Here is a 144,179-nt window from a genome sequence, read left to right on the forward strand (position 1 = left end):
ACCCTTTGCAATATTTTGTAGGTCTATTAAAATTCATACCCAGATTTAGTTTTTCAATATACTGAAATAATCAAATATAGTTTCGTATCACAAATCATTGCGTTTGTTTTTTCAACACAACACTATAAATTTTTGTGTCATATAAAGTCATAAGCTAGCTATAATTTATACATAGTTGTATGTTTTTAATGTATGTATGTAAAAACGTAATTCGTTTGTAAGTTTATAAATAAGCACGGAACGAATTACAAATATAGAAAAAAACAGTGGTACTCGGGTTAATTAATTTATTATTTAGGCTTATTTATTTATTAATATTATTAATGATTACCATTAATATATCATATAATCGTTAAATAATACTCATAGTATTATATAATGATTGTATATATATTTTTTAATTTATGTAGACTCTTGTACACCTCTTCACCGCAACTTCAACGAACTCTACACAAAGGACGTCTGCAAGTGTTACGAGTGCCGTTCGAAAACAACAATAAGAGAACAAAACTTCCTAATACACCACAGAGGAGCCTCGAGGGAATCGACTTAAATTGAAACCGGATCCTTCACTTGGAATTAATTACAAGTAATGAGCTAATAGCACTTCGTTAAGAGAACTTTATTAAAAAAGCTATTCTACGCTGTTTGTCCACACACCGTGAAAATTGACATTATATGTACTAATGTTTTGATTTGTGTACAAACCTCAGCGTTTTTTTTTTAATATTTTGGCGGACGAATATATTGGCCACCTTATGGATGGATGGCGCTGTAAGAAATATTAACCATTCCTTACATCGCCAATGCGCCATCAACCCTGCAAACTAAGCTGCCAAAATATTACGAACATTTACAATAATAAGAATCTTGAACTTTATTAAGGACCGGACAATTCAAAAGGCCATTTATCAGTCTACTTAAGTCTACTCGAGAATGTTTGATAATAATGTTGTGGATTGTCATCTGTCCTTTAACTGAGCTAAGACGTGTGTGTATTATAATTTACAAACTCATCTCGCAACATATAAACTATTACAAGTATGTAAATAAGTTAGTTATTTAGTTGGCAAAGCATCTTCATAATGAAAGATTAGCGTTTCAACTATAAGCACACAGTACAACTTTTATTTTCAGTTCGTTAAGCACACATCGCTACTTTCTTTATTATAAAATCAAACGCTGACCTATTTCGTTCAAATTTTGTAAACAGAACCTTCAGAATAATAAAACTAAACAAACCGATCATTAATTAATATTAAAATTTTATTAATAATCGTTCCTAAATTCACTCAAACCAGATGTAAAGGAATTTCGACCTTTAGCCACAGATTTATAAGGTTGCATTTGCTATATCTGTACATCAACATTTTGGAAGGGTTCTTCGAGGTGTCTTTTATACCTCCTACTATATTGTAGGGAATTGTTATCATTTCTTACAGCGTCACAGTCTATGGTCGTTGGTGACCACTTACTATCATATAGCCCATTTGCCCGTCCGCCTACCTATTACAAAAAAAAACAATTAATCACACACACACACAAACACACACACATTTCTCTATGTCAATCACGATTATATAAATTTATTTTAAAAAAAAGATATTATTTTTTTTTAAAGTTGTAGGTACTTATTTGGCGCGTCATGTAAAAAATATGTTAGTGATTTTTTATGATACTCGCGCACAGGGTGACATTTGGACGACATGATGAAGCTGCTCGCTAAACCACCAATGATGTCTTATTTCGCTCGAAATAGAAAACTTAACACCTTATCTAACTTTATAATGTTTATTTTAGAACAAACTAAATTGTAAATTGTCAATGTTGAAATTGGGGATGGTGGTGTTATAGTCGTATTGAAATAATAAGTAATTATGTTTATCATTATATTATAGTAATAACAATTATTAATAGAAATTATTAAAAAAAATTACGACGTTAAAGCACGTACACCTTATTATTATCTTAAAATGGCTGACAAGTCAGTTTAATTGCTATGACAAATAATATTTTATCTATGATACGTCTTTCGTGTTCCAAATAGAAAGGCCGTTGTTCGGGGAAGTTTTATTACTCTATAACGAGTTCTGAGTATCATAATATTCTTGAGAGAGCAAGAATATTGTGTGGTTACAATACTATTAATATAAAGAGGTAAGTTTTGGTAAAATACCTATCTGATTAATTTGGACATTCATGTTACTTGTAGCTTATAATATATGTATATATACCACATAGTCCGGATCTACGCATGATTTTCAAGGTCGGTATTAATATTTATTATCTAAACGAAAACTATTTATGAAAGATTTGTATGTATCTTCAAAATGCTAATATATGTCATATTTTTTAGTCCCGTTGGTCTAAAGCAAATAACTACCTGCCTGTAAAAGTCCTGAGATCGAACCCCAGGCAATTCTGTTTAAAAATTCTGGTCAGAAGCCTGGTGTTAATAAATATTTGAATTGGAAATTAATAAAATTATTTACACAAATAATTAAGTGACGATGTAGTAAAAACAAAAAACTATTAATTAAACACTCACAACAACTCAAGCAAAAAGTGTAGAACTGTTTTATAAAATAAACAATGTCCACGGATGTAAAAGTCACAATACAGTTCAAAGTTTATTTTTTCAGTATTTCTGTTCTACAAAAGTACAGTACGAGCAAGTAAAGAGTGTAGTCTAGGGTTGTCAACGCCACACTGGGACGCCGAGCGATTTTGGGGGAGGTGATAATGTCCATACCCATTTAGCAGCATATTAAATTAGCAATTTTGTACTCTTACAATATCTTCTGTGAACATTGCAGCTTGAAGTATATTCAACGTAAAAAGGAACAAAATTTTAAAACATGCCTTTATGATATGCAGTATCCAAGAAGACAGCTCGCGCATTTCCTGGTTATTATAAAAGGAACTGGCTGATAACTACGATTGGCAACCCTAACCTAACCATAACGGTCGAAGTTGGGTCGGTCTATCGAAGCCGTGCCGGTTGAATTCATTGTTTTAGACGTAGGAATTGTTCCAGTGGCTTACTAGGTATCAACTTTTTACCTCGTTTACAAAAAGAGTTTAACGAATACAAATAGAAGTTCATTTTTAAACGCACATAACGAAACAAAATGTTTTTGTATAAAGATATAGATGTACTAATAATTATAATAAAAACTATAGTATAGGACGGCCCTAATTGCCACGATATTAAAAATAAAAATACTGAAGAAATCAATAACACTATGATTTTGATGAAGATGTCCTCCTGACTGATTTGGTCATAGTGGTCTCACGGGAAACATCATAAGAATAAACAGATTACACCACACGCATAAACATCCTAAAATTGTAATTAGGTATATTTTAGATAATATAATTCTATAACGCTGTTCATTATACAATTTGAGAAATAATTTAATTATAGTCGTAGAGTTACAAACTTAGGCATCGGGAACTATTCCTTCGAAGGTTGTGAAGGCTTCATCGTTAAATTTTATACGTAATAAAACTTCTAAATTTTTTTAAAGGACATGTATTATAGAGTATCGATATTTGATTGTAATAGAATTAAGAACACAATATAAAATCCAATAAAAGAGAGAAGACTGGGTAATAAAGAAATCGAAGTCACCGCAGTTGTCCCCGGAACACGATCCGCACGGCTTACATCGGATAACCGCCTTTCTACGAAATAAACAAACATTTTAAATGCGAATTGTTTTGTGTAGTTTAAATGTTTTTTTTAAATAATTTTCTATTTTATATCCATGAATTCCTAATTACGAGGTCGAGACTGCTACATTTAGGGGTTGACATTTTGTTTGTATGAAAAGTTTGTATGAAATAAAAAATAATAGACAGACTATTTCTCGAGGAAAGGTTAAGCGTATAATATAGATCAGTAAAAATATTTTATATGTATTTTTGAAGGGTAAAATCAGAGATTATGTAGCAAATAATCGGAGGTATAGCTTGCAAAATTAGCTGTCGTAGTGGCCTGGTCACATATGTCAAGGATGGTAGGTGATAGAAATGTCTTAGAATGGAGACTATAGGATGACATACGCCGTAGGTACAATCTGAAGAAGATGAAGAAGTGGTGAGATCCTACGGTGGAGAACAGGAAGCTTTGATCTTAGAAGTTATATGAAAATTAATATAATATAATTTTAATAATATCGAATTTCGAATTGATTAAATTCAATTTAAAGCCGCTGTACAAGTTCGACGATATTGCGATGAGGTTGGGATACGTGTCATGAATTGGCCAGTACGCAGCTTGGATCTTAATTTCCAATAATCCATTAAGCATGTTTGGGACAGTTTAAAATAGCTGAACACAACAGTGGCAGTGGCAACTAAGAACAGCGACACAAGAGTGGAAGAATATTCCCCAAGACCATTTAATGACCCTAATTTTATCTATATGAAACCGATTAGAATTAAGGCATAGAAAAAAAACTTGTGCTTAAACTTTTTACTTTGTTGTAAAAACTAATTTCTCAATTAATCAACCAATTTTTGTTACATTTATTTATTTTTGTGCCTTTATAGTATGATCCTACTGATGACAGATGATGAGATGGTGGAGAACAGGAAGCTTTGTCGCATACAAACATACTCTTAACTAATAATACTACGCTGTTATGAAGTTAACGAACCAAACTAAGTTTAAAGTGTAAACTAAGTTTCAATATAAATTTGAATACAAATATTGAATACTTGGTTAAAATGATTATTTCAGAGGCATCTTGAACATTGATGCAGTTTATGAGCAGTGCAGCTTGTGAGTGTATTTATATGGATACTGAAAAATTAATTTAATTATAGGTTTTCAATTTATCAAATGTCAACAACTTCAGATCAGACAGATATATAGTAACACCGGTATGAAATAAATGATGGAGGGTGTTGGTTGGTAGTCTCATATAAGCTTTCCAAACTAGATTTAACGTAATACAAAGTCGAAATGAACTAATTACGCAGCATCACACAACGACGGACGCAGGCAGTCTCTCGGCACAAGCCGTAGGGACTACGAAGCCAATGATTGCAATACTGCGGACTAATTACTTTTTAACTAATTAAGATAACACTTTTAGCACCATTGAACTGACACTTTTTTATCTGAAAATATTTCTTGCAATGTTAAATATGTTTAAACGAACCTGATACATGTGGATTTTGTTTTCAGATGGATTGTTTCGAAGTGTCTATTGTTTTTTGGTGTGTATGTAAAACTCTATATTTTCACCGACTCAAAGTCGTTTTTTACGAATCATTTTTTTTATTTTATACCTCGACGATTTTCTTGTAATAAAAAATCTTTATAAAATCTATTTGATTCGTCGTTTATTGTATGCATTCAATCATTGAATATTGAACTCGACGTACAATTTTTTGTTATTGATTTCCTGTATTTCAAGAGGTTTCCATTTGACACAAAACGAAATGGAACGAAGTTGGATAACAACTTATTTTTTCGCTGACTGGCGCTGACTTATTTCAACAACGCACTTAAGAAGGCCTAAACATACTCAATGTACAAGTAAAGTAAAAAAGAAAACAATATTAAGATAGACAGACTAATGAGCTATGTAATGAACCATAAAATACCAAACCTCTGAATAAAATTGTACCTGAACTTACCCTCGTACCTGAATAAAGCAATATAATATAAATTTCATTAAACAGTTACATACCTTGCAAATGAATATCGTATTTCGAACAAAGAAAAAATAAATTCGAAAACTTAAATTTTTATGCTGCTTGATAATAAAAACAAGCATTCATAATAAAATAAAAAAATACTAATTAATGATAAGATACGCCAAAGGCATGGACAACATATATGTGGAGGTACATAAACATTTAACTCATAAGCTTGTGTAACTGGCCCGGGCTTCCAAGTACTACATAGTTCGCAGAAATACGAATAAAACTTTTTTTTTATTGGACAACATCACATACATTACTCTGATCCCAATATAAGTAGCTAAAGCACTTGTGTTATGGAAAATCAGAAGTAACAACGATAACCCAGACCCAAAACAACATAGAAAACTTTTTCCACATCGAGTCGGCCGGGAATCGAACCCGAGACCTCGGAGTGGCGTACCCATGAAAACCGGTGTGCACACTACTCGACCACGGAGGTCGAAATTTTTTTGTATCGACTAATAAATTATTTATTGTTCATAAAATTCATTATTTAAAATAATCAAAGTCGCAAATCCTCCCCACGTCTAGACGCTCTAAAATATAAAACTCTCACCAACCTCACGTCTACGGCTTATATCGGATAATAATGCGACTTTATTCTAAATAAACAAAGCGCTTCACATTTAAAAAACGGCCAGCATGTCTATAAGCTGTAATAACTCGCTATATATTCGATAAATATTTTTTGTTATTTTACTTTAAGGTTACGCTACAGATGTCGAATGTATTTTCTTTTAAATAATCAGCATACAAAGTTGGTACGTTTAGAATTGGCCTCAAGAAACGATTCGGGGTGTTTTAACGAAGTAACATTACAATATAGTACATTATATTATTATGTATTTTATTTATTTATTTATTTATTTAACACTTTTTTGTACACCACAAGCACAATCACAAACGATTACAAAATATACAAACTAATAAACTAATGGTGAAACAAAAGGCGGCCTTATGGCTTATTAGCCATTTCTTCCAGACTACCTTGGGTTAGAGGATTGTGTTTGGAAGACAGTATAGGGTGGTGCAATTTTAAATACTCTTAAAATAAATACAACCTAAACACATACAAAAATAAATAACAGTAATAAATATTCAATAATATGCATACGTACATATATCAATAAATACATACATACATACATACATACATACATACATACATACATACATACATATATATACATAATACATACATATATGATACGTATTTTCATGTCTGCTGGTCGGTTTTTTGCAAACCAAGGGTGAGTGAACAAGCTTAATTCTCGAAGGTGCATAGCGTATGATCAATATTTATCACAGTAGTGTCTTTGGGCAGTTGTGGTAATCCTTTTGAAAGTCTATCTTACTATTTTAAATAAAAAGACAACGTTTTTTATAAAGTATATATTTATTGTATAACTTTATTGTACGCAACATGAAAAGAGGACAAGACTCTAAGAACTAATTATTGTCTAGTACAAAGAACGTTCTTATGACTGATTATTAACAATTTCTTACAGAATAGCCAATCAAAAGGGATATTTAAAAAAGGAATCTTCGTTGATGGTGAAGTAGTAGACTTACTTTTACGTAATATCAATTAAATTATTTATTTACATTACAGAGCCGAGATGACTCAGTGGTTAGAATGTGGGCAAACCAAGGCAAGAACCACTGATTTTTCATGTGCATAATTTGTGTTTATAATTCACTCTGTATGCGTTACCGTGGCATGTGTCTAATTTCTCATCAACCGGCATTGGAGAAATTTAGTAGAGTAATCTCTAAGCCTTCTCCTCTAAGGGTGATCCAAGCAGTGGGCTATTTATAAGGTTTTACTTTAGTTATTTTACTAAAATTTATATTAAAGGTGAAGAAGATTTAGAAACACAAATCGAAAATATTTCCAGTACGAATCATGACCAAAATACCTAGAAATGGCAGCAACAACGCTAGCAACATTCATTTTAATCGCAATTTCGATTATCTCCTTTTTTCACTCCAATTAATTCGAGTTCCAAAGGACAAAGATATCATTTGGAATAAGAGGCAAATATTTGCGCCGCTTGCTCGTTTTAGCATTTTCCTCCGCGACTTCCGCCGCTAACGCCATTTATTTAATTAATAATTAATTACGTTAGGAAAATTGGGATTTAATAAATACATCATTTAAGTCAAAAATTTAATTTAAATGGTCCAATAAATAAAACACGAGCATCTAAGCTCAAGATCGTAGGTTCATTCCAGATAAGCACAGCTAAATTTTCATTAATTGAAGAAAAGCTTAAACGCCAAAATGGTATTACTTTGAAATTAAGTTTTAATGCTGATTAATAAACCTCACATCCAAAGTACTATTTTGACCATTAAATATTTCTTCATGTCACCTGTGTATATGTATAATTTGAGTGTATTCTTCTTATTCTCGACGGTGAAGCCTTATAGTGAGTCAATAAATTTCTACATTTATTTGCCGCGGAAACATGTTCAATTTAGTTTAAATAATCTGATCTACAAACGGTATACAATTATCTCGAATAGGATATCTCTAACGACCCAAGTATTATTATATTCATAAGATTATTCATATGTTTATATTTGTTTGATAATTGATTATTATTAATAAATTTAAATGCTTAATTCAGTTATTTTTATTAATTTGATATATTAGTGCAATCGTTAATAATAATATTCATTGCTTTATTTTCGGAAAATCGCTCTTATGCGTTTCTTAGCTTAGCTTAGCGTTAGCTTCGCTTACCGGTATACCCACTAAAAACCAATGGTACCCACTCCGAAGCATGCTACCCTGACGCGACTTGCCAGTGTTTTGGAGAAATGGTGAAGATATATTTTTGGATGTTTTAATAGATCTTTAGCTTGAAATGTAATTTTTAACTTCCGAAAATAACGAATACGTGTAAATAATACAAACGGAGAAATGAAACGAGCAAATTAACAAACAATACACAAACAAATATGTCAAAAGTGTACACATACATTTGTTATCAAAGAGAACAAAAACAAAACCGCACGGACTCAACTCATGAGGAAAACTAAAATAAGGGAATAAATTGTATACAAAAAGACTTTTACGAAGGTTTCACCGCAAGAAAAAGTCTTTTAACGTTGTACTTAAATGAATTTTTGGTGATAAAATTTCTTGTGAAGAGTAAAAGTAGCGAGGAGTACTATTTTTTACTTACTGATGTCGACCACTGCAACCCTTCTTTCTCAAGTAGACTAGAAATTACACTAGATACATTACAATACGCAAAAACCCCTACGCAAAGTCCCCTAATTACTAATTTTACATAAAGAAAGCTGTAAATGATCTATAAATTTATTAGATCCGTACTCTGAATCTATTGACGACCTCCGTGGTCGAGTAGTGTATACACCGGTTTTCATGGTTACGGCTTTCCGAGGTCCCGGGTTCGATTCCCGGCCGAGTCGATGTAGGAAAAGTTCATTAGTTTTCTATGTTGTCTTGGGTCTGGGTGTTAGTGGTACCGTCGTTACTTCTGATTTTCTATAACACAAGTGCTTTAGCCACTTACATTAGGATCAGAGTAATGTATATGATGATGTCCAATATTTATTTTATTTATTTTTATATTATTGATATAATATACGTATATATGGGCGCAAGTCGCCATTTATCGGCAATGGTTTAAAATATTAATAATATAAAATAATAATTATAAGTATATTGTCAATTATCATTTTAATGTTTATATTTTATTATGTAAGTAAAACTTAATTTGGATTCGTCTTGTAGCGCCACCTGTAATGTGTCATAACGGACTATGTAATAAAAATATTATATTATTTTTTAAGTAATTCAATTGTAATTAATTAAGAGCTATAATTAATAATAATAACCAAATAGATATTCATCTTTAATATTAAACTATATTTTAAGAATGAATTTGCAGTAATTGCATTAATTTATTATAAAAAGTTGTAGTTGTGAATATCCGTTTGATTCATTCGAAAAGGACGCCTTAGAAACGGGCATTGTTATAGCAACGCCATATTGCATTGACATTTTTTTAAAAAAAGACAATAAATTGTTAACAGAACTAATAAAGATTATTTATATTGATTGCGTTTCACTGCGATGGAAGCTGTAAACCCGACTACTTCTCCGACAGCAGCGGTGGGATCACAGCCCCGAGACTCTTCAAGACCTCCGGATGAGTCAATATTCACTATGGAACAAGTTATGGGTCTTCTAACATCTATTACGAGGACAGCTGCGACAAGCGCTACAAGAGCAACATTAACTGAGGAGACCGTAACTTTGCGGCGACACCATGACTTTTATCTTCCGCCGTTCAACCCTGATGAGAGATCACATGACATCAGGGACTGGTGCGCTAATGTTGATCAAACCATTATAAAATTGAATATTCCGCCACACGAAGCTCGAATGAAGGCCATTCTGCAATTGAGAGGACGAGCCAAGGTATGGGCCGACACCTGGTCGCTGCACTCAACGACGTGGGAGCAAGTGAAGCAGGAGCTGATCCATACGTTTGGTGAAGAGTTCCGGTACGCGGATGATGTGCAAAAATGGCGCAGCTACACTTCGGACCATGCGAGCAGCTACGCTGAATATGCTTCGACGGCCTGGACGCTTTTCAAGAGAGTTAGACCAGAAGCTTCCGCTGCCGAGGTGGTAGATGCACTGATCACAGGTATTTATCCTGAGTTTATTCGGTCGGAGTTGTTGAGAAATACACCCGAATCGCTCCCCAAATTAGTATCGATTTTAAAAACATTTCGGAAACGTAAAATCGAAAATAGAGAGAGTAAATATAACGATTCTAAAAAAATACGTGTTACAGGACCTTCGAAGGATCAAATTATATGTTTCAATTGCAATAAGCCTGGTCATTTGTCACGAGATTGTAGAGATGAAAATCTCTCTAAACCTAACTCTCTTTTATTGCAATCAAATAACAATCCCGGTACCAGTGGTAGTTATAGTAATGCTAAGATTATTGAGTGTAGTTATTGTCATCGTACGGGACATTTAGAGAAAAATTGTTTCCGGCGTCAAAGTGACGAACGTAACTCCTCGAACAAAAACGCGATTCAACCCTAGCTAATATTGTAGAACAATTGAATAGTGATTCGACTCCCAAAAATAGAGCAGATACTTACGTTATACTTCAGGATAAATTACTGAGACGTAAAGTAAAGATAAATAATAAAACACATAAATGAATTATATTTCCACGTAATTACTGGTGGAAATCTTATATCCTATTATCACAATAATCTTCAACACTTTAGTTGAGAAAATATTCCTTGAAAAATTGCGAGAGCAGTATTAGTTCCCTAATATAACTAGATTAGTTAGAAAGTTTGTAGAAAACTGTGTTATGAGTAGAGTAAGAAAGGGGATATCGGGCGCTAGACAGGTTACTCTTCATCCAATTGATAAAATGGCTGTGCCTTTCCATACTGTTCATGCTGATATAACCGGACGAATGAACGGAAAATGCAACGAACCTGCATATGCTTTTGTATTTATTGATAGTTTCACTAAGTATGTCCATATGCTTTATACCAATGATTGTACAAGCGAAACTGCTATCAAATGTTTTCAAAATTTATTACTTAATTTTTATTTATTATTAATTACCGATCAGGATAAAAGCATGACATCTACAGAGCTTAAAAATTTTTGCGAACAATATGAGATTCAATATTATGTAGTAGGCAAGGGAGCTAGCAGGGCCAACGGGCAAGTTGAACGATTAATGAAAGTCTTAAAAGATAATATTTCCGTTATAGAATCTAATAGGCCATGGCACACCGCTTTACAAAAATTACAACTAGCTATTAACTGTACAGTATAAAAAGTACAGGAAAAAATCAAATGGAATATATAATAGGTAAAAGATGTTCCCCACCTGCCATCAAAATGTTACAAATTGACGATGACATACTGACAGACAACGTAGAGGACATTAGATCAATTGCTTAAAAACGGATGGACGAGCGGTCCCTTAATGATAAAATGCGCTTTGGTAGAGGTAAAGCCACAACTCGCCCATTTAAAGTCGGTGATTTCGTGTTGATGCAGCGCCATGAACAACACACCACTAAATTAGGCCCTAAATTTGAAGCCTGATGGAAATTTTAGATATATTGGCAAATGATCGATACAGACTTAAACATGTTAACCTTCGTGGGTGTTCAGAAAAAATTGCAAGTCATAATGCCATACGGCCTGGCCCTACAGCTCAATCAGATCCTTTTAATAATTCTGTCAACTCGGACGAATTTACCGTATGGGCGGAGGAATCAAATGAGACTGATTTACGTGACGGTGCTTCTACTTCCTCCGCTCCGGTCAATGTTGATACTGTATGATTGCATTCTGTTAATATGATTTATTTTATGGTGTAATTAACATATATATACATTTTTTTCTTGATATATTTTATTTTATGGCGTAATTAACATTATTTTTTTAGTTGATATAATTTATTTCATGATATAATTAATATGTGCGTGTATGTGTTAATTTATTTTTCCTAACCTATCCTATCCTATATCCCTTCCTAAAACGCTGGTTGGCCACCATGCGTATCCTTAAACCTGGTCTTGTTGGCTAGATCCCTGGATGGGTGATGCCTTATGTGTTGGCTAGATCCCAGGATGGGTGATGCCTTATGTGTTGGCTAGATCCCAGGATGGGTGATGCCTTGTGTGTTGGCTAGATCCCAGCATGGGTGATGCCTTGTGTGTTGGCTAGATCACAGCATGGGTGATGCCTTGTGTGTTGGCTAGATCCCAGCATGGTCGATGCCTTGTATGAAATTATATCATAACATGTAACAGCGCAGGGGACGCGCTGGAGTCAGTATGGCCGTATGGGCGCAAGTCGCCATTTATCGGCAATGGTTTAAAATATTAATAATATAAAATAATAATTATAAGTATATTGTCAATTATCATTTTAATGTTTATATTTTATTATGTAAGTAAAACTTAATTTGGATTCGTCTTGTAGCGCCACCTGTAATGTGTCATAACGGACTATGTAATAAAAATATTATATTATTTTTTAAGTAATTCAATTGTAATTAATTAAGAGCTATAATTAATAATAATAACCAAATAGATATTCATCTTTAATATTAAACTATATTTTAAGAATTAATTTGCAGTAATTGCATTAATTTATTATAAAAAGTTGTAGTTGTGAATATCCGTTTGATTCATTCGAAAAGGACGCCTTAGAAACGGGCATTGTTATAGCAACGCCATATTGCATTGACATTTTTTTAAAAAAAGACAATAAATTGTTAACAGAACTAATAAAGATTATTTATATTGATTGCGTTTCACTGCGATGGAAGCTGTAAACCCGACTACTTCTCCGACATATACCTACCTACCTATATCTATTATATAGGTAGGCGGACGAACAAATGGACCACCTGGATGGTAAGTGGTCACCACCACCCATAGACAATGCACAAACACCGTAAGAAATAATAACCAATCCTTACCTCGACAATGCGTCATGGATCCGCTGTGTCTGTAGTTAAACTGGCTCACCCTTTAAACCTATCCGATAAATGGGAGGTACCTACCCCGACGGGCTTACATAAAGCCTTACCACCAAGTAATTTATAAATGTTATAATTTGAAGTTTTTAATAAAACTCTGGTATAAATTATTATCACTTTATTCTAATGGTTGTATTTAGTAACATAAACTCTACGTAAGTTTGTTTGACCATACACTGAGGGAGATATCAGTGAACCTCAGATGTCAAGCAGTTACTACACCCGTGTCGACAGTGTCGCAACATTTGATATAATAGAAAATAGGTCTTTGAATTCACATATATCTATGTAAGATGAACTCGTAACTCACTACAGAACACGATTATGCAACAGGAGCAAGTGATTACATTGACAATATTATTTATTAGTGTGTATTTAAAGTAGCGTGTACCGCAAGTCATGTTTTAACATTTCACGATCGAGTTTTGGCGTGAAATCTTACGAAGTAATATTGCAGGCTCGAAATACATTCCTTTGAAATTATATTTATTATATTTCACTGGTTTACACTTTGATTTAATTTTATTACGAGATAGTTTTCATCTTGCAACATTTTTGCAATTTGCAATTGCAATTTTTTTGAAAGGAAAGAGAAAGGAATAGAATAGAAGAAATTAAAAAAAAATAACTTGAGTGAGCTTTCAACATCGAGTGAGTTAGAAAATAACACGGCAGAGAGAAAACCTTCACTCATTCAAATATAAATATCGAACTATTACGTTTGATGATGAAGTCGTCCAAGTCTCATATGTCCTGCTTAGTTGGCTGATCGCAACCAACTACGCAGAACTTATTAGATTGCACAAGTGTGCACAAACACAGATGCACTCACTATTTCCTTACTCTCATAATCCGATAGAACGGACCGACGCCGGACTGTTACAGAGAATTTTCAGAAAGAAGTACCCAATAACTTTTTGCCATTATTTTATTTTTATTATTAATATAATGAATATTGAATCTCATTATCGATGCCACGCATCAGAAATTCGCTCCCATAGGACACTGTCGGTGTGAAATTATTTATCGCGTGATCATATATGAGCAAAAACACGTGTCCTACTAATTGCCTTGTAATGGTAGAGTTTCTGATATTTGTTATGTTTTATTTTATCTATGATATTCATCATTCCAAATCTTACAATTGAAACGATCTGTCTACCATCACTGTAACTGAATCGCGTCCGATTTGTTACCTGAAAAAAAAACATTTATATTCCAACATCTATTCAGATTTTAGTATCCATCAAAAATACGTCATATCTATTTATGTATACAGCCTAAAATTGCTTAAAGCAAAATACGAAGGTGGCTTTAGGGTGGTAGTTTAAAGATTTATAGCGCTATGTTATAATATAAATGAAATCTAAATATTCAAACGAACTTCAATAATTTAATTGATATTTTACCAAAATTATAACAACAAATAATCGATGAGATTATATGTGCGCTTATGTTGATTTGATTTAACTCTTTATCTCAGAAAGGAATGTCTTAGGGGTTCAGAAATACAAAAACAAGGTATATCAGGCATAGAAATATGATACAGACTAAGAAAGACACTCCGTGGGTCCTTCTTCAAACTTCATCAACTTAAGCAGGAATTTATTAATATTTATTAGAAAATTATAAAAATATTAACTTGGAACAAACAACAAACTTGTTCACTCAGATATAGTATTACCAGCAATAATTTATTTAGATAACTTAAATTATATATTAAAAATTTAAAAAATTTAATTTCAATCTGATTCTAAATAAAATTTGACACTTATTTTGGGCTATTAAAACAGTAAATACCAAATGAAGCCTTCAACCGTATATTAAATATGGAATAAATCAAAGCTCAAATGATATTACAAATATTTAAATTCGGAATGAATCACCTTTGAATTAATATTTTCAATAGTCATGCGGTACAGGAATGTTTGCGTTTTTTCGGTACGAAACCAGACTTACAGTTGAAGAAACATTCCGATTTTGATTTATTGTCGATACAAACGGCGCAGAATTCGCTTATTGCGATGAAAATGTAAGATGAAGAATGTTGGGCCGCTTGCGAAATTTATGCTAACGCTCCTTGTTGATTGTTTCTTCGCTCTTTCGTTATGTTTTTATGTGTGTTCGAGGCGCGGGTCTGAGAAAATACGATGATATTAGGATTTTATTATTTGGCTGCCTATTTATAGTTTATGAGCAATTGAATTCGTTGTTTTATTTTATTGGCAGGGAATGGCAGGCGAAAATGGAGCACCTGGTGATGGCTCTGATCAAATTTGACGTGTGAGAAGAATGACAAATAAGCTGTCATGATATCATATCGTCTCACATACTTGTGATTTTCTCGTAGATTTGGTGTCTAGCTTATATAATAAATGTGGATATAAATGTCCTGGGCTCTAACCCCAAGACAAGTTTAGATTAGGATAGGATTTATGATGTTACTAAATATATGATTAATAGAGGATAAAAAAGCGTGAAGTTACTATTTGTTAATTTTGATTAAGTGTTTAAAAATGTTATTGTTAATGGATTTTGTTATTTAATTGGCAGAAAGAGTACTGAGTTTTTTGTTAGTCCTTCGGTGTATAATCACTTGGATTTAAATAAAATTGCATAACCTACCCAAAAGATCTTAAGTAAAGTATATTTTGTATTTGATGTTAATTTAACGGGTACTACATGTACTCGTAAAATACACTAGTAGGTAGAACATCCTTGACTGGCATCGACAAACATTTGGAGTCACATCGATGCAGCACTCAAATGAAATCCAAATATACTTTATTCCAGTAGGCTTTCACAACCAATGTTAAATCTTCATTTTACTGGAATCGGTACTCACGATCAGAATATAAAAATATCACAAATAAAGTTATTCTTGTGAAATCATTTGCTTATTTAGTTTATTTTCGATTATAATTTGAGTGTTTAAAGAATAGGCTTTTCTATTTTATTAAGTAAGATTAAAGTTGTTTATTTGAATAATGTTTTAATATTTAATAACTATATTTGAGGCATTTTGATTGGCGAATATTCAGGATTCATCACCAAAGAGTGAATTACAAATAGAACATAAATTAAAAAAAAAAAACATAAATTATTTGAATGAAACCCCCAACCCTCTGTAAATAACCTCATATTCTATTCCGTGGAACATTTCGCCTTAATATAGTTGTAAACGAATGCCACGGCTCAGCTGCGCGATGAAATTTCTTTTCAACAATTTCTTTGTTTAAACCCTTTTACAGCGTTACTCGACTTGTTTGAAGTTTCACAACGAGTTTTTGTTCATTTCAAACTCTTTGACAATTACCCGCCCGCTTGTATTCCGATCTATACGAACAACAAAACTTTAAGTCAACATGTCTATTATTTTCAGATATTTATTAACATCCTGTTTTGAAATTATTTAAATGTATGTGTATGAATTTAAAATGTATTTAGTAAACACTGTGTAAGGAGGTTCATTGTTGAAATTATTATTATCAAAAAATGTTGACATACCTACATTACTTACAAAATAATCGCAAGTTTTGAATTTTTTAGCCGTGTAGTCTCAAAAGAAACCGAAAAAGAAACACCCAATATGTATCGTAAGATCAGATGGATTTTTTTTTTGGTAAGTGCTAAAAATACCATAAATATTTAGAAACTATTCCACCGGCCAAACATTCGCAAGGCAAGTCATAAGACAAACAAAAATACAGCGAAGACATAGTTCCAGTGATCCACTACTTAGATACAGAAGCCAAAAATAATAATATAATAATAATATTGAAAATACCAATTTTGAAAAGAATAAAGTATTTAAAAACTCTGACTGACCTTAAAAATCTTACAGTATATTGACCAAATTGCTAGTGACGTGAACATCAGGCTCGTTATCCGGTTGAGAGACATATAAAGTCGAATGAAGTCCATGAAAGTAACATATGTTGCTGATCTTCTGTGAATCTTTGCAAAACTTCAGCTTTGTTCTTAATTTGATATTTCATTGACTCAGTTGTCTCAAGCTGGGTACGTATTGTAAGAGCTACATGTATTATATGAGTTTATTTTTACATATAATTATTATAAGTATGTCGGCGCAAATAATAAAAAGACTTTGATTTGACTTTTTTTAGAGGCAAAGTGCGTAAATGGCCGGCAGATGGCGTGGCAGTTCGCACTAACGGAACGTTGGGGCCAGCGCAGAGCCGGGAGACACAGTGCTCGGTCGACAAGCGTTGGGTGCACTCGCATTCCTCCGACGGAACGTTTGCCTCGGTTACTTTAAGCACACAATATCTAGTTAAGGACTCGTCATTAAATTAATGTGAATATATTGTGATTGATTATTGTGCTAATTGTGAGCCAAATTAAATTATAGACGATTATTGTGTTTGTGTTACTACCTACCCTCATTAGTCGATAATATTACCATGTCTGATACGAAAGATAATTACAGTCGTGACGAATCTTCCGATAAGTATTATAGTAGTCGTAGTAGTCTTTTGCCTAAAGGTTTTGAATAGATCACTCTTTTATTAATGCGACCGCCGTTTGTTCCTAAATTATTTGATATTTTGTTTGTAACTTTATTTTTACTTCTCCGAGACAGTCCAGTGGTCGAAATTTCGTATACTTCATTTGTTCTATCATTGAAGATAAATTGAATAAAAAATTTCATATGAATATTTGCACCTATGAAAGCCATCGGATTAAGTCCGTTGGAATGAGGTGGACGCCACAAGCTCCTTCTTAATTATAAATACTGAGTAGTCGATCTATTATTATATTGCACCAGCAATTAAACAGCCCCAATATGTAGCCGCCTCAATATAATAATAATAATACACAAAAAAAAAACATTGACTTACCATGCATTTTCGACTATGACTTAATATGCCACCTGATGGTAAATGGTCACCGCCATCTACAGACATTCTGTTAAAAAATCACTATTCCTTACATCACCAATGCGCAACTGGCCTAAGATGTTATATCCCTTGTGCCTGAAGTTCTACTGGTTCACTCACCCTTCAAACCAAAACTCATAAATACCCCGTATTGCTTTTTGCCAATAGAATATGTAATGATCGGTGGTGCCAAATTATGTGCTATAAATAATTTTATTATTGAAAATGGTGAAATGTCATCAAAATATCAATGATAAAAATAGTTGTCGATGAAGTTCAATTTTAAAGCGCGTTTTTGTTATTTGTATAGGAGTTTATTTATATTTCGTATAGGAATTTCACTACACACGGTCCTTGTTTGTCCTTAAATGTTCTCATCAAAGGTTGTCTGGAAGACGATTCTGGAAACAATAAGACTGCCTTTGCAGACTCATTTTATTATACCTTAATTTTAAGCCAGAATTTGTAATATCTTTAAAAAACTCAAATAAAAGTTTAATAAAAGAAAAGTAACAGACCATTAATGTCTTACTGGTGCTTGTGGCTTGAAACCTTTTTTACATGCTGCTTAACACGGGTTCACGTGTGACAAAATATCATCTGATGTTCTTCAACACTGATTACTTGGAAACATCACAGTCAGTTCTGGTCTGGATAAAGCCAACGACCTTCAATTAAGATTGCCCCGTTTTATCCACCAGACCATCACGGCGTATGTGTGCAACATAATTTTCATTTGGAAGTCACCGTTATATTATATAATCTTAACTATTTATATATTATCATAAAACGACTAATAATAACTTTGACAACAATTGATTCGTCATAAAAGGAATTACAAATCCATACATTCAAATTTTCAAATAAATAGATTCGTAAATAAACCCAGACGGCTCGGATGATAAATAATCTACAAATGTATAGTGTGTATCGACGACTCCACATAAATTCACGTTATGGGGTCACATTTGTCACCGGTAATGTGGTGCGCGCAATATTCATGGCCGTTTCCGTATAGCCAAGAATTGCTCCCACGGAATATTCCAGTTTGAATGCTTATTTTAAAACGGGATCGCTTTTTTAAACTGCATTTTTTCTTATTTCTGCCACAACCCACACTGACTTCGTAAATAAGAGTTCATTTCAGGGATATTTTCAGAGATTTCAATGAATATTCCTAAATGGTTTTAGTAATTTTTCTACCCGTAACTCACAAAGTATTGCTATCTTTTTTATCCAATTCGCAGAAAAACAAGAATGTATCAAAATAATAACAACATAATATGTTTAATATTTTTATGTTAATTTAAATGGAAAAAACTAATTATAGTATTTACGTCATGATGCAACAGCGCGGAACTATTGAATGAAAGAAAGGATGTGCTCCTACATTTATAAACAAATTTGTTCAGTTGTACACTGTTATTATCAGATTGACCGTTTGCCCTACTGAGATTTACAGTGTCACCGGGTAATGGGGTAAACCTTCTGAGTTATTTCTAACTTCAAATGACATCCATTCCGATCCTGTCTCCTATGACGCCGATTTATGAAACGATGTGCTTATTTTTTCCGACTTCAAAATAAAGGAGGAGGTTATACGTTACATACCTAAGCAATCATTATTAAGATACTAAAATAGTTCGCCTTTCGGATGAAATAGAGTAACTTTACTTTCAGCTTGCTATCGCCCAACCTACCCCAACAAATTAAATTGATTCGATTTTTGAGAAATCATTTTTGTTTGCTTGCTTGATACGGACAGATTTGTATCGTTCGCTGGTAAGAGGTCATTCCTCATATATAATTCCGATGGGATCTTTATTCAACATACAACCAATCTATATCTGTAAGCAATTAGATTGTTTTCCACATTTGAGTTTTTTTGAGCAGAGAGTGATTTTTTGTTAAAAAAGTTAGGTTAGGTTGGTTTTTAGTTAGTGTTTAATTTTTGTTAATAACTATGCTAAAAAAACATAATATTCTAGAAAATTCACAATTTTCATTTCAATAATCGCATTTTTTTAATAACTTAGTTTATAAATTTACCTTAATTTAATTACAAAAAATAGTGGTGATAATTTGTGGCACGCAGCTTGGCAATGAATTGAAAAGTTTGAAGCTGGAACAGCAGTTCTACTCTGACAATATCTTTAAAATTAAAGTATTCCTCTTCTTAGAGAAAACCTTCGTGGATACAAATATTCTTTGAAAGGCTCATTACTTCCACTCAATCCCGGAGCCGTGTATAATCCCGGATTAGAGTCCTGCGCAAATGAAGCACCATCCGTGCAATCATTTCCGTCCGTGAAAGCTTGTTAAGTCGTTTTTTGCGGCTATAATTATGTATTTTATGTTCTCTGTTTATTTATCTTGAGATAAGGAAGTTACATTAATTTTAGCTTTGCATGCGTGTTATTTGTCACCGTAAACTATAGTCTAGTGGCTTAATTCTACGGCTCATAATATCACATCGTTTTAAATTTACATCAAAAACGATTTAAATGACACAATCTCGTAAAACAATTAAGTAAAAATACTTTTTTTATGAACGTAATCTTTCATAATTATCTACATTAATTATATGTTTTTGGATCACCAAATTATTTGTACATAATATAATAATTCAACTATAATCCATGATTAGCTCCTGAGCTCCCATAGGGCCAATAATAATTAGTTATTGAGTTTTTTCTGTCGAGAAATTTTTAGTAGCAGCTGGGACTCCGGAACTTGCCAGTTTAATCCTTCCGTGTCTTGAAAAGCACGTAAATCTATTGGTCTTGCGATTGCACTCTTTCCATTCGTGTTCATCGTGCCGTCCCGTCTATTTATGAAAGTGCACTTATGTCTTGTGCATAATTAAGCTTCACGCTATAATGACCGCTGTGACTAAAATCAATCCGAAATCAATCAGTGACGTATTTATTTGGTACAGAAATTTTAAATATTTCGGTAGCTTTAGAACAAAAATAACTAGAGGTTTTTTTGTATTAATAATTTTTAACATTCGAGAATTTTCTAATATTTTCTAATACGAAAATCCCATCGGGTAAACTACTGTACTATGTAGTATAATAACTCTATGTAAAGGACTTTTACTTTGACAGTTTTAGTGCCCGTTTAAATTTTTAATAAGTCCATTATAACAGATTGCTCATTCAATTTTAATATTATTCCGGATCTTTCAACACGTTTCTAAATGGTGAAAGTAATTAACCTTGTTATCTAGGAAGAAAATGCGGTGAGCGTTCTTGGTATTACACGTCAAGGAGGAATGGAAGTAATCCTGTTTCCATAGTTCCCTGAATTTCATTTTAGTTCGTATTATTAGTTTTTTTTTCATTAATTTATATAAGACAACATTACGAAACGAACTCAGTATTTATGGCGCTATAACGGTTTGTAGGTTAGACGATGAAATCAAAATCACTTGTTAATCGTGTCAAATTGAATGAGTTTGAGTATATCGTTTTATATGAAAAAAAAAGTTATTATTATAAATATACATTTTATAATGTATCTACAAATTCTTCTGAACCCTATTTTGATGGAAGTAATTTTTTAAGTTTCACCCTAAACACAGATGTAGGAAAATGTCTGCCAGCTTTTATAATTCGGAATACTAAAATCAATAGATTTTGTTTTAAATGTATTTTTACTTCAATTTAACACCAGTGAAAAGGATGTGGAGTGAGCGTAACTCTGCAGAAAAAAAATCTGTCAGTGGAAATTACGGCAGTGTTTATTTTTATGAGTATTTTATTTTATTTCAAGTACATTCAAACAATTTTCAATATTATATAAAATCAATTAATCTTGAGCTCTATTAGCAATTGTAGCGTCTCTGTCCATATTAACTCCACGCAGCACCCAACCCCTGCCTGGTTGGCCGCGTTCTCCGCTAATGGGTCTGTCGTGGGCATCTGCCAGTTGTGCCAGGAACATTCGTCTTGGGCGAGTTGAGTTATTAGGAGTACTTCCGTGAACCAGGAAATAGGAGAATATGACAACATCTCCGGCTTCCGCGATGACGGGAGTCGCCCGTTCTATTGGAAACTTTTTCTGAAATTATGAACGAAGATTAATAGCTGCTAGAATATTATGTAAATAATTGCAGCAAAATAAGCTCCCATTAATGCATAAGTAGCGGAAGGAAGGGTCACTGACACATTTATTGTTTTGTATTTATTTGTATAGCACGTCTATTATACTAAACAAACTTTATATTAGATTTTAAATTAACATGGTTATTTTTAATACTAACAGTATTTAATACGGGATATTTACCATGTTTTTTTATTTTTATTTGTTGGAGCTCAATATTTCGACATTATCTACGAATAGACAAGATAATCTATATCGTAGACAAGCTACGATTGTCAAAAACATTTATATTATTATTTTCTGTATCCAAGAAAAAATATTATTTTTATAGGTATTGAGGCGAAACATTAATTAAGAATAAATATCACACGTAAATTAAATTATACAATAAAGTCTGTATCATTTTGATTCTTTTACTTTGAATAATATTTTACCATATATGTCTACTTAAAATGTTTTTAACAAAAATTAACACAACAATACTAAAACACGAACCTGATCAACATAATGGAAGCTGCTCCCTTCTTTAGGTCCAAAGTCCTCCAAAGGACCAAATTTGTGTGAGCCAGGGTAAACGAACAATCCCCCATTTTCCGGATTGGAATCATCTAGATTCACGAATGCTGCCACCATAGAATCTTTTTCGTATGGGAAATAGGGATAGTCCTAAAAAAATTATAAAACTTAAATTCAGTTATACTTTTAGAGTTATACAGTTATATTTAAATTTAGTTATTCTTTTATTTATTTACACAATATTTTTGCATACAAAAAACACATTAACCTAAACCTGTTTTTATACATAAAATAAAGAGTATATCCTACAAATTAGCGTTCCGCAAGAGACAATTTTGGGCCCTGTTTTATTTTGGATATACATAAATGATTCCACTTTACTTTTGAAAGTTAAAAATAAACGAATTCAAATAATATTAAGAATAGATTATAACTGATACCAAATATGTAGTCAAAAACTAAGGAGTACTTTTTGTTTATCTAATGTAAAATAAAACAGAAATAAAATCAGTTCATAATTCTGTGTGTATCAGATATTACAGTTTTTATACTTTAGATTCGAAGCTCACGTTGAATTCCCATTTGTCTTCTGTTAGAGGTAGCTCTGCAGAATACGAAGCTAGAAAAGTTAGACAGCTTACTGATATTGATACTGGTCGGCAGAGTCAATATTATGCCTTAATATATTAAATTTAATTTTGCAAATGGCGATACTTGAATTAACCATATTATTTTTTTCGAAGCTGATTTATATGATAAAAATTTAATCATTATGATAATTCAAACGATTTAGTCTTTATTAAAGTAAATAAAAATACGTTATATTGATCTTAAGTCTTGCTCATTTGTCATCCTAATGTTAATAAACATAAAAAACCAATTATTATCGATCAATTGTAAAATCGAAAGTGTTTTGATTTTTCCGAACAGATCTTTAACCTTAATTAAAAGCCTTTAAACGAACAGAAAATTTAAGAGATCTTTACATCTATAAGTTTAAGTTTCAAATTCCATATTTATTCAATTTACTTTAATAATTTGTTTAAACCATAAGTTTTGGTCACCTAAAATCCAACCGTATGTGTTTCTCCGTACCTGATGCATGGGATACGATGCTCCCTTCTCCGGAGGCTTATAATGCGCCTTGGTGTGGTGCAGCACGATGTTCTTTGTACCCATGACATCTTCCAAAGCGTCTAGAAGGTCATCGTTGTATAACAACTTGCCGAAGACAGCGTGGTGCATTTGCAAGTTGTGAATGCCTTTCACCTGTAAAATAAATATTCCAAGATTATTATTTTGAGCCCTGAATAATTCATCAAACGTTTTGTGTGTAGTTTCTCTTTTGAAGGGACAGAAAATCTACATAATTATAAGCACAAAGGACGGTTGTTTAAGCCGTACTTACGGGAACACCCACTTGAGCAGTTATTTCTAACAGCGAAATGGAAGGTCTAAGTCCATCTAATTAATTATGAGAAGTAAACATGTGAAAACGTAAAAATTCTACATACAATTATTAAACAAAGTAAGAACTATAATTAAGAGGTTTTAAAGAACAATCGAAAAAAAACTCAACGGGTCTTGAAATTGATAACAGTCTTTAATATCGTAAAAAGACTACAGGTGTATTATTTATAAAATATGCGCGGTCAGTCATAAATACCTTTTAGATAGGCACACGAAATTTTGTAGTGATAAGTGAAAAATTCTATATCAAATAATTACGTCATTGATATTCTCCTTCGCGATTTCGGCTACGGCGTCATTTTCAAGCAAAGTCAGGTCAGATATAGGGCACAAATTTATGCGCAAATGCAGATATACTCTCTAGTCTTTGACTCTCATAATCCGATAGGATGGTAAATACGACATGTGTAAATAATACCAACATTCAAACTACTACTGATTTCGCGATATACAAAAAACAATTACTTTTAACCTGACCTGGGATTTAAAGGCTGGACCACGGGATCAGTGGCCATTGTATGCATCAACTAAATAAAAGGACCAGTCAACTACGTCACTTTTATAATAATACTAGATGAAATCCCGGCTTCGCCGGTTAATATGGTTAGAACAAAACAAATACGGTTTATCATTTACTTTCCATATAACATATAATTATTTCATAAACACTGTGATTATCGAACATCTACATTTTATATATAGTGGTGGTGGAAACCACCAATAACCATACTTTACACAGAAAAATAATAAGTCAACACAAACATGACACTTGGCTTTGGTTATTAATTTGAGTTTACTCTCCATAATCAAAAAAAACTTGGCATGTGAGTTTTTTTTTTTAAACGGCAACCATAACATAAGTCTTTATATATTATAATAAAACATTTTAACTTAACAATAAACTTATCATTGAACTAACACTTTGAATAATTTGACATACATGTGGACCAATTTACTCACTCGGAATTATTATTTTTTACCGATCTATAATCTATTGTGGATATATTTCCCAAGAGTCTACAGCACGAAATTATTACTTGGAACACACTTTCTGAACGCACCCGTAAACGTCAAACATGGCCGCCTTTTGAACTGTCATGTCATTGATTTTTATGGATTTAGTATAGAAACATCTCTATTATACGAATTTTGTTGATATTTAAGATTGTAGACTAAAAAATTATTATTTTTTAACGATCTATAATTGTGGATAAGTTTCGATCGGATCTAGCACAGACCTGTACGAAATTATTAATATATAAAAACATAAGCTTACCGTGTACGGGCTATCACTTTCCCTGAAGGTGTCATCACTACCAACCCACGCGCTCTCTGTTTTCGCCTGATTCTTCCTCCTGAACAAGTCATCGTATTCCTTCGACAGCCTCTGAAGCTCGTCGTCTTTGATTAGCTTCTTCAGATGTATGTATCCATTGTCCTTGTAGAACTGTATCTGTTGTTCCGTTAAGCGAACCATCGCAACAGCTGTTTGAATAAGAAAGAAACGAACTGCAATGTCACGGCGTTTATATTTTACTGTAAAATCATTCTGGGCAAAGTTCCTGACCCCATTGACGTTAATTGAGCGAAATATTTTTTTATTAACACTTTTTATGGTGTTGAAATATTCGGTGTTTTGTTATGGAATTCACGAGCAATGTAAAGGCAGGAACACACATGACAGTGGCAATAATAATAAACTTGACATTACGGCTTTGATATGCTTATCTATTGAAGAAATAACAGATTATTACAATATCAGTTTATATGAACATGTATGTTAACGTAAATAGTGTCGTCAGGACGGATAGCTAATATATGTTTTTGTTTCTTATCTAATTTTGTTATTATGCTAAGTGTGTGAAATTGGGTATTATTATAGTTGGCACCCATTAATCAACATATAACATTTGAAGTTAAAATCGTAACCCATGTTGATAAAAAAAATTGAATCCGAGAAATGAAAACCGGGTTCTATGTAGTTGTTTATGTAGTAAAACTATCAAAAGGTTATAGCAGTTCAGCTGTTATCTATATTTATGGTAAACGAACTAAATAAGATAAGTATTGGGTTATAAACAAAGTCATATGTTTGTAACCGTTGTTCACGATAGCGTTTCCCACGCAGTCATTGCAATATCTGGACTCGGAATCTCGGGCAGAAATGCATTTAAGGTAATACAATAATGCAACTGCTCTTCGTCTGGAAGACCGTGACTGCTCGAAGCAGACTCCGCTGAGGTTGTGAATTAGTAAAAGTAAAGAAATGGCCTCTAATAGTCCGTGTCAAATTAAATTATATTCCTTTACGCCTATACCACGATATATTAACAATAATATCATGTTATATTCACAATAAAATTAATTATTAAGATACAATGACGAAAGTTATAAAACAAGGGACATAAAGATACATTTGTAACAATGACTTTTCGAAGTCGAAAACTTCGCAAAGTCATAGCTTTCTTCCATAAAACTTCGCAGATCAATTTAAATTCACCGATGAATAAATTTAAAGCTCGTTAATATCAATATGTAAATCATATTATTCAGTACAAGATTAATAATGAAAAAATTACATAGATTAAGTGCTCGTGAACTTTCTTACAAGATGTAAACATTTAATTGTAGTGTATTATTATGTGAACATAGATTGACTTGCGCTTCTTGAATACTATTTTTATATCCTTTGTGCCTGTAGTTACAACACAAGGGATATAACATCTTAGTTCCCAAAGTTTTTATACATTGGCGTTGCAAGGAATTGTTATTATTTTTTTCTGGCAGTGGTGACTTACCATCAGGTGGCACAGGAAACGTCCGCCTAACTATTTAAAAAAAAAGTGTTTGAGTCACGACAAGAAAACAAACAAAGAGAATAGATTTACTTTTACTTATAAGTCTGATATATATTTAATAATATAATTTATTATCAGCACATTTATGGTATTCAATTGTAGCCGCAAGGGATAAGCCGCCCCGGATTTGCCTTTGTGCAGAACGATGCATTTCACGGCATCTGCTTTTATCATATACATTAAAGCCTAAACGCTACAAAAATGACTCCATATTATGTTCTGGTGCTACATAATAAGGTTTATAATGCGATAAATCTATAAATTAGTTGTGATGTTACGCATTGTATTATTTCCAGTATACTGCCTCTTTGTAGACGGTTCTGCGAGCCATGTGTCTCAACGCGATGGATTACTAGACTTTATATTATTTTACAAATCTACGAATTAAAAAAAAATTATAGCATGTATTAATTATTACGGTATCGGTACACAAGTCGCTTAACGTTGTGATAGGAGCAAGTTTGACAATGGGCTAGGTTCGTAAGGACCCGCCTCCTCGTCTAAGACTGACGCGGAGGAATGCCGTGGGGTCGTTCCTGGTTCTTCTCTGACCAGCAGAGTGGACTGTGTGAGCGGCCTCGTTGGCAAGAAGGGGGGGGGGGGGGGGTTATGAGTGTCGGAGGTGTGGTCGTACACCGGTGGTTTGCGGCGGAGCCAGTCATCCTATCCGCCGCAGGGCGTCAGCTCTTGGCCCCGGCCTCCAGTGGCGGACTCAGGGGAGTCCGTTAAGTTAACGGGACGGAGGCAGTGGAGGAAGGCGCGCCTTTAGGTGCGCATTCATTTATTTGGCCGCCTTACGGTGGCCGCCGCAGGCGGGGTCGCAGTGGTAAGCCATGGCGTTCCCGTAGCCCCACCATTATGCGGCGCGGTGGAAACCCGAGGAGGTTTTAGTGGGTAGGGTAGGGTAGGCAGGGCATTGTTTGCGTGCCCTGGCAAGGGGCATTAGGCCCCGGTTGAGTCCCACATACCCGTCCCGGTCCCCTCGGTAAATGCATTTCCTCCTCGTTAAACTAAAAAAAAAATAAGGTTCGTAAGGACCGCTGATAAAAGTTTATATGTAAAGAAAAAAATGTATTTTTCTTTAATTTGAATTCCGCCCATCAAACGGGCAGTGACATGACAACTAAATTTTGTTAGCCATGAAAAATATTAACCTATAAACAATCTCATGATTGTGAAAATTAAAGTGTCTTGTGATTTAGGAACAGACATTTTTGATAATTAAACATTAAATGTCGTTTTATGAGATTTTTTCTGATACTCTGATACATATATAAAAAAATCCTTAAAAAGGGTTCAGCAGCATTCATTAAAATAATAATAACAGGCTCTCATAACGTGCTCGTATTCTTCGTTAGTTTGAGGTACAGGTCCTTATATTTCATGGCACTCGTGTAGCTGAATATACGCAGATAATGGCGGTTACTAAAGGCATCATATTAGAAGAATGCACGCTGAATTCCAAAAGGCTGATATACTCAATCATGAAAGGTTAGATAAAGGAAATAAATGACAGGCGATTACTCCCTTTTTCCGTCCAACAAAAGTCCCCGATTATTCGAATGTGCACATTAGCCCAACACACTTTTGTTCTCTGATTGAATGTTATGCGGATGGAATATGTGCTTTAGTGATCTTTAATTACGGCCTCGTGTCGTAATTAAATTTAATCGGCTAAAATATGATTAATTCCAACTTATGATGTTGTTTAATAATAGCATCGTAGTAATAATAGGATAATTCCTATTAAGTCACAACAGTATTAAACTAATAACCATTTATGCGGCTTTCTTGCAAGACTGGATATATTGTCGTTATTAACTCTTAAAACTCAATCATTGTTCGAAACTAATCGTGCAATTTATTAATATCGTAAATAATAACAAGTCAAATTCAAATATAAATATTCTAATTTAAAATATTTTATTTAAAATTGCTTATTAATAGGACTCGACTTTGAAGGAAACCATCGTCAGGGCGTCAAACCTGTGTATACCAACCCGCATGAGAGCTGCGTTGTGTAAAGGGAGAGTAGGCCTTAGCCCAGATATAGACAATTTACATGTGCTCTTATTTTATATAAATTATATTACTATTATTATTACTAATGGCCAAAAATTTTTAATAAATATAGTTTCCAAATATCTCGCAGTTCTGTGTTTCAACGCGTTTCGTTTCGTTAGCCATAATCAGTGTCAACAACTGAGTCGGTAATAAAATTCACGAATCCTGACCAATCACGTTCTTCCATTATCGTGCGTTGTAAACTCATTTTCGGATACCGCCCGTGACAAAAAATGCAACATTATTTGACATATAGGTTATTTTTTGATGTTTTATGTTGGTGGACGAGCAAATGGACCACCTAATGGTAAATGGTCACGACCGCCCATAGACAATAGTGTTGTAAGAAATATTAACCATTCATTACAGCACTAATGCAATACTAACTTTGGGAACTAAGATGTTATGTCCCCTGTACCTGTAGTTGCAGTAACTCACTCAACCTTCAAACCGAAACACAACAATACCGGGTACTGCTGTTTGGCGGTAGCATATCTGATGAGTGGGTAGTACCAGACGGGCTTGCACAAAGCCCTACCACCAACTATACTAGACTATACTTTACTTTAACATAGGCATAAATAATGTAATAATAATATTTATTTTAAACTTTACAATGCGACTACAACAATCTTAACATAAATGTTAAAAGTATATTTTTAAAGCTCAACTAAAAAAAATAAGTTGTGTGAACAAAACACGTGTTTTATAAAGATACAATCAAACCTACTATCCCTGAGCTAGGTAACCTGTATTTCAGGCGACTGTGCTCTCTTAAAGACAGATGAGATATTTTATCAATTAAATACATAATAATTTTATTAGTAACGTCTATTTTTTATTTTAAATCAAGGGAAATGAGAAATCATATAACTTTGTTTTGCCTTAAATTATTTACATATATTAAAATTTAACAACTTTTAATCTTTAGTATGGTTCGTGAACGTATAAGCACGTGTACGTCTATGTTTATAGGCGTGCGTTGATCTTCGTACGAGTATACGTGTGTACTCGTATATACGAATATTTGTGTGCGCGTGTGTTGTGTGTATTTTTCGCGTGTGAATTTATATGGACGTATGAGTGTCAGAGAATGATTAATGTATAATTCTGTAACTGATCCTCAAATAAATAAAAGGCACCATACTAAAAAACCATGATGTTCACTTCCTATATTTATAAAATCAACGTGATAATGTTTTTGCCGATTTTTACATTATCAATTTAGTTGTAACATATTATTTACCGGTATAAGTTAAGGAGGACCTTCGCATTTGTTGTCAAAAATATAAATAACCATGCTTATTTGTCTTTGTGAGTTAAGCATAATAACATTTCTAGAGGGTCGATCTTGTTTGTGATTAAAAAGTGCAATAAATCTATAAATATGACCGATATATTTTATTGAAATCCCAGCCCGAAGGCGGCTGAAGTCGTACTGAGTTGCTCATTGTAAAAGTCGTTTAACGCTTTCCATCTACTTTCAAAAACATCATATAAATGGTATTTTTTTATTGAACAAGGCTAATAGTTATCTGAGATGTTTTTTACACGTATCACATTTATCTAATTTTGTAGAAAGACTTCCGTTCGTCAGAAATTTTAACCAGCAATACTCAGACTTGTATTGTAGTTAAAAAGATTTAAGATTAAATCACAAAGTTAATTTAGATATAATCGATATAGACTTCATATCAAAAACTCATATTACAAGAGTACTTAATCTCATTAAATGCCATATATGATATTCTTTCTCAATACAGTCTTTATCATGCTTTTATTAACTCCAATATTAATATAAATCATCAAGGAACTGCATTTCAATAGAGCAATAGTTAGTGTTGTTACCTTTCGGTTTTAAGGATGCATAAGCCAGTGACACAGGCACAAGGGACAGAACTATCATCTTAATTTCCAAGGTTGACGGGACATTGGCGATATTAGAAGGAATGGTTAATACTTCATATAGCGGCAATGCTTAGGGGCAATGATGTGACCACTTATCACGAGACGGCCCATTTGCCAGGGCGCTAAGATAATAATCTTGCTCAACTCATTTAATTCATCACAATTAACCAACACCGGTCCAATTACAGGAATATCAATGTGGAATTCAAGACAGTTACATAGCGACCGAACTTGTCGTTGCCATGGTAATTTTGATATGCCACAGCCTCGACCAATCAATTGAAAATAATCAACAATATTTTTGATTAACCCATTTTTTTTATTAAATAAATAAATAAATATTCGACAACATCACATACTTACTCTTACTTACTCTGATCCCAATGTAAGTAGCTAAAGCAGTTGTGTTATGAAATATCAGAAGTAACGACGGTACCACGAACACCCAGACCCAAGACCACATAGAAAACTAATAAACCTTTTCTACATCGACGCGGCCGGGAATCGAACCCGGGACCTCGGAGAGGCATACTCATGAAAACCGGTGTACACGCAACTCGACCACGGAGGTCGTAAAATTTGATTGATTACATGTGTATTTATTAAATATAACCCAATGGAATAACCCCACAAACACATCTCTATAAGAAACAAACATGTAAGTATGCTTAGAATTAAATATGTCTTGATAATTATTACTAAAGATGTAATAATTTAAAACAAAAAATCGATTTGTTGTTTTATTCAAATTTGATTTATATTTTAGCAGGATACGTCATGGTAAATCTAGAGGTGGTAGCGATTTATTTTCAAACACCTCTGCCAAATTAGTGAAGTATGTTTTCATTCTCTTAAGAGGGTCATAGCCTTGATGCAACGGCTTGAATACAAGATCCTGAGGAGCGACACACGGCCCTTCGTGCACGAAGATCCAACCTAAAAAAAAAGAAAAGATTACCAATTTTTGCTCATCATCGATTTTGTTCCTTAGACAACGTCAAAAAAAAAAAACATAAATATGAATTAACTAGTGCAGTTCCTAACTAGTAGATAAAGTTTGTTTGTTTATTCGAAACGCTTTCCCTCCTTGACAATCTAAACGACCATCATTAAATTTTGCATATAAATTAACAAGGGTACAGAAAAGGCGTAACTAACACACGCCCTCACCCTTAAACTTGGTGAAGCCCAAGACGAAAACGCTCGCTTATAATTATGACATGTTTGTTAATTTAAGGTCAGGTTAATATATACGTCTTGATTACATGATGAGCCGAGATGGTCCAGTAGTTATAACACGTGAAACTTAACCTAAGATTGTAGGTTCCAATTCGGGCAAATTATACTGAATTTTCATGTCTTTTAATTGTGTATGGCTGAGAAACACAGCTACAAATATGCTCCTACCCACCAAACCGCATTGGCCAAGCGTGATAGTATAAGCTCCAAATATTTACGAGGAGAGTAAATATTGGCATTGCAATGGAACATTTGCCGACTGTTAGTTTTCTTTTTCACTTTTACGTAAATTAGAACGGTTTCTCTTAAACTATTATTTTCATTTTAACCCACAAATACTAACAAATTTATTGCCTCCCTCCTTTAGCTTGTATCAATAATGAATTTCGTATTTCCTTCGTGTATGAAAACCAAAGCAGCTCCCAGGAAGAAAGTTATCGTCATGAGTAAGAACCACAAATACCGGTTATCTGGTATATAAATGGCTGATGATCGTTTTTAATACACAATACGATCAGTCACATAAGAAACATATGTATATCGTATAGCTAGTAAGCATATATTTTGCTAATCGTGAATGTTGTTGAAAATTCATATTGCACATACTTTGATGAAACGGGGCTCGACATTGCGCATCCAGAAATTTGCAGTAAGTATCGAACGTCGTATAGCCTTTGGTCTGATCGTCGATAATGTGTCCATAACAGCCAAATATCCATCCAGGATAGCAGCCATCGACTAGCACGTAGTCGGATCTACGAGCGCATACTTTACCAATACTGTGAATAAAAGAATTTCATCAACATAACATATTTGTAATAAATTTTAAGATTAACCTCACCCATTTAGCTCAGCCAATATAGATAAAGACGCGCTACACTTTCCTTATTACAACTCCGGGCTGGTTTGATACATTATTAACTTTTATTGTTAAAATAATTAACTTAGAAGTAAATACTTGGACGTCGGAACTAACAGACGTAAGAAATCATCGACCTTCGACCATCAACCACTTGGTCAAAAAAAATATTCAGTAGCTTACCAATCATATAATTATAACTCGTAGTTTACCAATTACAATATACGATCGACTTATTAAATATAGTAATGTGTTATTTTATTTTTTACTTTTACATAAGGAATAATTTATCTATACAAATAATAATGGCAGTTTATATGTTAGTCCTCTCAACGCAAAGTACATTCTATTGCTGCATTTCCGTTTAAATACTAAGTACCTATGCAATGTTAATTACAATTGCAACGTAATATCTCAGGTGGCGTGCTTAGTGATATAGAGAAATCTTTCTCAATGTATATCTATGGAAAAAAGGCGAATCCATCAATAAATCACAAACGAAATACACTAGAAGATAGTCAAATCGAAATTAATAACACAAGAATACAAAGTGAGTGTGAATTAACTTATAATTTAAACTGTGCCAAGTAAACGTAAACGTTGGACGGCGATTTTCCAATTATATAATGTAGTTTTATAAGTCGAATTAAAATATCACGAGCTGAACTCTCATTTGATTTTGTAATAATTATATGGTTGTATTACACTATGTACTTACTCTTTAATTTTGACAAGATGCTTTTTGTCTCGGTTCTCTGAGCATCATTTCAACTTTTTTGAGGTTTATAGAACGCTTTTAGTCTAAATTCTATTAGTTATTATCGTAATTTAAATATTATTTTCCAAAACATCATCACTCTGAGTCCGATTCGAAAGGTCAAATAATGTAGTATAAAGCACTGTATATAAATGTTATGTTGGTAGCTTATAGCTATGGGTTGGTACAGAGAGCGAGTTATACTAATTCCATAGGCGGTAAACGAGAGAAGATACTTAAATATAAGAAAAGAAAAAAACTTACCTTGTATACAAATAACTGCACTCCTCGCCACAGACTAGGGGTATGGATGTAGTAGAAACACCATCTGGAGGTACTTTCACCGTGAACACCCAGTCCCCGTCTACCCAGTAGGGTTCATAGCCATACGTTGGATTGTAAGCGTAACCATATTTTTTTTTGTAGTCCCCTAAGATATTATATTGTATTTGGCTACAAGGCACAAGGTAAGATTTATTATAGACATTGTATATCACATATATTAATGTACCAAAAAATTATTATGATAAAATTTTTTAATGACGCTGAGCGTTAAATGGCCCTCAAATACCTAGTAATAGAACTGCTTTAAACTATTTCAACAAGAATTAAAGAATTCTTGAACTTAAGAATTGCCACTTTTCTTCTTGATAAGTTTTGTTGTCGAATCAATCTTTAAGGCACATGTAAATATAAAACATTATAATAGGCTGGGTGGTAGTTCTGCAAACAAATAAATAAAGTGACCTTTATAGCAATCGAATCGAAACTCAATCGATGCCGTTGAGCCGTGTTTTTATTCGACTAAAACAACGATCTTGTTGCAGTTCGATCGACATTGGATCGAACGAGCAAGGACCTGAATACATTTCTAGCAATAGGTAATTTATACAATAAATACTTATTATAACATATTTATTTATTTGACGATTTATATATAACTATATAAATCTCTGTGTATATTTTTGCTTATTTTTTAGGCATAAAAGTTGGGAAATTTGAAACAAAATAATTTAGCAACAGTCTGTGCCAGTGTCATATATATCAAAAAATAAAAAACACAAAATTAAAGTTGAGCTCTACATGTCCTCGTATCGGATTTCTCTCTAAAATAACTCGTGTTGTTCTGCAAAAACAAATTCGAAACTCATCCCTCAATTTGAAAGTGAAATTTTTAAAGCCGACCCTCCTTGTTCTTTTTCTTGTTAATATGCCAAATGCGCACTTTTATAATAATACTAGCGACCCGCCCCAGCTTCGCACGGGTGCAATACTGATACTAAATATACTACAGAATGTCTTAAGTTCAGTTTTTCAGACATTAGACAATACAAACCCCATATTGATCTATATTAAACGCACAATGTATTTAAGGTACTTAATTGGATAAGGATTAATGCTGTATTGCTTAAGATCGCTTCGAAAATATGCCATTATTTCTAGTAAAAAGTAAAGGATAAAATGGTTATTGTGGGTTACCCCTGAGAGATAGACATATACCATGAGGGACTTTTTTGAAGACCTTTTTAAAGTGTACAAATGTAATATAGTACATTATATTGAGCTATCTCTTAAGGTTCAGCCAGCGTTTGCAATTTAAGCGCAAAGAATGGATTTATTTACGACATCACTTCAGAAACCTCTAAAATGATCAGTGTTTCTTTACTATATTGTGCATGTATTATACATATAGACCTTCCTCTTGAATCAATATATCTATTAAAAAAAACGCATCAAAATCCGTTGAGTAATTTTAAAGATCTAAGCATACATAGGAACAGACAGCGGTAAGCGACTTTGTTTTATACTATGTAATGATAATAGTGCATAGAGCAACAAAAGAGTGTGCATGAAGGCCTAAGTCTAATCACGCCTCCCTTACCTAAGTTCCCTCGGATATGCATCCGAGCACACTTGGATCAAGCTTCAAATATTTATACTTGAAGGGAGCTCGGATGCAACAGATGAACTTTATAAAACTATAATTATATATTATATTTAATATAATTATTTAAAATAATTACGCTGTATCGAAGCCTTTAGGAAGCTGGGAACGAAGCACTGGTACGATGAACACATGTTGTACTGAAAGATACATTTTTATTTAAACAAATACAAAACTATACTTGGAAATTATGTATAAGGATTTTTTAATGACTGAATAATCATAATACGTGATTGAACACAACTGTGCAACTAAGTGAAACAGGAGAGTCCGATAGAATGAACTGTAAAGTAAAAGCCACACCGATGCAACGAAGCGACTACAAAGTATTTTTGTTGCAGTCGTTTCGCTTGGATTAACAGGTCTGGCCGTAGCTAAGTGAATCTCGCATTCTATACTTTGCTGGAAAGGTGTGTTTATTCTTAAACTGTGACTCTTGAAAATGTCATATTGTTTTGTTTCATTGCCTTTTTTGTTGTGCTTCGCTACCCTACCTACTAGAATAAAGGTCTACATTAAAAGCGCCGTACGCTCTTAGCCGACATGATTTTTTCGACATCTTCAACAACAACTTGTACACCTAAACATTAGTCATTAATAACTCCATCAGATTGCGCATGAAAATTCGTTCGATATCTTTTGAGTTTATCGCGTTCAGACCGACAGACAGATGTGTAGAGAAATAGTGATTATATTATTCGTTTATTTTTAAATATATTTGTTTAAAAAAGTATAGTCTTTGTTTTTGTTTGCTTTTATTTTATTTCTTTAATTTGTATTGCGTTCCGTTTACAAATAAATATATATAATATTCTAAAGTATTCTAAAATAAAAAACATAACTTACATAAAATCAATTGATATCGAAACTGATTTGACATCACAACGAAAACTAATTAATTTTATCGTCAGCAATAAGTTGAAATTGAAATTAAAATAACCACCAGACTCGATTAGCCTTTCAGTTTTATTTAATAACATTTTCGTCATAAAATATTTACACATTTTTAATTGAAAAGTCAATATGTCATGTATGTGAAATTTCATCACAATAGTATTAAACAAGTATATAGAATATTTCAATAAAGCTTCATGGCAACGTATATTACAAGCCTGATAAATCACAATTTTCTATAACTTAAAAAATCGTTCAAGTTTGAATTTCATTCATAGTCATATTAAAAACCATAAATAGCTTTAGATGCGATGATAATAAACTTGTTCAGAATATTAAACATATACTCTATACATAAACACATATCCCAAAATAGTGTCACGACGTTATAGCCCTTTCAATACCGTATAGCCCCATGCGATAGGGATAGATGTGATATCAATCCCTTGCCTACTCGTAAGATTTGAAAATCATAAGGAAACGATAGCCTAAGAAGGTCATCGACGGTACTATGGCTACAAATCCCGGAGATGATAAAACCTCGGAGAATCAGATGTCTTCAGAGGATTACACCTTGTATACAAAAAAATATATTTTCGTAGAATTTTATTGTGACTATTATGAGTTATCCTTTTGGACGCTCTGGCGTTGGGTTTTCCTCGAAAAAATTGCTTAAATATTCGTCAGCTCTGGTCACCAACAAATAAGCTGTTGCTGGATATGTCTTCAATTCCTCTTGGCATTTACCCCTGTATACGATCATCCATTCTGTAAACATTAAAATATATCAATTATTTAATCGAATGACTTTCGAAAATAATGGTATATTCAAATTTCGAAAGACATTTGTAAAAAATGTGCTTAAGGTAGGCCACAATTTATTACTAAACTGGCATGTCAATTTAAGTACACTGGAAAATGAAGATACTATAGGAACAAAGAGATCTAGAACAAAATGTTGGTATGTCAATCTAGTAACACTCAAGGCACTGAGGCTAGTATGGAAGTATACCATTATTAGTAAACTAAATATGGAACTAATGGCTAACTTACAATTTTGCAGAATTCAAATGACCTGCCAGTTCCTCGTAGCCAAAGCCGAAATATGCATTACGCAGTGCAGGCCCCGCATAGACTCGGGGCCCCAAAGCCAAAAATTAGGAAGTTATAAATGCCAAATATTTATCGTAGTTGAAAGCATTTGTAATATAATAAAAAAGACGTCATAATTCAAATCAAATCAAAATCAAAATACTATTCATTGTACACCAGTAAACAAAAAGAAGAATCACATTTAAGAAAGATGCACAAGAGGCGCATAATTATAATTAAGTTTGTATTGCTTTAAGGTAAATATATTTTTGGAAGCTAGTAAAGTGTGACCAAAAGTGCACAGTCAGTCTGTGCAGTGTATGTAACGCGAGTATAGCCGTCGATACTTCCTCTGATCTATCACCATTATGTCGGATCGCCATCTCATTGTGCGGAGCAGTGCGATCACCCACATATTTGTCATATATCATCAAGTCAGAGGAATAAATTGGAACAATAAAATGATTCCATGAAAACTTCAACTTCAACTTCAAACTTCTGCATCATATAACATTTATATTTTTAAATTAAGCCAGGACGACACTTTATTAGTTACTTATACTACGCTACATGAACAAATAAGGCTTATATTTTTATCAACAGAATCCCTACTTACTTGATCGTCCAGTACAATCCTCATTAAGGAGCTCGCAATAGCTCGTGAATGTTTTGTACGTGAAGTTTTTACTTTTACCACAAACTTCGCCAAATCTATTAACACAAAAAACACAACAACAGTTACTAAAATATAAATACAGAACATGCAAAAAACATTTAAATATAATTAATATTACACAAGTCCAATGCCTCATCGTATATTAAACATCAAATGGAATATCAAAGTATCTCATCAGACAACTCTCGAATTTGGAGACAGCAAATACAAAAGCCCTTCCGACAAATTATCATCGTAATTATTTTAGTACGTGATGTTCACAATCCTAATTGCAATTAAAATTATTCTACACCGATAATCGGATTTTCGAATGGAAAATTGTTGTTCTGTACGAAATTATAGAAATTACGTTTGCGAAGTTATTTGATCAACAATGGCATATGTTGTAGCGTTCACACAATCAGAATACATTTAAAGCGGTACTAATTACGAAACAATAGAATACGATACCTCAAGATCATAATGCAGTAGCATATTGTGCAATTTACGACCATGTTGGTTACTTCTTAGTCTGAACTAATTAGTTTGTAAAACAATAAAATGTTATTTGCGCGTACTCCCCATTTATAAACGGTAAAAATATTTATTATGGAAATACAACTTATTTATTATTTAATAGAGATGAGCGGAATGACAAATGGACCACCTGATGCCGAGTGGTCCACTCGACTAAGAATAATTTAACTATCTTTCACATAAAACAATTTACAAGACATCTATGATTTACTTGGAAGTTCTTTGTGTAAGCCGGTCCGGGACATCGTGTTTGTATTCTATCATAATTACGTTCGACCGTCAATCAGAAATCGATAGTATTGTTACAAGAGACCTATCATCTCAGTTCCCAAGACTGGTGGCGCTTTGGTGGTGTAAGGAATAAAATTAATGCCTACTATAAACAACTATCGTTTATTTATATGGATAAAAAATTGCCTTCCAATTTTAATCAGATGGTCCATTTTCTCAACCGCATCAATTTTTTTAACCCAATATATAAAAGCTTCTTTTTTAACATTTAATTTTAAACCATTAAAAAAAATGATTATAACATAACATTGTATATTGAATAACAACTGTAAAGACTCACTCTGAATATAATTCCGGACATTCATTCCCACATACGGAACCTTCTGGCTTTTCAGTGGTGATGTCAAATCTCTCAAAGACCCACTCGCCGCCCGGCCAGTACGGCTCGTAGCCGGGGTGTGGGTTGTAATTTGCAGTTTTTTTCGGTCCTATTGGCAAAGAATAACCTTGCCTAAACAATTCAAACGCTAAATTATTTATTTAATGTTTATATTTTACTAGCAAAACCCGACAGACGTTGTATTGGATACGATGTTGTAAGCAATTTGCAGAATGCAGGGCCGGATTTAAAGAGGGCAACCTGGGCAACTGCCCTCGAGCCTCCAAAGGGTTGAGACCTCACAATAGATGCCGATGAGAACATTTTATGTAATATGTGTTTAGATATCTATTTATAGTCAAATTACAATAATATTCTAAAATACTGTTTTAAAAAATAAGTAATATTTAATATTTTATTTTAGTTATAATAAATGAATTTGTAAAATAAAAATTAGGGGCCTACTTCTCTGTTGCTACAGGGTCTCCATTTCTTTATTGGGCTGTATATCTGGCCCTAGCTGAATGGTATACAACTTGATTGATTCAGCTCCGTGTAGAGACGACTTCCTTATAAAAGTGTATAGTCAAAAAACTCCATGCAAAAATATCATTTAATGGTGATATGTTAAACGATGTCAAAGTATATTTAAGTCAAACAAATCTCACCTTTTATTACCCATAATTTTTATACGCAAAATTGCTACATAAATCATTTTCGACAACTTTGTAAGAGTATTTTGCAAGTTCAATAACATTGTATCGTGACATTTTGGTACTCACGACCAAACTTTGAAAATCGTGACCTAATTAGTTGTTGTTAGACCTAATTAGATCACTTGATCTTAATTTTTTGACGTGAAAGACAACATGTAGAAATTTTATGTGCGTGGAATTTTCATAAAATATAATAAAGTCACATCCAGCTATATAATGGATGATGATTAACTAAAATATAAAAGAAGGGAAGGCTTTGGGTCCAGATGACATACCAGTTGAAGTATGGAAGGTGTTAAAGACTGACGGATGTATGTGGTTGACTTTATTCTTCAATAAGTTGTTGCATGAAAAAACCATCCCTCAAGAATGGTGCAGTAGTTCACTAGTGCCCATCTTCAAAATAAAGGGGATGTACAGGATTGCAACAACTATAGAGGGATGAAGCTCATGTCACATACTATGAAAGTATGGGAGAAGGTAACAGAGAGAAGATTGCGAGAAAAGAGTGAAATTACCCAAAATCAGTTTGGGTTTATGTCAGGTCGAGGGACAATGGACGCTATTTTGCACTCCGCCAATTGTGCGAGAAGTACAGACGTGCTCACAAGAACCTGCACATGGTATTCATTGATCTCGAGAAAGCCTATGATAGGGTGCCTCGTGAAGTGTTATGATGGGCATTGAAAGAGAAAGGTTTTCCTGGGAAGCATGTGGAGTTAGTCCGTGCTATGTACAGGGGATCCTGTACCTACGTCCGATCGTCTGCCGGCAACACCAACTAGTTCAGTGTGGCTGTAGGGTTGCACCAAGGGTCGGCTCTAAGTCCTTACCTCTTCCTGCTGATTATGGACGCTCTAACGGTGGACATACATGAGAAGGCACCCTGGTGCATGCTTTTTGCCGACGACATTGTACTGTTTGGTGAAGATGGACCTGAGATCCAGAGCAGATTGGAAGATTGGCAACAAAAACTGGAGAATGTTGGCTTGAAAATCAATAGAACGAAGACTGAATACAGTGGCCCTTCCAGTCTGCTCCGACTTCCGGTATCTCGGTTCACTCATTCAAGGTGATGGCGGAATAGATCGAACGGTGAAGCACAGGATTAACACAGGGTGGATGAAATGGCGGCAGGTTATGGAAACAATTTGTGACCCCCGTATTCCCCTTAGACTTAAGGGGAAGATCTATAAGACCATGGTCAGACCTGCTGTTCTATATGGATCAGAATGTTGGGCTATAAAAGGGATGACTGAAAGACAATTGCATGTGGCGGAGATGAGAATGCTGAGAGGAATGCGTGGTGTTACGCGAATGGATAGAGTAAGGAATGAGTACATAAGAGGAAGTTTGAAAGTGGCACCGGTAACCGAAAAACTATCTGGAAACCGGTTTTCTTGGTATGGGCATGTTATGCGGAGGAATGAGGACCATGTTGTGAGAATGGTTTTGAAAATGGATGTGGATGGATATAGAGGTAGGGGACCCATGAAACGATGGATGGATTGTGTGAAAGATGATATGGTTAAAAATAATGTTACTTGTGAGATGACGTCCGACAGAGAAGTATGGAAGAAGAAGACATGCTGCGCCGACCCCAATTAAATTGGGATAAGGGCAGAAGGATGATAAGATTAACTAAAATAAAAGAGTGCTCGTAGAGAAATGACATTAATAATCACCTCCTCGATAATATCTCATTGACCGGCCCGAATACACAATCCCTTTTAATAGTGAGAGCCACCATCGAGGGCAGCGTAAGGTTTTCCACTAAAAATGAATATTAACTTCAATTTCATACCTATAAATAATTAATTCAACTATTTTATAAGCAGTTTTGTAATCTGGGGTTTTACTTGCATTAAATTTGGATTTCATATTGCATGTTTTGGCTCTTGGTGCTAAGGCTTCGTGAAAACCTGTCTGGTAACGTAGCATCCACTGATCCGTTCCGTTGTTTTTGGGCTTGAGTGAGTGTGCCAGTAACTACAGGCACAGGGGACATAACATCTTAGCTCCCGCGGTTAGTGGCACATTGATGTGATGTAAGGAATGGTTAATATTTCGTACAGCGGGAATATCTATGGTGGCATTAAAGAATAATTAAAAGACAATGACAAAATTTGAATCAAATATCACGTCTGATTAAAAATTATAACAAAAAAGTATGGAGTTTTTTTCTGACAGTTCAGTCTACTATAAAAGAGCTTCGTTCCAAAATTATAATCATAATCTATGCACAACGATAACATAACATCCTCTATTCCAACAATAAATAAAATCAACTCAACGAGAGAATTATGTATTAAAAACTAGGTACCAATCCCGAATTCGCACGGGTTGAATAAGTGTCTACGTACAACGTTTATACCGAAAGACAAACATACAAAGACAATTGAATTCATCAGCTTCACACACACAGAGGACAATATAAACATAAACAAACATTTTTATTTTTATAAAAAATAGATAAGGTGTGTCTGTGTGAATGTGACTGTCATCAGATAACAATTTTGTTATTTATGTGGGTAACTAATGAATCAGGAAAGGAATTTGTATACAGGGTCTACATACACACACAGAAAAGCACTACCAACTACTTAATTATTGTTTATGGAACTCTGTAATTGTGATCAATGATATGGCTGTGGATGTTGACAATTTATAGCTACATAGTTTTCTACCTCAGTGTAATCGTTTGAATGAAATTTTGAACAAAATCGCAAAAGTGCCCTTACCTATTTATAAAAAACACAAATTTTCAAACCACAAAGATCGCTTGATTTACAAAGTCGCGCTAGATAACATTGAATTTTCTGCATCCATTGACAAATATTGTCTACTTTGTACTTGTTCTTACATCAGACATCTCATGTACACTAGGATATATTGTCGGAATAACTCACGAACATCACTCATATTAGTGCAAGCCGATAGCCCATTTTTTAGAGTGGAAGGGCGTCTTCGCGTATGAATGGATATATATCTTCAATTGATTGTAATTATCATAAAGACAAGTATTTCGAATATTTTGCCCATAAAAATAACACAAGGATAGCAGTTATTTTCTTGCGAAATGTTTAAATTGCATTTCAGTAGATAGGTCACAGAAAACTGCCTTAGAAGCCATACATAGTTATGTCATGGGATAAGGGCTTTTCCAAAGTACACCCAAAATAAACTATAATATTTAATTATCGAACGGCAAAAGAGCAGTAATAGTTAGTTTTTACTGAGAATTCATATATCAAAAGTCACAAACCAACAGCATTGTTTAAACACTGAAGTCGTTCAATGTGCCCGGGCTCGAACGATTAATGGCGTGCCATTTGTGGCGTAGTTTGCCGGAATGTGGCGTGCTCGAGTCAACATAAAAACGACAGGCGATTGTCGTTTGTATTAGATGGAATCCAAATGAAATATGCAATAAGTTTCTCTCAAGTCGGTGAACTACACAAATGGTACCTCTGCGCAAAATATACGGTGGAAAATATAATTGGTAAAATATGTGTTATCGTGATAAGTTTTTAACATTTTACGGGTGAGAAATAAAATGAGTTCTTACAGAATAGCGCCATTGTTTTATTCCTGTGAAAGACCGGCAGCGCGTAGTTTTCACACATCCATCATCCTGGCTAGACGTATGTGTCGTGCATTAGTACAAAACGAATACTGTTAATTCGGTACACTAACATATAATCACATAGTAGTAGTTATAGAATTTCTATTGTAATGCTGTCAAAATAAACAAAATGATACAAAAAAGGAACAGTTTATTTTACTCCTCTAAACATAACATGATGAGTATTCGAGAAACGTATTGAAAATGTTTTTTCAACTTATCGAATTTCAACTTATCTCCAACTCTATTTAATAGGGGGCCATATATGGACGATTTTTTTTATATTTCAATAATGAAATTATTTAGAGGACAAGATCCGTGATGGACTATTGACCACAAGATTTGACTCTTAACCGAGGATTCTGAGTTCGAGAAGAAAAATCTGATGATCTCTGGTTAAAACGATATTACTATACAATGATACATGTATATTGTATATACTAGTGCTCCATCTACCGCTGCACCACCTCGGATCTTCATATTTTGTTTAATACTTTTACATTGGTGAAAGTTTAATGACCTATTAATACTATATTAACTAGTTTCACTTAATATAGTTTCTTAAATGACGATTCAAAGGTGCTTGTAAAATCCAGATTAGCCAAAAGTACATAGAACATATAACATTACATGAGCGTGCGTGTAAACACCAGTAAGCCCTTACGCGTTAGCCGAATGCTTCCTGTAGGAAGTCAATACGAGCTGAGAGATCACGCGCGGAACCAACATTGTAAGAGCTTTCAGAGACCCATGAACATGTTGACAGCTACATAGAATTTCCCGACAGATAAATCCACGACTAACCTAAGAACGAACCTACGACTGGGACGACTAATAACCTAGCCACTAGACCGACGAGATGAGTTATGCAATGAATTATTAACATAATATTAATTAATCATAAAGTGAAGCCAACCGGAACGTAAATCATATTTAATCACTTAAATACTAAAATATTTTGTTGTAATTAATTTATACTTACAAATAAAATACACGATAATCCAAATTAATTGAGGCATTCCTTAATTAAATTTTCCCTTACATATATATTCACATAATTTTATGAGATTTTGTTAAAATACATACGTGATAATAACTTATGTCTTATGAGTATGTTTCGACATATACATGCTACGTCTTCATGAAATCAATTTTAAAGTTTATGGCTTTGAGTCATATATTAAATTGGAAATAAATTTTGCTTCATCACACTATTGCTTACCAGTTATTATTCGACATCAAGTCACCGAGATCTTTTTTTGTTTATTTAAATTTGCAATAGTTCGTGTTCGATGTTTGACGTCCACCTTCATTTGTTTTAAGAACTTTAATAGGAATATTTTATGTGTGTGAGTGTAGGTATTGAAAATTCGACTTTTTATATTCAAATCTGTGGCAAATTAATTTTCAAATGAGATTCAGTCATATTGGTTTAATTTCTCTCATTTTAATTATAAATACTGTACAAATGTAAATACGTTACATTACTGTACATTTTCAACTTAATAAAAATTATAATAATTAAAGCGTCCATATAGTAAAGTGAAGAAAAAATAGCAACTATAACATTTAAATTTAAAGAAAGGCGGTGGGTTTGTAGTAAATAAATATGAATTGTTTTAATCAAATACTGTCGCCTTGTCTACCCAGAAAATAATTCAGCTCTGAAGTTTATTTAATTTAAATAATAAGCAGTTGGCACTGAGTAACTGCTGCGAGATAATTTGATAAAACGACACCTCTTGCTGGGAAATTAATTCGGTCTCTGAGCTATTCTGTGAGATACACTCGAAACTCATCGCAGTACACGATCGGGGACCGTCATAAAGTGTGATGCAATATTGGCTATGATGTCATTCTGAGCGATTTCGTCCACGGTGATTCTTAAAGGAGACTGCTGTGCAGAATATATTACAGTGCACAGGTGCATTAGTGTATACATAACACAGGCGCAAACTATTCCGTCACACTCATAATCCGATGGGACGGCAAATTCGACACGACCCGAAAATTTCAGGCGTAGACCATTTGTCAGTTTGATCAGTTGCGCACTGACTTCTTACAGAATAGCACTGCGCCATCTCCTCTTCAACAGACCAATGGAACTATTGTGAAGTTGACAATTGTTCAAACACTATTATTATTTAAATTTGGAATTTGAATATCATATTAGAAATTTATTGGAATTCAAATTTATAAGTGAAAATAAAAATAACTAATTTATGGTTAAGTACTTACCGTTCAGACTAAGTTTTGTTTTCTTCTGTTGGTTGGAATAGAAGAGGACACCAAAGCAAATGGACAGATTAATGTCCCCTTGCATGACTGCCAAAGTCAAGGTCAAGGCCAGAGAAGAATGGAAAATAATTGTCAAGCACTCCCAGCGGCGCACTGAGGACTGAGGACCTTGCTAGGAGCGAAACGACGTAGAAGAAATTCATGTCGCCATTGGAATACGTCCAAAAATAATGTTCATAAGATTAGTCTTATCATGACCCATCTTTCTAACCACTTATTAAAAGAGAAAACTCAAAAATATATTTTCGAGTTTTTTTTCGTAGTTCCTGAATTAAGCACGTTCAATATAATATATAAATTAACAAATTAATTATTTGATTTTTAATTTCAGTACAGAATAGGTATAGTCAAAATTGTTTCGGATACATTTTCGCTGCACGCAATATGAACTTAATACGAACTATCCTTTTTATACATTATTTTATATTTAAAATAACTTCACATGATTTCATCAAAACTTTATCAGGCGTCCAACTTGATATTATTATATTACGCATCGGATCTCCATTAGTTCTCACAATATACGAGACGAAGGCAAAATTCACATACACATACAGTGCACATACAACAACAACATTAACAGCCTGTAAATTTCCCACTGCTGAGCTAAGGCCTCCTCTCCTTTTGAGGAGAAAGTTTGGAGCATATTCCACCATGCTGCTCCAATGCGGGTTGGTGGATACACATGTGGCAGAATTTCGTTGAAATTAGATACGTGCAGGTTTCCTCACGATGTTTTCCTTCACCGCCGAGTAAGAGATGAATTATAAACGCAAATTAAACGTATGAATATTCAGTGGTGCTTGCCTGGGCTTAAACCCGTAACCATTAGTTAAGATGCACGCGTTCTAACCACTGCGCCATCTCGGCTTTACACACAGTACGCACAGAGTAAAATCGAACTCATTACAACCAATTTAAAATGGCACAGCTACAGTTGATAGAGAAAAAAGGGAGATTAAATCGACTTATTGTTATTTGTATTAATATTTTTTAAAAGCCGATATAATGCCTAAAATAACAGGATAAACCCGTTTGGGGAAAATATTAATTAATTATATTGAAAAAATGTTATATTTTTGTTTTGAGCATTATTTCTAACTTTGTTTTTTTGTTTTTTAATCCTAAGATTTCTGTATTTTTATTTGTGGTGTACAATAAAGTATATTAACATTATAATATTATCATTTTTTATTAATATTCGTAATTCGTTTTCTTATTTCACAGTTAATAGTTTCTGAACCCCCCACGACCCCCGCTTAAACTGCGTTTGGGAGGACAGTTGTGTTGAAACTCTTTGTCCTTTTCTGTGCCGATGGTAACTAGTAGGCAAAGTACCATGATGATCGTTTAAGTAGTTGAGGCGTAAAAGCGTTACAACAAAATTACTCAACAAACTCACCAAGTAAATTTAATTTAAATATAAAAAAAAAAAAAAACATTTTTTAAACGCTCAGTATTTCTTAATAAGCTTACGAAGAACAGAATCACATGTGAAATATAATCCTGAAAATAGAAAAACAAGCATAAAAACGGGTCAGATTTGAAAAACATTGTTAATTCAAATACAAAACTATGTAAATAAGGTTTGAAAAAAACACAGCGTATGCAAATATTTCTTTCAAAAAGACATCTAAAAACATCCTATTTAAATTTCCCAGTGAATAAATAATTCTCGTGAAATGGGGTTAATATGTATACGATTTTTAACCAGCTTTATAAATCGAGGCTGGTCTCCGGATGGTTTTATCTGCGCATGTTACGCGATACGCCCCAAGAAGAGTTTCAGATTTGAAGAGTAGAATAAGTTTAAAAAGTAGATTAGTCATTAACAAAGGCGGTAGGCGGACTCTACCGCCCATAGACAACGACGCTGTAAGAATATCTGATGACTGGATGGTACTTACTCAGACGGGCTTGCCCTACCTCCAATTTAAGATGTTGTTTTATTATTAAGTGAGTTCAGTTACAATTTCTTCGTATTGTTTTTTTTTTTTAATTTCAATTAGGCTGTAGGTCACACTTGTCCTGCCCAATTGTAAAATATTAATTTAATGGAGCGCGTAGTTACTACATTTAAGTATCTTAACTAGTGGTAAAACTATTTGGTTTCGGTTTGTTACTTGTTCATAAAATATTCTGCATCAATAAATGTAAAATTCGTATTTATATATTTAATATAAATTATAATATTACTTAATCCAGAGACGGTGTCGTCTTCTATTTATTTTAAATCTTATTAGCTTTCTTTTAAATGTTTAAATTAAATTAGAATATTAATAGCCACCATAACTCGATACTAATAGGTAGTTAAACTAACTGTGAGTGAACCTTATAATATCTCTTCGCCATATAATTGTTTTTAAGTTTTTTTTTAACATAGTCAGCTTATGAATAAAAATAGTACATAATATTGGCTCCATTTTCTATTAGCATGTAAGGTCTTGTAAGATAAATAAGGGTGAAGATCCAGAAAAATGGTCGGGTCCATCGTCGCCACTCCACTGATAAGCAGACCTAATATATTATGTTGTCGTTCGGAAATATGAATCTTATTCGTGTGAACAAGCCCTATATATACAACTTTACATCTTTAAGTATTCGCTGTAAAGTTAATACTTATTCTTCTATTATATAAACCCGTAGATATTCTTAATATTGATAATGAATAAATCTTATGAATAAAAATTTAAAGACTTTTTTCTCAATTAAATTTGTGCTAGGAGTGGAATTAAATCTTCGACTTTTTACATCACTATGTGACCCGTGTATACCATTGCGCTAGTGTCGCTTAGATTAATTTAGTACTTTAGTAATTCAATATTTTATTACTTTATTGGTCTAGGGCTAGATATAAGCTGGGATTAATAAATGCCAGGTAGAAGAAGAAGCTAGATATAAGATAGCAGATCCAGAAGTCTTGTGCTCGAACCCCGGTTTTTATGTCGAAGAATTTTCAGTCGCAGCTCGAAGTGTGTACACTCTCGTGCGTCAGAAAGTACGCAAGGCCATCGTTCTTGCGTCTGAAGTCTTTCCGGTCGTGTCGAATTTTCCGTCCCATCGGATTATGAGCTTTAGAGAATAGCCAAACTATATCTGCAGGGATACTAATTGTGAACTATAATATGTCCTGTGCAGTTGGCTGAATCCTTTCGAGAGTGGCTACTGTATCGAATTCGTGTCTATTAATTTTCGTAAATAACATATTTCCATTTAATTATATATATAAGAAAAAAGTGTAACTTTGACACATGAATATTGTCACTTGTCAATTTTCTAGTTAATTTAACGCTGCTCCGTTTTCATAATGATAGTTCTAATTGCGGCATCGCTCTAGCATTTTTCTGTGATAAAAATCCTTGTAACTATCCGTTAACTGTATGAAAAAGAGGTATACATTATACATCACTCTTTTGCTATGAGATAAAATAATAGCGCAACAAACACATTTTCAAATTTATGATACTAGCTGTAGCTGATCAACGGGCTAGACTTTCCGTTTATAATATATTAAAATTAATAAAAATTCCAGAGCTCCAGTGGAATCCTCATTTGACATCCTTTACAGGTAGACTCGGGACACGTAGACACGTTTAATATAATTAATAATTAATTAGACAGCTACCAAACATTTGAACTGCTCGATAATTTGACGTTTAATGTGGTAATGACGTTATCAATAAGAGACTTTTAGACGACGATGCGGAAGTATGTCATATGTTGATACTAACTTTGACCGCCTAAAAGAAACGGCTAGCCTTTGTATGTCCAGCACAGATCTTGAAAGTTCCACATACACCCAATACACACACACACATATCATACAAATTCCAGTCCCACAAAGATTAAAAAAAAATTAAAACGTCCAATTAATGACTTTTTACTGATCGAACTGGTCTTCTCTTTCCTGGTAAAGAAATTTTAAAGCCTGTTTCATACTTATACTTTTACTCAATACTTATATTTATACTTTTAATCAAATTAATTATTAAGGGCTGCACACATTAACATCGAAGTACGATGCACACTAAATACAAATTCGCTTAGCGTGCAATATGTTACGAATATCTGCTGTAATTATACAAGACATAACTACCCTAGAAATGTAATTACTCGTCTCATATTTAGTGTACTCCATCAGCACGCTGTTGAGATTCAAATATAATTGAATCTATTAATAAATACGCGAGTATTTATTATTCTAGTCTTACCAATCAGAAGTTAAAAGTACTTTTTAAAAAGAATAAACTAATGACTATTTGACTTTATAGTAACAACCAAGAACATTAATTACTTTATATGAAGAAATATTATTGATGCATTAGGCATTACAACTAGCTTATATAGTTAAAGCGTTGATAGCTTTACTTAGTGGGAGCGCTCTGTGCATGCTCTTCTCGGAACGGATACTCTACGATACATCATTACAAAACACTGGAAGTCTATCGAGATTTTAAATCATTAAATTAAGCATTTTATACCGAGGTATTTTTTAACCAATAACATACTCATATTTGACTAAAATTGGTAACATTAAATTATTTGTATCCCTGTTTCACGTAAAAGGCCCTTTAATTATATTTAGTCAATAAAGTACGCTATACACCTACAGTCCCAATATCACTCTTATGATACACTAGCGACCCGCCCCGACTCGCACGAATAAAATTTACTGATAAATAATAAATATTGGACAACATCACATACTCTGATCCCAATGTAAGTAGCTAAAGTAAATATGTATTTATATAGTATATATAAATAATATACGTAGTATATGTATTTTGTGTATTGTATTTTTATGTATGTTTATGTATTATATTTTTATTTATGTAAGTATTTATATTTTCATATTTTCTATACTACAGTCTGCACTATTTTGCCCGCTACATCACCCTGTCACTCACCTCCATAGGTTGACTGGAAGAAATCTCTTTTAGAGATAAGTCCACCTTTGCCTGTACATATATTGCTGTACCATCATTGTAACATATTTTAGTGCAATAAAGAATATAATAAAGCACTTGTGTTATGGAAAATCAGAAGTAACGACGGTACCACCAACAGCCAGACCCAAGACAACATAGAAAACTAATGAACTTTTTCTACATCGACTCGGCCGGTATAATCGAACGCGTGAACTCAGAGTGAAACCGTACCCATGAAAACCAGTGTATGCACTCCTCGGCCACGGAGGTCGTCAGATAAAAATGATACTTATGATATATAATAAATATAATTTATGATTCTGATGAACCAGTGATTGATAATTAGAATTAAAATTAGATCAATATATATATTTTTTTGGTATACCTTGGCGGACAATCATAAGAGCATAGGGTAAGTGGTCACCACCACCCATCGCCAATGCACACCAACCTTGGGAACTAAGATGTTATGTCCCTTGTGCCTGTAGTTCATTCGACCTTCAAACAAAAACACAACAATACTAAGTACGGCTGTTTGACAGAATATCTGATATATGAGTGATATCCCAGACAGGATTGCACAAAGTCCAACCACCAAGAAACAGAGATACAGTTACGGAAAGTACATCCTATATACAAACAAACAAAAATTACCGCGTTATATTATTATCTTAGTATAGGCAATGTGTATACACTATCGATATCATTATAATCGTTTATTACTATCATATTATGTTTGTGAAATGTCAATAACGAATCAAAAAATTAATTTAGTGTATTTAGGTAAAATTTATGGGAGCGTATTAAAAATCGAAAATTAGCGTATTAAAATTTACAAAGGAAGTGTTTTTTTTTAAATGCCTACCGGTAAGTAGTAATGCATCAATATAACAAAGGCAGTGCGTTTCGGAGTAGGCTTTAGTACACAATTTCATGATATATACGTATTTAGTATATGAGGGAATTTCATTAATTTGGAAGTATAACTAAGGAACGGGCTGTGATTATCAAATGAAATCTTCTTCTTTTTCTAAGAAGTGTGGGATCTTAGTCCACTCGCTGCTGAAACGAGGACGTCGGCTATACGCCTCGACAATTATAGCAACTAAATACGAGGTGTGTAATTAAACTTCAATGTACCTTGTATAATTATAATATTAGTAGGAATTATTGTTATCTTCACACTAATATGTAAATCAAATAGCGTCTGTTACATTTGAATAAACGTATTAATTTATAGTTAACCGGCAATGACAAATAGCGTCCATGATAACTCATCTTAATGCTGAGGCAATAATCCCGACACGTGAGCAAACCCACAACACGAAGTTACGGCCGTGTACAGAGAGACAGATGGCCAATCTCCGACTGAGGCTGCGCGCTTGTCTCATTCCTGTACAAAAGTTTATGCTAATATAGTCCAGGAAATTGACTGAAAAACAAGTTATTGCTAGCAATTGTATCTTATTTAAAAATATCGAAGGATATTAGGGGACAGTATAAATAGTAGGAGTCGTACGTCATCCATCTAAGTAACAGGGACTTGGTGAGAGTACTTATGACGCAACACTTATTCAATCGCTTCTCAGAATAACTTAGTATTTTTGTGTTCCGTGTAAACGTTGAGGGACTCAGTGTGACAAGCACAAAGGGCATAACTTCTTAGTTATGTATAAGTTTATGGCGCATTAGCGATTTACAGCCGACATGTTTGCAGGTGAAGCAAACCTCTTGCTAAAAGGTGGCCTATTTGTCATTTCATCTACTACTTATAACTCGTATACATACGCCGCAGCCCGTCCCGACTTCTTCCTGCTAATATAAGATTTTTTTACCTTTAGAAGAAGAGATGGCCAAGTTAAGAATCTGAAGAATGTATCCGTCTAACACATATTTTTTTTTCATATTATTATTTTTTGTTTTAATTCAATCTTAAGATTTCTGTATGTTATTTTTGTGGTGTACAATAAAGTATATTAACAATATTACTTTTTTACATCCATAGCGCCACCTACCGGATCCAATACAAATCATCCACATAAATATAATCAAAATTTAAACCACTTGGGATGATTTCAGTAACATACGCATATACAGAAGATTTATATAAATATATTAGGTTTTTTGTTTCACAAAAAGCATATGAAAAGTTTTTTTTAAGCCTGTTAGTAATTGACACCTCGTTTGAATCCCAATTCTGAGAAAATATTAATAAAATGTCTATTAGGAATGGAATACAATTTTATACGAAATTTATTTAGCGCCGGTTCACTAAAAATGTTTATGATAACTTTTTGAGGTCTCGTCTGATGCTACAGATACAGAGCACAGATTTTGACTTTATATATTGCTATTACATATTTTTTTATTTATTTATTTATTATAAAAAAAGTTATTACAAAAAAATAGTTCTCGCCAAGCTGTTATGCTTAACGGCGAGACGCGCATGTTATTACAGAAAAAAAAAATGTTTTTAGCATAAATACAAATACAGTATTCACTTCACATAAACGTTTGTTTAAATATCACAATGGCGACATTTTTTCTTCATCGAGAAACAAATCCCTTAACTTAATCTTTAACGGTTTTCTGCTTATTTCATTTTTTTGTCTTAGCATAATATTTCTATTGAATAATTTTGGTACCATATATTTAGTTGTTCGTTCCCATAGTCATTATTTATTTTTGGCTGATATAATTTTATCCATGATTAGACTCTTAAACATATATTTTATTTTTGTGCTATGTAAAAATTATGGAATACAATCTCAACATCATCAAACTCGGCTCATAACTAAACAAACAGTAATTTCACGTCGCAATATAATACATGTGATATAATTTTTCCTCTACCTTTTCAAATTCCGCCCATCCTTATTCCTTTGTGCAAGCGTTCACCGGACGAATTGCACAGCGTAGCCTCCACGACATTTGACTTAAATAAAATATTCCGTGCATTTTGAACATTTATGTCACCCTACATAGTGTTGCCATGCCATCCTAACACTTGACTTAAACGCGGGAAAAGATGCATGGTTGATAATTTTATTTCAGACCCAGTCTGAACAGAGCTTTAACTTCTGTATTGTTGCTATAGATAATACCAACACCAAACTGATTAATCACGAAATGTCAGCTATAACACATAGAAACTTAGAATATGGCAGGTAGATATTTTTTCTTAAATTATGTAATTCTTTGTCACCTTATAAGCCAGGACATCTTTTATAATATAAAGGCAGGTGGATACCCTACTTTACGCCTGTCTCATCATTATTCAACTTTTATGAAGCATAGTTTAACGTTACTGCACCAAAATGAATCACTTTCAATAGAATATTGTGCCAACAATGAGACAAATGTTAATCTCAAGTTTCATAGTCTCATCGAATTGTAAAAGTAGATACGCATATTATTATTCACTAGTAATTAAGTAACTATTACTATCAAATAACCATGACATGGTACGTAGACCCTATGGTCAAATTGATTTAGTAGACGATAAACTTAGTTTAATTCATTCGTATAAATTATATTATAGATTCCGTAAAAACTGATATTTTTTAAGAAAGACGTATAGTCGTGTCACACGATAAACGAGAGGGAGAGATGACATAAAGATACGACTCATAAGCTTCAATTCGGAAGAAAAACTTAAAAATATAATTAACTCTATTTATTTCAGTATAATTTATGTTCGTATCACTTCTTAGAACGTCATGCGAATTCTCGCTCGCTGGAGACATACTCTATTCCAATCGTAAAGATAAACAAACTTTAGATTTACTCAATCAATGCGATTTTCTTATATATCTGCTATATTACGCACTAAAAACAGTTATATATTAATATATCTTTAGATATAATCCATCACTATTCCATTAGGTGGTTAGCGATGAGTTCACTTACCGACTGGCCCATTTTGCTTGCCTAATTTAAATTAAAAAAATGTATGTCACCGAAGTTTTATTATAAAAAAATATCAATTTATTTTATAGAAGCGTTGTCTGCGTATAGTGAAATTAACATTTTTATTGCTCTACATATAAATTAGAACACACGATGCGTCAATTTTCGTACATAAAACGCAGACGTAAATCATTGCGATTAGTTGTAACCAGTATGTAAGTATAACATGTATCCTTAAAACATCGCCTATACCGCTTTAGGTACGATATATTTAATGTATAAATCAAAGAAAAGCTGAATTGAAAGTAATAAACGATTTATTGCTCGAAGCAAGGGCACGTCCTCGATATTGGTGAAAAAATGATTGTGAAGCTATTCTGAAGTGCTCTGCCCGATATTTATGGATCATTTTAGTACCTATTACGGAAATGAGAGATATATACGACCATAATTACATTTATTTTAACCGTAAGGTAGAAGTCATAAAATTCTATGTTAACTGTTGAAACCATATAATTGTGCATTTATGCTATATACTAACCATGTAAAAATATATTACGTGTATAAATTTACTAGCAATTACGATTCATGACCGTATCGCAAAATATAAGTAATTTTACCGATTAATACTGGTAAGGAATTGTGTGTCGACACTCAAAGTCAAAGTCAAAAATCTTTATTCATTATAGAAGTGTTTACACTTGCGTATTGATAGTCAAAAATCTACCACCGGTTCTGAATTTAACACCTGAGAAGAACCGGCGAAAGAAACCCAGCGGGATATTTTTTTTCCCATTTTGCTCTTCCAACAATTGTATTGTCTGACCTGGCTGATAATGTCTTGCCTAAACTTTGTATATTCTACTTGAACAGGAATAATTATTAAGAAAAAAACATTTCGAAAACGTAGTGTTGTAATGTATTAAATTATACTGAAAATTTGTATGCTCGCGGTTACCTACATACTACTAATACATATTATAGGGTCTCGACAATGAAAATGTAATGTAAGCAGTTTTGGACTTTGTGTCATATTGAATTATCACAGAGTAGTAATAACTGTCAACTGGAATTACGGAAGTGGATTTTTCGATCTTAGTATACAAAAACGCCATAAGCGGTTATAGCGCTTTTTTCTTAGGTTTTCTTTCCTTTTACAAAGTATTCAAAAAAAGATGAATGAAATCTTTTAAGTTAAATAAGAAACGAATTAGGGATTCATTTATTTATATATAAAAAATAGAATATAGAATAATTTTATTTTAATGCTTAATGTAAGTAGTTTTATTGTTTAAACATAAAACAAATACTACAGATTTTAATAAAAAAAATTATAAATACTAATTTTAGGCTAATGGCTAAGAACTAAGAAAAAAAAACTAAAACAGCCTGCGATCCAGAGAACTGAACATTTAGCTCGACCAGATAAGCTATTACACAGAATAGTACCTCCGGGAGTCCGAATGAAATCTTGGAACTAATGCAAAAGCTTACTGTTCTCAATAAAACATAGAGTTACTTCCGACGTCCGGATCAATTCTGGGAGTTATTTCAGTCGAAATATGTAGTAAAGTTTTATTTCCCTCGAGCCAGGTGAGCGACTTGCTGGAAAACTTGTGCGCCCCTAATAGAATTTTTAACGGACAATGAATGATACTACGCTTTATGTATGCAGTATTTTCTTGATTTATACCAACGTGAAAGTTTTATGGCCGCCTTCGTGCACTGCATGGCAACAACCCGCTCGTGACTTAGATACACAAAGTTTTTTGTTATATTTAGAAATTGATTATGACGACTACGCAGAAAATAAGATTGTCAACTGTATTTGATACTGGTGGCGTCATGTATTTTTGTTCCATGATGCGTGCAATTGTCCTTAATGTTCTTGTAGGTCTTATAGTTAACATATAAGGCGGCATATGACGAAATTCTGGCTTCAAGCCCTCGTTAGGCCATAAAATTATTGCTGTCTAATCTTTACGTATTATGTTGCTAAACATATATTTTTTGTATATTATTGATTTACGCATTGCCAACCTAGGAATTAATAAACTGTATTTGTACGAAAGTGTTTTAATAAGGAGAGGATGATACACCCCTCCCCTCTGCAGTTACTTCGAACGTTGGGAGTAATAACAGAATCCATATATAATTACTAAATAGTAATAAACAAATATTTTTTTTTAATGAATTCGACATCCGAGCTAAAGAAAACATTTTATGTATGTAGTAATTATCCCATTTAAATATCCTAGTAATTTCATATTTTAATCCCGGAAGCCAAGCGTTAACTTACGCAGCAAATACCGGAAGAAGTCTATAATAGCGGAAGGATTGACATCAGTAATGAGAACGCACGTCGGGGCGAGTTACTTTGTATGAATTATTTACTGCGGAATATAATTACAGACGCTAATCCGACTGCTTACCGGAGATAACTCTACGTTCATATTCATGTAATAAAAATATTATTGGGCAACCTGATGGTATTTGGTCGCCAACGCCCAGACTTTGGCAGACTTAGAAATATTAACCGACCTTTACACCGCCAATGCGCCGCCAACCTTGGGAGCTAAAGATTTCCATTATGGCTGTAATTACTCTGGTCCAATCACCTTTCAAACCGCAACGCAACGAAATTATGCATTGCTGTTTGGCGGTAGAATGTGTTGAGGGGTACAGTGATCCGAGAAAATGGTTTATATGAATACATACATATTATAGCAAGAGCTGATAATTTGAACATTGCCAGCTTGAAAATAACAAGTATATTCATTTTTATGTTTGTTCTTCAATCCTATAGTTATATATAGACTCTTGCACCCATGCGAAGCCAGGTAGGGAGCTAGTGGAAATATAAAAATAATAGTTTTGCTATGTACAATAATATGGCGCAGATATATTATCGTGCCTTTAGCGCGCCTGTAGCTTATGCGTTTTGGAAACGAGCTTAAGGATTGGAGCTTGCTTCCACTGGATTGGTAGCAAATTAAAAACAATAACATAAAATATAAGTACATAAAAATACTTTATTAATCAAGATTTTTTTATATACAATATCAATCTTAGAAATATTGTTACAAAAATACTCAAACTAAAACATATAGAAACACACTCTAATTAGGAAAGCTTAGAAATCTTAATTCATTCATCATTCATCAAAATAACCCGAATATTATTAGCTTCTACACCAAAGGGTTTAAAATAAAGTAACGGCTTAAGTCAAAGTGAAATTTAAAACGTTTACGACGTTTAAGGGTGGAAAATAGAAAATAATGTCACGATAAACAATTCTCTATCTCTTTCTTCCAAGCCGCCCGACGCTACGGAATTAAGGCCTTTATCAATTAAAAATACTACGTACTGTACTTCGTTTCGTCAAATACTCTACATATTCATGGAATCCTTGAATTGTAATAAACATTTCTCATATAAAAATATTATAAAAATCTTAAGACGCACGAAGGCCTTAAATACTCAAAACTTATGTATTATGTGAAAGAATATGTATGGTCTGCAAAAAAAAAAAAAATTTATTAAAACGCCTGAATTAAATTATACGTGACGCGAGGAATTCAAATAATCTAAAATATTTATTTATTAATATTTATATTTATAATTATAAAGGCGACTGCAATTCTTCAATATAAGGGGGCAAATTATTTTCGTGATTATGTTTATTAAAAACATTGAACTTATTTATACGCGAGATTATCTATTTACACACAAATACGTATTTTTGTGTTAAGATTTTGTACTGGTTTAGGTTGCAGTCCGGGCGGATCCTCTATCTCCTCTGGTTGACGGTCCTCTGCACCGAGGACATGCCGTCCACGAAGCGAGTTCGGAACAGAACGTTCGCGTTGTTGAACATGCCGTCCTTCAGCGACACGATTATGAACTGGAAATATTTCATTTGCATATTGGTATTTCATAGTGGACATTTTGTGTATTTTCGTATAAAATAAGATCAATATTTGCCTAAAATAATTACTGTCTCAGCTTATTAATTGAAATCTGAAAGGGCGTCACCTGCGAGTGGCGGAAGTGCTCGCGCAGCATGTGGCCGATGTTCTGCGTGTGCGACAGGTCGAGCGCCGCGTCCACCTCGTCCAGCACGTACAGCGGCGCCGGCTTGAACAGCAGCATGGCCAGCACCAGCGACAGCGCCACCAGCGAGCGCTGCCCGCCCGACAGCTCGCCCAGCGACTCCTTCCACGTGTTGTTGAAACCCACTTTCACCTGACGTTTCAAACGTTTCGACGAGTTTGAGTTTTGTTTTTAAAATATCCGGCTCGAAGGACCGCATTAAATGTAACTGAATACCCGTCGATTGTGTTCATCGTAAATGGAAGTTCATTGATTATAATATATCTACTATAACACGACTCGAGCTTTTTGACGTTCTAACATAAAACAGTTAGATACAGAGAATAATTAAATATTTGTTCAAAACGTCCCCACCTCATCTGATAAGTATCACTCACTATCTTACCTCGAGACCATCCAGCACGGTGAACCCCGGCGGCGGAGTCAGCCTGGCCTGGGCGCCCGGCAGCAGCGTGCTGAAGATGGAGCCGAAGTCCCGGTTGACCTGCTCGCAGGCCGCAGCCAGCGTGCGACGCTTCTTCTCGTCGAGCTCCGCCATCACCTGCACGAGCTTGGCGCGGTCGGCCTCGACTATCTTCTTCTTGCGCATGACGTCCTGGTACTGCTCCTCCTCCTTGCCCAGCAGCGTGTGCGCGCGCGCGTTGAGGCCGCGCGCCAGGCGGTCGCGGCGCTCGCGCAGCTGCGCCACGCGCGCGCCCGCCACGCCGGCCGAGCGCGCCGCGAAGTCGTACGCGCCGCCCGCCAGCCCGAAGTACTGCCGCTCGCCCCCGATCCACGGGTTCTCCGTCTCCAGGGCTCTGATCTGGAACATCGTTACGTTCCGAGATCGCCTTGTCGTCGTGCGCGGAAATATATTACTTATTCGCTATTCGCTATAGACGAAAGCTATGTATCGTTGTGGTGTAATTGAAACTTTACTTTTCCCTTTACGCTGACCCTCTCGCCGAGAATTAAAGTGTATAAGGGTTCGATGAAGATCTAACTTCAAACGAATCACTTGACCCGATTCCTTTAAAAAAATACTCCTTTTAAAAACGACAGTTAACCTTCTTTTCCCACTCGGACGCCTCATTCTGCAGCTCCTTGATCTTGTAATCCAACTCCTTGATCTTAAGTTCCAGATCGTTGTTGCTCGCTCCGAGCTGATCTTTTTTCTGCAGTAACCGAGCTATGTCGCCGTTTCGACTCGCGATTTCCGCCTTCTGCTTCTTTATTTTCGACTGCAATTCTTTGACGACAGCCTGCAACGAGTGTTACGTATGGACGTTTGCGACTGAAAGTATATTCATGATATACAAGTAAAGAAATAACAGGTTGTGGCGGTACGGTAGCTACACCGAGGCCACCCGAATGCTCACGGTGGCGGCGGCGAGGTGCGCGGCGGCTTCGTCGCTGGCGGCGCGGAGGCCCTCGCTGGCAGCGTTGGCGTCGCTGAGCTGCTCGGTGCTGGCGGCCACGGCTCGCTCCAGCTCGTCCACCTCGAGGCGCAGCGTCTCGAACTCCTGTTCGCGCTGCTTCCACGACTGACTGTTCTGCTCCGCCTCCTTCTTGGCCGTATTTAATTCTTCTTCCGCTTTCTTGAACTCCCTGGATTTATACATTAGATTTTACTGTGCCACATCAAAAACAGGATGTGTTGTTATTGTTATTATTTTAGTTATTAAAATAAACTGTTAAATTGTTTTTGTAATGTTACATCAATCCAATGACCACAAACCTTTCCCTATGTCCCTTGATATCCTTCACTTTGGCTTCCAACTCCCTCGCCTTTGCTGCAGTTTCATTTTGCGTCTGCTTGTCTCGTTCCACGGCTGCCGTCAATTCCGAAACCTACGGTTAGTGTCAATGTTTAATTAAACAAAACTCTAAAATATAAAGGTGAATTAAGAAATTTATGAGTACCTGTCTGAATAGGAATCATCACATAGTTAACTTATCCCACATAGTTAACCAAAACTTATTTATTAACTTATTATCTATGAGCAAAATTGAACATTTTTCATGAAGACTAATTTATCATCCCCAAACGAACACAAACTATAAACTCGCAAGTCCCCTCACCCGCTCCCGCAGCGCCCGTATCTCCTCGTGCAGCTGCGCGTGCGCCGTGCCCGCCACGCGCTCGCTCGCCACGCGCAGCGCGTGCCGCGACATCTCCAGCCTGCGGGGTTCCAACGCGTTGCTGTATGCCACCGGAGCGTGCGCCGACCGCTACGCTTCGAGGCGATCGCTCACCTCTGCTGCAGAGCCGTATACTTTTCGCCGGCGTGCTGCAGCGCGGCGTACTCCTTCGAGCTCTGCGCCAGCTGCGCCTCCGCCAGCCGCAGCTCGTCCTCCAGCTCCCGCAGCTGCGCCAGCTGCATGAGCACGGAGCCGCCCTGGTGGCGCGCGCCGCCCGACAGCGTGCCGGCGGGGTCGAACACGTCGCCGTCCAGCGTGACGCAGCGCCGCCGCACGCGCGGGTGGAACGTGACCTGGCGCGCCGCCGCCAGCGCGCCGCACACCAGCGTGGAGCCGAACACCCACGCCACGGCCGGCCGCACCGCCTCCTCGAACGACACCAGCGCCAGCGCCAGCTGCACGGCGTCCGCGCCGCCGCCCTGCGCACACACCGCCGTCACTCGCGCCGCTCGCCCGCACCGCCCACCCGCACCCCGCGCTCGCCCCGCGCCACTCACGATGTCCTGCGCGAGCGCCACGACGTCCGGCGGCACGACGCTGGCGGAGATCTTGTTGAGCGGTATGATGGTGGTGCGCGTGCGCAGCTGTCCGCGCTGCAGCAGCAGCTTGCTCGTCTGCTCCGTGTCCACCACCACGTTGTACAGCTGCGGAAATGGGTGTCGTCGGTCAGTCGAAACGCTAGGTTTTGTATCATTGAGTACAATTATATATGTTAAGCTTTCATCTTTTAGGAAAGTTTTTTTAGTTATTATAGAGAAACAGTTTAATACTACATAATAATAATAAAATAATAATAATAATAATTTATATATTCACACCCAAGAAAACAAAAGTACACAATTTTTATGCTTATTAACTAAATCTGACCCCGAAACTAATGTAAATTGTAATATCAGAGTCAGCGATTCCTCAATTCATTGCACATTAGATTTCTAAATAGGACATAACTTCAAGTGTTGTAAAAAAGAAAAACACAAAATTACATATAAAAAAAGGAATGTAAACAAAAAAATAAAATAAAATAGTACATTTAAAAATAAAGTGTGTTTGTGTGTGTGTGTATGGGTGTGATTGTGTGTGTATGTATTAATCTGTGTGTGTGTGTGTGTGTGTGCATGCACTCAGTTATAATTGTTATTTTACTCATCATGCCCATAGTTAATTTGTTTTATTTTAAAAGGTTTTCTGTTTCAAAATATGACATCTGACTAATTAAATAAAATTATTACAATATATAAATACTTTTTATTGCTGCACTTGATTTTTTCGCATGCAACGATCGTACATTCCAATCCCCATAAATTATAATAATATATCCAGGTTTGATTAAAAAAAAAATAACTCACCCTGCCGCCGGCCGTGGTCTCGAGCGCCGTGCAGTGCAGAGCGTCGCGCACGCGGATCAGCCGGCACACCGTGCCTGCAAGTTGCGCACTACCGTCACCACACTACATCACGGTTCCATTATCGAGTCGACACTTGGGATCGTTCTCATAACTTCTACTGTATCTTAAATGCGCACGTGCGATCGTGCGTGCGTGTGAGTGCGATTACGGCTCATTAATTATTATCTTATTTGTCGAGAGTAGATGCACGAAACTAAACAACGTCCCGATGCCTCACCGCAGACCCTGGCGCGGTCGAAGTCCCGCTGCGGCGGCGTGTAGTGGAAGTCGCAGCGCTGCAACGTGGCGGCCAGCTGGTCGGCGCGGTCGCGCTGGCTGCGGATGCTGCTCTGCAGGGAGCGGATCGACTCCTTGAGCTCTCTGCTTCGGTCTTCGCTGAAATTCATACCTGATAATTCGGCCTGCGAAAAGTTACATTCGAATATGAGCATTATTATATGACTCGCCGGTTACGCGGAAGATATCGCAGCGCACGGGTGTGATGTAAATTATCTGAACATTGCAAGTTCAATTATGAGCACACCATGTTTAATTTTGTATTTATAATTTATCATGTGCACAGCGGTGTGAGAAGGCATCGTGAGGAAACCTTACGTGCAAATGAAAAGTATATAAAATTTGGAGAAGACTTTTGCCAAGTGATCTAACATAAAATATTCATTAAATTAATGTACTAATTGATCGACTCACTTCTAACTTATTAACTTCCGCCTGATGCTTATCAATACTTTCTCTGTCTTTTTGGTACTGCGAGCTGCTGGACTGGAACTCCCGCTCCAAGGCTTTCAGTCTTTCCTCTGCGTGTTTCTTCTCCATCATACTCTGCGATATACGGGTCGACGCTTCCGACGCCTCCTGTTTGGCCGCTGGGATAATAAACAGTTTTTGAGTATAATTAAAGTGGGTTTCCAAGTTTTTTGCCATCATTTTTTTTTTATTCATTTTAAAAATAAATCGTTACAAACAAATTGCGACTAAATTAATTTAGCAAATTTTTCTAAATAATAGAAACGAAATGAAAGCGTCTCAGCAACACAAAACGCGGTCGCAGAAGGAAAACATAGCGCTGTATAAAGACGCGTGCACAGGCAACGCGGCGCGCACCCATGAGCTGGTCCTGCAGCGAGTCGGCGGCGCCCTCGCGGCCCGAGCTCACGGACAGGAAGCGCCGCTGCGCCGCCGCCAGCCGCGCCGCGCTCGCCTCGCTGGCGCCGCGCAGCGCCGCCGCCGTCGCGCACGTCTGCGCGCCGCACGACACGTTACACTCCACCCTCCACCCTCCACACTCCACACTACTACTTCGAATTTCGAACGTCTCATGCGATTGCTTTGCCGACCACGAGAGGCCGAATAAACCACATTTGACATCGAATTGGCATATCACCGGACGTTTCATTATGGGTTTGTGAAAAACTTGCTTTGAACGTTGACGACGCTGTTGTTACTTTTGAAGTTGTCGTTTTAAATGTTGTATGAGTAGTTAAGAGGAGAAGTGTAGAGTAAAGATGAGTTATAAGAAATTTTCAATGGAGTGCAGAGATCTGTTTATGTTAATTATTTTTTCATCGGAATGGACATACACGGAATTGTATATTCGAATAATGTCGATCTGAGGCGTTAATTTTAGTAAAGTTATATTTCCTATTTCATCTCATCATTCAGATTATAAAACAAATGATATACGGAGAGCGCAGACATTATAGTGAAGCAATAAACATACAAATCCCGTTACCGGTTTTGTTAATACGCAAGAAGTGCTATCACTTTAATTTTTTTTCAACGACAACAGACAAACAAAACCTCATTCGACACTCGTACGCGTCGTACATTAGTCAGCACCGGCGAAGCGGTAGTAACGGTGCAGTGCGTTCTCCGACAAAGGGGCGACAAGCGGGCAAGGGGCACCTGGTCGAGCTCGGCGCGGCGGAGCGCGAGCGCGGCGGCGTCGTCGGCGGCGGCGCGCGTCAGCAGGCGCGCCTTGGCGGCGTGCGAGCGCAGCGCGTCCTGCGCCGCCCGCGCCGCCGCGCCGCGCGCCGCCTCCGCGCGCTCGCCCGCCTGCAGCTGCGCCTCCAGCGCCTTCAGCGCGCTGCCGCTCTCCTGCGGGACACCTCGGCCTCTTTAGCTGTAGCGATTCGCTTGGGCTCCGTGAGCGCCCGTCGCGGACTGTCCTTATATTCCGGCTCGTAAGGCGTGGGAGCCGATGTTAACGAATATGACACATAGTTCCCAAGGTTGGTGGCGCATTGGCGATGCAAAATATAGTTGACATTTCTTTCAGCACCATCAACCACCAGTTGGATATACACATAATTATATAAAATATAAAGGACTTGCAATTAAAATACAATTAAAAGGAACCACAGCTAAAGAAATGTTTGAATGTATACCAGGCCAGACCTGTAAAATATAAATATTTTAATAATAAATATTCCAAAATGAGATTTACATACCTCGTCTAACTTTTTATTGAGTTCAGAAACTTGCTTCTCTAGTTCTTTTGCTTGTTTTTCATTATTCTTTATATTTTCTTTCTTAGCTTTGATCTCATCCTGCACTTCAGTGACTTTGTCCACCGCCTCCTTCGCACTCTCTTCGGCTTTTACATATCTGTGTTAAACAAAGTATAAAGCATTATTGTAGATTTATGATGTACATCTAACATCAACTAAAAACAACGAAAAAAAAAAATAGTCTTCATTTTTCTGCTGTTTCAAATGCAAAAATACTCATTACAAGGAATTGCATAAAAAAAATGTCCCAGTTTTTCTGGTTATTCCTCCTCCTCGGAGGTTTTTCATTCCAAGATGGACTTGGATTGGATTGGATGGATTCCAGCATTTGATGTTTTTTGTACCAATGTTAGTCAATGGTAAAAAAGAAAGTGACCACTCATAATCACAAGGTTTATTTACTTGCGTACCTTCCTATTTAATGTATAATTATTTTAAAAGTACTAATATATATATCAAAACTAACTTCCAAGCCACATAGAGCCTTGTGAGGTTTTCTAGCTCTCTGACAACCTTCTGATATTCTTGGAACTGTGCTCTTTCATCCTGTAACTTCTGCAGCTTAGGAGCTATATCTTCTCTGATTATCTGTAACAAACATTATAATAAATAAAAAAAATTACAGAGATATATTTTTTTACTTTATTTAAAATTCACTTATTTGAGATTTTTGCTAGTTGTGTTCTAAACTATCAGTAATATATAACAAACTTTATCTGGCAAAGACAATAAGCTGGAGACACTGAAAACATTTTGTCAACAACAACCTCCTTCGTTACTCATTTAACAGATTTTATAGCTATGCAACAATTAATTTTCCTCATTGTATGAGATAGATGTTTGGCTATTAAATTAAATTTTAGGGAATTGGTAGTACATCATACCACAATTATTATTCTATTATATTAGACAGAAGAAAAAAAAACTCTATACTTCAACCCACTATGAAATGCCTCCTTGAACAAAGAAAACTTTGGCCATACATGTTATGCAGTAACAATAAAAAAAATCTATTGTTTAGTAATTTGATAAATGCAAATGAATTTATAAAAATCAAAATCAAATCAAGTTTATTCAAGTAAACTTCACAATGAAGCATTTTTTAATCGTCAATATTAAAATACACCACCGTTTCGGAAAGCAGCCTCCAGCGAGAAGAAACGGCAAGAAACTCGCATAGTTGCTCTTTTCAAATAAACAGATTTACAATGCTGTTTTTTTACAATAATTAGTGTCTTGTGATGGAACCGGAGCCTAAATCCAGGCGTTTTTTTTAAAAAAGTACTCTTTTAATGAATAATAAGACTTATTTATTAATTTAGTCTTAATAAACTTTTTAAATTTCGTAAATGGTAAATTGGTTACATTTCCCGTATCTTATTATATATGCGTAAACCATTGCCCAAAAACGTTCTCAGTACCGTATGCAAACATTTATAGCAACAAGCAATATGAACAGTTAATAAATATCCTCAAGGTCAATGTTTTTAATTTATAAAAATGAAGTAGATTTCTTACATCATTTAACTCCCTTAACTTTGCATCTTTCTTTTCAATGGTCTTCTGTGCGGCTTGTTTCTTAGCTTCGTACATTCTCGTCCCGGCCGCTTCTTCCACCATTGATAGGATCTATAACAAAAAACATTGCAAATATGTTTATTTGTGTGAAAAGTATTTTAACTATAAATATTATTCAAATTAATATAGTATTATCACAATGTGAATGTGTTAAATACACGAAAGTATAAAGCAATCTCTATATGCTAGAACAAAATATTAGTAAAGTACTTTGTAATCCAATTAGTGTATTTTTTTTATGTAAGCATAATTAAACATCTATGTTCAACTTTTTATATTTTTTTTATATTATCAGTTTAAGAAATCCAATATACATATCTTAGGTGAAGACTCTTAAGATGTAATTTATTTATTAAAAAAGAAACGATTTAAATTGGCAAAGCCATCAGGGTCATGAAAATAATTATTAATTATATTTTTTTTAATACTTATGCTGACACAAATATAATTATGTATAAACCAAGTTTGGTCTTAGATATAGCTTTAAAATATTTTTATTTATCTTGAAAGGGAAACTTAAGGGATTACCTTTAGTCATAGACATGGGCAATGCATAGACTATATAAAATACTCCATACATAGTAAATACATTGTCAAAAATAATATCTAATATATTATGTCTATTATCATACAAGCACATTGGTAATATTCATACCGTTTCTTTAGTAACATTTCAACTAAATTATTTTAATAACTAAAATCATTCATACCTCTGGTGGCTTCATATTCAGCACTTTGGTGATACGTCCTTGCATGATAAGAAAGTGAGGATTGTTCACATTGAGCTGAACTGAGCAGAACAAATCACTCACTCTCTTGTTTTGAACATTAATTCCGTTGATTAGGTATTTGTTCTTACCGCCCATCACCACCTGCAATTATCATTCATCTTATACACACTTATGTATTTAAATATCAATTTTTCTTTCCATAGACTTCTTACAATAAAAAAGATATATTTTTCAAATAATTTCTAACCTGTCTGGTAACGGTGATTTCATCATGGTTCTCATAACCAATAGGACATTGTCTTTTGTCTCGGTTGTCAAATGTGATGCTCACTGTTGCTTTAGTGATTCCTGCTTGGCCATGTTTGTAAATTAGCTCTTGAAGACTTCCAGCTCTTACCTATAAAAATAATATTACTGATTTGTATTGTTCAAATAGTGACAATGAATACTTCTTACTATGTTTAAAATAGATGTAAGCAAAATTAACAGAAAAAAATCCATTCATATATTCATTCCCCTAAAATTGGCGGGAAACCTCTTGTGTAATGAAATAATACTCACGTTGGAAAGATTGGTAATTCCTAGGACGAAACATATCGAATCCAATATATTTGACTTTCCAGTGCCGTTTAGACCTGTGATAGCATTAAATTCTGGGTCGAAACCCGTAATTTCAACTCTGTTTCCGTATGATTTAAACCCATCTAACACTATAGACTTAATAAACATTTTGATATTAATGAACGCATCAATATCAAGAATCTACTAATCACAAATGAAAGTTATGATAGTTAATAATATAACTAAAGAACTTGTAATTTGCCTTCATGTAAGCGGGAACCGTTGCGATATTTTGTTTAAAGTTTGACAAATTGTCAACACTCAAATGTCAATTAATATCAGGCGAAGTTAGACAGACTATTTAAAAATATTGTAAATTTAATGAATAAAAAAACACTAAAATTTTGAGAAGTTCCTAAAGTGATGTCGTGAATAAACATTTTTTTTTGCGCTTACATTGCAAACGCTGACTAAAATCCTATATAGATCAAAATAATTTACTACAGTATTATACACCTTAAAAAGTTATAATATATGAATGTCTATCTCTTAGGGATAACAATAATCATTTTTATCCCTTATGTTTTACGAGCAATAATGGCGTATTTCCGAAGCGATTTTAAGCAATGCAGCATTAATTCTTATCCAATTAAGTACGTTAAATACATTGTGCATCTAATACAGATCAATATGGCCCTTCACAGCTTGTAAATGTTAGATGAATATTTTCGAAAATATTACAGACTTAAAATGCAGGGACATAGCGGTTTATATTGTCTAATGACAAAAAATCCTTGAACGTTGTAAGACAATCTGTTGTATATTTAGTATCATCATTTCACCCATGCGAAGCAAGGTAGGTCGCTAGTAATATATTAAAAGTTGATTTTCACTGCCAACATAGGACAACTTTTTTTGGTTAGAATTTGCCGCCTAATGTTATCTATGACTATCACTCTGCCTGTCAGTTTTACCATGACGGGTGTAAAGCGTTAAACTGTCAGTTTTGAAGTGGCAAAATATAGCGGCGACGGTTAATTAAATTTCGTAAAATAATACAATAATTTTATTTAAATATGGAGTTTAGCAGCACTGGTGGAATGAGAAGTCCTTTCTCTCCTCGTGTAAGACAATCTATTGCAGGAAGAAGACCAATAGGACTAGCATCGTCTAAAAAGAACCAAAAGTATGGTATAAACATAACCTGATTTTCTTTAAAATTAACTAATCTTAATGTTTTAATTTATTTTTATTTAAATTACAGCAATTTTATGCAATCAGTCGATCAGCCAGCCGGTGATGTCATTTACAAAACACCTCTTATTACTATTGAAACTTTTGGCATGCCTTTACCTGTGATGGTGACAGAAACACTCACATTTGGTCAGTATTTTATTTTTAGTAATACACTATAGAAGTTATTGAACACAATGAAGTTTTTCTAAAGCAAACTTTTGTACACATTTTAAAAGTTAAGCAAGTAGTGTTGCTTGATCTGATGTTGCTGCAGTTCAAAATATTAAAAAATATAAATCTAAATAGAACGGTGAATAAATCAGTAATGGTTTCGAGCTGTCATATTAAAATTGCAAATTCAATATAAACTAAAGATTTTAACCTTTATATTAAAGCAAGTGGAGATGTCAGTGTTCGTATGGCCCCTTGCGGCTGGTGCTGGGTGGTCGCTGGTCGCAAAGTGCTAGCCTGGCCGAGGGAAGCAGCAGCTGCACCTTCAGCTCCAACAGCTGCCAGAGAGTTAACATTGCCCCAAACAGATTTAGCACACAAGGCTGACTTAGTTATGCTGTTCTATGAGGAAGATGCACAGGTGACTAATAATTCACTACAAATTATTCCCAAAATAAATTATTAAGTTAATGTGCATACAGTGTAACACAATTGCATGATTGGCATATACAAATATAAAAAGCCAAAGTAGTGTGTTAATAACATATTACTTTTTCCTACAAATTTTTCTGACCATAGAGAATAATAATTGAGACTTATAAAATAACTCTTTTAATGTACTGTTATAATATTTTAGATGCCTTCATGCATCGGTGTCTCCCCTGAAGGTGTGGTGAGATACTGGGCATCAGTAGGTACAGAAGGTGCATACTCTGATGTTTCATGTGAGTTAGCTGGACAGGAGTGCGACCGCCTCACCGAAGCTAAAGATGGACTACTATTGGCTACCACAACTTGCACACTGGTTAAGATAACTACTTGCAAAGGTAAAAAAAATTGCTCTAAGTTAATTTAACTTCACAATTTATTCTTTAAAGTTTGAGTGAGAACACAATGAAGTTAATATGATATATTTATTATCACAATTGTATAATGACTTTGTATATGTTTGTATACCCACCCATGGTCTGTGAGACTGAGTGTACTACCTCTATTATTAAAATAGAGGTATATAAATACCTTACCAAAATATCAATCTTAAAACAATTTTAATATTTGATAGGAATATTTCAAACTTTTAAAACAAAGTTTTTTAAGACAATCTTCCATTTAATTAGTTAGTCTTTTGGTTTTGTATATTCTAAACAATCATATAACTTATCGAAGTGAAATCAATGCCATATATCACTACAGCCTATTCCAATGGAAGTAGGAAAAAACATAAACAAAGCTTTAGATTTATGTATAGCATGTGATTTACTAATAATTAAGCTATATTGTGCACTACTTAGAGTTTATGATTATTATTTGTTTATTTATAATACAACACTATTACACCTAACTATTTATTTCGACAGTTTTATCAATGTTAAAAATGCCATTTTATGCAAATTAGTTGCTATAGTGATTGTCATAGATTAATCAACCTCTCAACCAATGATATTGCGTCAATTTGTTGTCAATTGTTGTTTATTTGGCTTTTTTCCTGTTATGGTTGGAATATAGTATAGGTATTTTAAAATTTTTAGCTTCACAAATGTTCTTACTATCATTGACAGTACACTTATTACATTTGCTCTGGCCATCTTTACCTTGTTAGAAATCACTATAAGCTTCTGGAAAACTTCTTTCTTGCTGCTCTTCAAAATGACACCCAAAGTAATTGTCGATTACATGCCCATAGTATGATTCAGAATCATTTTCTTTTAGCTTTCTGATGTGTTCCTCATCCATTTTATTGCTTAAACAATATCACCTCAAATGAAGTATATTTTTAAATGTTATAGTAATTAGAAAAATACACAATAGCAGGTATTAACCAAAACATTGAGTCATGATTAGCATCATGATCATCGTCTAAAGAGCAAAAACCTTGAATAAATTCTATTTTGATTTTATTACCTCAATCTCTAATTTTATAATATAAATTCTTTATGTGTAAAAATGTATAATTTATAATATTTATAATAATATATTTATAATAACTTTGTTCATAGAGGGTCGTCCAGGTGTAGTGTGTCAAACAATGCGTCCGCCCAGTGGCTGGCTGGGTGGTATTGGGCGGCGTGTTTCGCTGCTATTCTTTGGTTCCATGCCTGCACATGCTGATACGGTAAAGATTGCATATAAATTTATTTTATGTTTATGTGCACCAAAAACTTTTAAGAAAATGGGATGCTATAAATTATTTTCTTGAGAATGGATTATATCGTTTCATGTTTGATTATGCCACTTCCATTGGTCTCAGAAACTAGTGGGCGTGGTGGTGTTGCCGGGCTGGGAGAGTGCGGAGGGCACGGAGAACTCGGAGTGCGTGGTGCTGGTGGCGGGCGGGCCGCTGCTGCAGCTGTGGTGCGGCGCCGAGGTGCACGAGCACCACTTACGCCGCCCGCTGTCGGAGGCCTTCGCCAGAGCGCATCTCGCTCCGCAGGGTAAATTAAATTTATCTTAAGAAAGACACAAAAATAGCCTGAATAATTATACATATAATATTAATAATATTATTATATAAATATAACTATTAATAAATAAATTTAAGAGAGTCCAATTTTGTTACACTCACGTCATCGAGACACTCGTGTGTGTATTTGTAAGGGTTTGTGTGGGAAGCGAAATATCATTAAACCGATCAAAGTAGCGCGAGCGTCGTCAGTCACGCAGTACCTCTGCCCCGCAGGCGATCTGAACAGCTTGGAGATCATGGCGCTGGACGTGCACGCGCACGGGCGCGGCGTGCTGCTGCTGCTGGCCGCCGCCAACGTGGCGCGCTCGCCCGACGTGCGCTACGCGCTGGGTACGCCCCCTCGACGCTTGCTATACCTTACCGTGTGAGTCCCGGAGTAACCGTGGTTGCGCACGCGCAGCGCACGTGTCGCTGGAGGGCGCGGGCGCGCGCGTGGTGTCGCTGTGCGCGCTGCGCGTGCCGCGCGACGACGAGGCGCCGCGCTGCCTGCCGCTGCCGGCGCGCCCGCTGCTCTACGCGCCCGCCTACGTCGCCGCCGTCTCGCGTGAGTATACGAATTACTCACTAAATAATAATTAGCAACATAAAAAGTAATGAGTTCCACCGATGAGGATCAAACTCTGGGAAGTAGTAACGTCCGGCAAATTTAACGAATATCTTGAATTTTAATGAAACATCGCGTACGTGTGGGGCAGCGTCGGCGAGCGACAAGAGCGAGTACGTGGACCTGGCGAGCGAGGGCGACCGCGTGCTGGGCGCGGCGCTGTGCGGCGGCGCGCCGCTGCTGTTCAGCCGCAAGCACGGCGTGCTGCTGCTGCGCCTGGCCGACCCCGCGCTGCCGCACCGCCCGCCGTCAGTGCCCGCACCATAAACATCGCACACTGCACAGTACACTTTCTTTTCTTTTCACCCAGCTTACTGTTTTATTAAATGAATGTTGAATTTAATTTTAGGTCGATATGCGACAGCCCGATGGGATCTCCGTGCCCCTCCGACATGTACGAGGGCAACCTTTCGCTGTACGAGATCGACCCCCACGAGGTGAGCGCTGCGGTAGTGGTAGTCGGTAGCGGTGTGGGCTACGTGGGAGCCCGAGTGCCCGTCAGTGGGCTCGCAGCTGTATCACCCCGCGTGCGCAGGTGAGCGCGATGAGCACGGACGCGGTGGGCAAGCTGAAGAGCGCGTTCCTGTTCCACGTGCGCGGCGACGCGGCGGCGGCGGCGCGCGCGCTGGCCGAGCTGTTCCCGCGCGAGCACGGCGACGCGCTGGACCGCACGGCGCTGACGCTGGCCGCCGACATGCTGGACGACGCGCCCGCCGGCGACCCCAGGTGCGCCCGACGTTTCACTTTCTTTTTAACCAGTCTAAACTAATTCATGAATTTAAACACAACGTAGGTAACGCCTAATCCTATGTCTAATCTATGAATAATTGTACGATGAATGCAATGAGTCCGCCCGCGAGGACATGAATGCGTCGTGTGCAGGTGGAAGCTGCGCGGCGCGTCGCGCGTGTCGCTGGGCAGCTCGTGCGCGCTGCACGGCGCGGCGCAGCTGCGGGACAAGCAGCGCGCCTTCTCGCTGTTCCTGGACTTCCTGCGCGCGCACAGGCTGTGGCGCAGGCTCAGCACGCTCACCAAAGGTTGTTGTTGTTGTCGCTTATGCTATCGCTACGATCGGCCAATATAGATATGGCAAGAACAACTGAATCTATCAAAATCCTACGTGTAAATATATCAGAGAAAAAAATAATATACCCTATATAATAAAGACACATATGATTATAGTACTTTCATATAATAAAATGTATAGATATTTTTTTGCCAATATCAGGGTTATTCATAATAAGTGGGCGTATATTCAAACGATTATCAACAAATCCAGTAAATTTTTAATTAAATCAATTACATAAAGTTTCATAATAGTCATTAATATAGACTCGGTAAAATATCACATACTCAACCACACATGAATCACTGAATCTACAACAAAAGAATAAAGATTATGTAGGAAATTAGCGATTCGTCGCATACGTGGTGCGCGGGAAACCATCCATAATAGCCGCCTCGCTACCATAGACTTAACGATTCACTAGAACGTCGTTCCACTACCATTGACACTCTTTTCCGATCAGTATAAATAAACAGCATGGCGCACCATGCTACTTCAAATGTTCTCCTGGAACTGCAATTTTTGACACAAGCTTTAAATTTATTGGCAATTTTTAATGTGGTGATATGAATAGTATCTAAAGAGAATGCACAAACGGTCCCCGTCGTGCGCAGGGCGGTCGGACACGCGCGTGAGCACGCAGTGGGAGCTGTGCGCGCTGGCGGCGCGGCTGGCGGGCGCGCGCGCGCTGCAGCGCCTGCACCGCGCCGGCGCGCCGCTGCTGGACGCCGCGCTGCACCAGGTATAGAATAAAATCACCAATCATAGAATATTAATCAAACATCAAGGTGAGATGTATCCAATACGATGAAATCCTGTCGATACAGGTGACCGCGAACGCCGACAACGAGGGAGGCGAGGGCGGCGAGGGAGAGGAGGGTGAGGAGGCGGAGGTGCTGGAGGCGCTGCGGAGCGGCGCGCTGTCGCCGGCGGACGTGGTCTTCCGCCGCGTGACGCGCATCGAGCGCGTGCTGCGCGCGCTGTGTGCGCTCGCGCCGCCCGCGCACGACGCGCGCGCCGCCGCGCACCACGCGCTCAGCGTCGTCACCACGCTCACGGTGAGGGCGCCGCCCACTCACGCCCCGGGCCGAACACGCGCACGCGGCTGAGCTCTCACGCCTCCTCCTCCGCAGACGGTGCTGGGCGAGATGCACGCGTGTCGCGCTCAGTGGATGTCTACCGCCCCGCGCCCCGCCCCGCCGCTGGGCCCGCGCTCCACGCTCTCCGCGCTCGCCCTCGCGCACTCGCGCGCCGTCTCGTGAGTACACAGTGTTTCGTTACCTACTTATATTTATGTTTACACGATTTATGAAAATAATAATATTCAATTATAGAAATATAACTCAATATTTTTTTCTAAAATAAACGAGAACCCGACCCGTGTCTCCCTGCCCGCAGACAATGCGCACACAAGTGTCCAGACGCGTCCCTGCGCGCGCAGCTGCTGGAGGCGGCGGGCGCGCTGGCCGACCTGCTGCTGACGGAGGCGGCTCCGCTCGCGCACTCGTCCAACACGGATCATCTCTACGAGAAGCTCCGCCGCGACACCATACAGCCCTACAGTCAGTACTTTTGCCTTTTGAATCGCATATTGATCTCTGAACTCATCATTTTTTGAAGATTAAGACCAAATCGAGTATAACCTATTCCAATCTGAAAAACCTATCGAATTTTTATTCTACGATTTTCATGAAATTACTAATTGGTCATATTTGATTATAACTAATTATAATATATTCACTTATATATATTTATAAATGTCAAATTCGAAACAGTCGATGAGGGCCAGACAGAACGCGCCGCCGTGTTGGCGGAGAAATTTAAAGACTTTGACCTGCTGGTGGAACTGTGTGTGATGCGCGGGGATATGGACCGGCTTTACGGATACATCGACAAGTACAAGGAGGAGGTATGGTTTCGTCAAGGCATCAATTGTATTATGAATTTATTGTGATATATGCCGATTCTTCAATTATTCGATTACAATGAATATCCTGTACTTCGACTCTCGAGTATTTCCAAATGTTTAATTAATTGATAATAGACGAAAAGGCAAGGACCGCTCGTAGAGCCGAACCCCTCGCCTCGTCGATAACACCAAAGACCCGATGAGAACCAATATCGTCCCGTGCGCAGGGAATAGCGGAGAAGGCGTTCGCGTGGCTGTGGTCGCGCGACGGCGCGGCGCGGGCGCAGCTGCTGCGCGGCGTGTGCGCGCGGCACGGCGCGCGCGCCGACGCGTGGCTGGCGGCGGCGCCGGCGCGCGCGCAGCTGCGGGCGCTGCGCCGCCTGTGCGCCGAGCCGCCCGCGCGCGCCGCGCCGCTCTACGCCGACCTGGCGCCCGGCGCGCCCACGCTGGACCGCGCCACGGTGCGTTCCGCTCCCACTCACTCTACGTGTTGCCGTTTCAAAGCGAGCTTCCTGGCTCGTAGGGCTTCCTTCGTGACTACTACGGCGCCCTCTCCTTATTCTATCAGTGAGCGTTAATGCTCAGTATCGCTGTGTTCCGGTTCGAAAGGTAGCCGGTAAAGGAAGGGAGCCGCTGTCGTTATTGGCGCGAGGGCATCGACATCTCGGACCGCTATGTTCGGGCATTTACTGTGTTAATAGTGGATACTATTTTTTTGCAATGCCAATGTCAAATATCTACTACTACATGTGCTAGTTTCCAAATAAAATATTCGCCTGTGATTTCAGACATTCGCTTCGATAGCGAAACTGTGCCTGCTTGCGAGCGAGCCGGACGCACAATCCAGTGAGACGATGCGCCGAGCAGAGAGCACGCTGTCGCTGGCGGAGCAGCAAAGAGCTCTGCCGCGAGTGTTGTGCTTGCACCACGGACTCGACGAAAACAGCAGGCTGCTCGACCCCGAGGAACTTTTGCAGGTACCTATTCGTTGAATTAGATTTTATTAACTGATGGTCAAGATGGCATCTGTAAGTGAGTATTTAATTACAAACAGATAAAGTCTTTAGGAGGAGAGTATAAAAATTACGTTAGCGAAATAAAAATACAAGAAAATCATAAGTTGTAAAAATATAAAAATAATAACCAATGAAAAAACGTGCACTATAGGCTTAAAAAATTGTTTAAGCTGTCTCACTCTCTCGCCTTTCCCTCTCGCTCGGTTGCATTCGGTCTGTGTTAGTTTTTATAAAAAGTAATTTTATCGCGACGTCTCGTTCATTACGTTCGAGCGCAGCGCGGAGTGTAGAAATACGTCATCGGCGAGTCTTGTCTTGTGTTTATCTACGGAGAGAAGATATGATTTGAAGAATGGAAAATGCGAGTTTCTTCGAAGACCTGTTTGTCTTTTCAGAGCTTATATCATGCTGCTTCTTGTTTCAAATAAAACAGTTCTTGTCAGGACTATTCAATGTTTGAAATGATGACGTCGTGTCGTATCTTGTGGCATGAGCTTGTCGTTGCTAACGTCATATAGACGTACTGCTGCAAGTCCAGTCCGAATGTTAAAGTCATATTTATAATTATTTTTTTTTTTAACAAAGGCTGCCTCTCTTTATTTCCACCTCAATTTAAACTTTCAAAGTATAAAATTATGCAATATTGTTCCACAGATATATATAGATTCGGAAAGCAAGTGTCTTAATGAGTATGACTTTAAAAAAGCCTTGGATCTCACGGACTTCGTGCAAGATATGGAGCGCAGAGATGAACTACGGCTGAGGGTATGAGTTTTAAATGCACAATATGTATAATCTAAGTACCCGGTGTGCCACCCGGACTCTGAGGCTGACGGCTCCGCAGATCTGGTGCGCGTGCCTGCGGCGCGACGACTGGGGCGCGGCGCGCGAGGACGCCACCGACGAACTGCACTCCAAGATGTTCTTCCGCCTCGTCGACCTCGTGCACGTCATGGGTGAGGGACCCACGCCCTGGCGTACCGCAACCTTCGCACGTTTCTATTTTGTAATCACGTGAAATATTTCAGGTGGTGATCTGGAACTCTTGCTGCCACCCTTGGACGACATTCTGACGGCGCCGGAGCTGGCCGAGCTCGTGTCGGACCCTCGGATTCAGTTCATCATAAAGTACGGCTACGAGTGTGTCGAGGGCATGCGCAACGGCGACGTGGTTGACGCCTCCTAGGCTATATATACGAGTTGTCAGCGTTTTACAAAAACTCTAATTTTTCCATGTGTGTTTACCAATTCAAATTAGAAAATACGCTACATCTCTTCCCGTTTTCTTAAGCACAACAGTTACACAAATAAGAAGGCATGTCAATTCTTAACCTCATGTATAAAGAACAGTATTAACGCTCATTAAAATCAAGTATAACAGTTACCGTTACCACTCAACCATACGGGCATCGAAATGGGCAGTCCGCATGGTTATCATAGCTTAAACTAAAAAGTAAATGTAGTAATCATTAAAAATATATATTTTTGTATTAAATAAAAAAGTACAAACACCTTTTATATTCCTTATACGACCAGGCAACGTTATACCTACTTAAAATTTTATACGGTTTAGATTACGAGTAAAAGGTTATATTTTTACATATGGAATGTTGTGCAAAAACTCCTAAAGTACAGATCTACGTTTTATTGTTATCATTGGTGAATTCGTGGATTTATGATGAAGCGATGTCAGAACATGGTATTAAAATGGATTGTATAATGCAATTTGTGAAGATAAATCAAGTAAAGATAACGTAAGTTCAGACGAAGGTCAGGCGACGCCTAGAGCGGTCGCTTGTGTTAAGTTAATAATTTCTCACCATTCGATAAGTTCAGTCAGACTGATGTAGCTTTAAGTTTGTTAATAATAACTGTGATTAATACTAAGGTTACATTTATCTATGTAAGTTTTACTAAAGATTAAAAGTACCTTGTTGTCTTATTTCAGTTATCCTTTTAATGTTATAACAAATTTAAATAGATTAATAACGACTTGAATGAGCCCGTCGGAATTCTTCCAGGTCTAAACATAGATAAGAACTTAAATGGTCCTAATGGTAAATGGTACCACTATCCAACCATATATATACCAATATTGTTGTGGCTGGCTGAAACTGGCGAAAATTATTGTTTAGTGGCGATGAGTGCCACTTACCCGGATGGTCTTGCTTAAAGCTATAGAACCCACGGAGGCGCGCCCGTTCACGTTAAATTGTCGGCCTGCTGTACCTTCATAAACGATACAAATAAAGAATATTATATCTAATCCAATCAAAACTATTAAATAAGATATTTTGAAGTAGGCTTTTCGCTTAGTGCAAATTGAAATGTCACACGTAACTCGAGCAAGTTTCCCGTCACCTTCTTCCTTTTTATTAATTTGTGTTGCTTGATATTATTATGTTGCAATAAAAAATAAAATACGTAGGTACGTTATTAATTAAATTACATGTTTTTTTTTTTATAATTTCGTTATACAAACATAGTGGCTGTAATAATTCGGCTTTATTTTTAAATGTAAATGAAATTATTACGGAAACGAAGAACCAACATTGCCATATATTCGAATGATGTCAATAGATCGAGAGCTGGATCGATTTTATCAATTTCAAAATGTTTTCGTGGGATGAATGATAATACCCTTTTTTGGCTTAAAAATTGAGAATCGCAATTTTCATTGAAAATTAAAACACTTCCGGTGAAATTAACGTTGATTAAATGATGACTTCGAAGTCATTTATTTCGCTTAAGTGATCAAGAAGGGCACTTTTCTTGGTAGAAATTGGTTCAGTAACGCTTATTATTTTATAATATTTTAAATGCAGGAAAACTGTCTGAATTTATACATTTTATACACATCCTTAAATTTATATTAAAACGATGTTCAAAAATTAAGTTATTTAGTAATTTAGCCGACTTTTCGTATTCATAAGATTTTTATCAAGTCATATTTATCGGAGAAACAAATGTTAGTATATTATATTAATGATAAACGTAATATGAACTATAATTAGCCATTGAATAGGTAATTACGCTTTTACTTCTTTCTTCATGTTATTTACTCTAAGTAGGTACATAATGCATTGATTTAAGTCCAACAAGTTAGCCAGTAGGTTTTTCAGTAGATTTAAAGCATTTACAGTATTGTACATTAATACAATAATTGTAAATTGTATAATAATCTAACAATCTTTGGCGCCATTTTTCCGAGCGCCACCGTTGTTGCCCGCCACGAAGCGTCACATCAGTTTGTTTAAAGACATAGTCTAAGGCGCATGCGTGCTGGGCGCTCGGATTCGTTTGTTTACGTTCACTCGCGTTCTCAACATCGTAGCGTGTCTACGGTGTATTGATTTATTGAAAATTATGGAATAAGTGAATTACGTGAATTTACTTAAGTGAATATAAAGAACGTATCCTTGAAACCGGTGGATTATTTCGAAACGAAGTAAGTTCCTTCATAGAATGTTTTTTAGTGAAATTAACATACATATATATTTTTTAATTTATTCAGAAAATGTTTTAAAAATAATAAAAGATAAATCAAATAAATATAATAAAGCAAAGGTAAAATACACAATAGTACATATTATAATATGTACCTACTTACTTAAATATTTTTAATACATATATACAAAAACAATTTTAGTAAAGATATTTAAGTATATTAAAAATCCTAATTACGAAGTACAAATCTTTTTTGCAAACATTAATTGTTCTTATAAAAATATCGTTAACTTACTTATAATGTAGTATATATTTAGTATAAGAGAAACAAAAAATATGATTATATAATTTTGTTTGAAATAAAACAAAAACAAGGATAATGTAATTAAATATATATAATCTAATTTGACTTCTAAACTAAACTTCTAAACATGTATATGAGAAAATCTTTTCCAAAACTAAAACAACAAAGAATAGTTTACAAATGTGTCCATGGTTGAGACTTATGAGATATTTTATCCCGATTTAAAATTAATAAATATTGTTTTTAATTTAGCTTTAATAAGTGGAATTAGTTAAATGAATGTAATAAAACTAATATAGAATGTGATTCCGTTTTTCCGATACAAAAACCTGGTGATTTTGCTTTTGTTTCATTGAGCAACATAAGAGAAGTCAGCGATGGTTTGGAGTGCATTCCATAATGTTCCAACGCGGGGTTGGGGTGCTGGGTGGTTTATTATATTCTAATGAAGTTTCATCAAATGTTATTTCCGCTGAATAAGCCGATGCACAAATCATATATCGTCGTTTATTATATTTACAATAACTGTCCAATTAATAAAAACTCTACAGATTAAAATATATCTGTGCCCTGTCGGCACAACTAAAAGCCATGAAACTAAGAATTGAATTGAATTAAAATATACTGATAATACCAATCGTAATCAAACCTCCGATGAGATGATACACCTATTGACAGTTTTTAAGTATTTCAATGTTTGTTAAATCCTATTCAGGCGTGGCGACATTGAACCATTATACTGTATATAAAAAAATGTTGCCGTCTTTAATTGAACAGGGATTTATTTATATTTAGCTTCCACGTTTAAAATTTTAAATATATTTTAAATAGTTGCCAGAAATAATATTTCGATTTCTATACGTTCATTTAAATTTTTCATTGAAAAGAAATGCAACTCGCTATTAATCAGCATGAATTAATTCATTCTCCGAATACTTCTACAAAGTGTAGAAGTGAAAGCATTTGCTCAACGGTGTTATACTAATGGGCTGTACTTTTACTTTTCATGATATACTTTTTTATTTGACAGTCGTTAATTTGAAAGTTGCAACAAACGATAATACAAGTAAGTAAGTAACTGCGGGCAAATGTCCCAATCGGGCCAAACTGCCCAGCAAGGACAAGGACGTCTCTTTTTATTAGGAGGAAATTTTACTCTGATTTGCCGCGACTTCCCGATTCTTCGAGACTTTTAAACAGAATAAAGTTTAATGTTGGTTAGATCTATCAACTAAATTTAACAGACTATCTAATTCGAACATTTGAAACATACTTAAATTATTAAAATTAGTCCTAGGGTCCCCTAGTTAGAATCATCTTCAAATCTTTTCCATCAAACATACTTCTAAGCTTTGTGACTATACTCCCATTTGGTTAAATACTTCCCAAAATCTTAGTCAAACCAAAAATATATTGTATTCATAATGGTATAGATGAGGTAGAACACGAGAAATTCACATTTCCTTAAATAAATATACGAGTAACTTCCGCAAACGATACCAACTAATTAACTAACAATTACTGCCGACATTGGAAAAGTGCAGTTTTAAATTCAGGGACAGAATGAGTGCGTTTATAACATATGACGTGTATTTAAATGTTTAAAATTGATTCCTATGTAATATATCAAGTAGTTTCAGAATAGTTTTTATATTTTGATTTACTATAGGAGTCTATTTTATTTAATTATTTAGTATCTCTTTTTTTACTTGTGATCTAATTTATATTGTATGTATAAAAACGTCATGGATGGAACGGATAATTTTAACCAATTAAAGATAAAATCCGGATAGCAAGTGCTTTGGTTTGATATGTATAGCAGTGTTTATAATGTATCTCGTGCTCGATGATGAAGGAAACTATCTTTCAAGTTACGGATGAATTAACGTGACCAGCGCTGAAGCAGCGTGATATAGTTTTTGTCCAACATTGGAATAATTACGATATATTGTTTATTTTTTTTTAAATTCCAAACATTATCGACACTTTTGCCAAATAAACCGGTTTCAAATATTTTTCAAACAGTCACGAAGACAGTCATGAAGAATGAAAAATTATGTTGATTAAGTTTTAGTCTGTGGATGGACATTCAATGAAAATATGTTAAAAAACTCTCAATCTTCTGCACTGAATACTACTACTAGTAGAGGTTTACTTACACATTAAATCGCAAATGATTCCCAACAGCAATATCATGCACATTTAAAATTCAAACTTATTTATTTAAATGAATGCCGTATTCAAAGATGTTCTAGATACCGAATTTAATTTAAAACTGTAAAATGAATTTAAAGGTACAATTAATTAGCGAGTAGATTAAACATTGCACTTAATTTCGAAGCGGGCCATATTTTTGTTTAATTATTGCATGCGAATACAAAATTCATATTTGTCTGTGGTATTATACAATAACAATGTAATTGTTAAATATATTGGTGGTAGAATCGCAGCAAAAGTTTCATTAAATGATTTTGCTTTTGTCATTGACCATATACTTGCTCATTGACTGTCATGAGTTTACGACTGGTTCGAAAATGGTCTCTGCAAGATGACTCAGACGCTGGGTACCCCCGTTCATCAAATATTTTATCGCGAAATAGCAATACTCAGCATTATATTCTTGTAGGGAGTTTCGGTGAACCAGTGTAATTACAGGTCACATAACATCGTTTCTAAGTTAGCCGGCGCATTTGTGATGATTCCTTAAATGGAATGAGTACTTCTTTAAAAAAAGATATGTGACATTAACAAAATAAGCCTGATTATGTTTTTTTTTTCTAATTTATTTATATTAACTGTTATATTGATCTCCGATTCGTTTATTACTTACAACTATTATTTCAAACTTTATAATGATTCCGTGAGAAAGCAATTCGTCGGCGTCGGCGCCTGCGCTTGCGCCGCCCAAGATTGCCTCACTGTTTGTTTTCCCGCGCATTGTGTGCTAATGAGCTAATGTCGCGTGTCATTTCTCGGATTAATCGTGTTGGGTCTGATGCTTACTGGTGTTTAGGCATCGTGACAAAAAAGTCTTGTGCCGAGGTAGTATTCTAAAATCTTTGGACTATTTTTACAAGTACGAAACGCAATAATTAAAACAAAATAAAAATTAATAAATACATTACCAATTTCTTTGCTCGCGCTTATAGCAGTACGTCACTAAACACTTCTACTTAAAACGAAGAAAAAAACAATAATTTCTATGTTATTTTTCACTTCACTAGTAAAACTTCATACCAATTAACACACTAAGCAAATCGACTAAAATAACCTATTAACCCTCCGTATTAGTATTCTGGTAACGTCACACACTCCGATTAATTTTACGATTGGAATATATTTAACTAAAACAATCTTATCGTTAGTATCGCATATTATACACCAACAATCTTTATACAACCTTTTAATATACCAACTATAAGAACAGATAACATACTCTTAATCGATTAGTTTTAATGATAATAATGTTACGTTTGGATGCCAATTAGTCTTTCAGATTTCAGAATTCACCTTATGTTAGTGTGTACCTACATCGTTAACAAGTATAAAAATATTCTTGTAAAAAGAGCTTAGAGTCTGCAAAGAAAATGAAATAAACGGCTGAGGCGAGTGGGTTGGACGATCCAGTAATTGCAAATTGTCTAATTGTAATTGCGCTAACCGAGACAGCTGCCAACGGCTATTGTCACGCGAACGAATTACTCATCGTTGTGATCCTTGATGAGGAAATCATTCTGGTAAAAGGTTTATTCTCAAATATTGGGGTGAACGTCTCACTAATATTTTAAATGCGAAAATTAGTTTGTTTGTTACGCTTCCACGTCTTTATTCGATGTGATACACGTTGTCAGGGTACAGAAATTGATACAGGGTACCTCCTCACCAGCGGGTGACGGAAGACGACCATCACACGCGGGCGTGACCAAGTTATAGCTAAATATTGGGTTCATGATTGGAGAGTTATGGAATATTATGTGCGACAGTCTCAATGCTCTAATGGCTTAAACGGCTGCACATTTCGGGGTCCGGAATTCAAATATAGAATGATATTGAGTAGGTAAATAATAATGAAATCATTTTCAAAAAATATATAGAGATAAACTTCTTCACAGTGTGGGACAAGGGGGAAACTCTGACTGATCTGACTGACTCTCTAACTCTCAGTTCCCGGTACATGGGAACTCGAGTGTAGGTTTAGGTTTTCACTGCTCGTGTTGCTCTCTTGCCTAGCTAAATTTGGTCGTTCTGACATAGAACGAATACCCAAAGTAAGTACATTCCAATGTACTTATTCCTGTCCATTATTTCCGTAAAGTAGGATTTCCTTCTTATACGTGTAAATTCTGAGGCCTTTTAGCTGAGGAAGCTTCCCGTTTTGAAATTGACAATTTGACGTAATGCCAACATCTCAACAACTTCATCGTATGCGTTGCGAGCGAGGTGTTTCCGACAAGCAATTTTCCGTCAGAGCTGTGATGATTGGTCAAAGTCACTCGAGAAATTTTATGTGTATAATAAATTTTGTTCTTGATTTAAACTTATTTTTTGTCTCTATTGCAAGTAATTACGAAAAATACAATGTTGGTATATAGAGAACTTACACGCTATGTTTTTATGTCAAACAGCCGAATCGATGATATATCTAAATGCCAGCCATTAATCTTGAGCAATCACGACTTAGTTTCCATGTGCATATTTTGTGTTTATACGAGCTACGTGTATAATTACATCGTGAGGAAATATGCGTGTGCCGGATGATATTTTGCCACATTTGTGCACCCGCTATGGAGCGGCATGATTAAAGTTCCAAGTATCTTCTGAAGATAAGGTGTTTGCCGAACAGTGCAGCAGCAGGATTTGAATAAAAGCTCTGTCATAATACGAAATCGATATCTCATCTGTGTATCAGATGGGGTTGTGGTATAAGTCATTCAGTCCTCGTGACCGACACTCCGTCAGCTGTCCGGATGTGTCTTTGTATATAATTCTATATAATACTATCACGTTTATTTATCGGTTATTCTTTTGCCAAATAGTTATCGTTCGCTTATTAAATCCTATATAACGATGGAAAAGCCTTGAGCTCATTGCGTTTTTTTATTAAAACATTTTATATGTACGAGTATATACTACCAAGCTGTCTGAAGTGGGTGCCAACTGCCAAGCCTATGAACATTTTAAGTGTACACTTCAAACGTTAGTTTTTAAAGTGTTTTTTTATGTTTTATGAATTGACTGGAGAATGAAATAATTTTATTGATTTTATTATGTGCTCGGTCGATCAGTCGGAAATTTCTTGAATCAACTATATTTGTGTGCTTCTTTCTAAAATAATTGGTAATATTTATATACGCAAATTTTTCAAGTCTTCGAAAAAATCGTCAACAAGTAAACAACATTGTACTTAATTTTATTGACAAATCTCTTCGTTGAACTTTAATACAATAAAGTAGGTAATTATAAAAGTTACCTAAATTATTTACAATTTTATAAACCAATATTTAAAAATTACAATATAAAACTAATTTTTTTACCTATGTTTATTGGGTATGTGCAGAAATAATAAAATTTATAAGTATATTATATAAAAACTACGTTTTTAGCCAGTGCCTGACGAAGTACGACATGATAAGTTTCAATTTGAATATTTACATCATTTATTACATAAAATACCTAACTTTTTATTATATAAGGTGAGTTGTAACCAAAAACGACAAAGAAAACAAATCGCACTCAACAATAAACAAATCACAAACAATAAAAATCCGAAATTAAATTTTTTTATCTTTTTTAATACGAATTCTTTCTAATAAATCTTATCAAAACTATCAAGACCCCGAGCAGTTCCCGGTACATGCGACTCAATTGTAGGCTTAAGGCCCTTTGCAATGCATATCAACGCTCAAAATCAATAAATTAAAATACAGATATACATATACACATTTGTGGAGGTTGGAATTTCTTTCCAACTAGAGTAGCCTCTAGATTTGTATCTCTCAGATTTTGATTTGGTTTAATTTTTTATATTTTTTATTAGAAAGAACAAACAAACAACTACTACTGCTAAAATGCAATTGATTAAACTTACTAAAGTTCAATTAAATATTTTATAAATAATTAACAAGCTAACGACATCAGAACTTGTGCTCTTAAATTGTATTTTTGACATCAGCACGCACTACGAATGTCACAGCTGGCTGACCCAATTTTGCATAAAGGGGTTCCACCTGCCTCGCCCCTACATTTTGTATCAAAGGGTGTTCAGGTCAATGACTTCGCGAAGGCCAATGTACGATAACCGAAATATGAAACTAAAATATTAATCTTAAAACGTGAAGTTAATGTCAAATTACAGATTAATTAGTATTTATATTCATATGTACCATACTTAACTAGGCAAGCTTATATAGCTATACAACGGTCAGATCTGTCATTATAAGAAAAGTAAAGAAAGAGCATTCTTTAGAGTGACCACCTGATATCGGAATCAACGAATGGGTAGCCCATTCTATATCTTTAGATATCTATGGTAATAACTTATGTAGCTATGTAGAGATGTTTATGTATCAATCATAATTCATAACTATTGTGTTTTAAGTCGTATCTTCTTATCTTATTAATTAATTTCTGTCTGTTTTGCCATATCCTAATATATAATTACTAATTATTATCTTTAAATTGCAGCAAAACATTTATTTGACACATTTTTTGCTTGCCAAAATGATCTGCCAAAGGCCACGCGTGCGATTAAAGCAAAAAGTAAAGAATTTACTTTTACGTGACCTCGCAATATCATAAATGATATTTATATTTAAATAATATGTTAATATAATATAATAATATTATAGGATATATAATATGACTCTAATTAAATAAATGTCGGTCAAGATTTCGGGTCAGATTTTTTTTTTGTCTTAAATATAATTATTGTAGGTTGTCGGCCATTTTACTAACCCTGCGACACACAAGTCGTTGAACCGTGAATATTCCGACTATAGTAATTGTCCCACAAATGAATACATATTCAACATACATATATGCAAACTGATTTCGGTTCATTAGTTTTGAACATAAAAAATAGTTCATGAACCCGTATACGTAGTTTGGATTATTCTTCAAATATGTAACAATATTCAATGTACTTGTTCATGTATTGTGTATGTGACATTATCGGCGGCAACTGGCAAATGGGCCACCTGATGGGAAGTGGTCACCAGCGCCGATAGACTATAGCAGTGTAAGAAATATTAACCAATTTTTACATCGCCAATGCGCCACCAATCTTGGCAACTATGATGTTATATCCCGTCCACCTATTTATAGCATAAAAAGGTGGGCAAATTGGCCACCTGATGATAAGTTACCACTGCCGCTGTAAAAAAAAGTTAACCATTCATTAGATAACCAATGCACCACCAACTCAAGAACTGAGATATTAAGTATTTTTATGCCTGTAGTTACACTGATTCAGTCGCCCTTCCAACCGGAACACAACAACTACTGCTGTTTGGCGATAGAATATCTGATGAGTAGGTGTTATTTACCCATTATTATCAAATTTCATTCTACTCGCGCCCAAAGGAGTCTTGCTTCTATATGAAATGGTTAATATATCTTTCCTTACTTCACTAACAATATTATTATTACTGTCTTATACAACTGAGTATTTAAATACAATTATATATTAAAAATGTAATAGTGGTAAAAGCAGCATTCGAATATGTGGACGAAAAATCAGCCCTCATAGAGCGGATGTAATTAGTTGTGGAAATATTCGGATTCATTTGCAAACAAATTCAATAAATATTCAGTTAAGTTATAAACGCTTTATGATATAATAACCTAGATTCTGTTAACTGGATGTCTGTGTCAACGTTACATGAAGCTTATCAGCGAGAAACGCAGAGAGTAAACACCGCATACAACTTCACTGTTCAGGCTTCGGCTTATCTATCCAAAGTTTGTTCGCCGTGTGCCATCTGTAACAAAACATTTTACAGAACTTTAGATTCTATTGTCGAAGCCATAAAAGTTAATATTTATCTCCACTAGGTGTTAATAATAAGTTTAAACTTGATGTTTATTCTAACACGTCACAATGGGTTGCAGTTAGTTACTTTATTAAGTATGAAGGTCTCTCAATGATGTACTGCTAGGAAGGCGTTATTTATTTACGGATATTTGTATATTGCAATTTCTTTGTACGCTTGGCTTTACCGATATTTCGGCGTACATCGATGTCAGACCCATAAACTGTAACAAAACGTTTTTGCTTAGTCGAGCGGAAACAGGATAAAGAAATAAAATACACTTTTTCATCTATAACAATAATATGGATATATCATGATTAACAGTTTCTATTAAATTATGGAATGTACAATTTGAATCCTTCTAAATATGTTGGGCTTCGACAAGGTTTCTGTTTCTCTAGGACAATGCCAAGTTTAAGGTGTTCTGGATGAGATTGATAAAGGATCCTGGCTCTTCCTAGTCCAAATTAGTGACGTCGTCATCCTCAATGGAAACTAACCAATATGCAAGATATATGTGCTAGAGATATGTATAGTGTTGACCAAAGTTCTCCTTAATCTTACGGGATGGCAATCCGACTACACCGGAGAGCGTTTAGGCGCATCATTCCAGCTATACTTGCTTTTCGCGACTTTCAAACTGGTGTGCTATTGAAAATTTCTTAACCTAAATAACCAATTAAATTACATTGACTCGATTCCTGGCTTGAAACCAGGATTTCAATTTCTTAAATAAATATAAGATAACTATTGGAACAATAAGTCGGTGAAGTTAATTTGTTCTTAATTAAAGTTCTGAAACAACGTTCTGTTCGTTCTGCGTTTTTTTTTATTCATAATTGATTCTATACACCACGATGCGACTAATTATGTTATTAAGGCGTTAAACAATTGATAGCTTAGATTAAAAAGTTAATCAGACTTCTTAATAGAAGTTCTTCAACAATGTAAAAAAGTTGACTTTTATAAAACATTTTCACTTCAAAACATGAAGTGTTTAATTTTGTTTTGTAACGCTTTAGTCCAAAATTTTTTTTTTTTAGTTTTTGCTTTGCAATTAGTATTCTTGAAATTTGATGCAAACTATCTAAGGTTTCGGAGATAAACGTTAAATAAGATTTTCTTGGGTATTTCAACTTGAGGCTAAAGATATCGGGGGTTTACATTGTTTGTTACACATATAGTTGAGATGAGTAATAAAAAATACGTATTCATACACGGATAAAATTAACTTGACCATTATTATTATTAAAACACAATTTTTTGCCCTATTTTTTATCGATTACCCCGAGAGATCGTACAAAACCCTCTCGAAGCGATTGTCTGTGTCCTTTTCATCAAAGCGTAAGTTCAGTTTTCTAATAAATAAACATATACTCTGGATTAGTACATTCCGCATTATAATATGAATGCTAAGCGGCAGGCGGAAGCTTTAGTGTCGTGTTTCAATGCGAGCGGTGGATCGATAGCAATCAGAGGCTGGGTGCGGATCAGTATAATAGGGTTCTGCATTCAAATTCAGTCAGCGGATATAACCTATATAGGTCATTTATAATGACATATATAGATTTTCTTTCGTAATATACTTTTCAATGAGATCCCTGAAACCGGAACAAAAATCTAAGTACATAGTATAAAACAAAGTCGCTTCCCGCTGTCTGTCCCTGTATATGCTTAGATCTTTAAAATTCCACAACGGATTTTGATGCGGTTTTTTTAAATAGTATAAATATTATCAATATTTATGTACGGCTTTAGTTATTTTGTAATCTTAGGTTTATAAGTTTTTTGTAACATTTGTTGTTTATATTATTTAATCATTTAATTATTTATCTATACTTCTATATTATACTAATATTATAAATGTGAAATTAACTCTATCTGTCTGTCTGTCTGTCGCTCTTTCACTGCCAAACCGATGAACCGAATTTGACGAAATTTGGTATGAAGCAAACTTGAACTCCAAGGAAGGATAAGGCTACTCTTTTTGCGTAACATATGACAACCAACCCATTACACCGCGAGCGAGCCGCGGGCGATTACTAGTTATTTATAATCAAGCTTGCATTCCTATGTGACGCGCACATAACTATGTTAATTAATCAATCCTATACGAGTACCTGCAGTGGTATTTTAATATACAGTTGCTATCATGAATTATAATTTAACTTTACCTAATAATTAATTTTCAAAAATATTAAGATTTACAACGATAACAATTAGTGTTTATATTAATCGATTAAATGCTTGATTATTAAATTAATTGTCTATTTGACTATATTTTGTTTGAAAATAAAGTAACTGTATTGACTCTTTATTTATTTAATCATTCATTTTATAAATACAATTATCTCTAAATATATATTTAGACATTCGTTGTATTTGAATTAATGGGGAAAATTAATTATATAATTGTAAAGTTTCATACTTCCTATTTTTAGAAACAAATGATGACCAATTTTACCGGTTGAAGCGATTGAGAAAGTGAACTTACAAATATATGGGGCATCAAATCTTACATCCCGTGATTGACACAGCATTGGCGCTGTAGGAAGGTGAAGAGTGAAGAATATTTGAAGTGGCTCTGGGTGAAGTTGATGATTGGATAATATGATCGTGTGCCTCTTAAAATAAATATTTATAAAAACAGAAACAGTTTACAGTTCGAAGAAAGAACTATGATTATGTTTTTATAAGTCCTTGAAACTATAATATAGTTTTTTAAGCACTTATGCCGTTAACACGTCATAAATCACGTTTTAAATAACTAACGTAATAAAACAAAGTGCGTGAAATAAATGTAGCGTTCGTAAGTGAAAAAATGCTATTCATCTGCCATCTATGTTAAGTAATCAATACACTTACTATATTCATAGTCGAATTGTATCGAAGCCGAGACGTCATGCTCTAAACAAAACGCCAGACAATATTTTTTGATAAGAAGACATAATTTATAATAGTGTTCTTAGCTGAAACAAAATCATAATATTATGAATGGGAAAGTGAGTTTTTTTGTTCCACTATAACAATTTAACTTAACCGGGCACTTACGTATTCGTCAGGGCGTCACGGTAGCATGCGAAAGCGATCCCGTGGGGCCCGCCGAAAAGACGGAGAGGATACCGCTGGTTTTTTAGTGGGTATTCCGTTGACCGGGGCGCACTCGGCACCTTGGACATCGGCGAGTACCCCATACCCCCCTCACTTCCATATTGAGGGGGAAGCGCGTAACGCGTTTTTCCAGCGAAAAAAAAGGTACTTACGAATTAACGCCGCCGCAATAAAAATAATCTGTGATTGCGCCAATATCGGTTAGGTTTTTTAATATAAATAAATGAAACCTAACCTAACCTGTATTAGCGTATTCGAAGATTTTTTTTAATACGTAAGTACCCTTAAACTTTAATTTTTGTATACACATATCCCTCATGAAACAAATACACATCTATAACCTTCCATTAGCATACAAAGCCGCTAGCGAAAACTAGTAAATATTTACTTCAATTAAGTTCTTATAAGTACTTTTTATTGATTGTATGCACTATAAATATTTATTTAGTATTTATCGGTACTGTATCTATTTTATGTAGAATCATGTGTATAGTATATTTGTATTGTTATACGTATACATATATTATCACTACCTACCTAATTTCAAATAGCTAGTAAGTCTTTTCAGTGCATCTCTTGTTTCTAGATCTCTTTATTATTTTATTGCTTAGGTGTTTATGTGATGTGGTTTACAGTCAACTGATAAGAATTCGCAGGACTTTGTCAAGCAATAATGAGTCCCAAGCTTAACGAGAACGCGAAAATTGTCTAATATAAACATGTTTTTATACAAAATTGTAGGAAAAAATTAAAATATATTGTTTCTTTAAATTAGTAGATGTTTGTTTAAATTAGTGGTTCAATTTATCATTAGACGTTAAGGTCACTAATTATTCCAAGTAAGAGAAATTCTTTCATGTCCCTTCTAACGGTAGTAAATCGTGAACGAATGTCGGCCCTTTCGCGAACACGTCATGAGCCCGGTGACACAGAACGCCCTCCTGTGTACCGAAGGGCCCGTGACTCAACTTTTAATTATTAGTACTACGTGATACTTTTTATAAGATAGCTTATTGCTATCTCGCTTATTTTTCTTTCTTTATTTAGATTGTGTTTAATATGTTATATGTATTATATGTTTGTGTTAAACTGTGTGATTCGTTTATTAGCAAACTGTCCTTTCGGATTTAATATAAACAAATATGAGATTAACCAATGAGACAAATCTGCAGTGGCTACCGTGTACAATTGGTGGTAGCGCTTTGTGCGAGCCTATCTGGATAGGTACTACCCATTCATCAGATATTCTACCGCCGGTGTAACTACAGGCACAAGGGACATAACATCTTAGTTCCCAAGGTTGGTGGCGCATTGGCGATGTAAGGAATGGTTAATATTTCTTACAGCGCCATTGATATGATATGGTGACCACTTCAGGTAGCTCATATGCCTATCCGCCAACCTACAGCATAAAAAAAACACATATATGGTCATATCGTTCAATTTTGAGCATACAAAGAGTAGATGACCTAGTGTCTGGACCCAAAGTATAATCAAATTTCGCAGTTGCAAACTGCCCACTGAATTTTCATGAGTTTAATTTAGAGTTTGTAATTCATCTCATGCTCAGCAGTAAAAGAAAATATCGTGAAACCTGCATGAAATACATTTATACACACAATGCACCTTGAACCACAGTGGTGTAACTTGCTGTAACGATTATCTGACAAAAAAAAGAGACCATAATCCACCAGAAAGAAAAGAACAAGGCCTTATTTCTTTTGAGAAGATGCTGGTTATTAACTATCTTACTTTACTTTGTAAATGAATCTTTTATATACATATATTAAATAATTGCGTTTGTTTTTGACACGGAAGCCAGTCGAAACATATTTTAATGTTACATTATTTATTAGCTGCTATCATCGTGCAGATCTCTTCAGACCTTGCATAATACAGCATAAGGTTACTTGGCAGAGAATCGCTAATCTTTTGTGTTATATGTAATAAATCTTTTGTGTACTTAACTTTATGCAAGTTCCTCTGGATAGGTAATACCACATACCATATAATCTACCGCCAAACAGCATTACTAGTAATTTTTTGATCGGGATTGAAAGACGAAGGAGCCGGTGTAACTACAGGCAGAAAAGACATAACTCCTTAGTTCCCAATGTTGAAGGGATAGTTTCCAGGAGTGCCAATCAAGTGCCCAATTTTCCAGGGCACCATTTAAAATAAAAAAAGAGTAAAACATTAAAACAGCTGTTCAAAAATAAAACCCCTTGTGTATAAATAATTTTATTTCGACAGTAATCACGGAGCCTTGGATATATTTAAATTAAAAAAAAACACATTGAGTTGCGAAAGAAAAATTTAATTATTATTAATGAGTTATCTTTTTTTTTTAAATATAAATATGTATAGTATTATTTTACTATGACTATATTAACCGCAGGGACCACAAACAGCTCAAGGTCAATTAAGTTCTAGATTTCAATCTGTCTGTATGTTTAATACGTTTAAGTTAATATATGAAGATTATAACCTGACTAATTACCTACTGTTTACGTTCTTAATTAGTGTGTAATTCAGCCCCGTAGTGTTTGTTAGAGTAGAATTATATAAGTCAAACTTAGGAAAGTATTCCCCATTAGCCAGACTAGCTCGCACCTACAATGATCTGTCCTCGAAGATTTCTGGCCTTGATATAGCTTGTGATAGTCTAACTGTTTTTAAATCTAAATTATTAAAATTCTTTAATAATAATTATTATGTTATATGAATGCTTCAAATTTGTTTTTCAATATTATCATTTTTTTTTCTTTTCGTTTTATATTTGCTAATTTTGTAATAATAATATCAATTAATTAAATTTCTTTTTAATAATGATTAATAAATTTAATATCTAATTTTAATTAATGAATATTTGATGTATGCTGTGATTACCTATAAAAAGAAATACAATTATCATGAGTGTAAATTATATATTAAGTACCTATGTAATACAATTGTAATTTCTGTTGGTGATCCTTTTAAAATAAAATAAAAATAAAATAGAACTACAGCTGCTTCGTGATTAAGACACTCGAATTGTTCTAATCAAATATGTACATTAATGTTATTAGCAATAAGAGCTTCAATGGGTGATAGGTGAATGGCGGTGGGCTCAGATCTCAAAACCCTTATCAGAATTTTTAGTAATCCTTACATAGTCGCGTTAAGAGGTCTGGAGGCATTGAGGCAACAAAGCGCCCCGTATTATTTCGACATAAATGTTACAAATCAAATCAAAATATACTTTATTCAAGTAGGCTTTTACAAGCACTTTTGAATCGTCATTTAACAAACTATTTTAAGTGTAGCTATCACCGGTTCGGAATGTAGATTCTACCGAGAAGAACCGGCAAGAAAATCAGTAGTTACTCTTTTTCAACATTTCATAAAAATACGAAGTCATGTCAGTTAAATGCAATTATATACGTATGTAATATATCCTGCCTGGAAGTCAACAACCATTTTTATCATCTGTATAATCTTGTATTGAATGATATTCCTTCTTTACCAATGTATTTTTTACAAATGATTTGAATTTATGAAAGTTAAAAATGTCTACCGGATTTTTATTACATGTTATACGTACTTTAAAAGTGTTTGCTCGTCAGAATTGGGAATTTTTTTTTTGGAAATTTCTTATGCGCTTCCTATTGTGCCTCGAGGCCCCGAGGATGTAGTCCCGGATGCGCTCCCTTAAAAATTACCCGAATCGTGAAGTATAAAAGCGTATCCAATGTATTGTTTTTAACTTGGCGAATGTCTTCGCATTACCAGCGTGCTAATGCAACGCGTGCGTGTCTTACTCATCGTGGATTTAATATAAGGTGTGTTGCACACTCAGCGTTATTACGAAGAATTCTTATATTTGAACTTTTATTTTTCAATGAGTGGTTATATTTATCATTACAGCATTAGCGAAATATTTACTGGTTATACGAACGAACAATGAAAACTAAAAACTTCCTTCATTAAAACACTTACAGTGTTAATAAAAGACGTCCACCATTTTCTTTTTCTGATTACTTGAACGCTTCTACAAATAAATATATAAATTAGCATAAAACAGAACGGTAAAACTCTAGGGATGTTACCTTGGTTAAAACAAAACATTTTAAACTCAGTGTGTCCCCAACTTGTACATCGACACTAAAGCGTTGCATGGCTCGCATTCGCAAAACTGATCAGGAATGTTACGATGTCATTGAGGTCTCCATTATTTGGTATTTGTATTCAATGCACCCGCCTCCCATCCGTAATGGAGGTGAAACTATTAACCCTGCTGCCGATTGTTGGCTCTCGTTCATGTTCGTTTCATATTTCATATCGTTAGACCTAACTTCCGTTTGTTTGACTCATTAAAAGTTTTTATTTTATAATAACGCTTATCCTTAAAAAGTTTTCCTATTCAATTTTCATTGCACCAACCAATGCCTTTCTTTATCTATATTATCTATTGAGTTAAATGCTTCGTTTATAATATTTTCGTAACATAATGTATAAATTTATTATGTACTAGTCTCAATATGCGGCTTTTTGGTGCAGGTATAAGGGATACACAGTAACCTATTTGCTATTCTAGACTTGAATCTATCTCTATGCCAAATATAGATCAGATCCGTTCTTGCTGTTCTTGCGTAATTGAGATACATTCATTCATCCAGACTTTAATAATTAAATTAAGTTTTAAAGAAGTATTACTCACTTCTAATTATTATTCATCCAAATAAAAAAAATATTTAAATAATTGCGTCCAATGCGGTATACGTGACATTTCTACGCTAGAATTTTCGCGATATTTTTTAGAACTGCTCTGATATTTAATATTTATTGCATACACATTAGTTATACTTACTTAACGAATGATTAGTATCATAGTGATTCTGGAGCGCAGTTTTAATTAGCCTCGTCAATGCGTATTGACGCTGGCTTGAAGAATCGTTCAATCGTGCCGTGGACTTGATTGCGATATCCGCTTTCAAGGTGCACTGGAAATCAGATATCCACGGATGATTGTCGTCAAACGTAAAGTTAGACTGTATCGGTGCTGATAAAACTAGAGCTACAAATTCGCAAGAATACTATTGAAGCTTAGACAATATTTTCTTTAGAAATTAGTAGCGGCGCACGTGTAAAAATATTGCGAATTCACTCTCGTTTAAATTGTATATTAATCTGTAGGTACATGCTGTAATTTCAAGTCTCTTTCCTTGTTTTATTTTGTTCTGCACGAAAAGTTCCATAATGAATTTATGATAAGCTTATCACTTTAGTATTTATTTATTTATTTATTTATTTTAATGCTTTATTGTACAATACAAAAGTATTAACTAAAATCGGGCTTAATGCTACTGCATTCTCTACCAGCCAACCTTAGGATGTACAAGAAAGAATGATGATATAGGTGTACAAAAAACATAAGATAGTCTTAAAAATTAAACGATAATATAATACAGTGTAATATAATACAGTGTAATATAATATAATATAATATAATATAATATAATATAATATAATATAATATAATATAATATAATATAATATAATATAATATAATATAATATAATATAATATAATATAATATAATATAATATAATATAATATAATATAATATAATATAATATAATATAATATAATATAATATAATATAATATAATATAATATAATATAATATAATATAATATAATATAATATAATATAATATAATATAATATAATGTTATATGAGTACATGTAATGAAGATTCCAAAAATCAACCATTATTGCTTTGATTTAGATAGTAGATTAGAGCAATTTTAAAAGTGTTTGTAGTATTATATGCAACAACATATTTTGTAATAATTATTAATAAAGTCATCTTATGATCATAAGAAACTATTTGGTGGTAGGGCCTTGTGCAAGCCCATCTGGTTCGGTACCACCCTCTCATAACATATCGTACCGCTAATGAGCACTACTTTTAACAGACTTAAAAAGAGATCCTCGATTTGGTTGAATTTTTTTTTATTACCTTAGAACTGCGTCATTTATGAATCGATTTATTGGGATTTTAAAAATAATTACCAATATTTTTTTGAGAGCATGATCGAAAATTGTTTTTTAATTTTGTTGAATTTTATATGATCTAATTAAACATTTAATTACAGCGTTTCCGAGCGTGATTGGCTCGGAAGTGAGATGGGATGCGGCGAGCGCGAGACGTGGTTCTCGCGTGGACGCTGCGGTTGCTGGCGCTCGCTCTGCTGCCCGCTGTGCCAGCGCGGCCTGATGTCATATTCCGAGTACCAGAAGTTGTGGTAAGAACTACCAGTAGTACTAGTAAGAAGTGCTGCTTAATAGCAGCAACACTAAAGCAGAGTCGTTTAATATCTATCGTTGAAACCTGTGCCAGGACCATTGAATACTCGTTTTATAATTAATCTCATGTTCGATTGTGAGGAAACACTGTACAAGTATTTTGGATGAAACTCTGCTCACCCACCCATATTTACGTTGCGTGGTGGGAAAAAAATGATTACCTTCTACTCGCTGTTACTTTAGTTTTTAAACTTACTTTCTCGTAATATTTGCAGTATGTATTTAACTAAAATGTATGGCTATAGTAAAAGATTGATTTTGGATAAATTCTAATTAGATAAAAAGCTCTTTTAATTGTTTTTGCTCCATTAATACGTTGCTTACTTGATAATATATTAAAATGCAATTAATTCATTTTATAGTATTTCAAACAGTTATATTTGATTATTGAATATTTGTTACAGGTACGCCCAATATCGGGCACTAAGTCAGTTGGCATAGGTCCGGGAAACAGCAGTCGGACCAACGATTCGGAACGCTGGGGGGAGACGGTGGTGGAAGTGCAGTATGAGGAGTACTTCGTAGAGCACGAGGTCTCCACGGCCGCAGCGAGACAGGCGGCGGCCGTGCTCAAACTGGACGACAGTGAGTATAAAACGTTTTCTTTTATACTATACACTAGTCAAGAGAGCTGATAAGCCACCTGATAGTAACTGATGACCAGCGCCTAAACTTTGTCACTATAAGAAGTATAAATCTCTCTTTACACTAATAATAATTAACTTTATCAATTATGTTGCTTGTAGTAATGGATCAGGCAATATACAAAATGGAAAACAACAATACAAACTATCGTATCCACACTAACAAGAACGCATTAAATATTATCATAATAGTATCATCATGCACTTTAGTTGGAAAAAATGTTACATACAATTTATGTATAACGTATATAATTAAATAAAAACTTCGCGAATACTTTACGAAACGAGTATTCAAACGAATATAATGTAGTGTAATAGATTTTATTTCCACGAGCTCTAACAGTGTACAAATTTTACGCTCAACCACTTGTGGTTTAATAAGTCAAATAAAGTTAAATAAAAACATTTAAAATATTCCATATAAATATTCCAGTCGATATTTTATATCGAAGAAAAGTCAGATGATTTATAGGCAAAAACAATATTTACATTTTAGAAAGTAGGAAGTCAGTTGACATAAAGAAGTACAAGTTTTGAAATTATATTTTCACGATAATTGTTACTGATACTTTGATGTTGTTCCATCACGTTGCTCCAATTCCTGGTTTTGGATACATATCCGTCAGAACATCATCCACATGATTCCTCGTGATGTTTTTCTTCACCGTTAAACATGATTATGAGTTACCAACAGAAATTAATCATGTGGAAAGCCACGTCAGTGGTGCTTGTCTAACGTGTTGCCGATGTCGGCTCACCATAATCCTTATAAAAAGATTTCAAGCTTAACTATCTTAAAATAAAAAAACGTTTATAGATTAATCGGTGTCTACAGCACTTTTATTTTACACATAAAATTTCAAAAGGCCCGATTTCGTAAACAGTATTTCGTAAACTGAACGTAATTTATGAACGCGAGTGAAGAATTAGGACGGTGGATTAAAAGAATGAAGTCAATTGTTCTCAAGGTCGGTCCGAAGTGGCCATTTGTCTAAAATAGACATAAGGATCTAAACCGTTCCTCGTAGTTATCTACTTAACGCCAGTTAAAGAATAATCATGAAGTAAAATGTGTTTTTGTGAATGCGCGACAAACCGACGGCGTTCGTGTGAATTTGTATGCCAAATTAACATATGAATACGTATTTTTTTAGTGTTGCCAATTGTTTATTTATTTGCGTTTGTGTGTGTCGCGAATGATTATGTAAAATATATTGTAGATACTTTTGTTCTTTTTGTTTTCGTATTAGCATTAGCAGCCCGTAAATGTCCCACTGCTGGGATAAAGGCCTCCTCTCCCTTTGAGGAGAAGGTTTGGAGCATATTCCACCACGCTGCTCCAATGCGGGTTGGCGGAATACACATGTGGCAGAATTTCGTTGAAATTAGACACATGCAGGTTTCCTCACGATGTTTTACTTCACCGCCGAGCACGAGATGAATTATAAACACAAATTAAGCACATGAAATTTCAGTGGTGCCTGCCTGGGTTTGAACCCGAAATCATCGGTTAAGATGCACGCGTTCTAACCACTGGGCCATCTCGGCTCTTGTTTTCGTATGTTTTTTTTTTTTGGAAAAATTTTTATATTTGTTAGATATTTGCAAGAGAGCAATGCATTAAAACTAATCAAACCTGTCTGCGCTTTGGTGTTTTAGGCTTCATTTTGATAATATATATTTTTATTCGCAGACATTTAAAATTAAAAAATGTGGTTTATTTGGAAAAAGGCGATGCCCTTTCTAGTATAGTTTTAAACTATAAATACATTAATATTTAAAAATATATTCGATTCTTCTTTACATCTAGATTTTTAACGAACAGTACGGAAATATTAAACAATATAACATATCAGAGAATTTATATTAAGTGGCATTTGAATGAGTCAGCTTCATAAAATAGATGTAATAGTTAGTATCAATTAAAGCTCTGAATTTAACGCGTCTGATTGATGACTTTAATCCTAGTAGACATTATAATAACAATATTATTGGAGTTATTTGAATACTTTAATTACTATACAACTGGTGGCAGGATCTTGTGGAAGTCTGGGTACCACCCACTTGTCACATATTATACTGGTAGGCAGCAATACTTAGTACTGTCGTGTGCCAGTTTTAAAAGTGAGTGAGCTAGTATTTCTACAGGCAATAGGGTAAGGTGCAATGGCAAGGGTATCGTTATTATTTTTTACAATGCCAATAGCTATTTGGTGACCACCTGCTATCATGCTCCATTTGTCATGATGAAGATGATTAAATAGTAAGGTAAAGGTTATTAAATAATTAAGCTGCTTACATTGGTTACTTGAGAGCCGAGATGGCCCAGTGTTTAGAACGCGTGCATCTTAACCGATGATTTTGGGTTCAAACCCAGGCATTCACCACTGAATTTTCATGTGCTAAATTTGTGTTTATAATTCATCTCGTGCTCGGCGGTGATGGAAAACATCATGAGGAAACCTGCATGTGTCTAATTTCAACGAAATTATGCCACATGTGTATTCCACCAACCCGCATTGGAGCAGCGTGGTGGAATATGCTCCATACCTTCTCCTAAAAAGGGAGAGGAGGCCTTAGCCCAGCAGTGGGAAATTTACAGGCTGTTTATGTATATGTATGTATGCTTACATTGCTAACATACACAAATACTTCTTTCATTTCGAGCAGCTTACACAAGTAGGACATTTTTATCTTGGAAAAAAACCGGCAGCGCTAAAAAGCGATTGGTATAGTGATGATTAATTTTAATTATGTCTCGTGTCATGTGCATAAAATGTGCACATCACTGTCTACAATTAGCTTAATGCAGTTTGTCGTAGTTCTTCATTAGCGCCAAGGAACTTCAGTGTTTCTTTTGTAAATCTAGATGTTATGATAAATATACTAAAATCATACTTTAGTTAGGAACTCTTGTTACTCTACTTGTATGAAAAAAGGTTTTAAGTGAATCCAGTTAAGTTACTCCATTGTTGGATAACTCGGGTGTCATCCGTCAGATGCTGGTACACGACGTCCAACACCACCGAGCGCAATGTGAATTATAAACAAATTTTCAAGCAAATGAAAACTCTGGTAATTAAAGCCATTTAAATCATCCAAAGCCATTCAATCTAATGGGCTAATTCTCCTTTCATATGTTAAAGTATTAAAAACGTCAGTTCGGATTCACTTGGTGGTAGTCCATCTAGGTAGGTACTGCCCACTCGTCAGTTATTCTACCACCAAATAACTGTATTCAGTATAGTTGTGTTCCGGTTTGAAGGGTGAGTGAGCCAGCGTAACTACAGGCACAAGGGACATAACATCTTAATTCCCAAGGTTGGTGGAGCATTGGCGATATAAGGAATGGTTAATATTTCTTACAGTGCCATTGTATATGGGTTACCATCAGGTTGATCATATGCACGTCTGCCAACCAATGCCAAAAAGGCAGATTATATTTTTTACCGGACATTTTATTTGAAGTAAACAGTGTATTGCGCTGTTCTTCAAATGTGTATTACATAGCATTAGTAATCGGAAATGTATGTGAGTAAAATTCTAAAGTGTTCATTTATAGGAAATCTCTTGCTCTTAGAGCCCTACTACTAATCAATATTAACCATATGGATCAGTAGTACAAATACTGAATTATCGTTTAGTCTATCTAAACATTAACACTCCGCATTGCTGTGTTCTGCTCTGAGCTAGTCTCATCATCACAATCTCTATCAAATTGTCTACGTTCGTCATGAGTTCCGTAGTACTCGTATCATTACGCCCAGCACCCTGCAATCATGCTACAATCATGAGTGTCCTCTGTTAATTAGGCGTTCATTAAATCTAACGTGACCGAGGTTAGCGAGGAATCATACTAATAAGAGAGTTGACATGTTTGTTTGATGATTCGAATTTAAACAAAACACAATGAGTCGTTTAGTTTGAGACCTTATAAGTTTGAAGCTGTTGTTTGATGAGCTTTGATTGTTTACAACATTAATGCAGTGATATCTAGATAAAAACTAAATAAATAATAAAGACACTGCTCGCTACTCTTTTTTTATGATATAGGAAGGTGGACGACCACATGGGCCACCTGATGGTAAGTGTTCATCACCGCCAAAGATATTGACAATATAAAAAATATTAACCATTTCTTACATCACCAGTGCGCCACCAACATTGGGAACTAAGATGTTATGTCTCTTTGTTTGTAAATATTAATTACACTGGCTAACTCATCCTTCAAACCGAAACAGAACAACGCTAAGTATTGCTATTGGGCTTTAGAATATCTGATGAGTGGCTGGTAACTACCCAGACGCTTGCACAAAGTCCTACCACCAAGCAAACAAGTTAAGTTCCGTTTATGCGCATGGCGTGTACCTAGTATACCCGTTACTGTTTAATATTTAAAGGGAAAAATATATTTTACTCCATATTTATCTGTTCTATCTAAATATGTGTTTCGTTGTCTCACAGTTGCTGGGCATCCCATTACGGCTACTTTTTTTCAATTCGCTTGTCCACCAGACCTCGAGGAATAATGAGCTCCTTTTTTCTGAGTCATGATTTCTATTCGAAAGCCTTAACCTTATAGGTTATCAGTCCTTTATGTTCCCCTCTTATCGCAAAATTATTTAAATAAATACTTTTAGAAAAAAAACTGAAATTCTTTCTACTTTATTTTAAATTAATTATAGTCTCGATAAAAAAACCGAATATGAAAATCGATTAGAGAATAATTTCAAAGAAGTTGCATGATTGGGTGGATCCACCTTGAAGGTGCCAATTGAGTTTGTCATTATAAATTATTATTTATATCAGAAGAAAAATATTACATTTAAATTTATACCATTTATTAAGGTCAATAGCAAATTTTTATCTATATTTATATTTAATTAGTCTATTCTGTTTCAATTTATTTTTATTAAAAACTCTTTTAAAGTACTTAATTATTAATTTATTTTTATAATATTATAATTTTAAAATAATATTTTTTAATTAAAAATTTAAACGAAAGCTCATATAAAAATATATGGTCGACCTTTAGTGGTCACTATAATCCATATATATTGTCTTTAATACGTATTAAATATACCGGAAAGCGTCACCAACTATAGACACTAAAATACGTCCCCTGTGTTCGTAATAACACTGACTCACTCATCATTCAATCGTACCACAGATATAATATAGAGTGTTATATAAACAGTATAATTAATAAATTAATTTAACACTTGTTAAATGTATTCGGAACGTATATAATTGTATTTCAATTCAACGCCTTTAAAGCAGTTTCCTTTAAGTACATACGATAAATAGGGTAGGGGCTCTATTCTAGGGCTCGATATTTGTATGTGTCCGTAAAAGTGCACGATTTCCGTTTTCCAATGCATTCGTACTGTTGCGCGCATTCTAAACAACCGTTGGGACTAAGGGAGTAACTTTCCTTTATTACAGTTAAGTTGGGTTGCTTGTGTTTAGTTGGTTTAATTACTAAGTGATTTGTGTACTTACTACAAGCTTGTAGTAGGCCGGGCAGCTGCCCGACCCGACTTCGTATTGTTAAAAATATGTATATATTTTTCTATGTGTATATCCCGATCCTCTGGGTGAAAAATTCACCAGCCCTCCTGCCACCAGTGGACTCAATAGTTTAATTACTTGTTAAAAAAATTAGTGACCCGATCTCATCGCTTAAACGAAAATAGACGACTTTTGGAAACACTCAAAACAGTGTTACTATGTGAATGATATTTACTAAAAATATGATATTCATAAAATATTAATTAATTATATTAATACTTGTATGAGATGTTTATAAATACTGAATTAATTTTTGAAGCATATCGTCAAAAATAGAAGGAAAACTACTTATGCAAAATTTGTATTGTCATCTTGTTTACTAATTTTTGATTTAATTACGTAACGTCGTTACAAGTCACGTACTTGCATATTTTCGAGGGTCACAGTGAGCAGTTGCAAATTATTAGGCTTCAACAAAACGGGGTGTCCAAGGTTGAAGGGCGTGGTGCGCTCGTCGTGCGGCCGTGAAACTATTGTTTGATTGTTCACTTGAGTCACATTTTCACTCTTGTATTACATGATTTATTAAATTTAAAAATTAAATAAATTCCTTTTAATAGAATACTGTACAAAGTACTTAAACGGATATATAGGCAGGATGTAAGTATAGAAATGTAATTATACTTTACTGATATACTCTGTAGTTAAAACAATGGAAAAGACTACTGAGTTTCTTGCTGGTTCTTCTCGGTAGGACCTCTTCCGAGCCGGTAGCTTTAAATTTAATTCAACACTGTAACATAACGATTCAAAAGTGTTTTTGTGAGCCTACTTGAATAAATTATATTTTGATTTTTGATCTCGTAGACCCATTTGAATTTTACATTTATATTAATTAGGTGAGCCGAGATGGCCCAGTGGTTAGAACGCGTGCATCTTAACCGATGATTTCGGGTTCAAACCCAGGCAGGCACCACTGAATTTTCATGTGCTTAATTTGTGTTTATAATTCATCTCGTGCTCGGCGGTGAAGGAAAACATCGTGAGGAAACCTGCATGTGTCTAATTTCAACGAAATTATGCCACATGTGTATTCCGCCAACCCGCATTGGAGCAGTGTGGTGGAACATGCTCCAAAGCTTCTCCTCAAAGGGAGAGGAGGCCTTTAGCCCAGCAATGGGAAAATTTACAGGCTGGTAATGCTAATGCTAATTACTTAGGTATTTTATTGATTAATATATATTTATTTATTTATTTATTTATTTATTTATTTATAGATTCGCTAGCGATTTTTACACAAATGTATATTTAAATAACGTTACATATAAAATTAAAAACATGCATAAACTGTATAAAATCAGTTAAAAGCAAACACTGCATGCATACATAATTCTTTCTTTTAAGTATTGTTTGATAAATATAAATCTAAAAATAATGAATAGCAATTTACATTATATATTAAATTATAAATAAAGTTAAAATAAGTTCATAAATATTCTAAAAATGGATACAATCATAATGCGGTTTCTGATGCAAAACAGTTATGATAAAAGTTATATAATATAAGATTAATCAATTGAAAATACAAAATGACATTAATAAATAATAATTAAAAACATTCAAAACGAGAATACTTAAAATACAGACTAAAACATTGCAAAAAATTAAACGACCAAAATAATTCAATTGACACAACTAAATTCATTGTAATTGGCTGATTAGGTTGTTTATAATTAACTTCCGAAAGGTATTAGGCGAATTTAAGTTAATATCAATTAAATGACTCAAACCATTATAGAGTTTGCATAAACGGGGAAGGCTAGAATTGGCGCCGAAAACTGTTCTGGTGCGTGGAGGCACAAGAGGAGTAATAATGTGTCTCGGATATCTGTTAGGCACTCTGAAATTTATTTTACTGAGTAAACTAGGGCAGTCCAAATGATTTCTTAATAGTTTGTATAAGAACAAAAGATCGAGTAAGTCTCTTCTTTTGTCAAGGCTCATCATTTTAAAATAGTTTAATCTATCCTGATATGAGGTTATCGTTTTATGAATTTTACCGGAATATGATAAATGCCATAAAAAGCGTTTTTGAACGCGCTCCAGTCTTAAGTAATGGGCAGCATAATGTGGACGCCAGACAACGCTGCAATACTCCAGGTGACTACGAACAAGACTATTGTAAAGCGTTATTTTTGTTTTAGCTTCTTTAAAATTTCGACCTTGTCTTATGATAAATCCTAACATTTTTAAAGCTTTTTGTATTACATTATCCAAATGATTAGTAAAAGTTAATTTTTTATCTAATATAACGCCCAAATCTCTTATAAGATCAACCTCTTTAAGTGTAGTACCTTGCATGTTATATTGTGTTGATATGATGTTAATCTTACGAGTAAACTTGATGTGTACGCATTTCTCATGATTGAGCTGCATGCCATTAGATTCACACCAGTTTATAAGGTTATTCAAATCACTCTGAAGTAAAATCGCATCACTCGGTGAAAATATTGTTCGAGTGATTTTTAAATCATCGGCATATAAGTATGGCGTGGAGTTTTCAAAACAGAATACAATGTCGTTGATAAAAATATTAAACAAAATTGGACCAATATGTGATCCTTGAGGGATACCTGAGGTGATCATATTTGATGAGGAGCAAAAACCATTTACAACAACACAAAAAGATCGGTCGCTCAAGTACGATGAAATCCAGTGCAGCACTGATCCTGCATATCCATATAAAAACAACTTATCAGCTAGAATTCTATGTGGTACCTTGTCAAATGCCTTCTTAAAATCGGTGTAAATAGTGTCTACTTGCCTCTGAGAGTCAATAGCTTCTGATAATGATGAAGTAAAATTCATTAGGTTAGTGGCGGTAGATCTGCCTGGTGAAAAACCGTGTTGGTGTTCGGAGATGAATTGATTGAAATGTGATTGAATTAATGGGCAAACTAAAGATTCAAAGATTTTTGGGAAAATTGAAAGAATAGATATAGGCCTATAGTTACGTATATCTTTTTCATCTCCATTTTTGAATATTGGTACAACTTTTGCTTGTTTCCATATAGTTGGAAAAATCCCAGTACGTAGTGAGGCATTATATATTATGTATAGTGGTAGACTTAAGAAATTTGCACATCTTTTTATAAATATCGATGGTATATTATCCGGTCCCGGTCCTTTTGTGGTATCTAGGTATTTTAATTTTTGTAAAATATTATACTGACTTATTTCTATTGTTGTTAGGCTTTCACTACAACCTAAATTAAGAATGTTACGTAAATAGAAGGTGGAATCTAATTTGCAGCTGTCATCAGTATTATTATATACCGAGGCAAAATAAGATGAGAACATGTTACATATTTCGGCCCCTTTAGTAGATGTTATAAGTCCATTACTCATAGTAGTTGGATATGAATTAGAATTATTACGCTTATTCTTTAGGAATGTCCAAAATGCTTTCGGGTTTTTCTGAATTTGCTTTTCAATGTTAATATTATGTTTATTGTAGGCATCACGTGTAATTTTGTCACAGCGATCACTAAGTAATCTTAACTCTATTTCATCTATTGGATTATTATATTTTTTAAACCGTTTTAGAACCTTACATTTTTCTTTTATTCGTTTTTCTATGTTTTTATTCATCCAAGAAGGGTATCTGGTACTTCTAATTTTGTGTAATGGAACGTAACTTATGATAGCAGTCTGTATTGTCTCGTAAAATTTTTTAACCATTTCATTTATATCAACATCCACATGTAATAATTGGTGCCAGTCAATTCCTTTCAAATAATTTTCAATCGAGTCATAATCAGCCTTATAAAAATTAAATCGCTTCTGAGATGTATTCACACACAGTCTGTCCAGTCTGACGTTTGGTATAATTATTTCAAGGGGGGGATGAAGTTGATCAACTTTACTAATGGTATTATTAGAACAACTAACGGAACAATCTGGCAAATCTACAAGCACAAGATCAAGAATTTTTTGCCTATTATTAAGAATAGCGTTACATTGACGCAGTCCATTTTCAGAGATAAAATCCAGCAAACTTTGTACGATTGGAGGGATTATGCAGTTTAAAGCGTTTAGATCTACATTCCACGAAATACAGCTTAAATTAAAATCGCCTATAATACAGGTTAACATATTATGTTGTTCGGAAACTCTATTACAATTATTTAGAAATTGATCCAACAAATCCCTACATACAGGTGGTGGAAGATATATTCCACATAAGGCTATATGACATATACTATTCATTTTAGGTACATCCAAAACCACCCACAAATCTTCACAATCGCTTTCCCAGTCACTAACTCTGTACGACAGGATATTTTTTTTCACGGCAATTAGTACTCCCCCGCCATCTGTCTTAGAGCTTAACTTTGCAGTTTGTCTGTCTCTTCTGTAAACGTTGTAACGATTATCAAACAATTCACCGTTCGAAATTAAGCTGTTTAACCAAGTTTCAGTTAAAATAATTACATCGTAATCATTGATTACTACGTTACGATAAACATCATGAGTTTTAGTTCTAACTCCACGAACATTCTGATAAAAAATCTTAATAGACATATATTTTAAGTAATATGATACCAATACATGAATTTTACCTTACACACTAACTTAATTTGCTTAAAAATTGCATATTTTTTACCACTTTGTAATCAGAGTTATCGTCCTTGCGAATAAGTATACGACCATTTCGAACCCACGTGTATTTATAACCTAATTCTTTAGCTTTTAGTCTCGTCGCAGCATGCAAAGCCTTATTTTCTGGTGACAGGTGTTCCATGATATAGATTGGTTTTTTCTCTCCCCCAACGCCTATATCCGATGTATTCAGCTTATTTCTCGAATTTGATTTATTGTATTTTATGACTGCCGCCAGAACATTGTCTCTAGTTAAACAAGTATTAAATTGTACTATAATAGATCTCGGTCGAGTACTGTGACGATTAACTTTAGCAACTCTTGTAATGTTCATTATTTTGTCTTCTGTTATGTTAACTCCTATAACGCTACCTAACTGCTGTAAGATTTTGACCAGGTTTTCGCTTTTTGATTCAGGTACACATTGCAATTCTAAGTTGTTAGATCTTGATCGTTGTTCAAGATCATTTATTCGTGCTTTTAGGATATCAATTGTTGATTCTAACTTGTTGTTTTGTTCACTGAGATTCTTTAAAGCCGTTACGTTAGCACGATGCTCCTTCATAAATTCATCATACTGCTTGCTTACAAAAGTCACAGATGTTTTTATATCTGTAATTTCTTCCCTCAACACCTTCAATTCACTATATAATACACTTTTGATGGATGTGGTTATCTCTGATAGCATATCTTTTATTTCCGCTTTAACAATTTTACTGACCATTTCCCGTAAATCATCATGGAGGATGTAGCTCGATTGGTCTGGTGAAGAAACAGCGACCCTTTTATTCGATCTTTTAGTCACATTATGATCGCTGATACGAACTGGTGTGTTCTCGTTATTACCTTTCGGCCTTTTTGGCATACAAGACGGACACTTCCAGTCAATAGCGTGGTCTAAATTAATGTCTATGCCGGACTGCGTGGTCGATTGTAAGCATGCACGATGGTATCTATTCTTGCAATTTACACAACACACATACTCTTCGTCCTCTTTCGCTTCATTGCAACAGTTCCACTGGATCGTTGACATTTTTATATTTTAGAAGAGTTTCAGTACTATGTGGTCTCTTCAAAGCTATTTTATAATCAAAATTTATAATTCTAATATTATTATAAAATTGAAAAAGTCAACTTGTCTTGGGGATTGAACCGTGATCTTCGCCTTCGTAATACCGAGCGGTGCCGGCTGAGCTATGGTATCATTAGACGTTTTGGTTTTATATTTAATACATATGACAATGAATAGATTATATTTTACTATAGGTACTCCAGTATATAACACGTAATTCTATGTGGCTCTGTGCTCTCGATAGAATAGATAGGTTATGAATTTTGAAGTTTTTATATTTTTGAGAAGTATAGTTTCTTATACTTTCGTATTTTTTCTTACACTAATATGGACGGTATCGTTTCTTGGCTGTGTGTAACATAATTTAATGTGACCAAGATAATATAATAACAATACACTTTACGAGACAAAACAATTATAGGGAAAACAAACAAATGTAATGTATGTTACAATGGGCGGCCTTATCGCTACAGAGCGATCTCTTCCAGCAACGTTGCGGCAAAGTAAAAAGTCTGTTGGCGTACAAGTTTCATGTAATCAATTAATTATTAATATAACACATACCGTTACATGATATAATTTTAAGATTATCCAATATTTGTGATCATGTAAAAGATTTGTCGAAAACGGCCCTCTCGTCCTGGTTTCGTACGAGTAATATTCACATAAAGTTTTCATTTCAATCTTTGAAATTGAAATATCCAAAAATCCTACCTAAGAGAGCTTCTGCGTCGCGAATGAAATGTATGTATATGCTAAATTTTAAAAGTACGAACCTATAGGATCAGAGATCTTGTAATGATGTGTTGTTGCTCTTCAGATTAAATTATTAGTTATATTGATTACTTTTAAAGTCATTTTAAAAATATTGTTCTGTTATATTATATTATATTTTAAGATGCGAGGTTGCACATATTATAAATCTTATCCAAGACAGCGGGTACACGCCGGGCAAGAACCAATGACTTTTAATAAGCTTAGGCAATATGTTTTTATAACAATTAGTCTCATACTTAGCGATAGAGGAAATTATTGTGAGGAAACCTGTTCGTCACATGTGTGCAACCAACCTGCATTGGATCAGCGTGGTGGAATATGCTTCAAAAACTCTTAAACCCAGCACACAGATAAGGATAGCTGATACTTTTTGTTATATTTTGCAATGACTCACCGACTCTTAAATAAAATATATCGATGTTTCTCTGCAACGATAACACTTATTTAAGATAAAATCTGTGATCATTTGATCCGAACCTAAGTAGTTAGTTGTTCGAATGATTTATTTTCTATATTTTTCTGATTTCATGCACGACCGAGTCCAGTTTTTGCTAGAAATCGAGCAGCCTTCGATTTGTCTTTGTCCGTCACATTTTAGTACCGCCTTGAATTTTTTTTACAAATACCATTGGAGCGATGTTCTTTTACGCGGCTTACTCGAGTGAACTGGCAAAAATCGTCACGTAAGGAATACGAGTTGTGTCTCCCTAAGGCGATTACTTCCCTTTCTTTTTGTTTCTCGCTGTCTCTTCCTATTGTATTCAGTTTTGTATAATATTATTTAAGCTTTTTTTTTTATTGTTCGTATTCACATGGAGCTTTAATAACAATTTTATTTATAGTCAATTTTATTATTCTTAAACATTTTTATTTTATTTATGGCATTGGTTAGCGGACGCTCTAACCTATGTTCCAACCTTCCCATCAAAGGAAGAGAATATATTTTGAAATTAAGTCATAGTATAATGGATTGTTTCTTTTATTATCATGTGAGCGGCTATCGACGCTAGTTTAAAAATACCATAAATGACAGGTATCTTATTCGTTAGTGAGCTGTGATGGCCTTGAGGTTAGAACACCCGACCTAATCTGACCCGATCGATGATTGTGAATTTGTAATGAAAATTTAAAACGTAAGGATCTGTGAAATATTATGCGTTGGTAAATTTTAACTAAAATTGAGACTATAATACGCTGTCGTTCAAAATAACATCACAGAATTATTTCCTTATTAAAGTTTATACCTGCAGTAACGGTCTGGTAATGTCTGATGAAAAATCTTTGACAATTCAAAGTGATGGTCTCTATAACGAAGTTTTATTTATTTCTATATATAAGCGACATTAACTATAACTATTACGTTCCTATATTAGTTACACCATGAGTTGGTTCTTACAGCGCCATTGTCTATGGGCGGTGGTGACCACTTACCATCAGGTGGCCCTTATGCTCGTCCGCCAACCTATACCAAAACGAAAAAGTAAGTTCTTATTCAAACACAGGGAACGTATTTTTTTCAATTTAAATTAAAAAAAATTATATAACGTAGGTGATCAGCGCGGAGTCTCAAAGCTGTAATAACCGCATATCGACTCAAATCGGCTTCAATCACCCGATATTCAAATTTAACGTTTAAGAATGATAACAAAAATCCTATTAAAATATATGTCCAATAACGAAGCTACGACTAGATGCTGTTAGGTATTCCATTATGTAACTCAGAGGGTTTATTAAGGACAGTGTAGTGTATTTTTATGGAACAGCGAATCAATACTGCAATCCTTGCACTTGACATGCGTACGGCATCCCCGGCTAGTCAATCAATACCTATCAGTGATGTCGTTTTAAACTACCAGATAGCTTCTCAAACAAAGAGCGCTAGTTTTGTAAAGATGCATTTATTGATGTATTTTTTTATATTTCGTTTTATGCTAGTTATCCATATTGATTTTAAAATTGTTTCGTAAAGCTTTGTAAATTTTTTTAAGATGTATTTTTTGTTAATAATTTGATTTTGATCCTGGATTCAGTTCTCTTCAGTTTTTTTTGACGGGTCTACATCAAATAACTTCTGTATGATAACATTTCGGTAATGATGTAAAACATCAAGAGGCAACCTAAACGTGTCGGGTTACATTCTACTTTACTTTTAATTCAACAACATGACGATTTAAAAGAACTTGTATGAGTCTACTTGAATAAAGAATATATATTTGAATGAAAATGTGTTTTCCACGAACATGTATTCCAGCTGCGTGATAAGCTTTCAATCTTCTTAAGAGTAGGGACAGACCTTTGCCCGATATAGGGATGTTATATATTTATTTTAGAACCATTTACTTGGTGGTAGGGCTTTGTGCAAGCCCGGCTGGGTAGGTACCACCCGCTAATCAGATATTCTACCGCCAAATAACAGTACACTGTATTGTTGTGTTCCGGTTAGAAGGGTGAGTGAGCCAGTGTAACTACAAGCACAAGGGACATAACATCTTAGTTCCCAAGGTTGGTGGCGCATAGGTGATGTATAGAATGGTTAATATTTCTTACAGCGCCTTTGTCTATGGGTGGTGGTGACCACTTACCATCAGGTGAAAAAAAATAATACTGGTTGCACACGATAATGGAATGGTATACGCATAAATAATAAGATTTCGAAAAATATAATTAATTTACCATTTAACAAATAAAAAGTTTACTAACACTAAATTAATTAATAACCTTTTTATTCTTTAAAAGAATACTTTTTGGAAAAATGGATTTAGTCTCGATTTCCATCACAAGATTGTTTGACTGATGAGTTCGCAACTATGCGAGTTTCTTGGTGTATCTCCTCTCTAGAGGCGGCTTTCTCAACGGTAGAAGAGTTGAAATATTGACGATTGTAAAATGTATTGTAAAGTTTACTTGAATAAAATACATTTGATTTGATTCGAAGATAATATATGAAGTGTAACATATTCACATAGCCACCGACTTACGATATGAATGTAGCGTGTATGACTAGACACCCATTGTTGATGACGCGCGTTACACAACGCGATATGCCATACTTATGTAATTAGAATGCCGAGGAGACTCGGCGCGATGCGGAGTGACAGGAATCCAAAATTAAATTCACATCGTAATTTTTTTTAATAATTGTATAATCAATAAGAAGTTTGATGGTGCCAATATGAGCATTTCTTCAATCGTCACAGCTCTTAGACTTCGTTCCGGTCGCATTCCAATAAATAACTTTACTTCTCTTATGGGTATAACACCTTCACGTAATTGCAATATATGTAACATCATAGAAGACGGAATATCTTTTTTACGCTTAATTAATTATTGTGGGCATGTCCTTACTAACCCGACATCAGAACCAGCACATGCTCTGTACAATTTAGTTGATGTTCTTTTTAAGAATAGATTTAATTAACCGATACGACTTGGGAACCTTCAAGAAAGGAGCGTACTCCTTCAATGCCCTCGGTGTTGCAGATGTCCATGGGCGTTGGTACTCACTTTCCATCAGGTGAAATAAAACATATCACATAAAAAAAGCAATGTGTGTATTAAGGTTAATGTTCTGCTAGCATTATAAAAAAAACCCTTTTTAAAATAAATGATAAAAAGTAATGAGAAGCAGTAGCTCCATGACCATGCACGATTGCAAATCGATATATTCAGAAATTTATATTTGTCCACTGTCTAGCACGAGATGAGTTGCAAACAGCTCTTTGGTGCTTATTAAATTCAGTGGATGATTTTAGGTTATATTTTGGGTAGATACTTTATCGAATGTGCATATCAGCTCAAGGTTTTATGAGATAATTATTACTTTAAAAATAGTATCCCTTGGGATATTGTCTCCTCTTCTAACATTAGTTTAAAGGATAAGGAATTCCCTGAAAATTGGATTTGTGTGTATTTATAAGAAAAAAAAACTATACCTAACCTTTATACAAATTAAAAAAAAATTTTTAAAAGAACAAAGCTGTTGTGTTTTTGTTTTAAGGAAAATATTTTGCGGTTAAAGAAATTCTTACTTGCGTAAAATATACAAATATAAATTAATTTAATGCTAACAACAATACAATAAGTGAAATATATAACTAAATTAAAAAAATAATTGACGAAACGGCCGTCTTTGATCATATACCAGTCGTCTATGTTTAGTCTAATTTTAAAATAAATGAGGTATAAGTTAATAAGTTTATTAATTTATTCAGTTCCAGAAACGAGGGTAGGATGTGGGGTGTGCACGCGCCGCGAATTGGAGTACTGCGAGACCCGCGTGCTCGCCGACCACTGCTGCTGCGAGCGCCACTACCTGCCCGAGCCGTTCCCCTGGCTGCCGCACACGTGCTACGTCGGCCCGCACCGCTGTCGCCCGCTCGCCCACGACTGCGTGCGCTACGTCCGCCTCAGGGACTGCTGCTGCTACAAGAAACTCGCCGAACGATGTGAGGAAACTTCGAGAAAACTAATTTAGATCTATTCGTTCGATTTGACGCAACTGCCAATGTATTAACATAGAAAAACAGAACAGAGGTTCATTTTAAAGCACGTATTCGTTAAAAGATTTCTAGAAATTTGACGTTTAAGAAAGGGGAAGGGAAACAGGAGGTGTAAGTTTATAGTATAGTCGGACAATAACCTTGTAACTCGACAACGTGCACCCATCGCTCCAGGGAAAGGCATCCTGTCGAAGTCGTCGCGCGTGAGCGTGGGCGGCGTGTCGCTGCTGCTGCTGGCGGCGCTGCTGCTGGCGGCGCGCATGTGACCCGCGCCGCCGCGCGTGCCGCCGCCCGCGCTGCTGTGAGCCCTCCCTGCGCACTCGGGACGTCGCTGCCCTCGCTCGCCTGCAGTCAATGCTGCGATGTGCGGCGGAGAGAGCGCGCTGGAGTTGCCGCCAGTTGGCCCCGCTCCATTCTAACGGAGGTTGCATCTCAGATGTTACGCATCATATATTTAACAACATAAACCGAATGATGAGCAGATTACTTGTAACAGAAAAAATAATAATTCTTTTCTAAATATGAAACTTACTATTTCGACACAAAGGACCTAATGAAGTCAATTGTGCCGGTCCTCAGGTCTACTTCATCAGTGCCATTTATGTTTTCAAAAATGAATATTCTATTTTTAATAAAAGTATATATTATGAAGAAAGTAACATTCGTAGCCCCGAGTTTTCGAAATTCCAAGTACGAGACTCTACTATTATTATTAAACCTCGAGTATCGGCCTGTTAGTTCAGTCACTTGAATCTTTAACAAGTGAAGAAAATATTGTCACTTAAAGTACTCGAGATAAATACAGATTATATACAATTATACATGTCTTTACTATATTTACATAGAGATCTGTCGACGTGCTAAGACTCTACAAAAAACATATTTCGCGGCTTAATTGAAACTTGGACTTGAAATTTTAACTTATTATATAAGCTTGGATTTCTGTGTCTTGGTGTTGAAGTACTATATACCTAGATTATCACTTCTTATATGAAATTTTAGAAAGTGCCTAAATGTATGCTTGTAGTTTCAATATAAACTGTTAGACGAATATGAGGCTGAGCTATGAGCACAGCGAAATACAATATGATTACTGTTGTGTGTGTATATACAAAATAGCAAAAGGGACGGCCTATCATGTTCTATCTACTAATGATATACTGGGTACCGATCCTACCAGCAAATTGTTATTGTATCGCAATCGATCCAAAGGTATTCTTTTTATCAGTCTAACACTACAATCCAGTAGCGGTTCAGTCGAAGTTATTTCGACACAATCGATATATAAATCCTAATGTATTCATATAAATAAGTAACATTGGCCCGCAGTCATGTTAAGGCTGAGGTTAGTTGAAGTTGGGCCGAAAGAGAATCGGGAACGTATCAGAACCGTTATAACTTATTAGAATTGTCTCCAAGTTGCGGTTTGGTCGAAGTTGGATCGAATTAGGATCGGGAACGTATCGTAACTGTTATTTATAATATCTGTTATTAAGAATTATTAGTTACGATTCAGTTGTTTATTTTTGTGAGAAATGTAATCAGGAACAACTCGTCAACGTTATAAAATAGAGTCGGTATCCCTGGGTCCATACACCTGTAAAACCATCTATTTCCTACTGCTGTGCAAAGGCGTAGTAGACGATTTTTAGAGTGTATTCAGCCCGCTGCTCTAATGCAGGCTGGTGTATATCTTCATATAAAAGTAGTGATATCCTACACTAATGACCTACTCTCACACAACGAGAAGTTTCGGAGACTGTTCCACCGAGTTGCTCTAGTTGGGTTGGTGAATAAATGTGCTAGATTTTATCCGACATATGATGGTTTTTCTCTCTTCTTCTAAAAACTAAATAGTGCCTGGATTAGAAACCGCAATATTCGGATGAGATTCAAGCGTGTTAACAACTGGGCCAGCTCGGTTCTAACAATGTATAATATGATAAAATTGTATCTTAGTTATTAATATTTCTCTGAGAAACTTCGCTATCGTATTAGTCGTAAAGTTTTTTCTTAATGTGATATATTTTAAGAATTGTGGAAGGACGGAAGCGAAAGGACGTATTTTTGTAAAGCAAACGTAAATAATATTCTTATAAATGTATAATAAGTTTTATATCTTGCACATCCAACGCTTTTAATATACAGCGCTCTGCAGCACGCACAACTCTCTATTGAACTAAAGAACTCCCACTGTAAGGATGAAAATAAAATGTATTAATATGTATATATATTTTAACATTGCTTGTAGCGTCAACAAAATACGATTCATTAAAAGTGAACTCTGCATATATATGGAAATAAAACGCTTGAGAAGTTTTTTAGAGAAGAGTATTTATGAAAAATCAAGAAAATCTCTCGCATAGATGAGATAATGAAGTTTTTTACAATTCAGTCATTGGTCATCTTATTCAAACCGCTCCGTGATTGGCTCTTTTCTTCATCACAATCTAAAATTCGTGCGACACATATCTGTGACGTCACGCTACTTTACAAACGAACCAATGATCTTATTAAGTTAGTACTTTTGTATGTAAATTGTTGATTTTATTTATTGTTATTTTCCAACGCCAAAGGTGTTTTAGTATTAAGTTACCGGTTAAGTTTATTGACTTTCATTCAATGAAGTTGGTGTTTCGTGAAAATATCATTTTAACTGTGCGACCTAACTGTACCTAATCAGTATTTATATAATTAAGATAAATCACATACATTATATTGTATATGTTCTAAAAGTTAATATTTATTGTACAAATATATATATATATATATATATTTTTGTATTAGAACGTTAATAAAAGTAGAATTTCAGTAAAAATAAATCAAATTTATTGACTTTGATGTTTCATATTGTATTAGAAATTTTATGAATTAAATACAAACAAAAATAATATATTACGAAATTGATGTATTTTAAATTATTAATCGGTACTGCGTCATAGAGAACTATATAACATATACGAGTTACCACACACAATTACTGTTTTATTTTAAATTAAGACTATCATTTTTACCAAAAATAAAAATGCATGAAATAAGACTATATAAAGAAACTGTCTGTATTGGTCCCACTGCTGGGCTTAGGCCTCTCCTTTGCGAAGAGGTTTTGGAGTTTATTCCATTACGCTGGTCCAATAAAAAATAGTGGTGTTGTTCACGCTTTGTGCAATCTCGTCTGAACAGCGACCAACTACTTATCAGATATTCGCGAGTGCACCAGTGTACTAGCTACAGGCACGAGGGATTTAACATCTTAGTTCCCAAGATATATGGCGTATACAATTTAATATTCCTTAAGCACTATTAATATTTATGACGACTTAGCATCAGGTGCCATTTGCCCGTTTGCCTACCTATATATTAAAAAAAAAACTCAAAAAACGTGAACATTTAGAGATTGCTCGTTTTTGAACCTCAATCGTCGGTTAAGGTTCACTTATCAAACCACTGTGCCTTCTCGGCTCAATTATTAATGATTAACTCTTAATTATAGCTTTGAATGTTTTATGGATGTATTTAGAAATAAATTCTCACCATTAAATTATAAACCTAATTACTCCAGTCACGAAGTGTCTACATGCTGCTGAAAAATTACTTGCATTTCATTTGTCTACGACTACTCATCATGCGCACCGTGGATCCCGACTTGTGGTCTAAAAAAGTGACCAAGCCGATCCTAAATGTGTCCCGACCGATCAAATTCGGTCTGAATGAATTCTCAGGTTCTCAGGAGACGCGATTGAGAAAAAGTTTCCACAAAGCAATGGTAGAGTTCTGCAGGAATAGTTCCGTAGAAGGTTTCAGATTCATATTGGATAAGAAAAGTCCGAAGCCAATAAGGTACGTTTTGAGTATCGCCTTTATCTTCGTATTCAGTATCTTGAAGCTATTTTCTACTTGCTACCTACATTTTGAAATGATTTGCTGAGTCGGTGTATTACAAAAGTCCGACCCAGATTTAGAAACCAGGATCGCGGGACCTGGAGCTTATTGGGTTTATTAATTAATTTCCTTAACATAAGCGCGATATTCCTATCTAATTGGTCGAGGAAGAAACCACGGAATTACCTAATTTGTTTAATGGGTGCATCTCATCTTCAGGTTGCTTTACCTGATTGTACTCTTAGTTACAATGGTGTGTGGACTCATTGTGGTTGCTTGGAACATCCATTGGTTCTGGCATCGTCCTCGATTGATGGTCAATCCGCAGTCCGTGCAGCATCCTGCGCAGCAAATTGACTTCCCAGCTGTTGCTATTTGCAGCTACAATATCATTAGTCGATCTGCCCTAGACGACTATGCCAAATATATGTGAGTTTAATTGTTAAATATTATAAAATAGTCATCCATTTAATGTTCTTTATTTTTGTATTTACAAAATAATAATATTCAAGTTTAATAAAAGTTAAATAAAAATGAAAAATAGATGCTATACAATATTGACCCTGCGTGGAATGGCGGCAAGAATGCTAACAGGATTTCCCCGTTAAATCTTCAACTTCGATTCATTTATCTTAAAATTTGTTTTAGAACTACATATAATTAATAAATTATAATAAATGCCTTTATTTAATTTAATGATATCTTTATTGATTTTAAGTCAGCCGACAAAGTATAGAACTTGTTTTAACGCCTGTTAAAATAATAGAAGCAACTATTTTATTTACAGCATTAGCGCTTTTGCTATAAATATTTTAGTGCAGTCATTACATACATTTGGAAATGCAAATGAACTGAGAAAGCTAAATTTTGGATGCTACGTAGAGGGGCCTAGAAAAGCTTAACTTTAAATTGTCGATCAAAAAAAGCTAACTTGAAATAAGGGTTAAGTTTCCATTTCTCGTAAAAACTCGGTTCTCCGCTCAGATACGTAAATTTTTGTAGAACACTTTTTTTGCTGCTTTTTTACGACCTACAATTATGGTCCTCTGCATTTTCCACGTATCGTTCACTGTTATTGTAAAAGCCAAAAATTTTGGGAGTGAAATTATGATTTATAACAATAATGTAATAATAAAATGATATACATTTTTTTTCTAGATATTCACTAGACACGAATCACATCTATACTATGAATGAAATTAAGCAGAATCTGTTGACATTCGGTGCGTTATCCACGCGAAGCGAAGCCACTTTTGACCCTCGGTTCGTCAGTTATCTTGAAGAAGTCGCTCGAGAGACAAATGTCACTAATATTTTGTACAAAGTAATGCATGTTACCAACAAATTATGATTCGTTTAAGTATCATTATTAGTCTATATTACATAAAATTATTAAGAGTACAAATACTATAATAGGTTTTAATTCTAGATGAAGGAATCTCTTGTTATTTTATTTATAGTTGTCCCCGAAATGCGAGTCGATGCTGGTGCGCTGCAGCTGGCGAGCGCAGCGCACGGACTGCCAGCGGCTTTTCGCCACGCGCCTAGCTAGCTCCGGCTTTTGTTGCATCTTCAATTCTAGATATTCGTAGCTATTTTTATACATAAATATATTTCTGCACAAATATTAAAGGTATTCAAATATTCTGTTTCTTTATAGTAGAGTAGATAGAAATAACCCACCTCGAAAAGTAAACATGATGGGTCAGGACGCCGGACTCAGAGTGGTCGTGAGGGAGAACGGCGACGACTTTACTTTAGTTCGCCGTCCCGGTGATAATGTTGAGGTTGCCAATGTTTTACTTGATTTATATTGAAGATGAATGTATTATATCATCATAATTTTTCTCGGTAGGTGGATATTTTCGACGGCATTCAGTTCCCGACGATACAAGCTGGTATATTTCGTTTTTATGCTGCAGCCCGAAATGCGTCTGTGTTCTTTAAGCTTAATGTCCAAGCACAGGAGCCCGCGAGCAGCTTGCAACATCACAGCGACGAATGGGTTAGCTTGTAATATTCCGACTTGTATCACGTTCTTTTGATCGTATGTCCATTTCGTCTTGTTGTATTAGTAAACACAATATCTATCTATATATATATATATAGATATGGGGAGCTAGGTAAGGTCGACCGCATAAAAAAAACACAGTCTCACTCGAGTTTTATACGAAAGAGTAGATCGACAGCATTGAATTGTCCTGAAACAGCTGGGCTGCAAGCTGGCGCGCGGGGCGGCGGCGGCGCGCGCGTGGTCGCGCTGCGTGGCGCGGTGCCGCGCGCGCGCCGCGCTGGCGCTGTGCGGGTGCGCGCCGCACACGCTGCCGCCGCCGCACGCCGCCGCGCGCGTCTGCTCGCTGGAGCACCTGGCCTGTCTGGCGAAGCACAAAGGTATATCTCTAACTATGTCGAGTATACACACGTACATATGTACATATGGAGCCCATAGTTACATTCGCTTAAGATTTTTTGGTTCGCAAGAGTCATTGAACACACCTACCGTCGAAGGGCAATACTTTGCCCGACTTGCCCGCCTGCCTATCTATATATGATTATTTATAGAACAATAAAAATGCTGAGTTTGTCCCCGTCCGCAGAGAAGTTCTCGTTCCTGTACCCCGGCGACGCGGCGCACGAGAGCCTGAGCGAGGAGCGGCAGGACTCGGTGCGGTGCGCGCAGTGCGGCGGGGGCTGCGCGCGGCGCCGCTACTCCGCCGAGCTCGTGACGTCGCCGCACACGCCGCTGCTCTTCCTCAACCGCTTCTTGTGACTCATTTCTATTTTGAAGAATCCTATTCGAATATTTTTAACTAGCTAAGTTTTCAACGAACGATCACGATACGATTTTATAGTCATATCAAAGTCAAAAGTAAAAGTCAAATATCTTTATTAAATATATAAGTATCTCGGACCTAAGAAGAATCAACGATATAAACTCAACGGAATATTTTTTTTTGTAGTACAAAAATGCTGCTTTACAGTCTTGGGCTAAGAATTGTAACAAGACGTTTGTTGTTTGTTTTTTCTAGCAAAGGGCTGGATTTGACGAACACCACGATTATTTCAATTTACTACGAGAAAGAAAACCAGCGTCTTTACTTGTTAGACACTAGTCTGCGTTGGTACGAGGTCTTAGGTAATTATTAGAATTTGAGTATCATAAATGACTTTATTTTAATAAAATAGTTCATTATGGTGGTCTACGGTGGCTAACTTACACGACTGTAGATCACAAAGTCTTGGTTGCATCCTGGGCTCGTTTAATAACAAGATTTTTGTGTTAAGAAATTATTAGATTAAAGTATTATATTGTCTCAGAAAGCGCATCATAAGCGGTCAAGTTGCATTTGGTTCATGTCGACGCATGACCAAAAGTCAGTCAGGAGGTCTCCATATAATTGTCATACTTGAACCTAATTTTTTTATACTTGTAATGTCTTAGGTATACCTCCTCATATTATTTAATAGTGTATTTTTTAAACATTGCAGCCGCTATTAGCAGTCAATACGTCTTTGTGGTGGGATTCACGGTGCTGAGTATAATAGAGTTCTTATACCACTTGACTTTTAGATGGTACCACTATTATATGCTTCATTGGCGACAGGACCGACGGTTGCGAAATTTGAAAAAAGCACAACCTAATAATAAAATTAATTATATATAATTAACAATAAAAATAAACTAAAATATATGGTTCATTATTTTCTTAATTGAGTTCCTTGTTTCAAGGTGTTTATATATATGAACTCAGTGATGGCTCTTTGTCATTTGGACATGTGTATAAGTCGCTTACGAATAGGGAAAATTTTTTAAGCATTCTTAAGCTCAGTAACATCAGCCTAAATACAGATTACCATATTTCTGATATCAGAAATTATGAATTTCCTTACAAACTCTAATCCCTTATTTTAGGAGATAAATGAGAAAAATAAATGCAAATAATTTATTAAGTTACACGTTTTCTTCAAGATCGTAGAATCTCAACCATCTGTAATATAATTAAAACTTAAAAAGACGAGTCTTCCCATTTAAACATTGAATGATTACTGCAGTTACACATTAAAATCACTTGACAGGTTTAGGTAGAACGCTCAAGTCTCACGAGCTGTAACTTTAATTAAAATTAGTTACAATAACTTGGCTCATACTGCAGACAAGTTAATAAACATCTTCAATGATTTAGTAACTACATGAGTAGTAGGTATTTGGTTTCTTATTTGATTTATTTATAGTTATTTGATCTTAACGCCAAATAGTAAGACCAAAGAAAACATTGACCTTTAATAACCAAAATATAAGATCCTCCCACCAGAATATATCGTGATCGATACCCATAGTTTAGGATAGTCAAGATCGGTGCCAAGGGTGTATGATAATGTCAAATATTACAATCATGACCCCTGACATTTACTGTGATACGGTCACCGACACGGACGGACTATGCTGTTCCGTGACTTTCAGAGGTCAAGTTGAGTAAACAATTATTATATTGAAGAAGATATATGTATACAAGTCCATAATTTAATGAAAATTGATCAATTTATAAATTATTAAATATTAAGGATGGATTTGTGAACAAACATTGCATGCATCTAAGTGTGGGATTATCTTGTATTTTGTAAATTAAAAGTTGTTTTTTATTGTACACGATTAATTGTTACTTTACCTTTTTGTTAGAAATATCAATGCTCCACCAACCTCAGGAGCTAATACCTTAAGTCCCTAGTGCCTGTAGTTACACTGGCTCCATCATCCTTCAAACCGGAACAAAACTATACACAACAGGCGGGCTTGCACAAAGCCTTACCGTCAAGTACATTTATTATTATCTTTTAAATACTTCGTTTTTTTTTTACTATTACAATATTTATTTTATTTAATAAATGAATTTGTGTTTGTTTATTCGATAATAATTAAACAAATGATAAGTATAAAAAGTAAGTAACAGCCTGTACACGTCCCACTGCTGGGCTATGGCCTCTCCTTTTCAAATAGAAGGTATGAAGTTTATTCCACCAAGCTCCGACGCGGGTCGGGTATACACGAGGCAAATTCTCACCTGCGACATTAATTCCTATCGATATTTTCCTTCACCTCCGAGGACAACATGCATTTTGTACGTAAATAATGTATGTGCTTAATATGAAAATTCAGTAGGCATGCCCAGGTTTGACACAAAATCATCGATTAAGATCGACGTCTTCTAACCACGGGTCCATTGCGGCCTTTTGAGTACGACTTATTGCATTAGTGTCGGTTAATGATTTTAGATTTATATCCATAATATAAAGTAAAGTTAACTACTAAGGCTATTTTGTAATTATGTATTGACATATTAAAAAAATATTTTATTTGTCCGTGTTGTGTTGTGACATTTAATTGAAAGATTGTTTTGATTGATGACTATGTATATTGTTAAGTTATTGACCTTGCCATCTGTTGGTCAAAATGTTTAAAATAACTGAGAATCGTTGCTCAATATCTTATGTTAACTAATAAATAGCCTTCTGCGAATATTATTATAAACTCTCTGCGGTACTCGAGTGATCGCTTGGCGTCATCTTTGTTAAAAACTAAAGTACCTCCGTCTGAAGGTCGAGTCATGCAGCCTAAAGTCAGAGTTCAGAAGACCCCTATTCCGTGTCGATGATTTTTTGATATAGACATTACACATGCTAGGTGGCTGATAAGCTTGAAGTTTCGCTATGATCAAATCAATTTGATATGTAACCGACGCGACGGAGCGCGCGTGATTCCTTTCATACGTTACTCGTTGTTTGTCATCACGTGACACTTTTCATATTTAACTATGTGTTTGAAATTCTGGTTTGTAGCATAAAAGTATGTAGGAGCTAAATGTAGGTAAAAATTTAAAAAGTATGGTCGACCATACCACCAATACTTTGATTATTTATGTCTAGATAGACTGTCAAAGCTGAGAACATGCCGACAAAAAAGAAAGTAGTACGACGTTTAGTCAGTGTCAAGCATCCCTGTCATAGTCCAGTCATTACATACATTTGGAAATGCAAATGAACCGAGAAAGCTATATTTAGGCATATTACGTGGAGGGCCTATTAAAGCTTAACTTTAAATTGTCGACCAAAAAATCTTGTGCAATTTCCGCCATCTTGAGAAAAGCGTTAAATTTCCATTTTTCGTAATAACTCGGTTCTCCGTTGAGATACTGCTTTTTTACGATCTACAATTATGATCCTTTGCATTTTCCACGTATCGTTTACCGCTATTAAAATATCGAGAAAAAGCCAAAAATTTCCGGTCATAACTACAGATACCAACTAAAACTAGTGCTGTACTTTTTTTCTATTTTTAAATATGTTTTTTTTATTTATTTGTTTGTTCTTTTGCAGCTTCGAATTAAAGGCGTATTTATGTTCAGTCGCTTATAGAAGGTCAATATCGATAATTATTTATAAATGTTAAAATTTTGTGCATTATTGGGTTTTTCTATTAAGAAACTATCAGAAGTAACCTCATTATTAAACATCAAGTACATATGTTTTATTAATTAATACGCAAACTGCTTCTAAGTTCAAAAAATATTTATTCATAAATATGTCGAAAGTCGCTTTTTACCTGGTTTTCCCTTTTGTACATCCTTAAATGCTATCATTATTAAGTAAATACAACGATACATTTTTTAAACATGCTAACAAACGGTAATAATAAATTGGTTATTAATTTAACAAGATTATGGTATCAGTCTCAAAAACAGTAACAAAAAATATATTTCAATACTATTAGAAAATATTTTATAGTATTTCTTTTAAATAAAGAACCTATTATTATTCTGTGTAAAAAAATTATCTCAAGCATCGGAGATGAACTGTTATTAATACTGGTATTAAAGAAAGGATTACATCATTTTAAAACTAATTGCAATTGTTTGCTTAAATTTTGATCAAACGTTCACGCCATAAGCATCATACCCTTTTATTGATATACCCTTGCCCCTTTTACATTATTGTTCTTACACTTTTTATCTAAATATATATTAAAGGCTATTAACTATATCGTTGGGTATCTCCGTAACTGTTGTGCCCCCATTTCCAGCTCCTGTTCCGCCGATTAGAGCTGGTATTACCTAAAATTGTAAACATTAATTAGTGTCTGATTAAAAATATATTACTGCGCCTTTTGTAATTGATATATATGTACATATATTTAGCTTTACTTTATCGCTTCATAATATAGTAAGAAATATAAAAAGTTGTGATGATGAAGTAGGGATGTTTTTCTTTTTAATGAAGATGTTTTGGAATAAGCAATTGTAGAGCCTCAATTGAAAACCCTCGACATACCCTATCCGAGTACCTGTTGGCCTAGCATGACGAGGACTTGCGCAATCTTTCTGACCGCTTCCAGGTCCTGAGCTGTAGGTATAGGGAGACGCGCGTCTTGCTTGGGCTCCTGCAGCCGGGACGTGTGTGCGGCCACACGAGAGCTCAGTTCAGCGGCCAGCGGCGGGTGATCTGGTTGTATTATGGACAACTAGAAAAAATATATATCTTACTTGTAATTAGAGAGCTACGATTGGCTTACGACTCAAAACCAAAATTTTATTTCTAATACATTTTTTTTTTGCAACAACTTTACTCAAACATTTAGAACCGTGACTCACCGTGACCGGTGGTTTAGTTCATTTTTCGCACAAAGATTCGAGGATTGCGGTTATGAATTTTCCATTAGTATAGTTAATTACCTTTTATATGCGAGGCAAATTAAAATACATAAATACAAAAATTTTAAAATATATGGTAATATATAAATTTCAATATGAATTATTACATAATATATAACTTTAAGAACTTGGCGGCTTAAAGAACAATTGTACCGCTTACGAAAAACATTTTTTCAAAAACTGGACGGTGTATTTTTATAAATAAATATATACGTACTGGTTTAGCCGAGACAATGCAAAGCACGGAGAGGAGTACAATTGGAGACTGTATAAGCTTGTTGTACATTTTGCAATCGACTGTTGATAGGTACAGTAAATACTGCAATTGTATTAACAATTGCAGTTCAATTTACTCTCAAGAATGTATTACCTCAATTATTGTTAGAACTTAATAAAAGAGCGAGAGTTTGTTTTTCTTATTTGTTTTTTTTTTTAGTATTTTGCCACATAATATCACATTTCTGATCAGAAATGTGGTGATCTGACAGAGAACTGGGATAATTAAGAAGCTGTAGGAGTAGATTAAACGTGAGCCTACTTCCAGGAGTAGGAGGGCATACTTGATGATGATATATATTAAAGAAATAAAAAAATCGGACTAGCAGGCTCACCGGATGGAAACTCCCACCATCCATGTTTATCTGCAACACAAAAGGGCTGGTAGGTGCGTGGCTAGCCTTTAGGAATTAATACTGATTTCTTGAAGGTACTCAAGAGATATGAGTTCGGAAAGACTGCCAAAGACAACTAGTTGGACACACACAGGTTGTTCAAGGCTAAAAATACATATGCATAGCGTAATAATAAAAATCTTTTATTGGGGGTATTAAATTACAAAGTAATATATACAAATGCTTATAGCCCGTTTCTGTTTCTTCAAAGGCCTTTTTGCGGTCTTTAGAATTTCATTTGAACTAATCTTGTCTAAATAATTGTACTAAATGTTTTGATTGAATATGTTTTCTATTAATGTAACCTATAACCAAAAACTGCCACCATAGACAGTAATAAAAAAATCTTTAAAAACAATATATACGAATTATGATAAAATGAACTTGAGAATAATAGTAATTATTTGGAACCTATTCCCACGCTGCTCCAATAAGTGACCACAGATGACAAAATTAAAGCACACCAAAGCTCAAATATACGGGTACAGTTACGAACCCGCAGTCAACAAATAAAGTTACAAATATCTCAGCAGCTATGCGGTGAATCGTTTGACCTCGCGTTCGTGAGACTCGGCGCAGCGCGCGGGGCGCACTGTGTAAGATACACCGTTGTTATCAAATCATATCAATATTGTTCAGCGGTAAGTTTTGGTTTACTCGTTTTTTCATAAATACTTCTAAGATAAGGATAGTGAACTTTCTTATTAGGTTACTTTATAATTTCAGCGCAGTGGCTAGAACGCGCACATCTTAACCGATGATTTCGGGTTCAAACCCAGGCAAGCACAACTGAATTTCATGTGCTTAATTTGTGTTTATAATTCATCTCGTGCTCGGCGGTAAAGGAAAACATCGTGAGGAAACCTGCATGTGTCTAATTTCAACGAAATTCTGCCACATGTGTATTCCGCCAACGCGCATTGGAGCAGCTTGGTGGAATATGCTCCAAACCTTCTCCTCAAAGGGAGAGGAGGCCTTTAGCCCAGCAGTGGGAAAATTTACAGGCTGCTAATGCTAATGCTAATGTGTGTGCGGCAAGCCAATGTCTGAAGTCAAGTTATAAGCTACTCCGTTCAGCTGTTTTAGCGTGTGTGAGTAACAACATAAACTTTCACTATCAAATTAATTATATTAGTAGTATAGTAGGATTTATTGTATTGGTGATAGCTGTCCTTGTTGGTCCTCAGCGACGACAATTCGATCCATTCGATTTTTTGTTTAAATCATCATAACACGATGTTGAAATTTGATGGTCATTAAAGAAGCCTTGGATTTGAGGTACATGAATGAATATCTGTCGTGTTTGTTTATAAATTGATTTCGTCGTCAATATTGTACACACAGACACACCCACAGATCTTATCACTTTAAATCTAGTTATGCTAATTACTAAACTACAAAATGAACTGGAGCTATGTGCTCGTCTGGGTACGTACCACCCAACTCTTGCTCTTGCTTTGTGCCAGCTCGTGTGTTTAGGTAGGTTAGATATTCTACCGCTAACCAGCAATATTATTTTTTGTATTGTTGTGTTGGACGAGCCAGGACAAAGGACGTCGTAACATCTTATTTCTCCAAGGTTGATAATGAATTGGCGATTAGGAATGTGTAATATTTCTTACAGCGCTAATGTCCGGCTTAGGTGACCACTTACCATCAGGTGGCCGATTAGGTCGTCCGCCTATCTTCACTGAGATATTTACAGTGTTTTTAAATATTTCAATTCGTACTCATTCGAAAATGAAACTATTTATTTCAGGAAGCGCTCAGTAATTTTACCTCTTTTTTAAAATATATAATAGTAAGTTTTTAATATTCGTAGCCATTTTACGGATTTATTATATTTATACGTTATCTATAGTCTAGTCTCCAATCACAAGAGGGCAAAAGCCACATAAACAACAATTGACTTCAAATTGGCCGAGACTATGAATAATCAATGATAATCACAATGGATTTGCGAAAAAATCTCATTTTGAACGTCAACGAAACTGTTAGTGACACTTTGCAAGTAAATTTAAAGTGGATACAAGTAGTCAAATGGAATAGTGTTGTATTATAAATAAAGATATATTAATTAAGAACTGTTAGTACAAATTATAGCAGAGGTATTAGAAGATCGCGTGAAATATGTAAATCTAAGGTTGTACTATCTTTATTCCTTCTTCAATTGGTACTATTCGTACGTCCATAAATGACGTAATCCAAATCAGTACTGCTAAAATTCATATTTTTTATGATAAAATATCAATATGAAAACTATATTGTTGTATTCATTATTCAAGCAAAATAAATTTGAATTTACTTACATATGTATATTGTTACTGACTTTAGATATTTAGATTTAAATACGTTGCGGAAATATACGATACTTTAATAAATCACAAACTATATCCTTAAAATATTTTAGTATTTCAATTAATTCTTTCCTTTTAGATTTAAATATTTATTTTAATTAATAATACGGTTTTTATTTTGACTAGAAATTAAGCTTATAATTAGAGTCGGACAACCAGCCATTCGTTTGACTGGACGCAAACGAGAAGGAAGTGTTAACTAATAAATATTAAGTGTTTTTTTTACTATAATTAAAATCCTAACGTTGATAATAAAGTGTTATAGTGTAAAGTTAAGTGTTGTAAAGTTTGAGTAATTTAAATAATGAAGGCTTAACAATATACACATAAATATATGAGATAAAATAAAGTTTAATCATGAAAATCGGTCTAACCGTTTAAATAACTAATGAGTATCTTGTCGGTTCTTTTCATTATAATATTTGTTCTAATTGTTAACGCTTGGCAACATTTCGATTTGATCATACAGCAAATTGCAATGTAGAGAAGTCAGAAAGGCGGCAGACAGGCGCATTCCGATCGTGAAGATGCCGGAGAAGATAGTTGTGATAACCGCGGATGCTGCGACCGCACGTCACGACTCTTCGTGAAGATAAATCCGCGATTGTAATTGGAATGAAAATAATGTCACTTGCGAATAAAATTCTTTTAAAATTACTTTTTGGTTTATTACCTTTCAACTCGTATATTAGTATAATATGTTTGTTTGTATGAAATAGCTGTTCGTGTCCAAACTAGTCCAAGCCGTGTGCTAAATTTTGACGAGGATCAAGTTTGGAACGAGAACAGATCTCAATTAACGACCACTTTCACATTTATTCAAATCAAAGTGAATCTCAATAAAGATTTATTAAAAATTTCCTTTCATAATTAATGAATGAATTATCAACAATCTAACACCGGTTGAGAATAAGAAAAGGGATACCACGGACACTGAGGTACGATATGGTAACAAAAGGGCATCCGACCAACTCGTAAAAAAAACTATATTTATAATAATGTTTCAACTTGATGTGGAAGACAATACCTCCAGACTGCTTGTATTGTGGTATTACGTAACTATTAATCTTCGAAGCTTGTGTTTGTGTTTAATCAAGTCATAACGGTTTCAAGACCATATAAGGCATTGAAAGATATGTTTATGAATAGAATAATAGTCAGGCTTGTATCCATTCTATAGAGGTCAATGGTAGATCCATGTTGTAAATTATTGTGAGGACTGCCATGAATATTCTGTTTTGTTGGATTATGATTGAAAGAGCGACTGAGCCAGTGTAGTTACAGACACAAGGGATAAAGCGATTTATATGCCTTCGTCGCCACGTATACGTCTATCAGTGCAAGCGCCTGTGGACGAAGGTGAAATATATCAAGGGCTGGTGGCCCATTGAATCTACATTTCTTAAATGTAACAAGCAAGAAACAAGCATAAGTTAAATCGAATGGATTTTACTAAATCTCAGTACTGGTACATTTAAAATTAATTGACTGCTAAAACAGAGCAATCAATGTACAAGAATATTGCTATTAAATTTTCACTCACAATCGAACTTCCATGTAATTTATCGCACGACTCAAAGGACAAATTAAAATTTCATAACCTTACATAATACGAATATCTAATGATTAAAATTAAGTCGACTGATTTAAGCAGCGCACGTTAATATTTGTGATATATAAATACCTGTATAAAAGATTATTTTTAGTTCATACGCGGGATAAAGAAAATAAAGTTAATAAACGTTATTACAATTATAAAACAGAACAGAAACAGTCTCTTATAAGAACTTTCGTATTTTATATTACCACCGGCTTGGAATACTAGTACATTATATTGTGTAGAAGCAACAAGAAGCTAAGTAATTACTTTTTTTTTTGTCAATCATGTCATACTTTAGATAATCACACATATGTAATTTAATTGTATGTATGTATATTATCTTGTACTTGATATTATTGTTTTTAACATGAAATAAAGTTAAATACAATGAGTTGTACCTATTCAGGTGGGCTTGTACAATGCCTAAATTACTAAATTTATCCAGGTACATTTTTGTGTTGAGATAAAGATTATTCAATTATTTTTTGAAAATATTTCAATTTATTTATTGGAAAACGTAAAGTAATCTGCGATAATTTCTTGCAGAATTGAATTTCCTGGTCCAGTAACAATGCGAAGTCGAATACTTAGCGTTACAAGTTGATGTTTACTTCTTGTGTTTATAAAATCACTGTTTTATCAAAATAAATGATTTTGTTGTGGATATATTAGTTCTCAGATGACAATCAGAAACATAATTCCCATAGCGTTATTAATGCATGCGAAGTGTTTGAAGCCTTCAACAATACCTTTCATTTGTAACGAAACAATAGTTTATTAACTTACAGACAATTATAATTTTTAAACAATATCTTAATATCTCTAAATACCAAAACGTGCAAGGTCTATAGTAATAATATCACGAAGCGGACATCGCGTGTCTGTCCATTCGTCAGCGATACAATACAAACGTGATTATAACCTTTTTATACAGTATATAAATCACTTCACTTGATTGATAATATTTATGATTGTTTGTAAATATAATTTTATCTGATTATTCTGTTTAGTAATCTCGGGCAGCACGCTTAGCCAGGAAGACCGATAACCTGATAAAGGTGTCGGGAGCCGATTGGACCCGGAAGACGGAGACCATCAGCTTTGGCGCTCTTAGGGTGAGGCCTCAGCAGTCGATACTATTTGTTTAATGATGATGAATCGTCTTAATACATATGTAACAGAATTAAACTGGTACTATTCTAAATACAAATACATATATATATATATATATATATAACAATATAAGTAAATATTATATGTTTTGATCAGTATATCAATACCTTCTGTAGTCATAAATTAGGAGCCGTTTTTTTTGTAATGCTAAACTAATAATCGTAAAACTTTTACCAGAATATGCAACGTATTTCGACTATAGACGTGACAGATCAGAATTTTATATTATTAGAAGATTTGCCGGATTGTATATCTCGTTATATGTATGTATATGTTAAACTGTATTGAGATTTAGAGTTGACATTGTTATTAGTATTTTCATTTAATCTACCTATAATTTTTTTAAAAGGTCTTATTAGAGCTACTAGGTTCTTTACGAAAGTAATATCATATGATAATATATTCGGAGTATTTATAATGAAATGATGAAAAATTGTGTTTCTAAACAAAGCTTACTTCTATAAGCGATTTCTTTCAGTTACTCATAATATTATGTATGATTTATTTACGGATGTTTACTAAGCACCGCTTGCTTAAATAGAACTAATTGTGCGGCCGCAGATTCGAAGTTCAAATCTGGGATCAGAACAATAAAAAGACGTTCTCAGTGGACGACTGTCTCACTTAAATTCATCCTCGAAGACACGTAAAAGCGATTGCTTTGACGCCTAAACTCTTTTCTATCGTCGGATTGCAAGCACGTCGAAATATTTTAGTAAGGAAATGCAGATTTTTGTTTGTTAACAGACGCTTGCGCTATATCCATCGTAATTCATAGTCAACGTTGAGAATAACCTTCGAGGTTAAAAATTGGTCAGGAGGACACTAATTGTCAATACCATAAACAAACAGTTCGAATTGATTTGAAACTGTACAAATGTTGTTAACACTTTCTTGAAGGTAGCATACTACTGTAATGTGAGAGGAGGTTGACTTATGCTCAAACTCTTGTCAACATTGATTTTTGCTGGAAATCAACGGCCTTGTACACAAACCTTGTTTAACGGCTGTTCAGTCAAACATTTATTTCCATCTTAATGTTAAGACAGTATTGTCTTATTAATCGCCTTCTCAGCAACTTCAGATAAAACCATAATAATTTAATTTAATATGAATAATTAAAAATATAAGATTGGTAATTAAAGATAAGGTCGCCAAATCTTTATTTAATCTTTATTTTTTTAAAAAAAAAACCATCCAACCAATTTTTTTAAAGAAAAACTACCAACGTGAAAATTAAAACTTGAAGTCAAAGATAAAATATTTAAAAAGCTTCTGATAGTTTTAGAATATGGACTTCGTTTTCAACTAGATCAAACGAATTTTTAAAACATATACGATTTTACATCTTTAACCTTCTCCTCAAAGGGAGAGGAGGCCTTTAGCTCAGCAGTGGGAAAGTTTACAGGCTGCTAATGCTAAAAAAAAAAATACGATTTTATATTATTTTTAGAAATATACATAATTTACTTGAACATGTTAATATACATTCTTAAAAATTTTACTCGTGTCTAAGAAAGATATTATTTTGTATATTTAAATAATCATTTTGATCTACAACACGTACAATAGGTTGTTTTTTTCAGATGGCGTTTCGTAAGGTCACATAAATTAACCATTAAAAATTAACGCATTAAAATTTAAATTTAAATACAATTTATTATTTTTGTAAGATTTATATTAACGTTTTATAATTGTATACTTTGTATATTTCATTGATGAAATTTAACGACTTAAATAATTTACATGCTTTTTGGTCAATAAATTAAGGCCGTCTGACGCATTAAGACGATTCTATACCAACTTTAGGAAGTGCAGGAACGTTTTAAGGTGTGAAATTGAATTAATGATTTAACAGAATAACAAGCTGACTTATATAACTATGTATATTAAAATATATACATATGTGACATTCTAAAAATCACGTTTTTGTTATATTCATAAGTACATCACGCAATGTATGAATTATAAACACAAATTAACATAGAAATTCAGTGGAGTTTGCTTGTGTTTGAACCCGCAATCATTGGTTAAGATGAACGCGTTCTAACCACTGCTCCATCTCGGCTCTTATTATATATATAACAATTAAATATTTATGGGTGTAATTGATTTTATTTGAATATTATTGTGTTATTGTAGTAACGCCTTCGTGTATTTCTGAATAATCTAAAGGTTGACTGGTAGAGGCTTCAGCCTTTGAGTCCGCCTTTTGTACCGACTACAAAGAACTTGTCATTAAGGTGTATTAAATCAATGAAAGTAAAATTTATACTGAAAGCAATATACTGTGAGTATCTTATGGATATCACATTATAAATGTTTGCCTATTATAATGTTTATTTTCTTTTTCTTTATAAATAATGATCCCATCCTAACACAAGTAGTAAGTTACTAGTGACTTATTAGGCTTTGGTTCCTAATTTGTTAAAGATTAAGTATTGTATGTAACACAATAAACATTTTCTTTTTTTTTTAATGATGATTGTTCGTCGTTTCCCGATTTTTGTCCTTCAAATATAAATAATATGTTTAAGATGCACACGTTATTACGCACGAGGTTAATATTATATTAATTTATGACATTCATATATTTTTTTCGATAGTTCTTTGCGTTTAAGTTTATATAAAGGATTTAATTTACTTTGTTGTTGTATAAATGTTTTATGTAGACTCTACTATCCATGCAAAGCTGGGACGAGTTAGCATATTTTTAGCATAAGCAGCCTGTAAATTTTCCCACTGCTGGGCTAAAGGCCTCCTTTCCCTTTAAGGAGAAGGTTTGGAGTATATTCCACCACGCTGCTCCAATGCGGGTTTGCGGAATACACATGTGGCAGAATTTCGTTGAAATTAGACACATGCAGGTTTCCTCACGATGTTTTCCTTCACCGCCGAGCACGAGATGAATTATAAAACACAAATTAAGCACATGAAAATTCAGTGGTGCCTGCCTGGGTTTGAACTCGAAATCATCGGTTAAGATGCACGCGTTCTAACCACTGGGCCATCTCGGCTCTATCTGGGACGAGTAGCTAGTATATATATAGACTAAATATATTGTATGTATTATTTTACAAATTTCTTGTAAGATTTCCTTGTCACAATTTAGGTATAGCAACCCTTTGCATCTAACATTTTTATTTTATTTTATTTAACAAAATTTGCAACAATATTAATTAATATTTTGCATTTGTTTGTTATTTTTTATTACATAAATAATATTTACAATATCTGTTGATAAAATCGTTTCTCATTTCCTTAAAAAAAACGGTAAAGAAATGATTAAGGTTAATGGACCAGATTAAACGTTAGTTTCAACCTTTCAAGATCAAGGCGGTAACCGTAATATGTACGTTTTTATATAGTTAGTTGCGTTGTGTTTAGACGCAGTTGTGACGCGACCGGCGATGTGGTAGCTCTGCCAGACGTGATGCGTGGTACCACTAGCGACTAATACGTGTGTTGAAAAACATAACGTGCTATTTTATTAATTCGCGATTTTGAATTATTTCGATGTTTAACAGTAACTAGTGAGACGTTGAACAAATCGTTTATAATAATATTTATAAAAAATATATATTAAAAACTTCCGTGTGAAATGATGCGTTCATTTTGATGTTAATCATGTAGGTTAATAGGCAGGTTAAAAAGTGAAAGACATGTACAATAGATTTTACATCTTCACCAGCGGAAACGTTATGAGTGATGAACAGATTAGTGGGAGTGTTTTGTGTGACGGCGGTGCTGCTCTCAGCCGTGACAGCACTAGTGCCGCCAGTCAACAAGGGCCTGGATCAGCTGATTAGGGTCGCGTCCGCTACATGTAGGTGACATCTCATTAAGGCTATAGGTGATTCTTAAACTAATCCCTCATAACCAGAACAGTATCAGTTCATTAAATTGTAATATGATAGCTAAATAGACGACCTCCGTGGTCGAGTAGTGTGTACACCGGTTTTCATAGGTACGCCACCCGAGGTCTCGGGTTCGATTCCCGGACGATTCGATAGAGAGATATAGAAAAAGTTCATTAGTTTTCTATGTTGTCATGGGTCTGGGTACCGTCGTTACTTCTGAATTTCCATAACACAAGTGCTTTAGCTACTTACATTTGGATCAGAGTAATAAATGTGAAGTTGTCCAACATATTTTTATTTTTTTTATTTTAAATAGAAGACCTCCAGGTTTGAAAAATAGGTTCCTTAACCGATTAATATTGTTAGATCGATTGCCTTAATATTGTTAGATCTTTTCAGATATTTCTGTAATGTATCTTTTGTTTTGAAAAATGTAAACATGCTTTTATTTCGTGTAACACGTTCTGTGACGTACTTATTTTTACTGTTTATCAATAAATATCTGTGTATATATCATTATTTACATTGTACAGTATACAATTTCATATAGTTTGCTATTGTTATAGTTACTGTTTCTTACAGGCTACCGAAAACAATCTCTGACATAGAGCTATATAATTCCCAAGGCGAAAGAATTCAAATAAATTAAAATCTATAGTAATATCAACAATATGTAATATGAATTAAATTATAGTTACGAAAACATAAGCCATACAAACAAACCGTATCATTTAAATTATTACGATGACTTTGAAATAATCAAAGTCTAATTAAATAAAATATTTAGAAAGCTATTATTTTGTAATTATAAATAAATAAAATCATTTTTATTTAACGTTTCATAATAGATTGGTGCAGATAAGGACCGAAACCTCTATTTAACTTCAATTTTAACAATAATACACAATACGTGTACCGGAATATGCAGAGAGATAACTTTACGTGATGTAAATATTATTTTAACCAAATCGTGCTCACTGGCTCACTGAGCCGTATTGTAATAAAATACATTGTTGTTCGATGATAAAATCTGGGGAATGGATGACATCTCAGGCGGCATTGAACGTGGACGAACCGTTAGAAATTATACAAGGCAAGGAAGAGAAGTGCCATTATGACGTATGACGTTTTTATAAATAATATATAAGTGTAATAAAACATTATGTTTATATGGTTTTAATAAATTATAGTTCTACGTCTTTAGTAGAACATTTTATGAGCATTTTTTGAAATGCGGTTAAATTTTAATTATTTTTTGTTAACCTTAAGACTTTTTTTTCCATTTTGTTTCCCTTGAACAATATAATAAATTAATGAATGTTTGCTTCAATATTTTACAGCACATTCGTAATTAAATCATTTATTTTGTTTCCAGTGCGTTCGAAAGAAATATTTGTTTGGACATGTTGGTGAATTACTTTTTTTTAAACATCCACATGCTATCTTATTGTGGGTAAAAAAAACAGTGCAATGAATTGTACAATTCATGAAATTAAAAGGTATAAATTATGGCACATTTACACTAAATCTTTAATGTTTTATTTCCGTATGTCATCATACAAAAGGAATAATTATAGGTCGTTTTCCTTTTAACAACACAATGATTATATTTCTGTGTGCAATTGTTTCTAAATATTTTCATAATTCAGGAAATACAAATTTCATAATGGTCTTGTCACGTCTATATTTTACAAATTCAGATTGATGCAATATTTTTTGTTCGTCAGATAGAAGGAGAGCCTAATCTGACGACCTCCGTGGTCGAGTAGTGTGTACACCGGCTTACATGGGTACGCCGGTCCGAGATCCCGGTTTCGGTTCCCGGCCGAGTCGATGTAGAAAAAGTTCAGTAGTTTTCTATGTTGTCTTGGGTCTTGGTGTTTGTGGTATCGTCGATACTTCTGATTTTCCATAACACAAGTGCTTTAGCTACTTACCTTGGGATCAAAGTAATGTATGTGATGTTGTTCAATATTTATTACATATTTATTTATATTTATATATTATCCTGTATTTGTAATGAATTTCTTCACCATGAGATAGTTCAGTGGATAGAATAAGTGGTTTTTGACCGAAGCTTAACAGTTCAAATCCGAACAATACCGTGGCCCTAATTTGTACCCGATTATTATTATTATTGCACTGGGGTGAATGAAAATATCACGATAAACCACACACTACCACGCGGTACCATTTGTCCACTCTACGACTCTACCACTGTCGTTTTGGTAGATTTAAACTTTGACTAAAATATTTGATATTTGAGATATATTATCTTCGTTTCCTTTAACATATGGGTAAAAAGTTACCTCATTTCTGTGTCAATATACTGTTAACTGTCTAGAATAACATGAATATTTATAATATAAAAATGAAACCTTGCTTGCTAAGCCGATAAATTATGAATACATATAATAGTATAATTTTTAAAAGGCATTCGAGTTATTATTATCGATTTAGAGGTGTTTAAAGCCGTGTTCGAACTGTCTGACTGCATCACGCAAACAACACATGACAGTATTAAACTCATGTTTTTTTTTAAATAGTAAACCTTGATCATAGAATACGAAGGGTCGATTAGATCATGCCAATGCTTTTGAAACAGAGAAAATAGAAATTATTCAGAATTTATATATATTTTTAAGTCTTACTAAACAACATAAGGTTACTTTTATCATTAACTTCTTTATCTTTTAAATAAATCTTTAAGATCTTTGTAATTTTATCAATATACTGTCGATTAACAAACATCCCTTTGTAAATGATTCGTTAGGTAAAAAATTAAGAGCGTTAGCTGGTCTAGTTGAAACCTTGTAAGGGGTTACTCGGGGGAAGGGGATGTGTATAAATGGGATCCCGTGTTCAAGTCCCGGGTTGGGTATCACAAGTTGGGTTGGTCTGCTGAGAAGCGCTAGTAGCCCGAAATTATGAAGTTGGTAGTGTTATACTCCTGAACCTTAGAAAGCACATAAAGTGATTTCAAATTGTGGTACCATCCGAATATAAGAATAAGGTTGTAGAGGATTTCTGTAAAGAAAATGATGTCTTATCAAATTTGACTATAAATTAATATGCTTCATTTTCTTAATTATAATCATACAAATATAAAAGTATTTTTTTCGTTTGCAATATTTATTATGACAGAAACTATCATTCGAGTTTCATTCTTATATGTATCGAACCAAATGTTGCCCGTCTCTTTTTATCGTTCATTAAGATATAACAATGGCTTCTTTCTTAAAATAAAAATAGTGCATTGACCTACAAAGTGTCACGGACCTAATAAAAATCATCTCATCCTTCGAGATTTCTTCAGTAACAAACATTAATATAAATAATTTTCCAAGTTAATATTATTACGTAAATATTAAAAAAACTTTTAAATATATAAAAACATAAATGTAAAAATGCTACAATGATTGCTATTTAGTAGTTCGACAGCTGTGTTGTAAGGTTCAGTACAGATTATACTTGTTTTTGCAACACCTGCGCGGGCGCACTGCACGCGATGACACGGACACGAACATTTCGATTTATTTTGTAGTTTGTGAGAATATTAATAAATAATGTCCTCGTGACCGAATTTCGACCACAGCGTCTTATTTTATTGATTATTCATATTTGTATAATTGTACTGCGCAAGTGTGGGCGTAAGTACATTTTCACTTCATATTACTCTCATTGTCCGTTCGACACGACTGGAGAGAGATCAGACACCGCATTAAATAAATTACACGTTTTTCAAGACACTGTAATGTCAGCACTGTACTTCCTAACTTCGGGCTATTAAAGATAATTGCTTGACATAAATGATTCAATTAATTTTATTGGCTCAATCCAGTATTTGAACCTTGGACCTCTGGATATGTAGCTGTATAAACAAGCCACTATATCAACGAAGCGTTAAGAAAATTAAATGAACGCTGGGATGACATTTCGTTACTTCTATGATATTTTCATAAACATTTTCTGGCAATTTTTTTGTGAGATACTAACAGTTCGATAATATATTTTATCGCTTGGCAAAAACGCACACGTTCAAGGCGAAGACTTAGAGCCAAATACTTGAGGCGGCTCTGATAGGGCATATGAGAATTTCATCCCACAGATTCAAATTCCCCGCCGCCACCGGGCTCTTCGTAAATGAATGAAATTCTATGAAAATTACAAACATAATATTAAAATCAACCGAAAACCATCACCACCATCACCATCATCACCATGTAACGTGCTAATGTCCTTTCGTCATAAAAATACTAAATATTATTTAAAAATATATGAAATTATGTATTTTTATTCTTGATTCAAACAATGTCATCTTTAAGAATATAATCTACGGAACGAATGTTTCATGGAATGACTCTATGTGAATGATATTTAATCATTAACTCTTTACATGAAATCATCGTGACAAGAGTTAATTTAAAATTAAACATGCTTTGTTAGTTATAATTATAAAACACGATACTTGTAGTAATTTCTGTTTATTGTTAGATCAAAAGTACGAACGCTTTTTATTACAAACAATAACGAATACAGACTTTAATTTAATCATATTTAAGACAAATGTGTTGCCATATTATATACGAATATATTAAAACGATTTCTTATTTAAAGATATTTATTTTTATAATAACTAACACTAGGTATATCAAAATTAATTTCTTCTAACTAAAGTCTTCAAAAAGGTTCAGATAATATATATTTTTAAAGATACATATACATATATAAAACATAATTGATCTATATTTTATATAATTGGTAAATAATGACATGTGTGTGTGAATCCGGCTATCGATTTATTTTAAAACTTTTTGTAATTTCATAATAGTGTATTTATATTTATTAATGATATTATATTTTTATTGCTGTTATAAACATTTATATATTCCATTGCACTAACTTATTTAATACTTCACTGTTTCGCTGACGTGATTTAAAATGAGAAAAATATTAATTTACAGGTGACGCCTTGCCCCTGGATGTGATATTCAATTGGCCGTCCGTGCCTGACTTGGATATAATGGAGTACTCCCGAAAGGGCAAGAGAAGTTACAAGTTGGCCAACGCTCATTTAGCTCTTCGCCATCGCCTCCCTCAAGTGCTCGTCATCTACATCCCCGGATGGTGGAACACGCCCACTGACGAATCTTCACAAGCTCTAGCCAATGCTCTACTGCATAAAAATTCGTTCATTCTAATTTTGGACACACGAGTTACGTTCTGTCGAGGTTACGTTGCGTCAGTTTCGCGCGTCAAAAGTGTCGCCCAAAAGGTTTTCAAATTAATCAAGAACCTACATTCAGAGGGATACCCCTTAAGTTCAGTGCATTTAATCGGTTTCAGTTTAGGAGCTCATGTAGCTGGAATGGTGGGAAAATCGTCACAAAGCCGTCTGAATAGAAAAATAGGAAAGATTACCGCTCTAGATCCAGCTAGACCATGTTTTACTCACCTCTCTAAATATAGACTCGACAAACGCGACGCGAAGTTTGTCCACGTAATACACACGAGTGCGGGAGTATTGGGACTGGAGCAGCCTATAGGGCACACTGACGTGTACGTCAATGGCGTGTCAGCTCCACAGCCAGAGTGCCGAGAGAAGGCCGTTAGCTTGGAATGCGATCACGCACAGTCGTGGAAACTCTTCTCCGCTTCCGTAATGAACGAGCGTTCGTTGATAGGACGAAGGTGCAAAAGTTGGAACGAGCTGAGCAGCGATCACTGCAGTGGAAATGAGACCGCAGTGGGATACGAATGCAACGTCAATATTCGGGGTATGTTCCTCCACAAGTCGCAAGAAGTGGATCGCAAAATTACAGTGTTTAATCCTTTTGACATAAAAACCTGGTGGTCTAGGTGACTGACGTTTTTCTAATAAATTATATTATTAATTAATAATAAAATAATATTAACATGTTTCTTAAAAAATATGACAAATAACTAACAGTAGGGTGTTTTTGAAGTTTTAAAGTAAACATTTTAATTGAATAGGAAGATATTCGATTCTACACAATTATTCCTAGAAATTTTAAGTAATTAACAATTAGTATTTATATTACATAATATAAAAATGTTAAGATTATTAGGAACGGTAGAACCGTTACAATTTATTTTGGAAATTCAATTTATCATCTGCTATCAAGTTATCGTTTTAAAAGTAATGAATCAAGTAACATTCGTATCATGACTTTTAGAACCGTACTCCTCATTAAAAAGGTATTTACACTTTTGTCACGTACTCATAAGAAAAGTGTCCAATGTTTTAAGAATGTTATTTAACCGACTTCAAATAATGTCTGTTTTTCCCGTTACTTTCGATGTGCGCGAATTCTTAAAAATTTCACGGTTAATTTTCATAAATCGCCCTTGTGGAGAATCACGTTAACCGACCGTGTAGTTTTTGAATAATATACTCATGGGAAGGTTTTAGTATATAAGTATACGATATTAATGTACCATTCCTATGAATTATATAGATGTAATAATCGTGTTTTATGAAATGTCGGTTCATTTTAAAAAAATATAGTGTAATACATAGTTTTAATCAATGCGATTTTTATATTTTTTATTTTAGTTTTAATTTTAACTGTGATACAAATATACTGATTTTATACTATTTTTAATATTTATTGTGCGTTATACGTATAAATATATATTAATAAATTATTGATTGAATTTAAACTATTTTATTTAAAAAACTAAAGAAAATACAGCGCGCTTCCCCACCTTCACCCCTTTTCGCGAAATCACACCCAAATATTGCGGGAAAGCGAAGATGGAGATGTACCTCATCAAGAATATATTGTTTATTCCTCCTTCGACTTTAGTACCTGGCATTATAGATAATTCATTACTGGGTCAATCCAAAATATCGTGTCCCTTGGGCTTGTTATACAGTCTGACACACACACAAAATATTTCAGGATGATGGAAGAATAAATGATGAGACACCACCACCGGCCAAGATCATATTATCTATTTGATTTGATTGACTTTACCGCGTTCACTCGTCAATATGATAAATGGTCAAACAGGACGTGATTAACTAAAGAGATACCGAGATACCGAGAAGCATGGTGACCCATAAAGCTGTAACCACACTAGCGTGATATAGTGACCGACATATGCCACACACTGAATCGCTGCTTAAATATATATTTACTGTAGTATATCTGTTTACTTTTTCCCCTTCTAATATAATGATATATCAAGAATATGTGTTATTAAAATAAGAGGATTAATTAATGGTCAATTCTGGGTCAGAACCTTGTAAAGGAGATGAAGACCAACGACTTATATCGTTAGATAAGCTGTAAAGTACATACAATACGTGAATTTTGATTGAAGATTACGGATTCTAATCTTAATTTATGTTGATTTCGTGCCCGGCGGTGAAGGACAGCTTCGTAAAAAACCCGTATATTAGATCGAATAAAATGTTCCCACGTGTGAATATACTAATGAAACAGCTAGATGGAATACTTTCATAACTTTCTCAGAAGGGAGGAGACCTCGCCGAGCAGTTGGATATAAATATTGTTGTTAGAGGAGACGGCGAGCGATGAAGGCAGTATAGTTGTTGTGGCGTGCTTTAAGCAGAACGATGGGCATGAAGTTTGGTTATGCCAGTAAAATTTTGCGAAAAAAACTTTCGTTTTCAACCAATATAAGTATAAAGGGGTAAGTACTACATATTGAATCAAAAATGTAATTACAGCCCACAATTTTTCTAGCTCAAAAACTCGCCATCTGGTATAAATAATGGAAATTGTTAGTAGTAGTTCC

At 34.8% G+C, this 144,179-nt stretch overlaps 6 protein-coding genes across 6 annotated transcripts; 3 read left to right on the forward strand and 3 right to left on the reverse strand.

Moving 5' to 3' along the window:
* Window positions 1-21,937: 21,937 nt before the first annotated feature.
* LOC125070825 (phytanoyl-CoA dioxygenase, peroxisomal-like) lies at window positions 21,938-25,991 on the reverse strand. Its single transcript, XM_047680812.1, has 4 exons — window positions 25,575-25,991; window positions 23,924-24,097; window positions 22,808-22,978; window positions 21,938-22,270 (listed from the first exon to the last, which is right to left on the reverse strand). Exons 1-4 carry the CDS (start codon window positions 25,773-25,775, stop codon window positions 22,019-22,021), a joined length of 798 nt encoding a protein of 265 aa, XP_047536768.1. The 5' UTR covers window positions 25,776-25,991; the 3' UTR covers window positions 21,938-22,018.
* Window positions 25,992-58,295: 32,304 nt separating this feature from the next.
* LOC125071055 (structural maintenance of chromosomes protein 2) lies at window positions 58,296-68,561 on the reverse strand. The gene is made up of 20 exons (XM_047681120.1): window positions 68,273-68,561; window positions 67,959-68,108; window positions 67,691-67,852; window positions 66,921-67,031; window positions 65,869-65,990; window positions 65,343-65,499; window positions 64,798-64,989; window positions 63,997-64,132; window positions 63,583-63,758; window positions 63,110-63,293; window positions 62,833-62,906; window positions 61,984-62,130; window positions 61,541-61,905; window positions 61,367-61,466; window positions 61,023-61,135; window positions 60,664-60,892; window positions 60,352-60,546; window positions 59,691-60,107; window positions 59,228-59,437; window positions 58,296-59,096 (listed from the first exon to the last, which is right to left on the reverse strand). The coding sequence occupies exons 1-20, from the start codon at window positions 68,438-68,440 to the stop codon at window positions 58,983-58,985; spliced, it is 3,522 nt and encodes a 1,173-aa protein (XP_047537076.1). The 5' UTR covers window positions 68,441-68,561; the 3' UTR covers window positions 58,296-58,982.
* Window positions 68,562-69,268: 707 nt separating this feature from the next.
* On the forward strand, window positions 69,269-78,685 carry LOC125071144 (nuclear pore complex protein Nup133). Its single transcript, XM_047681235.1, has 22 exons — window positions 69,269-69,458; window positions 69,537-69,655; window positions 69,904-70,100; window positions 70,317-70,506; window positions 71,677-71,792; window positions 71,928-72,111; window positions 72,357-72,473; window positions 72,544-72,687; window positions 72,839-72,995; window positions 73,097-73,184; window positions 73,283-73,473; window positions 73,630-73,784; window positions 74,428-74,555; window positions 74,641-74,871; window positions 74,947-75,071; window positions 75,212-75,375; window positions 75,589-75,722; window positions 75,950-76,183; window positions 76,511-76,699; window positions 77,393-77,503; window positions 77,583-77,694; window positions 77,767-78,685. Exons 1-22 carry the CDS (start codon window positions 69,349-69,351, stop codon window positions 77,922-77,924), a joined length of 3,354 nt encoding a protein of 1,117 aa, XP_047537191.1. The 5' UTR covers window positions 69,269-69,348; the 3' UTR covers window positions 77,925-78,685.
* Window positions 78,686-80,008: 1,323 nt separating this feature from the next.
* On the forward strand, window positions 80,009-115,621 carry LOC125070949. The gene is made up of 5 exons (XM_047680975.1): window positions 80,009-80,186; window positions 97,770-97,919; window positions 98,385-98,565; window positions 114,858-115,091; window positions 115,320-115,621. Exons 2-5 carry the CDS (start codon window positions 97,806-97,808, stop codon window positions 115,409-115,411), a joined length of 621 nt encoding a protein of 206 aa, XP_047536931.1. The 5' UTR covers window positions 80,009-80,186; window positions 97,770-97,805; the 3' UTR covers window positions 115,412-115,621.
* Window positions 115,622-125,636: 10,015 nt separating this feature from the next.
* LOC125071035 lies at window positions 125,637-127,016 on the reverse strand. Its single transcript, XM_047681090.1, has 3 exons — window positions 126,948-127,016; window positions 126,364-126,540; window positions 125,637-126,133 (listed from the first exon to the last, which is right to left on the reverse strand). The coding sequence occupies exons 1-3, from the start codon at window positions 127,014-127,016 to the stop codon at window positions 126,044-126,046; spliced, it is 336 nt and encodes a 111-aa protein (XP_047537046.1). The 3' UTR covers window positions 125,637-126,043.
* Window positions 127,017-135,942: 8,926 nt separating this feature from the next.
* On the forward strand, window positions 135,943-142,974 carry LOC125070942 (lipase member H-B-like). The gene is made up of 2 exons (XM_047680966.1): window positions 135,943-136,357; window positions 141,356-142,974. Exons 1-2 carry the CDS (start codon window positions 136,240-136,242, stop codon window positions 142,252-142,254), a joined length of 1,017 nt encoding a protein of 338 aa, XP_047536922.1. The 5' UTR covers window positions 135,943-136,239; the 3' UTR covers window positions 142,255-142,974.
* The last annotated feature ends 1,205 nt before the right edge of the window (window positions 142,975-144,179 follow it).

The sequence above is a fragment of the Vanessa atalanta genome, chromosome 18 (genome assembly GCF_905147765.1).
Source record: "Vanessa atalanta chromosome 18, ilVanAtal1.2, whole genome shotgun sequence".
Lineage (NCBI taxonomy): Eukaryota > Metazoa > Arthropoda > Insecta > Lepidoptera > Nymphalidae > Vanessa > Vanessa atalanta.

Excerpts from the sequence above, each read along its gene's own strand:
- LOC125070825 (XM_047680812.1), bottom strand. The coding sequence starts at position 25,775 with ATGGTTCGCTTAACGGAACAACAGATACAGTTCTACAAGGACAATGGA. Across the intron at positions 24,098-25,574 it reads AAAGTGATAGCCCGTACACG|GTGAAAGGCATTCACAACTT; the intron begins GTAAGCTTATGT and ends TTTATTTTACAG. Across the intron at positions 22,271-22,807 it reads GCTTCCATTATGTTGATCAG|AAAAAGTTTCCAATAGAACG; the intron begins GTTCGTGTTTTA and ends TCATAATTTCAG.
- LOC125071055 (XM_047681120.1), bottom strand. The coding sequence starts at position 68,440 with ATGTTTATTAAGTCTATAGTGTTAGATGGGTTTAAATCATACGGAAAC. Across the intron at positions 65,500-65,868 it reads AGGCTCTATGTGGCTTGGAA|ATATGTAAAAGCCGAAGAGA; the intron begins GTTAGTTTTGAT and ends TGTTTAACACAG. Across the intron at positions 61,136-61,366 it reads TACGGGCGCTGCGGGAGCGG|GTTTCGGAATTGACGGCAGC; the intron begins GTGAGGGGACTT and ends CACTAACCGTAG.
- LOC125071144 (XM_047681235.1), top strand. The coding sequence starts at position 69,349 with ATGGAGTTTAGCAGCACTGGTGGAATGAGAAGTCCTTTCTCTCCTCGT. Across the intron at positions 72,688-72,838 it reads CTACGTCGCCGCCGTCTCGC|CGTCGGCGAGCGACAAGAGC; the intron begins GTGAGTATACGA and ends CGTGTGGGGCAG. Across the intron at positions 75,072-75,211 it reads GCGCACTCGCGCGCCGTCTC|ACAATGCGCACACAAGTGTC; the intron begins GTGAGTACACAG and ends CCCTGCCCGCAG.
- LOC125070949 (XM_047680975.1), top strand. The coding sequence starts at position 97,806 with ATGCGGCGAGCGCGAGACGTGGTTCTCGCGTGGACGCTGCGGTTGCTG. Across the intron at positions 98,566-114,857 it reads CGTGCTCAAACTGGACGACA|TTCCAGAAACGAGGGTAGGA; the intron begins GTGAGTATAAAA and ends TAATTTATTCAG. Across the intron at positions 115,092-115,319 it reads CAAGAAACTCGCCGAACGAT|GGAAAGGCATCCTGTCGAAG; the intron begins GTGAGGAAACTT and ends CCATCGCTCCAG.
- LOC125071035 (XM_047681090.1), bottom strand. The coding sequence starts at position 127,016 with ATGTACAACAAGCTTATACAGTCTCCAATTGTACTCCTCTCCGTGCTT. Across the intron at positions 126,541-126,947 it reads GCATTGTCTCGGCTAAACCA|TTGTCCATAATACAACCAGA; the intron begins GTACGTATATAT and ends TATTTTTTCTAG. Across the intron at positions 126,134-126,363 it reads TCGTCATGCTAGGCCAACAG|GTAATACCAGCTCTAATCGG; the intron begins GTACTCGGATAG and ends TTACAATTTTAG.
- LOC125070942 (XM_047680966.1), top strand. The coding sequence starts at position 136,240 with ATGAACAGATTAGTGGGAGTGTTTTGTGTGACGGCGGTGCTGCTCTCA. Across the intron at positions 136,358-141,355 it reads TAGGGTCGCGTCCGCTACAT|GTGACGCCTTGCCCCTGGAT; the intron begins GTAGGTGACATC and ends ATTAATTTACAG.